The sequence below is a fragment of the Eurytemora carolleeae genome, unplaced genomic scaffold, assembly GCF_000591075.1.
Source record: "Eurytemora carolleeae unplaced genomic scaffold, Eaff_2.0 scaffold39, whole genome shotgun sequence".
Lineage (NCBI taxonomy): Eukaryota > Metazoa > Arthropoda > Copepoda > Calanoida > Temoridae > Eurytemora > Eurytemora carolleeae.
This window is the reverse complement of record NW_019396056.1, coordinates 14,746-157,153: the sequence shown is the minus strand read 5'-3', so window position 1 is coordinate 157,153 and position 142,408 is coordinate 14,746. Positions and strand designations below refer to the sequence as shown.

Here is a 142,408-nt window from a genome sequence, read left to right as displayed (position 1 = left end):
AGTCTATGTGAAATGATCATTGGTCAATTATGAAACCAGCCTATTTCATAATTTGGTTTTCTTTTAACAATAATTTTAGATTTTCTATAAAATGATATTCCTGGGCCCAACAGGTTATATAGCATAAATATGTGAAGTACACCAGCAGTATGGAAACAGTACAACAAAATGGCCGTTTTACACTTTTTTCTAGTAAATTCCTCTCTATATATTCTATTCTCTATGTCTAAACCTGTGCACTGCTAAATTAAGAGGTAAAAAAAACAATTGATGTTTTTTTTAAGGCTCAACACCGGTAAACCATAATTTGATCTTTTTAATCTAACTGGAAAAGCCTTTCGGGAAGGGGAAGGGGGGGGAGGTTCTATGATTGACACTGATAGGTATAGTGTTTTCTTACCTTTATTTCCTGTAGTTCTTTGGTATCATTTTCAGAGTTAACATTGTTTTTGATCTCTGTTAGTTGATCTAGAGGAACAACAGAGTTGACTCCGACAAGTTGTGGATCAAGGAAAGTAAGAAGGAAGCAAATAAAAAGTAAAATTACAATTGGTATAAGGTAACTAGTGGGGTATATGGACAGGGTCTTGTTGTATATCACTCCAAACAAACTAAACAAAATAAAATGTTGATTAAACAGAGGTTTCGACAACATTCTTGTATATCCACATAATCATTATTTTTGGAATATACGGTGGGTCATATAAAACTGTGAAAGGAATTGAGTCTTTGGATCAAATTCAAATTTTATAATATATATCTTTGCAACCTGATAAGTTAAAGAATATCTCAAAGTTAGTTTATTTGATTTAACACAATTCATAGTTTAAAATATTTAAGGTCAATAATATTGGGTTTCAAAGATATAGAGATTAGAAATCAGAGTTTGTGGCAAAGACAATTAATTCCTTTAAAGACGAAATTTAAACAATCTTTTTTGTATGTAATATTGTCGTAAAATCATAATTTGAGTCTAGCAGTCGTCTTCGTATTTCTGCAGCTTAATGAGTCCCATTGTTAGTAAAATAATGTAGATATTTGTTTCAAGATAAAAAATGAGTTGACAAAGTATTTTCTACCTATGGGAAACAAGTGCTACAATAGCCTGACCAATCCCTATAACAGCAAATATTTGACCTACTTCTCCAGTTCCAGCGATCTTACTTAATCTGGACCTAAATTGAATGAACATTGATCATTTTTGGTAATTTCAACCTGATTCATGATGGCACACAGAAAATTAAGATTTGTACGATCTTACACAAAAGTCGAGTAGTATTTTGCCAATTTCTCATTTTTAACTTAAGATAGAAACAGAATAGAATTAAAAATGCATATGTCTAGGCCTACAAGTATCAGTGAGTTGCGACGCTTCAAAGCCGAGGCTGTATAAAAATGTGATGACTAAGTTTCAGTGTTGTCTTTATCTCGGTGGGCATGGATTTGATATTTCAATCATAGAAGTAGTCAACAATTGAAATATAAAAGATTAACACCCCACTAAGATTTAGACATCTATATAAAAACTATGCATCAGTTTTCAATTTTCAAATTTCTAATTTCTGTTTTATTAATTCTTGTCTCTCAATTTTAAGATTTTGTAACTAAAAGTAACCAATGCAGCACAATCATAACTTATATGTTGTAAATTTTTGAATAAATCTTCAGTTGTTTGATTCTGCGCTGAAACGGTCAATTTTGGTCAATTTACAATAACAGGTTTTGCGTAAACTACTTCCAGTTTTACGCAAATTACGCAAAAAATGCGCAGAACTTGTTGCGCTTTATGCTTAAAAGATGCTCAAAAGTTATATTTTATTTATATATCTTTTTAATATTATTGAAATATTGATTATGAAAATTAATTATTTTTTAAATCAGAATTATCTAAGCTTATTCTTTTAACCCTAAATCTAAAACATATAGTTTAAAGTATATTTTCGGCAGTGAAAAAAATTTTATTATAAAATCATCATTTTTTACTTTTCTACAACCTCTTTTCTAAAATACTTTTGTCTTGGACACCACTAAAGTATATATAGTGGTTTTGTTCTCTGCTTTTGTTTTAAATGTTGTGCTCCATGCTAAACTCTACAATTATGATCAAGACATAAATATATTTTTGTATTGAATTCTTGAATGATAGAATCGGAAAGATCGTCGTTTCTGAAAGGGTGCCAGCCCAAGTCATTACGGAGAAAAGCACTTGCTACTATTTCATCCATGTTGAATCAGATTGGAATGGTTTCGCGGATTTTCTCTTTTGAGTTGAAACATTTCTAACTCCATCCGCATATATTTATAGCAGACAACATAAAACCAATCATATACTTAAGTTGCCGTCAACATAAGTTTATATTATAGATTCTATTTATAGTTTTAAATAGGTCGAACAATTTTCGTTGATATTTATTGTTCAATATGTTGAACATAGCAATAGGATTTGTCCTGACAGTGAATACCTGTTTCCAGCAGATCCTAAAGCATTTGGTTGTAAGAATAAGGAGAAGTAGAGAGGCCAGTCTCCTCCCCAGTCCGTGGAACAAATAGTCTGTATCAGATAGCCAATACTGAATATTTATACAGGGTTTAACAACAAAGAATGAGACTGAAATGAAGACCTCAAATTCATTCAATAAACCGATTTTAATCATATGTTAAAGAATTAAATAAGTTTCAAGTTCCAGGAAAGAAACACTGTTAGAGGAATTAGAGTAAAGACTGAATAAATTATGTACAGTCGTCTTTGTGGGTCACCTATCCGATTTGTTAATTTAACTAACCATTAACTAACCATTAACTAACCATTAACTAACCATTAACTAACTATTAACTAACCATTAACTAACGAATCGACAAAGTATCGGGATGACAACAGCACTTAAACATGTTACTGAAATCAAGATATGGCATTAAAAGAAATGATATCATGTTTTTTTACAAAGAACTTAATGTTAACATAAAATACATTTTTTATTCGAAAAAGAATATAAGGGTTACCCAAAAAGGATTTTTTACATCAACAAATTGTCTTTTCATTTTCCAAATAATTGAAGTTCCCGGTAAAAAAAAATAGTTCGGGCAAAAACCCCAAGTTAAAGAGCTTCAGGTCGTTTATAAGTCTCATCCTAGGGTAACCAATAACCATGTAATCTAAATCAAATCTTTCTATAGACTTATTTTCATATGCAGAAGAAGTAACTAATGGTTTACCTGGTAACAAAGCAGCAGATAGAAACTATTAGACCGTCTCCCACCTTCACATTGTATTTATATTTTTATTAGTTAACAGTTAATCATAACAAGTTTTCTTCCTCTTCTATCCGCCCATGTACCAGCAAACATAGCGAACCCTATACTTGGTATATGGGAGATCAGACCCTCATATAAGCAGCAGATAGAAACTATTAGACCGTCTCCCACCTTCACATTGTATTTATATTTTTATTAGTTAACAGTACACCCCCCCCCCCCACTTTATCACTGTAGTTGTATTTTTATTATTAATCAATTAAATCCCCCAACCTTAAAATTAAACTAACCTTGAATATTTTTGATAAAATGGGGAGGAATATCCATAAGCCTAAATAGAAAGAAAAAATTAATAACAACTGAAAAATTATGGATATGTAAATATGTGAACAGTCATGCAATTTTGATTTCTCATGTTTTTTTTTGCATTTTTTTAAAATCATCCAGTGCAGCGGGGGTAATGGGGTTAGGTGAGGGGGGGAATGGTTTTTGTTAAATACTCCTTTTAAAATGCATTTGCCCTGTCTTTCATATGGTGAGAATGGACTTTGTGAATTTATTGTGATAATCTTTTCATTTACAAACATTGTATGAATTGTAACTTGCATTGATTTATAATGATTTCAATTTAAAATTACTTTTCCCGTCCATAAATTATCCTTGAATGGATCCTGTAAACCCGCAATATGTTAAGATGTCGTCTTTGTTACAACAAGCTATTTCGGAAAAAAACCGTATACTTTAGTGCTTTCTTACACAAAACTACAACGGATTTAGGATAATCTAGATATGTTAATAGGTTCTAACAACCAATAATAAAAGATGTAGGGGAGTCACAAGCACGCCCAAGTATTGGTTTGAACGCTGATTCGCGTATAAGAGTTTCACAGAAATTACCAGATTTCCGTCATATTCTAGAACTTTAACACAACATTACGACTACTTCGAGACTTCTTAAAAAATAGGTTTTATATAGTCTAAACTCAATATTGTTGACCGGAAGGCATAGAGTCTATGTGAAATGATCATTGGTCAATTATGAAACCAGCCTATTTCATAATTTGGTTTTCTTTTAACAATAANGGGGGGGGGGGGGGTTGTAAGGGGTGTAAGAGGGGAAAAACATGAGAAGACATCAGTATAGATACATTAAGATTTTGCTTTAGTTTTGTCTTATTTGTTTTTTTGGGGTACAAAACAAGTTAAAATGTCTTAGAATCTTATCTTAAACTAAATTCTTATTTAAAGTGATGAATTTAACTAACCAGCAATTCGAATACAGCCTTTCACTGTCATAAAATTACTATAATCCTTTCTGGTCCAGGAGAACTTCAGCCTGGTCATCAAGTAATCAAACTCGTTGGTGTTGATGCACAGCATGAAGCACATGAACTGGAACAAGTTGATAAATAACATTATCCTGTCCCGGCCTGGTCTCTTCTTTATTGTAGTTTTGAAGCAACCAATCACTTGACTTAACACAGATTGTTTTCCATCAGTTAGCAGGGATTTATCCAAGCTTTCCTCCAGAACAAAAACTGTGTAGCATATTCCTATAATACCAAGAGATGCTGCTGCTATGAATATAGCCGAGTAGTTGGCGACGTTGCCTCCGATCTGAATACCAATGATGCTCCCGAAACCGAAGATACCGGTGAGGATGGACATTCTTGACGTTCTGTTCTCCATGGTGCTTGTATCGGAAATATAGGAGAATATACCAACATTGAGACACATGTATCCTCCTGTCCATCCTGTTATACCTAAATAAATCTTATTAAATTGTCTAGAAATTTACATTTTGGGGCGACGGCGGAGACAGAGCCATAAATTTTGCCAAAAAAGAACTAAATCTAATTTTTGATTTTTTTCACATAAACCAGAAAAAATGTTGTTTCCCCCCCCCCTCATTTAATGGTTATGATTCTCATAAAGGAGATCATGTACTTTGTAATTGATCTATTTCTAAGATACAATTTAAAATGTTTCAATGCCATATGTTAGTTATAACAATAATCAGGGGCGGATACAGGATTTAATTGAGGGGGGGGGGCAAGATTTTTTAGGAACCAAAAAATGAATAATTAGGGGGGGAAAATCGTGCCGCAGGCGAAACATTTTTTTTGACTTAAAAGACTCAAAAAGAGTCAAAATTAATGACTAAAGACTAAAAAACTAGATTTTTAAATTTTGGAAACAAAATTAAAGGATTAGAACAGGAATTTAGGAACAATTAAAAGATTGTTTAGGAATTAGGAACAAAAATAAAGGATTAGGACAGGGATTTAGGAACAATAAACAGATTGTTCAGGAATTAGGAACAAAAATAAAGGATTAGGACAGGGATTTAGGAACAATAAACAGATTGTTCAGGAATTAGGAACAAAAATATAGGATTAGGACAGGGATTTAAGGTGGGTCGGACACAGGAACAGGAACAATAATAGGAACATTAGCAATTTAAGAACAAAAATAAATTACTAGTTATACTTCAATGCATGAAAATTAGGAACAATATTACAATTTTGATAAATGAGTATTGATTAAGGAACATTACTAGATATGAACAATATTATCACAATTAACTTACAATTAATTTCTAATTCTAAATTTATCGTTAACAATATCATTTATCAAATTGGGAACATTTTTTGCCTCGAAATCTCAGGGGGGGGCGAATGTCCCCCGCCCCCCCCCCCTTGTATCCGTCCCTGACAATAATAAATTACTACAGATTTTTTTTACAAGAAAGAAAAAATGAAAAGAAGAATCAATTAAAGGAAATCCGAAATATAAAATATTTCCTCAGAATTTTCCATTTTACCTTGAAAGAGAAGATACTTTGGAGGAATCTCATCCCACCAGTGAACACAGGCCAGCAGCCACATAAAGCTAAGAATTTGGCCTAAATTTATCTAAGTTCCAAATTCATCTATGTAATTTGCATTATTAAGGACTTTTTGAATGGGTAAAAACAAAGTAATAATATCTTGAATTGATCTCTAATCTAATTTCATCTATAACTGATGTTTCTGTAAATTTAAATTTTACAAACCCTTCTCCATCACTCAAGAAAATATATCATTAGAGAAACAATTAATAATTTGACTGTACAGTGGATCCACCACACCTCATCCAATTTTAATAAATTCCAAAATCAGTTTTAATAGGGTCAAAAAAGGTCCAAATTTCAGTCGTGTACAACAATAAAGTCATTGGCATGCATAAATTGGGTGAATTCTACTTTTTAATTTTTACGGTTATCTTCCTCTTCACATAATGCTATTGATATATCCGAATTCCGAATTTAATGAATTTGAGCCGCGTCTCAAATTCGCCAAAAATTTTAATTGAGTGTCGGCTTAAATCTTGAAACATTGAATACAATTTTAAACGGAACCAAACATATTTGACCTGATTCTCAAATTTAAGCCGCGACTCAAACTTAAAATTCGGCCTCTGATTGGACTAGTTTAATGCATAAAACATGAAAATGGAAGATTTAAATTAAGGTGAAATGGATAAGAAACTCACTTTAAAGGGTCTGTCAACGTAATTTTAAGTGACGTTCTTTTTGTGGACAGGCATGCCTAATTCACGATTGTTCGAACAAAATTGATAAAAACTCAATCAAGCTTGTCCCTCTTTTTTTTTGAAGGGCCACTTGAAATTACGTCTACAGTCCCTTTGAGGACAAAGGTATGGTAATAACTGACCTATAAATGGAAGAATCATAACAAGTTTTCTTCCTCTTCTATCCGCCCATGTACCAGCAAACATAGCGAACCCTATACTTGGTATATGGGAGATCAGACCCTCATATACCTTCAGTTCAGATACTCTTTTCTAAATATAGAAAACCCTTGGTATATGGGAGATCAGACCCTCATATACCTTCAGTTCAGATACTCTTTTCTAAACATAGAGAACCCTTGGTATATAGGAGATCAGAACCTCATATACCTTCAGTTCAGATATCCTTTTCTAAACATAGAGAACCCTATACATGGTATATGGGAGATCAAACTCTCATATACCTTCAGTTCAGATACTCTTTTCTAAACATAGAGAACCCTCGGTATATGGGAGATCAGACCCTCATATACCTTCAGTTCAGATACTCTTTTCTAAACATAGAGAACCCTATACTTGGTATATGGGAGATCAGACCCTCATATACCTTCAGTTCAGATACTCTTTTCTAAACATAGAGAACCCTATACTTGGTATATGGGAGATCAGACCCTCATATACCTTCAGTTCAGATACTCTTTTCTAAACATAGAGAACCCTGTACTTGGTATATGGGAGATCAGACCCTCATATACCTTCAGTTCAGATAGTCTTTTCTAAACATAGAGAACCCTATACTTGGTATATGGGAGATCAGACCTTCATTACCTTCAGTTCAGATACTCTTTTCTAAACATAGGGAACCCTATACTTGGTATATGGGAGATAGAGACTGTAAGCGTAATTTCAATGCCCTCTATGCAAATATGGGAATGCCCGACTCAAATTGGTAACCTTAAAAGCTTATCAAGTATGAATAAGATATCCATATTCATAATTTAGAAAATTTATCATTTAATTGTGGTTTTTCTTCAAATACAGGGGCGGATACGGGGGGACATTTGCCACCCCCTGACAGATTCAGGGAGGGCATAGCCCCCCTGAATTTGGAATTTTTTGTTCCTATTTTCAGAATAGCTTCTCAATAGCATGCTTAAAGGAAAGAAACCCTAGTGCAAAACAGAAAAAGTATCTGTCTTAATAAACTATAATGTGTGAAAAGTTAAAAATCTAGTTTTTTAGTCTTTAGTCATTAATTTTGACACTTTTTGAGTCTTTTCAATCAAAAAAATTTCGCCTGCGCCACGATTTTTGGTTCCTAATTATGAATTTTTTGTTCCTAAATAATATTGCCCCCCCCCCCTCACTTAAATCCTGTATCCGCCCCTGTTCAAATAGACTTGCGTACTTCTACTTCAGAAAAAAATGTAGAAATAATCAAAATAACTAATTTACGGCAATATCTTCCAGAGTACTGATGAGACAAAGGTTTCAAGGGTACCGTTGTGAATCGGGCACTGCCATCTTTGCATGGAGGGTCCTTTGAAATCCCGCTAACAGTACCGTTAAGTCTGATCTCATCAAAAACAGGTGGATTCTTATTTGAACTACTGCCGTTTGAACTATGGTACATTTGAACTACTGTTCGTTTGAACTACTGACATGACGTCATATCCTGTAGTTTAAATCAACACATTTCTTGCTCTCTTGAACTATAGTTCATGACAATTAATTAGATAACCGCATTACACAGAAATGTTTCAAATAAACATAAAAATAGTTTAAATTAACAAAAAAATAGTTCAAATGAACATAAAAATAGTTCAAATGAACATAAATACGTTCAAATGAACATATAAATAGTTCAAATGAAATAGTTCCAATGAAAAAAAATAGTTCAAATGAACATAAAAATAGTTCAAATGAAATAGTTCAAATGAAAAAAAAAATTGAAATGAACTAAAATAAAAAATAGTTCAAATGATTAATAGTTCAAATGAAAAAAAATAGTTCAAATGAAAAAAGAATAGTTCAAATGAATTTTAAAATAGTTCAAATGAACATAAAAATAGTTCAAATGAACATGAAAATAGTTCAAATGAAATAGTTCAAATGAAAAAAATAGTTCAAATGAACATAAAAATAGTTCAAATGAAAAAAAAAATTGAAATGAACTAAAATATAGTTTTAAATGAAAAAAAAATAGTTCAAATGATTAATAGTTCAAATGAAAAAAAATAGTTCAAATGAAAAAAAAATTGAAATGAATTAAAATATAGTTTTAAATGAAAAAAATAGTTCAAATGAAAAATAAACAAACAAAAATTTCAAATAAAATTGTTAAAAAACATTTTTAAGTTCGTTTGAACTATTTTTTTGTTCATTTAAGCTATTTTTGTGTTCATTTTAACTATTTTTTTTGTTCATTTGAACTGTTTTTATGTCCTTTTGAACTATTTTAATGTTCATTTGAACTATTTTTTTTGTTTATTTCATTTAAAATATTAATAGTTCAAATAAAAATAGTTCAAATGAAATGAAAAATAGTTCAAATGAGCAATATATTTACTCGTTTGAACTATTGTTCATTTCAACTACTCACGTGGTACCACGTGCAGTAGTTGAAATGAACAATAGTTTAAATGAACAATAGTTCAAACGGGAGTAGTTCAAATGAGATAGCATCCAAAAATAATCAAAAACGGTGAAAACTTAAGTTTGTCTACAGTTTGAAATAGTGTTTTCAAATACCCGGACAGATAGATTGCGCATAAGACGACATTTTTCATCTTGAAAGATATAAATGTACAGAGATGTTTATAAAGATATTCCTATTATATAGATTAACTAGGTCGGTTGTGAACATTGGCTGTTCTGATGTCATTGAGTACTTGTGGTGTACATGAGTTCTGTAGAGAGAAATTTAAGTTAGTTTAGTCCTTCTCATGTCCTTCTTCAGTTCTCGTCAATATGATATATTGCTCAGTGAAATAATTTGATATTCTCAAAATAAAATTCACTCCTGAGTGGTTTTATAGAAATCCAATAAAACACCAAACCACCCCGCTTATCATTGGAGTATACTTTGACCCCTAGAAGTATGTCTTCGCGGACTGTACAATTCATGGTGATTTTGCGTACATAATCTATCTATGTTTATTTTTTTATCTATGCAAATACCTGAGTGATCTTTAATAAAATAGTATTAGTTCTAACCTGTGTTTCTTTCTCAACTTCTTCATAGGATTTATTTCTAAAAGTGATTCATAATTTTAAAAAATTAGCAAATTAGATTTTATTTGATTTATTAGATTTTATTTGAAAATATTGAAGTGGATCTCTTTATCTATTTTGACTTTTGAGTCTTGAAAACCCGACGAAAAAGTTTGTTCGGATTCACGGGATCTTAAACTCAGTTTTTCATTTTGAAATAAAAATGGTTGATTGTTAGTCTAACCTTTGCATAAGTTGACATACTTCAGTTGAAAGATTTTTTGCTTCAAGAAATTCTGCAAGTTCGATTCTACATACCTAAATATGCCAATTTTTTTTACAGCTTTGAATATTTTAACAAAATCAATTCATTATCATTTATTTAAGTAAGAAGTCACAAAATGAAATTTTGTTCAGGAAATAAGCGTTAAATATAATTTTATGTACTATCCACTCATTTTGTGTGTGAGTAAAGTTTAGTTAAATACAAATAAAGTCAAATTCATGAATATTTTTTGAAAATCATTGAACAAACTCACGTTTTTAACATACTTGATGTACAAGCAGTACTGCACACACTTCAAATTACATGTATCAAGTCATATTATATTTTCACATTTAATATACAAAATGCAAATAATAATTACTTAAAAATAAAGTTAATTTCATCAGGCCTTTTTAAAGTTACATCAATTGCCCAAAGTATTAGGTAGGAAAAGGAATAACCATTTGAAAATATCTCTGAAAAAAAGTTGTTGAAAATGAAGTCTTCTGAACTTTGACACTTAAAAAGTTCTATAGAATCAAAAACCCAAGAATTTGTTTCCAGTGATATTTTGTCTTGGGACTGGGAATTTGGACCTTTTTATACAAGTAAAAGAGAAGGAACCATCATGTTTGCAATAAAAAAAACTGTGGACGTAATTTAAAGTATAAACCCTCCATTTATAAAGGGACTTTGACATGTCTGATTCACAACGATACCCTTTAGTTGTCATCAAAAACCGAGATTTTTTTCTGGCTGAAAGTTAAGTTCCGAGAAATTGGGCATGCCATTGTACAAATTTGAGGGGTCACTTAAAATTACGTCTTCATTCCTTTTTTTGTGAAAGGAGATGAGTTTTTGCCACAAACTCATATTTTCTAACTCCTATATCTGTGTAATATGATCGTGTAAACCTATGATATTTCAAGCTTTGTCTATTTGATCTAACATAATTCATAGTTTGAAATATCAAAGGTCTGCGAGTACTGCGACATAGTGTTGCGAAGGATATAGGTGTTCGAAAATCGGAGTTTGTGGCAAAAACTCAGTTCCTTTGTGATAGATTTCATGTTAATATCTAGAGATGTACCTTATCCACATAAATTTTACTGGTAGGAACAATGCATATACTGTACATAATAACAAACAAGAACAGAACCGGTTCCGGATACCTCCGCCAGCCTATAAACACAGTTCAGGCTAGAACTCAGGCATTCCAAGTAGGTAGTGGTAGGGTAGTTATAGTTCGTTAATGGTTAGCGTTCTTAATGTAATTAAGTAACCGTTTGTTTTTATCTGACAACATAGCGTGGTCCATTATTTTCGTTGACGGAACTTAACTATACCACCGCAAACAACACAGAAGGAGAGAGTAAAATTTTTGCGTCATTTCTGCTTCGTCAAAACATGTTTGTTCTTCTCATTAGGTTTCCAATAAGAGGAGTTCTGATTGAATATTCAAGATATCAATCTTTAGAGCAGTTTACTTTAGTTTAGTGAACATACCAGAGGTAACCCAAAACTTTGGAATTAAATGAACATTAATTATATCTTGTGAATTCAATGAATAGCAAAGGTTGCTCAAAATAAAATAACTTACAGGAGAACCTCTGAACTGTGAATATGATCTCTGCTCGTTGAGAAATAAATGTCTAAAATTTTAATTTTCTAATTATTATATCTGTCATATACCTCTTATATTTTAAATAAGCATTTTGCAAATAATTTCTGCTAACACAGGGTGTCCCAATAAACATGGGAATTCAGTGACGAATTCGATATCGTCTTTTCAAATAATTCTTTAATTAAGTATAGTGATACCTACTGAGAAAGCTGTAATCCGAAAAATGTTCGTCTGCTATGTTTACAATTTGTTTGTTTATGTATTGACTGCATACGGTTGTACTTAGTAAAACAAGAAAATTACAGGATACAAACAGAGTAAACTTGTCCGTTTTCACTGTCACACTGTTACATTGAGACCGTCAGGTTAAAAGTCGTGTCACTCGAATGAAACCTTTTGCAGTAGATACATCCATGTCTAGAGATATCATAACAACCAATTTTAAAATCTGCACTGCGTGTTAAGATGGTTAAAATAATAATGTAGAGAATAGGTAGAGAGGGTAGGATAGGAAGTTTATATATTTAACCCTGGTAGAGTGTAGAGAATAGGTAGAGAGGTTAGGATATGAAGTTTATACATTTAACCCTGGTAGAGTGTAGGGAATAGGTTGAGAGGTTAGGATAGGAAGTTTATATATTTAACCCTAGTAGAGTGTAGAGAATAGGTAGAGGGGGTAGGATAGGAAGTTTATATTTTTAATCCTGGAAGAGTGTAAAGAATAGGTAGAGAGGGTAGGATAGGAAGTTTATATATATAACCCTGGAAGAGTGTAGAGAATAGGTAGAGAGGGTAGGATAGGAAGACTATATATTTAACCCCTTAAAATATACAAAATATGTCTGATAGAGTGTAGAGAATAGGTTGAAAAGGGTAGGATAGTAAGTTTATATATTTAATCCTGGTAGAGTGTAGAGAATAGGTAGAGGGTAGGATAGGAAGTTTATATATTTAACCCTGATAGAGTGTAGAGAATAGGTTGAGAGGGTAGGATACACACTGTTCCATTGAGACCGTCAGGTTAAAATTCGTGTCACTCGAATGAAACCTTTTGCAGTAGATACATCCATGTCTAGAGATATCATAACAACCAATTTTAAATCTGCACTGCGTGTTAAGATGGTTAAAATAATAAATAAAAAAATAGGAATAATTTTGTTAAAAATATAAATTATAATATCATAATTGAAGAAATCCGCAAAAAAAAACAGTAGAAAATGTTCGATTTTTTTCTAATCCCTATAGCTTTGCAACCTGATTGTCTAAACTTTTGATATTTTAAACTTAAATAATATGATCTAACAGAATTCATATTTAGACAATAGACATATCAAAGGTCTAGGACAAATTAGAAATTTTGAGTTTGAGACAGGCAATCGTTTTCTTTAAAAGAAAGTTAAAAATTTGCTCCATTTCAATTTAAAGTTTTGACTTCAGGTTGGTTACAGGAATTAATATTTGTTATTCTTTAGGTGGATTTTTTGGAAAGCAGTGAAAAAGTAGTTTCAAAAGACCTGGTTTATGTTCAAGAAACTTCTGCTTTCATCATGGATTTGATTAAGCAACGTTCTCTAGATCTTTTCTCTACATTTGTTCGTATATCAATGGATGTCGAGGTGGAGGTCTTCTTAAAGTTATTGTAAATGTATTTGATGTTGATGAGGATACAGAGTCTAGATATATGAATAGTGGAGTTCAACGCTGTCAAATATTGGCTATTGTTGAAGATGTACCAGAATCTAATTACAATCTAAGATTGATATTAGAAAAACTGAACCTCCAGGATGTCAAATTTTCGGCAGCTTTTGATCTGAAGTGTGCAAATGCAGTCTTTGGTTTGTCTAGCCATGCAGGAAAACGAGCTTGTCTGTGGTGTGAAGGTGTTGCTGGATTTGAATGTGGAAACTTGAGAACTCTAGGAAACCTTGATTACTGGTATGAAAGATATATTACAGAGAATAATTCTAAAAAATCTAACATGAAAGATTTTATGAATGTAATAAAACCAAGATTGCTTTATACTGAAGATGACCCAAATACTCTACTCCAAACCCTAGTCCCTCCTCCTGAGCTTCATTTAATGATAGGAGTCGTTTCATCTTTGGGAAACTTATTGATGGATCTCTGGCCAGGGTTTGATACCTGGTTAAAACTACAGAGGGTTCTACAAAGAGGATATCAGGGCCGAGGTTGGGATGGAAATAATTCTAACAAAATTCTGAAGAACCTGGATAAACTGGAAAGTATAGTCACATCTGAAGCTCCTCAACTTCTACAAATTGTAAAATGTTTAAAAGACTTTAAAGCAGTCAAAGAAGCATGCTTTGGAAAAAACCTAGAGAAAGGTTTCCATAGATCTTTTGAACAGCTCAAGAATTCTTTGGGAGGAAAGTTGTCTATAACCTGGAAAATTCACATATTACTCTGTCATGTTTTACCATTTGTAGAGTACAATAATTGTGGACTTTCAAAATATGCTGAACAATGTGGCGAAGCAATTCACTCCAAGTTCAAACCTACCCACAGCAGATATAAAAGGATGGAAGAACATCCTGAACATGGTGAGCGTCTCCTTTCCTCAGTTCTAAGCTTTAATGGACGTCGAATATGTTAAACAATATTGTTAATATCATTTTTGTTAGTGAGAAAAACTATTTTAATATAATTTTTTGTTTAAATAAAAAAGAATTTTTGTTTTTTCACATTTTTTTAAATGCATTCGGATTTATTGTTTATTTATTTCTTGTAAAAAAGTGAGAAAATCCGCGAAAATAAAAAACGTGATTTTTGATACTTTAACACGCAGTGCAGATTTTAAAATTGGTTGTTATGATATCTCTAGACATGAATGTATCAACTGCAAAAGGTTTCATTCGAGTGACACGCCTTTTAACCTGACGGTCTCAATGGAACAGTGTGAGCTGTTTATCTTGCAAAGACATTATAGACACATCTTTACAACCATTCACCGTTTTCATAAAATAAACTCTAGCAGACATAATAATATTGTGTTTTTGAAATCGGGTATTACAATGCTAATTTATAACAAAGACGATATTGATTTCGTCACTGAATTCCCATGTTTTTTGGGACACCCTGTAATAGAAACAGTTTAAAATATCAAAGGGTTGGCCCATGAGGATCCAAAGATGTAGGAATTGGAAAGTGTTTAGTACCTGTATATCAATATTTTATTTATTTAAGTCAAAGAATAGACGAAATCTTTGTGTCCGCTAAATGTAATGGTCAACACCAGTTTTATATTATCAATGTTGATGATCATTATTTTACAATTAGAAAAACGAAAACAATGATTGAACCTTTTTATTCTTCTAAAATTATTTCTTGATTACCTTTTTGCAATTTTTCTAAAAGTTCTTTCACTTTTCCATTTTTTCCTTTGACTTTTTTTGCTTCGTCATTCTGACTCTTCCAGAAATTCAAAAACATTTTTCTCTAAAATAATTCTAAATTTAACATTTGTATTCTTTTTGTTGTCAAATATTTGCAAAGAATTCTGTTGTATATATTATACATTTATATATATTTATTATATATTATGTCTTAAATCGAATAAATGAATCTAAGTGAAAAGTAGCCCTGTTTCTGTCTATTTTAAATATCACCTTCATTTTAATAGATTAATAAATGTTTAGATAGGTTCTTAGAGCATGCATCCATTTTGGGGGAAACCAAACATTTAATTGCAATAACCATCAGTAAAAGCATGCTAAAAATGTAGTTTTCTTAATCTCAATTATTGTCAAAAATTCCTTGTAATCTAAATTTTAAAATAAAAACAGAAGTCTCTATATTTCATAAAGACAACCTTTACAGGTTTGAGAATATGAAAAATATGGAACTCTAATTAAATAACCTGAATATGAAGAATATTTACAAGAATAAAATCCAAAGACCAAATTTAAAGGTTAACAAGAAGTACAGAGTGTCCCATATCATATTAGATTATCAACAATCTTTATCGCCAAAATACGCACATAATACTCGAAAAATCTAGCAATTTCTGAAAAAAAAAATTCTATTACACTTATTAAATTTTTCAAAATGATTCATTCTTCTTAAATTTTCTGATTTGTCCCCCAAATCTTAATTTAGACCCATTGACGCGGTCTAATTTGATGTAAGACACCCTGTAGTTGAAGAACTACACAGAATAAGTTTATATGTAGTTTATAATATCAAATGCCTTTAATCCCATCGACTGAGGCTAAACATTTTTAAACAATTAATCATAGATTTATCATATACTCATATTTTTACTGTTTAGAAATGAAAATTTACAACTGAGCACTTACAAGCTACAATTTAAAAGCCTGATTTTAAAACAATTTTAACATCAATAAATAATCTTGGAGAAACAAATTTGTTACGTGTTGTATTTTATTTAAAGGTGCAAACCCAAAATTGTAACAACGATTCAGCTTATTTTTCAGTCAGTCACTTCTAGTTCTTAATTTAAGACTTAATGACATAATATATAGGTACTGAGTAACTTGATCCAGGTAGACCAAAGGATCATAACAAGCTTATAGACCCTGACCAATGAAACTTATCATTTTCAGATAAAACAAAACTTGTTTTTGTACCAGTAAATCTCTTCATCAAACCATCATTTTCTAATATCTAGATTTAAAGAATATTATCATAAATAAACAACAATTACATCAGGAGACCCCATATTTAAAATAGACTCAATATGTTAATTTTGTTTAAACTGAAAAAAATCGAGAATCCATAGGATGGCCTTTCTAGGTAATTAACCCTGAGAAGACCAAAAGTTGTAAATAAGAGCTTGTTAAAAAGAATAATTTCTTATAAAAAATCAAGAGTTTCGTTGGGGTCAACGGCTGGGTCAGTAGCTGCTAAACAATCAAGAAACGATGTCAAGGATGTACACGGATTGAAAGATTTAATCCTCAAGAAACGATGTCAAGGATGTACACGGATTGAAAGATTTAATCTTCAAAAAATTTCCAGAAGAAATTCTGCGCCCATACATTTTTCGAAGTTTGTTACTTATATAATATATTGCAAACATAAAATCCAAGGATGTAAGGCAAGGAAAGTCATTTCAGAAGTGTACACATCTTTAGTACTGCAGTGTACTGTCTCTGGGCGCTAATGTAAACACAAGACGGATGTCGAAGCCTGACATGGGATCCATCATTCACATAAAAAATCAATGAAATATTCTGGTCATAGGAAACTATTATGTGAATTATAAAAATTATCAAAATTTTATGCTTTTAACCTCCTCGGATACTTTACAAACACTGATGCATCTATTATTGTTTACAAATTCCGCCCAAAGAGAACTGGTTTCAATATGTACACAGAGTATACACAACCGCAATTGACTTTCCTTGCCTTACATTGTTGATAAAATCAATTTTTATTTCACTTTCAAAATTTCAACTCTGATAGAAGATAAAAGACAATCTCAGTAAAACCTAAAATAATGACTTGCGGATTCTGCTAAAGAAAAATAATAAACGACATTGTCAAAATTAAACACTTTTATACCTAAAAAAACAACGGATACCTTTTAAAATGATTGATAAGACAATGTGTTAAGGTTACATTTGAGAATTGAGCATGTTTCTTTTTTGATTATAAAATAGGGGGTCAGTAACAATTACAAGAACAATCCCTTTAAGGGCAAAATTTTGTATGACAATGCTACTGAATCCGCTATTAATTTGGTAAACTTCTAATTGATGGGTTTGTCGACTTATAGTGAATGACAGGAAATGGGTCTCGGCCGAAGTCACGGTTCATGAAGAATGGGTGAGGGGGTGAAGGCAAGCCGTTCCCGTGCAGCCCCCATCCCGCAAATTACTCACAAACATTGAGTTGCGGCAACGCGCTCACCCGTAGCGCTTCAAAATGTCTATTATAACCTAAACATATTAATCATATTTTTTTGGTAATATATGAGTAAACATTCTCGCTCGCTCACTGGTGCAATAGTTGTTAATTTCTGTAAAAATGTTTGATTTAATGCGATTTCCTCATAAAATGTCAAGAATATTGGGGTATGGCGAAGGAAGCGCTACAGGTAAGCGCATTGCCGCAACTATATGTTTGTTAGTAAATTGTGGGATGGAGGCTTTACAGCTGCGGCTTGTCTCTCCCCCCTCGCTGTGGGCTGGGCAGTGGCAAGTTCAGTCTTTTTTAACACACAATTATGAATTGAAATTGTGTTAAACGTTTTTTGTTCTTTAGCTACTAATTCGTTGACGGTTTTCCGTCATTTTCAAAAGTTAGCATTCGTCAACAATCTCAATTTTAGTATCGGAAGATATTTCCGAAATCAGCAACGGTGCAGCCGTTAACAATTATTTCAAGTAAAAACATCTGGACAAATTTCAAGATAACATTCAAAAACATTAAAACTATGAACGAATATAAAAAATACATTAAACTTATTTCCTATTTTCTGCAAATTTTGTGTAATTTTTTGCCGTTTGTTAACGAAACATTGCCCAGCTCCGTAGAAATTCACGATACAATTTAGTTTCTAACTCAGGTGTCACAGTTAAAGTAATAGGTTTAACTTTGAAATACAAAATGCGCATTCTACAAAGAGCCCCCCCTGATAAACAATAATTTTAAACGAGCCGTGCTAGCCTCTCACTACGCCAGTGCATTATGGACTGGTAAATTACAGCTTGTTGCCTTCACGCGCGCTCATTTTCGATATTTTGGACCTTACTTAACTTCAATTTTACGCAAGGGTAGGGTTGGGGCCATTCCACAAAGTAAACCAGCATCTAAACTGTAATTAAATATGACAATGCACTCCAGCACAAAACTAGGATCATTAGACAAAGGAGTTGAGTCTTTGCAACAAACTCGAATTTTCTAATCCCTATATCTGTCCAACCTGATGACGAAAACCTTAGCCATTTCAAACTTAAAGTATTTGATCTAACAGAATTTATATTTTGAAATATATAAGGTCTACGACATTGGATGGCAAAAATATTAGGATTAGAACATCATTGTTTGTGGCAAAAACTAAATTCCTTTATCCACGTCATAAAATTCAAAGATATCACGTCAAACTAAAGTAAACTTGCACTAAAGATGTAAATCTTACATGTTTTCAATCATAACTCCTTTTCTGAAGAAGCTATTTAGAAAAAAAAGTTTTGAATTGCTGATATGTGACTAAATAAATTTTCTTTTCTCACATTTGTACGTACAATTAGGAAGGTCACAAAGTTTTCAGAATTAGTTTTTTTAAAGTATCAAATAACGACGACTTAAAATGTAAAAAAGTTCTACAGTAAAATAAAAATTAATCTTATCATCGAAGATAAGTAATTTTGTTCGATTATTAGTTTCTATTTTCTCATTATTCACAAAAATTTTCTACAGATTTTCTAGAATTATTATTGAAAAGACGACATTTCAAGAAGTTGAAGAAATCTGCGAATAAATTGAAAGAAAATAAGAAATTCAATATAGTAATGAAACAAAATAATCGCTTTTAGCATTGATTTATTGACAAATTTCTTTTGAGAAATCCTAACCATCTAATTAAATTACTGTATTATTTTTACTTTATTTTTCGTTGTCATTATTTAATAAATTGTATTAAATGTTTCAAGATTTTAACCGGCGCTCAATTGAAACCGGTTTTAGCAGATTTAAGACGCGGGTCAAATTCTTTAAATTCTGACACTGTTTCCTACCCCCCTGAAAAACACCCAATGGTTGTAGACCAGACTTAAACAAGCAGACCATTGTAAAACAAAATATACAATTCAAGAATGAAGATATGCAGTCTTGCAGAAAGGATGTAGTTTGACTTAGTACACTGTCCTCAAATACACGGGAATAAAGTGAACTACTGGTATATATCCCTTTAGTGCGGTATTTGTTCATGGAACACAATGGCCAATGATAGTAGTATAATTCTTTATTAACGGTATTTTTAGTTAAGTCTCATTTCCAAAGTGTGGTCTGCTACCTTTAAAAGTCAAAATTGAGTATTGACGGTAACATCAAGAAATATTATCTGAATTCAAATGTTCCGTGTTTTTTTCATACAGCCTGTACAGTGTACGGTGTACACAGCCCGTTCGGGCGACGCCGACACTACACACACTACACAGTACACATATATGATATTCTATCCCATTTCTAACCATAGTATTTTGGAGGTGTGGGAAGAAAGATTCAGGGGACGAATATATGAATATTGAATAAACCAATGAGCCAATGAGCCAATGAGCCAATGAGCAAATGAGCAAATGAGCAAATGAGCAAATGAGCAAATGAGCAAATGAGAAAATGAGCAAGTGAATAGGTGAATAGGTGAATAGGTGAATAGGTGAATAGATGAATAGATGAATCAATGAATCAATGAATCAATGAATCAATGAATCAATGAATCAATGAATCAATGAATCAATGAATCAATGAATCAATGAATCAATGAATCAATGAACAAATGAACAAATGAACAAATGAACAAATGAACAAATGAACAAATGAACAAATGAACAAATGAACAAATGAACAAATGAACAAATGAATAAATGAATAAATGAATAAATGAATAAGTGAATAAGTGAATAAATGAATAAATGAATAAATGAATAAATGAATAAATGAATAAATGAATAAATGAATAAATGAATAAATGAATAAGTATCTTAGATTAAACATAAAAACCTAGAATTGATATTCAAGAGCTTCATTATTATATTTTTCTTCAAAACCTTTGGAATAATAAAATATGAAGATTGCTATAGGCTCGACTAAGTAACAGCAAACAGTCCCTATAACTATTTTTTTGTGGTTTAACCAAAACTGAAATTTGGTTAAATGTCTCCAATATGCAAAAAGATATCATCACTAATTTTAAACAAAATAATAAAAAAAAATACACTAGATTTATTTAAAAAATGTTCAAAACAATGCAATACTTTACAGTTAAATCCAGTCAATAACAAAAAACAGCGATTAATAATGCTTTAATTATTTCTATTCATTTTACATGTTTTATTCAAGTAATTATGTCTATGTCTAATGTCTATGGCTATAAATTGCATGTTTAGTATGTGAGGAAGAACACCAAAAGTTTTGTTATTAATGTTTTAATAGGGGGTTTTAGTTTTAAGAAGTGGGTGGGGGTGGGGGGATGGGATTACTTTTTAGGAACTTATTCACCGGAAGTACTAGAGCAGCAAGCTGATCAAGAAAAATATTAATATTAATTTCAAGTAGTTGCCTTGCAAGTACAGAGAAGAATTTCAGGTACAATTCAACAGGTATTGATATTTGTTTAAGCGTATGTTTACTAGATATCACAAGCCTGGATCATAATATAACTGGTAACAATTAAATTGAAATATTAGAAGGAGAGTAAGTACATTGTTCAAAGCATCTAAAAAATGCAGTAAAACAAATTTAAACACTAACTTGAATATGATGAATTTTGGTATTTAAAAAATTTCCAACCGCAAATGTATCTCCCCTAGACATATGAAATTTAAAAAATCTAAACTCTTATCCAATTGATAAATATTTGTTTCAATACGAGTTAGGATAGAAAGTTTTACGAAATTCGTTAAAAACAAAAAGTGAAGCTAGTATATGAAGTCTTTAAGAGACTACTTCACAGATATTTTATAGTCGATGGTGACTATTGTTTCGACAAGCCTTTCTCTAAAGAGACTACTTCATATAGTCGCTAGTGCCTATTGTTTCGACAAAACTTCTCTATCCTCTAGCTGCTTGTTTAAAGCCTTCTGTAAAGCCTCCAGAAAGGTAATTATATCCAGGGAACTGAAAGAAAGGAAGATTATTTTTACTTTTTCTATTATCTCGCAATAAAATTAGAAAATATATCAATATAATAAAGCTTTTCGCTCTTTTCTATGTTTGCTAAACCTGGTCAAACCACTGGACCAAATTGGCAGAACTTTTTTTCAGGGAAACCATGGCTGAAAGTTGAAACAATTATAATTTTTTTAAATTCCACGGGCAACGCCAAGCACTTCAATTAAAATCACCATTAAAAATCAAGCGGGGGTATGTGGAGGGACTAACAATGAGTAACCTGGGTTGGGTAACGCCGAGCACTTCAATTAAAATTACCACTTAAGATCAAGCGCGGGTAAGTGGCGGGACTAACTATGAGTAACCTGGGTTGGGTAACGCCGGGCACTTCAGCTAGTGATTAATAATATTACAGTAATTAGCCCTTATTCGGTGTAGGTTAGGTAACGTTACTTTTAATAAAAACTGTGAATCATCTTTACAGATAAAGTCAAAAATTGTATTTGTTTTATATTTGTAAAAAATTAGCCCTACTTAAATATATTTTATTGGATTACCTTTGGAGATCACAATACATTGCAAGTGCCACCAAAGGAAGTTTCCTAACATTTAAACAAATTCAGTGAAATTTCTAGTTGCGTCCCAAGATAAAAATGAACGTTTAATCGGCAATATTGTTAATTTGCTTATTTTACGCATGTGGAGCATTAACATAATAGTTGGCAAAGAAACATGTGGAAATTGGCCACATTATGTTATGGCAATAAACACTTTAGATCATTGAATTATTTTAGCAATAACCCCAGCAAACAGTGACTTATTTAAAGTGGAGTTTTGCTTTCCAGAAGCAGAGTTTAAGTCGAGTGATAAAGTAGAGTTTAACTCTGCAAAAGTTGTGCCATAACTGAGTCACTTTTGAAGTCGAGTACAACTGGGCGAAATCTGGTGGGAAAAAAACCAACTTCAATTCGACTTTTAAAGTCCAGTTTGTAACTTTGTTTAAAAGTCGGTGCTAACACCCAATTATGGCATGACTATTGCAGAGTTTAACTCCATTTGACAACTAGTTGTTCCAAGTATAGGGCATTACCATATTTTGGCAAAAACCAAATTACCACGTTATGGCAATTCACACATGTAGAGCAATGAAATGAAATGAAATGAAAATATGTTAGCAATTGGCACATGTAGAACTTGCAAATTTTGGCAACAAACAACTGTTGAGAATTACTACATTTTGACAATAACCAAATAAGTTGAGAATTAATAACATTTAGAGCAATAAAACATTTTAGCCATGCAAACATTATTCACATATGTTAGCAATTGGCACATGAAGAACTAGCACATTTTTCAATGAACACATGTAGAGAACTAAAACATTTTGAAATTAAAATATGAGAATTTACATATTTAAAATATAAACAATGAGATTTAAAACACATGATTGCAAATTCACATAGAAAATAACATCTAAAATGCTTATTATAAAAACTGTTACCTTAGTGTGCGTCCTGACATACCAGTACTCTGACCGGCAATATTCCAGAGTATCATAGAAGCACTAGATTCATCCTAATCAATACAAATTATTCGGATTCATGTGTCGTAACAAAAGACAAATATAGATACAATTTTAATGATCGTATTTTGAACCTCTCTGCTGGAAAAAAAATAAAGAAATATAAAAACGTGAATTTATCGTGTTCCCTGTACAAACCTTCCCTGGGGTCATGAGAATGTGTGGTCCCTCAACAATGTTGGGCCTAATCGGTTCAGCCGTTTTGACACTTATTTGATACAAACGGACAGACAAGACAAACAAAATATATATATATAGATAAAGAGAGTAAAATATATTAAGAAGAAATAAGAAATTCCCTCTGTATAGATATGGTCAGTCACTTTGGGTCTCAAAATATGTAACATTTCTTGTAAATCTTCACATGTAATTTTACATATAGGCAGTACATCACAACAATACAGTATGTTCCTTTTTCAGACCTGTACAGTGTACAAGTTATTCTTTTTTCAAGTTTAAAAATAAACTTAAATATGTGTTAATGTGAAATAAATCATTATTTGATTTGGATTAAATGTTAAATATAATTTTCAATATATCCGTTTTTATAAAAAGAGTTCCAGGGCCCCAAATGTATGAAGTACACCTGCAGTACGGTGACAGTACAACAAAATGGCAGTCACTTTTTTTACTCTTTTCATTATCTGCAGCTCTGTGATTAAATATTCTGTTAAAATTGTTTTTACCTTACAATGTTGAGCAACCATTGTTTGAACAGGGAGAATACATTGATTCAACATCAGGACTATCCGGGTCCTGATCAACTCAAGGATACAGGAGTAGTAGATCTAGAAACAGAAATAGTAGATCTAGAAACAGAAATAGAAAATCTAGAAATGGATATAGTAGATCTAGAAACAGAAATAGTAGATCTAGAAACAGATATAGTAGATCTAGAAACAGAAGTAGTAGAACTAGAAACAGGAATAGTAGATCTAGAAACAGAAATAGTATATCTAGAAATAGGAATAGCTAGCTAGATAGATCTACTATTTCTGTTTATAGATCTACTATGTCTGTTTCTAGATCCACTATTCCTGTTACTAGATCTACTATTCGTGTTTTTAGATTTATTTTCTACCTTATATATTGCTGGTTGACTAGGGGGTACAATATACTGATATCAGATATGTCTACCTTATATGTTGCTGGTTGACTAGGGGGTACAATATACTGATATGTCTACCTTATATATTGCTGGTTGACTAGGGGGTACAATATACTGATATCAGATATGTATACCTTATATATTGCTGGTTGACTAGGAGGTCCAATATACTGATATCAAATATGTCTACCTTATATATTGCTGGTTGACTAGGGGGTACAATATACTGATATGTCTACCTTATATATTGCTGGTTGACTAAGGGGTCCAATATACTGATATGTCTACCTTATATATTGCTGGTTGACTAGGGGGTCCAATATACTGCAGGGTGGCCAAAACTTTTTTGAAAAAATCCGTACAAAAATCCGTACATTTTCAGAAGAAATCCGTACAATTCGTACAATTTTCGAAAAATCTAATTAATCTGGCAGAATTCACAGCTTATAATAACAAAAGTCTACCACATAAGGTTGCAAAGATGTAAAACTTAAACATTACTATTAAACACTAGAGAGCTGGAGAACAATAGAACTTGAGAACTAGAGAACTAGAGAACTAGAGAACTAGAGAACTACTGAACTAGATAACTAGATAACTAGATAACTAGATAACTAGATAACTAGATAACTAGATAACTAGATAACTAGATAACTAGATAACTAGATAACTAAAGAACTAGAGAACTAGAGAACTAGAGAACTAGAGAACTAACTAGATAACTAGAGAACTAGAGAACTAGAGAACTAGAGAACTAGAGAACTAGAGAACTAGAGAACTAGAGAACTAGAGAACCAGAGAACAAGAGAACAAGAGAACAAGAGAACCGAACCAGAGAACCAGAGAACTAGAGAGCTAGAAAACTAGAGAACTAGAGAACTAGAAAACTAGGGAACTAGATAATAGAGAACTGGAGAACTAGAGAACCAGAGTACCAGAGAACTAAAAAACTAGAAAACTAGAAAACTAGAAAACTAGAAAACTAGATTATAGAGAACAAGAGAACTAGAGAACTAGATAATAGAGAACAAGAGAACTAGAGAACTAGAGAACCAGAGAACAAGAGAACCAGAGAACTAGAGAACCAGAGAACCAGAGAACTAGAGAACTAATGAACTAGATAATAGAGAACTAGAGAACTAGAGAACCAGAAAATCAGAGAACCAGAGAACTAGATAATAGAGAACTAGAAAGCCAGAGAACCAGATAACCAGATAACCAGAGAACCAGAGAACCAGAGAACCAGAGAACCAGAGAACCAGAGGACCGGAGAACCAGAGAACTAGAGAGCGTTGATTCTAATTTTTAAAACTGTTTAGATCGGTGTGTAGGCCATTTAACAACCAGACAACTAAGTTATAATTTGAAAGAGTGGAGTGTAGATTTAGGATCTAATATAATTAAAAATAGCGTGGTACAGGGTTGCACACTCAATTAAAAGAAAGTTAATATTAACTAAAAATGAAAAGATTTACAGATAAACGGTGGAAACTTGAGAGGATGTTCTCAGATCTGATAAAGAGACATATAGATAGATAGATAAACAGACAGACAGATAGATAGACAGAGAAAAAGATAGACACATACACATATAGATAAACAGAGAGACATAAAGGATATATAAACAGATAGATAAAAAGATAGATAAACTGACATGCAGATATATATACAGAAGGATAGACAGATAGCTAGATAGATAGCTAGACATATAGCCAGACATATAGCTAGACAGATAGCTAGACAGATAGATAGACAGAGAAACAGATAGACACATACACATATAGATAAACAGAGAGACAGATAGGATATATAAACAGATAGATAAAAAGATAGATAAACTGACATGCAGATAGATATACAGAAGGATAGACAGATAGCTCGATAGATAGCTAGACATATAGCCAGACATATAGCTAGACAGATAGCTAGACAGATAGATAGACGGATAGCTAGACAGATAGCTAGACAGTTAGCTAGACAGATAGCTAGACAGATAGATAAACATTTTCTCAAATGATCACTTCTGGGATCTCGAAAATTATGAATGAATTTTGATTGTCAATTGAAACATTTATCAATTTAATATTATTTAGTATGCAGAAAAGAAGTTAAACTAACTTCATTTTGACGAGATTTTTTTTTAAAATTTAAATGAAAAATTTGCTGAAATGAGTGAAAATTTAAAAAAAATGGTGTATTTCTAGGATAAAAATCCGTACAATCCGTACAATTTGAAAAAAAATCCGTACAATCCGTACATTCCGTACAATTTTAGAGTTACAAAATAAAAAATCCGTACAATCCGTACATTTTGGCCACCCTGACACTGATATCAGATATGTCTACCTTATATATTGCTGGTTGACTAGGAGGTCCAATATACTGTTTGATGTCGGCTCTGTCTACGAATGCAAGATCAATGGCTCCAGTAATATTACTAAAACAAGAAGATTTACAATTCAATATTTCAAAGATAAACATTATACATTACACAGTAAATATATTAGTTGATTATTATTGTCTAATACATAACTCTATCTAGTGAAGAAAACTACCTACAAAACCATAATTAAAAAATAAGGTTGGCAAATGAATGCCGCAAATCATGGCAGAGCTCAAAGACGAGTCTCAACTGTCATAACGAATGTAAATCCCTGTATTATAACAACTTGTGTGCTTAAAAATAGATAAAAATTGACACCCTGAACTCTCTTACCTTGTTGTGAGTATGAGAAGGTTTGGATAATGTTTGATACTATCCAGCTGGGTGAGCAGAGCATTCACTACACGAATAGCATCACTTGGTTCAGAACCAGAGTTCTTCCGTGCAGCTGTCAAGGATTCAACCTGGAACAGGAATTTGTAAAATTAGATTTAGAACACGTTAAACTTAAGTAAATTGAACGTGATAGATTGAAATCTGTTTTGTTTTCAATCATAACTTCTTTTATTTACGAGATACTGAGAAGAAAAACAAATTCTGAATTGCATTGATGCATTCAGAAAAATTAGGTTTTCTCATACTTAAAATCAAAACTAGAAGAGCTACGAGGTTATACAGTCCTTTCCCTTTCTAGTTAGGTGTGAACAACATGATTTTTATTAAAAGCAATTTTTATTAATGCCCAGTTTCCAAAATCCTATCTTTACAAACGTTTTTAGGTTGGTTAAATATAGGTCAAATGAGTTAGTATTATGCTTATCAAAATATGAAACGTAGGATTAGTGGAAAGCGAGATTATAAAATTAAAGGATAAAATGTAAGAATGAATGATGAATTAAATAGAGTGCGAGAAACTAAAATCAAGATGAAAATTGAGAGTAAATAACAGGATTAACAGTGGGTTAATATAATCCAACAAAAAATATAACATGTAGATATTTTATACCTCGTCAATGAGGACGCACACAAATGCGTTCGGATCATCGATCAGGTCCCTAGACCAATATCAAAATCAAAACATTGAGAAGCCAAGACCATGATCATTAATCATTAACAATATATTTATCGAATTTCCAAAATTTGTTGTAAAAGTGAAATGACAGTAAAGAGTAATATGACTCTAATAACACAAAGCTATAACTCCCAGTCTAAACACTTGTTGAAGTGAACAGTAATGTGAATATCTTTATTATTAAATTTTTTTTTTAAGGAAAATTACTTTAGTCAATTCTCTGAAATTTTTGAAAATGACGTAATAACACATTCAAAATGGAAAAAACAGCTGTCTTTGCCCTTTTATGATGGTTTAAATGTGTCTAGTGAATCGTTTAAATCACTCATCACCACCAATTAACAATTCTTTAAAGTTTCGAAATAATAGATTACGATTGAAAACAGGATGGGTCAAAAGTTTTAATTTAAATTCCTAATTTCCGCAAACATTTTCTGAACCAATTTCCCCGACTCCGAGAACCATTTGGAGAAGAGAGAGTGGGAGTTGATTTCAACCAGTTGGCCGTGGGAGTACCGGTTTCCCATCCTAAAATATTATATAATCAAATTCCCATCCTATATTTTTTATCATTAGATTCCTATCCTTTAATATCTTATCATTAGATTCCTATCCTTTATTATTATTATATTATTAGATTCCCATCCTTTATTATCATATCATTAGATTCCCATCATCATATTATTAGATTCCCATTCTTTATTATCATATCATTAGATTCCTATCCTTTATTATCATATTATTAGATTCCCATCCTTTAATATCATATCATTAGATTCCTATCCTTTAATATCTTATCATTAGATTCCAATCCTTTATTATTATTATATTATTAGATTCCTATCCTTTATTATCATATTATTAGATTCCCATCCTTTATTATCATATCATTAGATTCCTATCCTTTATTATCATATCATTAGATTCCCATCCTTTATTATCATATTATTAGATTCCCATCCTTTATTATCATATCATTAGATTCCTATCCTTTATTATCATATCATTAGATTCCCATCCTGTATTATCATATTATTAGATACCTATCCTTTGCTATCATATCATTAGATTCCTATCCTTTATTATCATATCATTAGATTCCAATCCTTTATTATTATTATATTATTAGATTCCTATCCTTTATTATCATATTATCATTAGATTCCTATCCTTTATTATCATATCATTAGATTCCCATCCTTTATTATCATTTCATTAGATTCCTATCCTTTATCATCATATTATTTGATTCCCATCCTTTATTATCTTATCATTAGATTCCCATCCTTTATTATCAAATCATAAGATTCCCATCCTTTGTTATCATATCATTAGATTCCCATCCTTCATTACCATATTATTAGATTCCTATCCTTTAGTATCATATCATTAGATTCTCATCCTTCATTATCTTATCATTAGATTCCTATCCTTTATTATCATATCATTAGATTCCCATCCTTTATTATCATATAATTAGATTCCTATCCTTTTTTATTATATCATTAGATTACTATCCTTTACTATTATATCATTAGATTCCTAGCCTTTATTATCATATCATTAGATTCCTATCCTTTATTATCATATCATTAGATTCCTATCCTTTATTATCATATCATTAGATTCCTATCCTTTATTATCATATCATTAGATTTCTATCCTTTATCATCATATTATTAGATTTCCATCCTTTATTATCATATCATTAGATTCCCATCCTTTATTATCATATCATTAGATTCCTATCCTTTTTTATTATGTCATTAGATTCCTATCCTTTTTTATTATATCATTAGATTACTATCCTTTACTATTATATCATTAGATTCCTATCCTTTATTATCATATCATTAAATTCCTATCCTTTATTATCATATCATTAGATTCCCATCCTTTATTATCATATCATTAGATTCCTATCCTTTATCATCATATCATTAGATTCCTATCCTTTATTATAATATCTTCAGATTCCCATACTTAATTATTACATAATTAGATTCCCATCCTTTATTATCTTATCATTAGATTACCATCCTTTATTATCATATCGTTAGATTCCCATCCTTAATTATTATATCATTAGATTCTCAACTCCCTGAATTAAATTGAAAAATAAACTTTCTCCATCTTAAATACTTTTATATTAATTACCCACTCCATTTAGTAATAATACTTATCAACCAGAGAGCCGGCAGGGCAAGGATAAATTATTTGTCGGATTTGTAATATTTGTCAAAATGATGAACACTGCAATAAAATAAAGTGCAAAGAAATCCCCCCCCCCCTGGAGAACATGCGGTGCTCGGTATGTACCAGATACCTGATAGATAGTTTCTGTGCCAAGGCCTGACATAAACTAGTTTTACCGGTTCCAGGGGGTCCATGCAGTAGTACCACGCGATTACAGCTGATCACATTAGGATCTACCTGTACCAATCAATTATTTAATCAATATCTAATTGAGACAAGTGAGCAATAAGTCAGTAAATTAATCTGTACATCCATCAATCAATCAATCTACCAGAAAATCAATCAATCAATATATCAATTAATCAATCAATATATCAGTTAATTCCATCAATACAGTTGATGATAGTTAATGCAGCCCAATCAAATACATTTATACAGAATTTTAATCAAATAATCATGCATGTGAAAAAATTGGAGGAATTAACCAATCAAGAAACTATTTAGTTTCCGGGAAAAATAAAAAATAAAAAAACGATACCTTCTTATCCCCAAGAATGAGCGTTGTTTCCACAAATCTGTAATATCAAGATGTTAAAACAATAAAAGTAATGTTTAAAAATATGTTTAACCTGAGAAGATCATTCTTGATATTTGAATCGTAAACCAGGCTTTCCCACATTCCCTGACAAATACTTTTATTATTATTCAGTAAATATTTCAGAATAAAATAAATGATAACAAATCTTTGATGTTTTTATTCGTACCAAATCTGTTCATAATTAAGCTTGTAAAATTGTAAAGCCAATTCTTTGCATCTAGAAACTATCGGTGTTTTTTAAATAAGTAAATCGTGTCAATATTTTTATTTATTCCTTCAATTTAATTGTTTTTAAAATGCAAGTCACATTTTGGAAAGATCAGAATGATAATAATTTAAGGAGGTTATCTTCTAAGACACAAAGTCACCCCCAGTATAAAAGCCTATTTATAGGACGTTAGATCAATTATAACTCATTTTAATTAAAGATCAATTGAGAAGTTCTTTTAAAATAAATAATAATATTAATGCGTATGTATAAACCGTATAAATTTGATTTTCTTACAATTGTCGTAAACAAGAGGAGCTAAGAGGTTAAAAAGTCCTGCCAGCAGTATTAAAATAAATGATAAATTGCAAATATTTTAACCTGGAAATCTTTTGATGGAAGAATCCAATGGGATGCAGCAGGAATACTACTTCCACCATCTTCACAACCTTACCAAATATATATTAGAAAATAAAAACTTGTTAAATCTAGAGCTTAGGATCCGTAACATCTTAGCTTCCTGGATCCTGATCCGAAAAAATATGCGGATCCAAGGACAAAATATGCAGATCCAAGGACAAAATATCAATTCGAGAATTCTTCTTCTGTTCAAAAATCAGTGAATATTAACTAAATGTTCATGACCTGGATCCGGATCCATCTTTTTCAAGTGCGGAACCAGGATCCGGATCCGCATCAAAATTTAATGTATCATAAGCAGAAGCACTGGTTTAATTCTAAAAAAAAATTTGAAAATTTGATTAGAAAATAATCGGATATAATTTGATTAGAAAATAATCGGATATAATTTGATTAGAAAATAATCGGATATAATTTGATTAGAAAATAATCGGATATAATTTGATTAGAAAATAATAGATATAATTTACAAATAAAATTATTGAATTAGGTGGGGTCAAGGATGCAAGATTTAAACTGTGAAATCTTTTAAAAATGTAAAATTTTCAATAATTTAAAATATATTTTCTTAATTCTTACTTATTTCCTCAGTATCCGGTCCACCCTTACTCAGCTTAAAGATTCTATATTCTAGCTTAGCTTTCTGCAGATTCAGTTTAGTAGAATCCTAGAGAATATATTCAGTTTAGTAGAATCCTAGATTGTTTTCAGTTTAGTGGAATCTTAGATTATATTCAGTTTAGTAGAATCCTAAAATATATATTCAGCATACTAGAATCCTAAAATATATATTCAGTATACTAGAATCCTAAAATATATATTCAGTATACTAGAATCCTAAAATATATATTCAGTATACTAGAATCCTAAAATATATATTCAGTATATTAGAATCCTAAAATATGTATTCAGTATACTAGAACCCTAAAATATATATTTAGTTCATTAGAATCCTAGAATATATTCAGTACATGTTGTGATGATCCTGCAAACATCCTGGCCTATGTTCCAATCAGAGCTCTGAGGATAATGCTTCAAGTTACAAGTAATTAGAATGCTAATCTATATATAAATTTGGCTTGTCTGTTTGTCTGTTTATTTGTTTGTCTGTTTGTATCCAATAAACGTCAAAACGGCTGAAACGATCGGGCCCAAATTTTTTGTGGGACATCTAGGGACCCCAGGGAAGGTTTATGAATGATCAAAATTTCAAATATTTGTCTCCATCAAAATTCGATCTTCATTAAATTTTTGAAAATTTTGAAAATCCACGAAATTTTTTGTGAAAATCCGCGAATTATTTTTGTTTTGTTTTACGATGTACACAAAGAGAACATGTTAACAATTAATTTAGAAGATGGGCGCGAAGCGCCCTCTAAGGCTAGTCTATATATAAATTTGGCTTGTCTGTCTGTTGGGTGTCTGTTTGTTTGTATCCAATAAACGTCAAAACGGCTGAACCGATCGGGCCCAAATTTTTTGTGGGACATCTAGGGACCCCAGGGAAGGTTTATGAATGATCAAAATTTCAAATATTTGTCTCCATCAAAATTCGATCTTCATTAAATTTTTGAAAATTTTGAAAATCCACTAAATTTTTTGTGAAAATCCGCGAATTATTTTTGTTTTGTTTTACGATGTACACAAAGAGAACATGTTAACAATTAATTTAGAAGATGGGCGCGAAGCGCCCTAAAAGCCTAGAAAGAAGGGCGCGAAGCGCCTTGAATTTCTAGTCTATATATAAATTTGGCTTGTCTGTCTGTTTGTTTGTATCCAATAAACGTCAGACGGCTGAACCGATCGGGCCCAAATTTTTTTTGGGACATCACGGAGCCCCAGGGAAGGTTTATGAATGATCAAAATTTCAAATATTTGTCTCCATCAAAATTCGATCTTCATTAAATTTTTGAAAATTTTGAAAATCCACGAATTTTTTTGTGAAAATCCGCGAATTATTTTTGTTTTGTTTTACGATGTACACAAAGAGAACATGCTCACAATTAATTTAGAAGATGGGCGCGAAGCGCCCTATAAGGCTAGTATATGTATATTTTTAAATCCTACCTTGAGGCGAGACTCATCCTCCACGCAAATTCGAATACTCTCAACATGTTGCTTTATGTACGGGTCGGAGAATTCTAAAATTTATAAAACTAAAATAAAAAATTGCACAATAACGTTTATTTTTCTTTTAAATAAACCCCGTAGGCCGTTACCCACTGAAACTAATTTGACAATATTTGAGATCATATTTTTCTTTGTTTAAAGTTAAAAATGACAAGATACCTGTAGTTGGGAAAAGAAAGCTGAATCCTTGATTAGCTCTAATGTATGCATCAACTCCAGCTTTCAACAGGTCTTTCTGCATTGCACTGGTACAAGAAACATCTCAACATTGTTGATCAAAAGTTAGAGTGATTGTAAGCGTAATTTCAAGTGATCCTCCATTTAAAGAAGGATCCAATTCATAACAGTACACTTTAAACCTTATTCTGATTAATAATGTGGAAGATGAAATCGTTTTTCGAAAAATTTCTCTCTATTGGAAATGTACAAGTCCATTTGCCGAGAAACCAAAAATGAAAATAAACAGTTTTTCATCAACAAAAATCTTATTCATTTTTGATCAAAAAGCTTTTAGAGATTCTGTTCTGAATCGGCCAGATCCCTCTTTAAACAGAGGATCAATTTAAATATAGCGTATAGTCCCATCAAGAATTTTTTTCTTTAACTAAATTTTAAAGGATGCATTGTTATGTTCCATACATGGAGTTCTTGTAAACGACTTAATTCTCTTGTTCGATCTTAGCGGCGTTTAATTGAAGGCTAATATCTTCATTTAACACTGTTGTGAATGAATGGTCGACTTGTTGAACTTTGGTTGCAAGTTCAAATAAGAAATAGGTAAAAATAATTTTTAATGATTTGTATATCATTTGTTCAGTCTTCATTTGCCTGGCCGCCGACTATAACTTAAACTATTATACAAGACAGACGATTGAGATTTTCCTGTTATCTTTCTGTACTACTTCAACAACAATACTTTCATTGCACTGACACGCTACATCCTGTATTAGTAGTATCATCTCAGATTAGATTGAATATGTGAATAATTAATAAGTATTGAATAATTATGTTAAAAACTCAGTTTTAAACGTGATTATCAGGCATTATCAGGAGTCAAAAATGGAACCGAGTTTTTGCCACAAACTCTGATTTTCGAACACCTATATCCTTCGCAGCACTATGTCACAGACCTTTGATATTTCAAACTATGAATTATGTTAGATTAAATAGTCAAAGTTTGAAATATCAAAGGTTTACACCATCATATTACACAGATATAGGAGTTCAAAAATTTGAGTTTGTGGCAAAAACTCATCTTATTTACATCTATTTGGTTCCCTTCCCCGCCGCTTTATTTCATGATCTCTTAAGAGGTTCGGTCGACGTGGTTAAGCATTATCACGACCTCAAGTTTTAACCTTAAATTACACTCAAAAATGTTTTCTTTAACTAAAATAGAAAATGTACAAGGAAAATCTGGAAAATAATGATATTTCCTTTTGATATAATATATATATATCAGGAAATACACACGTTTTACACCAAATATTACACCAATAAACAAGGCCAAGAACCATTCTGACCTTATTGGATGCATTTTATAATTTAATAAAGTTCTAAATCAAATCTAAGGATGCTATTCCTTTTTAGCTGCACAGGAACACATGGTATCTTTCATATCTCCCACCTCCATGCTAACAGGTCCCACGCGGAGCGGAGACATTTTAGCTCTGAAAATTCAAATAATATTCTACAACCCAGAGAAATATTTTATGTAAGCAATATTAAGACACAAATTAATTAAACAAATTGGGCTTAGAGTGTTATTTAAGATTTAAATACATAAAAGGCACATGTTTTCTACAAATTTATAAATAAATAAGTATTGAACAACTTTTAGCCTTTCATACACGACGTACATAAATATATATTTTATATATTAATGTTAATTGTATTATAAATATACTTCAAAAGTATGCTAAAATGTAATATTTAACACTGAAAATGACTAGACTATTGAACATGATGAGATCGTATGTTAAGAGTTAATAATACTGATTTCTAACAAAAATAAGCTGCGTACAAAATACATATTCTACATTCATTCTAATGACTAGCACAGTTGCAATACAACATCTTTGGTCGCGAAAAATAAGATAATAAAAGATTAATTCCGAATTTTTTCTTTTAAAAATAATTTTAAGTTTTGGCAATCTCGTTTTTATTTTAGCTTTTCAATTCTATTAAGTCAATTAAATTTTTTTGCTTTGCATCGGATGTATATATCATATATAGTGCTATTTTAAATGAGACACAGATCTACATGTAACCTCTAACAAATAACATTTACAAGCTTGGAAGAATAACAGCATAATAAAAAATAAGATAACAAAATAACATAAGTTCGTTTGTTGCAGATTTGGCCATTAGGTGATAAATAAGCAGATCGTTATTTGCATAATGCATACATTACATATGTTTCATCTAATACTGTTCTAGCAGCTTAGACTTACAGGTCAGTTTGCTTGGAGCTATAAGACACAGACCGGGACATGGTTCCAAACTTAGTTTGATTAATGGATTGATGTCCAATACTTCCCGCCCTGCTACCCGTGGCGGAGCCGGATATGGACCCGGCTAAATATGAAATGATATTATCCGCCCCGGAGGCGGAAGTTGGTAGACTAAGAAGAGAGCCCGGATTACTGGGTGGTAGCGGACCAGCCTGAGATTGTGCTTTGTAATTTTCTCCTAAGGAGAGATGGTCCAAAGTGTGCGATCTTCTAATCTTCTCTAACTCCTCTCCGCCCCGACCCTGGAAACCATGTTCAGATATTCCGCCAGAAATAAGGGGTTCCTGGATTCTATTGTGTAAACCAGAAATACCGGTCTCCGGAGTGTCAGACTTACGTATTTTCTGAATTCCGCCAATTTGGACAGGAGCACGGTCTCTCAGTTCGCTATTATCCCTTGGCTCTCTAACATCTATTTGTGAAGAACCTTCTTGTTCTCCAGAATATCGTGGATAATTTGACTGTCTGCTGGATCCTGAAGAGAGTATATACGTTCTTCTGGGAGAGGGAGAAACATTTGCCAGATATATTTCCGAGTTCTCGTCAGACAAACCGGTTTCACCAGATAATCTAAACAAAAACAATTGATTGGAAATGAATAAAATATAAGTTTCAATTGAAAAAATGCAACACAAACTAAGAATTCGGGAGTAGCGAAAATATAGCAATATTTCAGCATCTTACCTTAATTGTGATTCTCGATTTTTTATTTGTTGATTTACAGTTCCCACGGTAGTATTTATTATTTGTTCTTTCTCCCTGGGTCTCCTCTCCTCCTGTTCCATTCCTCCTCTAGTCTCTATACCTTCTTTAGTCTCCGTCCTTGCTGAGGCGAGTAGTATATTACTAACATGGTTCTGGTTTAAGTTCTGGTTTAATCTCCTTATCTCACTACTCTCAGAGTCTAAACATAAGATTAATAAATTTCTTGTGACAAGGATTTTCCCTTCAAATTGGGAATTTCGTGTCGTGGAAAATAACCAAAAATCAACTCTATGTCGAAGAAGGTTCAAAGTATGAAAAATTTGGAATTTTATGTCTTCAATTGAACGGTTTGTATTTCTCCTTTACTAACAACAAATAAATTCTTTCGGTAACTTCTTTATATTTTACGAATAGTTATGCAAATAAAGTTGGTTCCTACCGAAGTCTGACTCCCAGCTCTGACTTTTGGAAGAACTTGTTTTGGTTCCATCTCTGCTATCCCCGGACTCGTCAGATTCCCCGCACTTTTCGATATACTGGCGACCTTCGTCACCCCCAAATCGTCCACACTCATCCCCTACTCGTCCCTCCTCAGCCCCAGATCGTCCCTCGTGCTCAGGTTTGTCTGGATTTCTACGTGAAACCTCGACAGTAGACAAGGCGTCGGGGAATATCCATTCGTGAGTCTTCACAAATAAAACATATGAGAAACAAAATACGTTGTGAATAATTCATTGAGCATAAAATATAAATTATTGGCACAAATTTCTCCATATTTCTACCTGTGTTCCAATATCAATGCAGAACTTCTTATCTTTACTCCTTTCGCGTTCTCTCTGCTCCAAAACCTAGAAGGTGTTCCGTTTTAATTCATTAAACTGCAATTTGGGGAATCCAAATTTAAACCCAAACAAGAACTGGTCAATCCTGAATCTTTAGATGCACACATCAACAGATATTTGCTTGGGGTTGCACGGTGTATCTGGGTAATGTTACATAGTCTAAACGCGACATCGCCACTACTGAACTTCTGACTAACTAAATTCCAACCCTACTGCCAATGCAACCTGAGAGAAATGTCCATTTTGTATTATTTGAGGGTAATTTCTGGGCCGAGGGTTGCGGATCGAACAGGAGAGGGGGCCGGGCGCTGTAAAACCATGTGCAAGTGTGTCAGAAATTAAGTATAGCGGATGTGGCATCTACTTTAGGATGAAATATTGTCAAATGTCACGATGCATTGGTTTTTGTTGTGCACGACAATTTTACGTTACGTTACAATGTTGGTCGGATAACATCGTAATGTATAAGTGACTTGAGTTAGAATTGAGTTTAGATTTAATTAACATGGTGAAGTATTTTTACTATGCATTGCCAATGAACTACTTCTTTAGGAAGAGCAGTAGCACTTATGGCCGCCAAAATAGGAAAAAATTCCAACTTCCCATTCATAATTTGTTTTGATACGACCTCAGAGCCGAGATTTTAAAAGTTGAAACCCGATTAAAAACCGGTCTTAGCGTCTAGTCAAGTCAAGACTTGAGTTTTGAATGGCCTTGGGTTTAGTAAAAAAAACCAACCGCCTTGAAGGCCCAGGTCTTCAAAAGCTAATGATTTTAAATTTCGTCTGCTATGAAGAGAAAGCTTCTAGGCAGTCTCATTTGCATGTCAGAACCAATCAGGTACCATCCTGACTAGGGTATTACTTACGCACGAGTCTCCAAATAAGCCGGATTTTAATGGGGTTTAAGTTTTTAAATCTGTGCCCAGGATGCAATAAAAATGCTGAATACCTTAGCAAGGATTGCTGCAGAAACAGCTTCATCATCTTCCTCTTGAGCTCCGTAGCTACTATGAGGTATTTGAACACTGATCCTCTGGCCTCCGTTCCTTTGAACCCTCTCACGGTCCTTATCTCGAGAATATTCTCGAACCCGGCACTAAATTATTTAATTTCTGCAAAATTTGATTTCTAAAAGGAGTGTCAACGATACTTTAATGAAGTGTGCTATCAATGTTTCACCTTTAAACCTGAAGCTGTTCAAACTACTTCAAAACGCCCCGGCCAATAATTGTTAAGTTTAAAGGGACTTTCAGCATAATTTTAAGTAACCATGCGAGATGACAATGCCCGAGTTACAACGGTAATCTTGAAATTTTTACCTGATGTAGATTTAAAAGTGTTCAATTATGATAATTCCTAAATGCGCAAGTCACTTCTGAAGAGAAACCACAATTGAAAATAATCATTTTTGAAATGATAAAAATTGACATCTTAATCAAACTTGCACAAAATCAAATCAAATCATCAGGTCTAGGGATTGTTTTAAGCTCCCTCATACAGGGTGAGGTTTCAATTCACTGTGTACTTAGGTTTTTCAGCCTGGATCTTTCTAAAATTTGTGTTCCTATTACGCTTGCTCGACTTGAAAACATTAAAACCCGATAAGATCCCAGCAGCCGACCAAATTTGAGCCATGCCTCCATTTTACGGAACCTATCATTTGTAAAGCGTATTAAAGAGTTATGTTGTAAATCGGGCGTTGCCACCTTTCCATGGTGGAGCACTTGAATTTAAGCTTACAATCCCTTTAATTCTTAAAAGATTACTGAAACCTGTAAATCTGAGGGTAGAGAGCCTAGTTTCTGGTTTATAAAAGTATTCGGTTTATTCTGCAGCAACGTCAATGCAATCTAAAAAAAATATATCTCATTAGAACCGGAAAATTAAAACCATTAAAAAGGTGGATAGTTCTCGGGCTGTAAATATCAGATATACCTTTGTGCACGAGGACAATACTTTCTAAAGGCAAATCCACGTTAGATTCGTTTTCTCATTATTTCTATGCCTGCTCTTGAAATATAGATATACCTTAAGATCAGATTTAAGCTGCGTATTCTCCTTGTTCAACTGCTGAATCGTAAACTTAGCTTCTACAACCTGATAGATTTATATATATAATTAATAAAAAACGTATATTTAGAAATTCAGTTTAAAATTGGGTATGCTTTTATAAATCAAAAAGTAACAAGATAAACATTATTTCAAAGTTCGATATTCCACTAGTAATGCCAAAATTACCATAACTGGACGTAAAAAAGTCAAGTTTTGAATAATTTTTTAATGTTCTTGTCCTGACTACCTGCTTAAGATTTCAAGAGGAGATATTCAAAGTAATCCCCCGTGCTGTTATTATTATTAATATTAAAGCTATTATTCTATATTAAAGAGAGTGACCGGCTATGTAAGGTAGTTGAACTGAGTATGCAGTGTTGTGGAAAACTTCTTTCGGATTCATTTGAGACATATTAAACTTTTTAAAGATCTGTAAATCCTGAGTTTGAGCGCAAATTCGACGTTCAAAACTCCTACTTTGGGAGTAGATACGTTTTCAGAATGGGTTTTTTTAAATTATTAAATAACGACAACGAAAAATAAAGTAAAAATTATACAGTAAAATAATTAGATGGTTAGGAACAAATTTCTCAAAAGAAATTTGTCAATAAATCAATGCTAAAATCGATCATTTCGTTTTCATTATTATATTGAATTTCTTATTTTCTTTGAATTTATTCGCTGATTTCTTCAAATTCTTCAAATGTCGTCTTTTCAATAATAATTCTAGAAAATCGGCAGAAAATCTTTGTGAATAATGAGAAACCAGAATAATGAGAAAATAGAAGCTTGCTAATAATTGAACAAGAATACTTATTTTCGCACGATTAGATTAATTTTTATTTTCTCAACATGTTCCTATGTGTGGTTTATTGTAGAACTTTTTTACATTATATGTCGTCGTTATTTAATAATTTAAGAAAACTAATTCTGAAAACGTATCCACCCCCAAAGTAGGAGTTTTGAACATCGAATTTGCGCTCAAACTCAGGATTTACAGATCTTTAAAAAGTTTAATATGTCTCAAATGAATCCAAAAGTAGTTTTCCACAACACTGCATACTAAGTTCAACTACCTTACATAGACGGTCACTCCCTTTAAAACAAACCTTCTGTGTTTGTGTTGCTAGATCTCTAGAAATCAGGTTCTTGTCCGCGCTGAACTTCTCCCCGACATTTAACAACTTCTCCTGAATCAAATCAAATACAATAGAAGTACATTTATTTACATGCACTTGTGCTATAGTACAGTTAACAGAAAGACCCGCGACTTAATGGACAGTTTATCAGGCGACTTTACATATGTTTATGTTTTAATGCTCAAAAAAGGCAGACCACATTTTGGAAATGGCAGGACTAAGGCTATTTTGTGATTATAGTTNGGGGGGGCCACAAAACGTATTACTCTCCGGAAAATTTAAACAGTGTTTAAACATAACTTAGAATTGTCGTAGGAGGCTGATTTTTTGCATGCAAACTCAGAATTATGTATATTATATGCATTTTTGGTTTTGAAGGAAACTGAGCAAAAGTGCACGCGCGCGCGCTTTTTGTGAAAAATGCGACATACATGTAAATATGTGGAAAGATGACCAATAATGTAACTGCCGGCTACTAGCGCGCCGGTCAGAATGCTCGAATATTAATTTGACCTCCGAAATGAATTCCTCATGCCAAATTACCTGTAAATTGATATACATGTAAAAAATGTACTAAGATGACCCATAATGTAATGGTTGGCTACTAGCGCGCCGGTCAGAATGCTCAAATATTAAATTTGACCTCAGAAATGAATTCCTCGTGCCCAATATTCTGTAAATCGACATACAACATGTAAATATGTGGGAATTGACCCATAATGTAACTGCCGGCTACTAGCGCGCCGATCAGAATGCTCGAATATTTATTTTGACCTCGGAGACGAATTCCTCGTGTCAAATTACCTATAAATCGACATAAAACATGTAAAAAATGTACTAAGATGACCTATAAAGTAATGATTGGCTACTAACGCGCCGGTCAGAATGCTCCAATGACTATTTTGACCTCGGAAATGAATACCTTGTCCCAATTTTGCTGTAGTTTGATGTTTGATTCTAACTTAGGCCAAACTTAGCACATAAGTATTCAAAGATATTTTCTTTTATTGCGCGCGGGCGCGGACATTTAAGCCTTTGGAGGTGAATTTTTTTAGCGCATATTTGTTTCACGAGTGTTAGGAAAAATGTTCAAGTGCAATTAATGATTTACTGTCAAAAAGTCGCATTTTTTTCAGAAAAGGCGCGCGCGCACTTTTACTCAGATTTCTTCAAAACCAAAAATGTAAAATACATAATTCTGGGTTTGCATGCAAAAAATCAGCCTCCTACGACAATTCTAAGTTATGTTTAAACACTGTTTAAATTTTCCGGAGAGTAATACGTTTCATGCCCCCCCCCCCTTTCGGGTCTTTCTGATTAGGACTGTACTACTACTTTAACAAACATTTACTTATCGGAAGCGAGTATATCATCTCATTAATTTCCTTCTATACTTTTTTAATCACGATTTAACATGATGAAAGTGATCAGACTCGAGAATTCAATATTCATATCTTAATTAAATGGTTTGTTCCTTTATCTTACCTCTAGTGATATATTGTTTCTTTGTAATCTTTTGTATGCTTCCTGGAGACGTTCATATTTAGCCTATATTAAACAATTGATCAACAATATGACAAAATTGTTAAGGGGATAAACTGTGTTTATTACTGGTTTAAAGGGACTGTTGTAGTTTGAAGAGACCCTATATAAAAAAATAAAGAGAGGCACGTAAGATTCACACTCTTAACATTTTCCCTAATAAAGATTTAGAAGATAACGTTATTTACCTAACTTGAAAACTGTTAACTTCAAATAATTCCTCCATTGTTTTCAAATGTGCAAATCAATCAAGACAACACACAAATTGAAGATAATCTGAGGCCGAATTTAAAGAATTTGTGCCGCAGCTTAAATATGGTTGGTTCCACTTAAAATTGTATCAAATGTTTCAAGATTTAAGCCGGCGCTTAATTTAAACCGGGTTTTGGCGGATTTAAGCCGCGGCTCAAATTCTTTAAATTCAACCTCAGTTTTACTAAAATTTAAATTCCCTACGCGGGGCCTACATTTACACCAACTTTCTCCAAGTTTACAAGTATAGAATTGATATCTAATTGATACTTGATCAGACTAAGATTTTAATGGTACCGGTGAATCGGACATCCCGATCTATTATTGGAGACTTACTTGAAATTACATTTAAAGATCCTTAAAACACTAAATCTATTCACCTTAAACTCATCCTGAGAATCTGAGGCAGAGGATACAGTGGAGGCAATAGAGTTTGGTCCTAGTTATGAAATAGAAATAGAATTTCGTGGGATATTTCAGCTCAAAATCCAAAATGAAGTCTGGTTTGATCTATTTCAACGAACAATTTCAGCTACAGTTGGAACTGATCAATAAAATAGGTATTGAAGTATACCCCGGGCACTGGAAATATCTAGTGAGAAATACTAGAAGAGAATTTACCCCCAAAAAAGATTCAGTTTGTTTTGTATCCATGGTTCTCTCATGAACAATTAAAATTTTTTTTAATTTCTTTATCAATGCTTAATATTCTTTATTGAAAACAGGGGCGTATTCAGAAAATTGTCCGGGGGTGGGGGGGTTTTAAATTTGTTCTTTCCAGGGGGGGGCAAAGCACATGTTGGGGTCTGAAAACCCCCTGAAATCAATAGATTTCACTGGTCCGGAATGGCCCCCCTCCTGAATACGCCTCTGATTGAAAAGGCTGAATAACTTAGACTGGATAAATGATATTAACCTGAGTGAACATGATCAACATCTACAGGGTCAACAAAGTCCCTATGCAGGGCCATATAATCGTAGCGTCGCATTGTCTAGTAACAAACAATAATAAATACATATACAGCTCTTCTACTAAATTATCTCAACCACAAATCTTAATAAATTTGTTTAATGAATAACAACAAATATATTAAATAATCATGAAGGAAATATTCACTATTTTAACACTTACAAAAGCTATCTTCTTAATATTACTATTATTTGATTAACTGAAAATTTTGAATACCAGTGTTCAATCACTTGAAAAAAGCTTAGCTTAACTATTTGATAATGTCTGAGTAAGATTTATTACCAGTTTCTTTATGGGACATGGTGTTTATTGAATGTGCTGCTTGTTACTAGATTTTAGCTGTTTTAGACCCTTGGAAGACATTGATTTCATCTGAAAAATTCAATCTGTAAAATGAAATACATTAGTATTCCACAATCTGAGAATTAACAAAGGATATTGACGATGCAATGTCAAAAATGGAACTTAAGTAACTTTGGTGTCACATAGCGGCCAATCTTGGAACTATATATTTGCAAATGGGATAGACTGAATGTAATCCTTATTTGGTCGCCAGTATGGGTGTGGCGCTGTCTGGCAGTATATCAACTAGATATAACATCACTCATCAGCTTTCATCTAGCCGTCTCTCTATTTCATTGAACACCTTTTCACTAAGCGGAGAATTCTTTGTAATCAACTCCTAAACATTAATGAATTAAGCAGAGATAAAACAATAATATATTTAACACTTTAAATTGTTTAAGTTTTTGGAAAATGAAACATGTCAAAATCGATTGAAACTAAACTTAAAAGCTATAGCAATGGAGCACTGTCGTAGGAGATGATCCAAACAGCTTAGAGAAGATAAAAGTTTATTTTTTTTAGCATACTTCATGAACACAAGCAATGGAGCACTGAAGTAGGAGATGATCCAGACAGCTCATATGAGATAAAAGTGTATTTTTTTTTAGCATACTTCATGAACACACGGACCCACATTAAAGTAATATCGAATAACTTCGGATCTTAAATTTAATTTTAAAATAGGATTTTAGGTTTTTAAAACAGAAATGGATAAATTTTGATATGGTTGGTTCTAGTATTCATCCTAACAATAGATAAATGTTTTTACCTGATGTAGATCATGATCAGTTTGCCCTCTTCTAAATACATCCTGAACATGTAGAGTACAATTTTCAAATTATAACAATTATTTACAAAACATTTTAAATGAATTTATAATTTAAATTTGGTGTGGATAACAAATAAAAAAGTTTTAAACAAAGAAGGAGACTTCAATAACGTCCTATGGTTCTCAAAACGATCAGCGGATGAACTTAGTATTCTGACTTAAATGCAGTGTTCTAATGGTGTAATCAAAATAAAAGAGCATAGACATCAACAAGAATACAGAATAAAGATGCATGTAATTATGACTGTAGGAAGGAACACTCCATAAATTTCAGTATGGCCGTCTCTGAAGTCTCATCCTTTGTGGTTAATCCTGTATAAACATGGATTCAAGATGATAAGGAAACTACAGATTTCTGAGTTGATAATGAATATCTATGTAATCCTAACCTTCTCTGTATCCAGCATCTTAATCCAGGTATCTAATACAATACTGCTGATATTAGGTCCAACTATACCCTGGTTCTTTAACCTGCATACAATACAAGATTTATCAGTTAGCAATCAAAGTAAAATCAGGATCGTCAACGTATAAGTGCCATCAACGAATTACAGCACTGAAACTCTTAAATCTGGAACCATGATACAATATTTTATAAATAACGTCACCAGAGCTGAGATTGGACATGCTTTGCTTAACCCTGAGTAAAAACCTGTTTACTGTCTAATCACACCAGAGAAAAGACTGAACGAAGATACGAGCTTTAGCAAGAATCGGTATTAGTCTTTCTGGTTTTTACTCAGAGACATGGTTTTCAGGAGCAGCACTTTAAAATGGGATCTTTACTTTTCAACTCTCACCAGAGATTTTGAAGATTTGAGGATATTTTCTAAAATCTAGATCGACAAATAACGAGTTCTAAATCACTTTAATCAAAATTAATTCTTAACTCGCATTATTATGAATTGTTAATAGATAAAAAGTTACTTAATTCCGTTAACAATCCCTTAATAAAACTAAAAAATTGCATTGTTTACCTCTCTGTATAAATAATTGAAAATATGCTGAGAGGAGTGCGCCTGGAACAAGCAGCCTTAGGAAATCCATTTTATTTTACCATTTTCAATAAATTCATTTTTGATAAATGATGCCAATATTCTTATTGTAAATCTATTTCATGTATTTATTATTTAATCAAAAATGAATATTCCTTAGCCAGGGCCTTTGAGGGTTTCTTTCTAGATGAAGGAAAATTTTCTTTAATAGTCTGTTAACATTGCTTAGTTTCGATTAATAACCCCATCCTCTATTAAGAAAGTAGGATTGACTTCTACCAAGCTTTTAAACAGCATGGATACACATAAACTTTAACACAAGAAGAAGCTTCAATTTTCACCTTTTCTCAGTTTATTCATCAACTTACAATTTGACAAAAGCTTATTTAAAATCAAAACTTGGTTAGAAAAGTCGTCATTATTGCCTTCAGCGTTCCGGATCCGGTCGGATCCGGATCATTTGGTCGGATCCGGATCCGTATCAGGAAACGTTGATATGGATCCGGGTAGCGCCAAAAATTAACCAAAACCATAGAATAAATAAACCAAAATGGTTCGTAAATGTATTATTTACATGACGAAAATTTTTCAAAATTATCTTTAATAATTTAATGTTTACATTTATATAATAGTAATGACGACATTTTTAACTTTAGGATTACTATAGTTTATAAATTATAACCTTGCATAAAATTTAATAGGGAAAATCCGATTCACGGAATCAAAAGTTACCTCGGATCCGGATCCGGATCCGTATCAGAGTCAGGATCCGGATCCGCATCAAAATGATACGGATCCGAAACACTGATTGCCTTGTTTTCAACGCCGTACACTGTAGAATCAACGATATTGTCAAAAATATAATTAATCCAATTTTCAAATATTCAATATATTGTAAAGAATATATTTTCCCTTTTGATTGGCTGTTCCACTTTAAACACTTTATTACCAGTCTCTAATTTTCTTTTAGAATTCCCTAAAATACAGTTATCATGATAATTATCTATATTTATCAAAATATCTATATCTATATTAAAAATAAAAAATAAATATGAAATAGAGTAATAATACCTGCCTTAGCACTCCCAGAAGAAGAACTAAGGTGAAAGATTGAAAAGCTTTAAAATATGAACTAATAATAACTTTAAAAGTTTGGTTTTGTATCCATTCCACGCTCGTAGAATGATGAGGTGTGGCGCAAAATATTTGACTGCAAAAAAGCTAAAGGTCTTAGAGCATTTTCAACACATTTGCGTGTAAAATGTGAATCATAAGAGGGTGGGGTATTCAATTCCGTTCAATTCCGTTCAATTTCATTCAATTCCGTTCAATTCCGATCAATTCTCTTCATTTCTGTTCAATTCTTTTCCTGTTCTCAGATGAGGTGAAATGACTACGGTTAGATAAGCACTTGATCATGTGACCTTCAAGATCGGACTGAGTACACCTCGCCTAGACAAATATTGTTACTACGGAAATATTGTATTTTACTCAATGATTGATATATAGGGTTACCTACAGAAGATGCGACTTTAAACCTAAACGTGTTAAATATTATTATTCCAATGTTGAATTAATTCTACTGCCTTGAATGGCTTATTTAATGGTTTGGCACAGAACAAAACAATTTTACAGATGATGAAGGGGACAATAAATAAATTGAAAAAGTGTACAATAAGTTCCGTACAGTCGTCTCTAAATTCTCATCCTTTGTGGGTAACCTTGTATTTTCTGAAAAATTCATTTATCCACCGGTCCCAAGTATAGTAAGAATAACATGGAATTATCGCAAGAAACGTTGAAGAATGAAAATATTAATCTTGAGGAATATGTTCGATATAAAACCTTCCTAGCTGGATAACTAACCGGCCCCTCCCCACAAGAAAAGGGGCGAGAGAGAATTCTAAAAAAGAATTTATTATAAAGCCCTGATAACAAAGTGAAAAAAAAATTCCTTTTTAAAATTTAAAAAGTTTCTTACCTGACACAGATGACAATCTGCATATTCCGAATTATCCATTATCTCCCCAGTACACAGCAAGTAATGGCTTTCTATTCCGATTAATGTAGAGAATCCTGAAAATAACAGAAAATTTTATATACCATTTTAAAATAAATAAAATAATGAAAACTAATAGTTTAGACCCGCCTAACCAGGGATTGATTAATGAATGGAGTTTAAGGGTTAAGCATTTTTATCTATAAATATAGTGCCATTAGCACAATTTTAATCTTTATATATTTATACATTTTCTTATATATATTTACACATTTTCTTATTTATATTTAAACATTTTATTGAAAATATGTACGCCAGAATTAAAAAAGATTGAATAGTGCTATTTCTCACTTTGAAATCCTAGCTAGCTTGTTTTCCGTTTCGTTCATAATTTACTTTTTGTCGTTAACAGATTTCTTATAAATTTTGAAAAATGATATTTTAGAATCCTAACCTAGAGTACACTTCTCACACGGAATAAGTCCTGTATTCTTGAGAGTAGTTCTCCAGTTAACCACCTGCCGTCGCCAGGCGTTAAACTCTTTCTTCTCTTTCGATACTCGGCTCCCAGATTTCAGTGGGAATCCACTTACTTTAACTTATTCTTTAAGAATCTGGACAAAAAAATGAAAATGTTAAACAGTTAAACCTTGAGTCATCAGCTGACTTTCAAACGTAAGTCTGTGCTGAACTTTGTGATAGAGAAAAAAGGAAGGAGAACCTGATAGTTCACAACCTAGTTGAACCTAGGCCATGAAATGAAGAATGGATATGATAGAAAAAAAGCTGATAATGCTTCATATAAGAAAGTTCTACTCTCTATTAATATTGAAATAGACACTGAGATTGATATCAAATTTCTGAGAAGAGTGGGTGATGGTGATGGTTAAAAATAGCAGTAGACCCCTAATAGTTGGTCTTGAAAACCCTGTATTTAGAACTATAACTCTCAAGAGCTCAAGGAAACTGGCAGATACTAAATTCAAAGATGTTATCATCATACCAGATTTAACTAAACAGCAGAGACAAGAGGACGAGGATGTGAGAGTACTTTGCAATACAAAAAATGTGGAGCGAGTTGGAGAGTACCTTAACTTCATGTGGTAGGCGGTCGGACCATGAGGCTGAAAAAGAGCTATAAAGGTCAAAACAAGCACCAATCAAGAACCGCCGGGGAGAAACGAAATGAGATAGAATACTCTCGGGAACACCAATCGGATAACCAGAGACAGGATCCAGAGAGAGAAGGGGGAGGGAGGAGGGGGAGGAGGATACAATGAGAATGGAGGAGCAGAACCCTACTAAGAACGGGAGACACTAAGTATTCTCTATCTAAATGCCCAAGGTATAATTAGTAAACTAAATGAACTTCAAGTTGTTAGTAATGACCTAAAACCATCTATTATATTGGTCACCGAATCCTGAGCCCGTGATTTAATAAATTCGGTAAAATACGGCTCGGGTCAAAGCTGTCGATGGGCCTTATTTACGGCTTGAGCTTTCGGGTTCAAGCTGCATCTTATTTTCAACAGAGTTGAGTTAAAAAAAAACTGGTTTAATATTCTATTTGGTGGATTTTCAAGGTAGGAATTTGTAAGATCTGAGGATCCTTATAAACTAATGTGTGTTCAGGGTGTTCAGCGACAAGACGTTACTCAGTGTGTTCAACCAGGAATTCTCTACAAACATTCGATCAATCACACAGAACTCTACATGGACAAATTTTTACTAATCAATCACGTGTTCAATTCAATAATTAATTGAGATTTTTAATATATAACTATCTAAAGGCCAATTTTTATAATGAATAACCTGATTTTATTTTATAATGCAGAACCTGAGTTTTATGGTTAAAATGTTTTATGATTTAACATATATATATATAATATTTAGCCAAAACCTATATACTGTCTCGCCAAAGCCTAATTAAAGCCTAGTCTAAAGCCTCAAAAAACTGTAAATAATGAGTTTTATCTTTCAGAACACAATGGGTTAGTTGCCCCCTTCTAACCTGAAATTGTGTTTCTTTCTCCAGGTCTATAAATCATCCGTAATAAATACTTAAGGCTAATAAACGTTGAATGTTCCTTACACAACGTTGAAAAATTTTATTCCTACGGATGGTTTATAAGATATATGTAGATAATTGTGATTGTTGTGATTCCTCTAAATAGTTCCGGGCTCGTATCCGTGCTTTAAACCAGGTGAAAAATTGCAAATATCTAAAATGAGCTTAAGTAATATCCTGACTTCTCACAAATCTCTCAACGTAATTCTCATGCTAGGCTGGCACGAGTCCTGTTGATATATAACTTCAACTTGCTCCGCTGACTCGCGGAGAAATTCTACTGATCTTCAACATGCAGATATCTCCCCTGCGTGTTTGACTCCTGAGATGGTTCCGTTCTCTTCTAATCTGAGTTGGATCATTTCTCTTCTACTCCCACCTACTAATTTTGACATCCTGAGTCTAAGGAAGTCTATATAAAGACCTCCGTTGTCAAGACTCCGACATCACCGGAAGCTGAGTCATCCTTGTCCTCTGGATCCTCAGCTCGTGCTCCAGAATATCCTTCTGGTACTCTAGAGACCTATATACCTCTACGTACCAGACCTGCACAACTTTGGCTTAGTTGTCTCCTCTACTCTGGTTTCTCCGACGAGAAACATTGTTGCTCCCCTCCGATACCTCCACGGAAGGGCTCTGATTCTGTATCCCTGGTCTAGCTCCTCCTCTAGATCAAATACAGGTAATAAATCTAAAAATCACGATGCTTGTGATGAATGTGAGAAAGTCACCACTTAAAAAAGGATATTTGAAGTGACACATGAAAACTTTGATCGGACTAAATAAGCTCATTTTTAGTTATCCTGTTCTCGACTGCGGTGCAATTTAATGAACTATAGGCTACAAACCTCTGGACAAATCAACATTGTAAGTTTATTTTCTCATTATATAAATAATTGAATAGTTAACCTGGAGAAAGTTTTATTTTAAAGGCTAAAATTTTATTATTGTCATGCATATAATTAACCCTGGACTGATTTATTGTGTTTTCAGTTCACGGTTGAGTCCTGTATAAACTGCCTACCTGAAATATATACATAAGATTTAATCAGTGCAAATAGAGGTGAGCCGAAGAGAAAGAGTTCATGCTCGCTCTTATGTTTGTAGTTATTACCTGGTCTCCTATAGGTAAAAATGAGCACAGAATTGGCGCATTCCGGGTTCTTTTGAGAACAAGACTCAACCTTGAGCCTTATTCTCCACTAAAAACAACCAAGGTCGGTTTTATTTTCATTGGTCTTAACTCCTTAAGTCGAGCCGAAGATCTTGCAGCTGTCAATTACGTGACACAAGCTGTCGTCAGAGTTGGGTCTTAAAGTCGCGGGCTCTGAGAGAATAACGAGATTCCCAGAAGACTAAAGGGAAAAGATGTTGCTAAATGTCCCTAGCAACACCAACTATTTTCCAAATATACAAGTAAGTAAATATGAAAATGGTATATATCCCTTTGGATCTTATGCTAAAACTACCTTAAAGTGAGAACAGATTTACATTGAAAAATCTCTTTACAACTGTGGCGGACAAAATATTTGGAATAAAAAAGTTATTCCTTTCAAGTCGAACTTGTCTACAGTAATGAAAAATTTGAGAAGGTCGTCGTAGTTTCCGTCGTCGTCTTTTACAAGTAGCACAGACTCAAGACCATTTTTCCTAAATAAATTTTAATATTGTAAAAAATCGTCGATAAGATAAATAAAAAGTCTATATTTTAATTAGGGAGAGTCAAATTTAGCTTTTTAATAGAAATAATATGTTAATTAAAGGTTGGTACCTTACATATTTGTAAACTCCAGGAGGTATTTTGTACTTTGAGGAGGTAGTTTTTATAAATTGAGCAGGATTACAGGTTAAAGGTATACCAGGATTCAATAATGTGACCATCCCTCCCATTACAGGAATCCAATTCAAGTTATCAAACTGAAATAAGCGCCATTAATCCGTCAAATATGAAAATTAAGTTACAGACCAGAATTATTACAATTTACAAAAAAATTCTAAATACACAGGACATTAGTTCCAAAGGCACAAATTGAACGAATGGGTTTTTAGGATCCCGGCCCATATTGAGAATATATGTCGTTGTAAAAACTAAAACCAATATTTTATTAAGCAACACGAGAACAACAATTTCCAATTTTAAACTTATTCCTGAAATCAAAATTATAAAAATACATTAAAGTTTTCAAGACAATGTCAGGTTTTCCATTTTCGAACATATCCCGAATTTGAATCATTGTTCGTTTTCGAGACAAAACCCACTTTCCCGTTTTTGAGTATAATCCGCAATTCAAAAGAAAAAAAGAGAAAAAGTTTAATATCCTGCTATCTAAACACTCAATTTTCCTCAGTTCTAGTAAAAAAAAGTAAAAAAAGATAAAAAGGATCTGGATCTAGGTCATTTTTTCAGATTTACTGAATATTCAAACAAAGCAAAATTTCCAAGTTTTTTGTCATATCTTTTTCGCTTTTTATGCCTAAACTTGATGAACCATTCAGAAATCAGAAACTTTTATAATTTCTCTCTTTTCAATAGTTTAGATTTGGGTTTTGAGAGTAAAAGCGTTTTTATTTTGCAGTTTTGGGTTGATATTTTGCCCCTTGGATCCGGTTTCGTGGATCCGTATGTTTTTGCGGATCCAGCGGATCCTGATCCTAAGCACTGGAACAAAATGTTTTTTTTTATTTTGTTTATATTTTACCTTATCAAAAAATCTTGTTTAGTTTCGTAAGTGCGTGGCCGTGAATGAATGCTTAAAAATTGACATTGATATGAATTCGAGTAATCGTCTTAAAACCAGGATATGTTCCAAAAACGCGACATGAGCTGAAATGCGGTAATTGTTTCAAAATGAAAACTCAATGTTAGAAATAGGCAAAGTATTAGTTTTGGAACAAATACTAAAACTTGAAAAAACATCCTTTTTAAATAATTATATAATCGAAAAAAGTTTCATTTGGAAAGAGGACCTGAACGAGGGAGGGAGTCCAGAGTTCCTCAAATAGTAATCACCGCCACCCAAATCTGTTTTGCGGCAAGCGCGCTCCTCAATTGGTAATCTCCACCACCTCAAATAGTAATCACCCCAAAAAAGCATAAAATTAAATCGTTTATTTCTTAGAAATAAGACCATATTGACCTATTTTAATAGCCCTAAGCTGTACAATATTATTAAAGCTTTCTTTATTGCTCATTAGTTTCGAAAATAAATCAATAAATATGCCACACTAAGTGCTAGAAATATATTACGTTTATTAGTTTCAACTTTCGCTTTAAGAATGTTTGCGTCATTTTCCTCTGAATGTTGTTTTAAACTCCTTATATAGAGAGGAAACTTTAACCCATTATTAGTGGACTAAATACTTCATTTTCAGTAGTGGGTGTGATGAGACTAATTTTTCAAAATTTTATGTTCTTTCTATGCATATAATTAGTTTTGTTGTAGATGTTGAACTCAAGTAGGCGAATACAAAAATCTAAAAACTGTAAAGGTTTTTTGAAAATATCTTTTAAATGGAGATAGATATTACTTTGGGTGGGATGAGATAATTTTTAGTAAATTTTAAGTACTTTCTATGCATATAATTAGTTTTGTTGTAGATGTTGAACTCGAGTTGGCGAATACAAAAATCTAAACACTGTAAAGGTTTTTTGAAAATATCCTTTAAATGGAGATGGATATTACTTTGTGCGCGATGAGATAATTTTTAGTAAACAGGCAGCCCGACCTTTTTTGTATCTTGACGCCAATCATGAAATGCAGTCATTAAAGTGGCCAATTGGATCTAAGATTCGGCTAAAATGAACTGTGCCTTGATTTTCAGTTTTTGTTGACCAAAAAAATCTGAAAATAATTTGAAAATTCAGTTTAAGTCAATACAGATGCCATAAAACCCGGATAGATGTCGAAAATTGTGTTAAAAGTGCATTAAATTCAAATCACATAAAACAAAATTTTACGGTGATTACTATTTGAGCTGGTGGAGATTACCAATTGAGGAGCGCGCTTGCCCCGAAACAGATTTGGGTGGCGGTGATTACTATTTGAGGAACTCTGGACTCCCTCCCTCCCTGAACATTCTCTACAAACTCTATTTTCTAAATCTTAACAACCTAATGGCCCGTGTGATCCTGTGTTTTCAAACTGTTTTAGCTAACAAAATACATTGTTAAAAATATCACAGGTATACAGCATCAGGTTGCATAGACATAAGGTTAGACAATTGAAGTTTGTAGGTTAGGTTGACTTTAAGAAAGAATTAAATGTTTATCACAGCTCTGAGTTGAACTAACAACAAAATGTTGATTAGTTTAAAGGGAGAAAAGAAAATAATCTGAAAAAAAAAAAGAATATTATTTAATACTAGTTTTGATCAATTAGATAAATTCTGACCTGTATTAGACTAGCCGTCTCTGGGTTTGTTCCAGATTCAATCAACTCTTCCTAAAATCAACATTTAAAAAAACTCTTTTTCTGAAACAGACGATCTACCAACGTACCTTGATGAAGTAAGTTTGGAAATTATGGAAATCTAAGATCTCCTTTGAATCCTCCTCAGGTTCCATCTTCACAAAAACTTCATCATAATCCACCCTAGAAAGGGGTATACTATAAAACGTGTTTTTTCTCCAGAATTGCTAAAAATTAATCCCCGAAAATAAGAAAATTTGAAAATATATTTTCTGTGTTGTTTTACAAAGTGCAAAGAGAAAATTCTTTATAAAAAAGCATGAAATATATCTTTTAATGGCTACGTAGAAAGTTCTAAAAAAATACGTACCCTGTTTGAGGATTAGAAGGATCGGGGTTGATTGTTGCCATCTCTTCTTTGACTCTTCTCTGGTCATCGAAGAAAGAAACTAAAAAATGTTGAGTTAAAAGGACACATAATTCTCTCATTAACTAACTGGTTTTTAACTTGACCAGAGTCTAAAACTAAAGAATGCGCGAATTTTAAGTTCGAGGTTAAAAGTTCTGTAAAATAATGAATAGCGACTTAAATATTAAACTTTCTCAATTTTAAATTATTTGAATTTCCCGGGAAAAATCTTAACCAATCAGAGAAAAGGATTTACGGAGAATATTACATAACCATCGCTAATCAGCTGTTCTTACGTAACCGAAAACAAAACATACAACCGTTTTTTGGGTTTACATCCAAAAATTAATTTAACAAGGTTTTCACTTTTAACTAAATCGTAAAGTTGAATGCCGCTTTCTCAGTTGCAGCTGAATGATGATTGAATAATAGACAAATAGGGAAAATGCAGGATTTCAAGATAATTTAAACCTCTGTTTAAATTTTAACTCGTCGATTTCGGCGACAGGGTTAAATGTTTAACCTCATGGTTAAAGTTCAGGTTTAAATTAAGTCAGTAGTGACATTTAACCATGAACTTAAAATTTAAGTCAGAACTTTTCGTTCTTTAGTTTTAGACTCAGGTCAGAATAAATAATTCAAGAAAAAAAGAAGTTTTTTTACCGAAAGATTTTAAAGATGTGCCGGGGCAAATTTTCTCCAAATCTTCATTTAGTCTGTATCCTAAAAATTGGAAATATATAATTTACTTAGGTTCACATTTGTTGAGACAGGAATGACCATTTACCTTTGGTTGAAGGAGGAGAGTTGAAGAAATCCACTGTTGAGGAGCAGACCTGCACAATTAAATTTAATAAAAAATAATCTAATATATTTGATCTCTTTATTCTTGTACTTTTAACATTTAGGTACGGTGAAAATTAAAAAGAAGTAATAACAATGTGTTTGATCCTATTTTACAGCTAAACCAAGCAACACAGACCAAACAGTCGAAATGAACCATTTATCTAAATCGCAACCCATCCTTTAAAAGTATTTAAACCTGACAGATGAACTGATATGCTGATGCAAGCTTGTCTACAGTATTCAGAAGATCAACTAGAACTAGTTTATTGTGTCCACACCCCTGCGCTTCATCTAAACATTATGCAACTTAAACCACGCACATTCTAATGTGAAGTAATTTCTAACAAAATAACAAGCAAACATTAACTTATAAAGGGACTGTAGGCGTAATTTCAAGAGTCCCTTCATTTAAAGTGATACGGCAGCACCCAAAGGACACTTTAAAGCTTTGCCTGATCATGAATGAATGATTTCTCTTTAAAAAAGTGGTAATTTTTCTGTAAAATTACTTGCGTATTTCTGGTTCAGTCAATTTGGAAAAAATGATTAGAATCATTTACTTATCCAGCTTGAATAACGAAGACATCTCTCACATTCTTGATCAGATAAAGGTAAGGGTATTACCATTGTGAATTGGGCATGCCCCTCTTTTAGATAGGTCACTTTATATTGCAATGACAGTCCCTTTATAAGAATAAGAAGGAACATATGAAAAGACCCCCGAAATGGAATCAACAGATTGCCAAAGAGACTAGAGGATCTATTCCCCCTTCCGTTCCACACGGCCTCTAGACAGCAGACAGCACCCCACACAATCTAGAGGGCCAAGTAGGTACCACCGGTGGTTGCCCAACAAACTAACAATGTTGGTATGTTTGAGATATGTTGAGGTTGTTAAATAGATTAAAGTTACTAAACTAGAAAACACATGCGAATTCTTCCAATATAAACTTACATATCTTACGAGTCTTCCTAAAATTGATAGAATGGTGATCCTACCTAAAGCATCCTGTAGAAGTTCTATATTCATGATTCTAAATCCAGTAGGTCTACTTTCTTCCATACTAGAATAATATTACTATTTGAAGGGACAGACCGGCTATGTATTGTAAGGTAGTTGAACTGAGTATGCAGTGCTGTGGACAAATTCTTTAAGATTCATTCGAGACATATAAAAGTCGACGTTCAAAATTTTACTTTTGGGTGGATACGTTTTTAAAAATGTTTTTTAATTATTGAATAACGACGACAAAAAATGTGAACAAATTCTTCAGAAAAAATAATTAGTTGTTTAGGAACAGGTTGAAAAAAAATTAACTCTTATCATCTAAAATAAGTAATCTTATTTAAATACTAATACCTATTTTCTCTCTTTAATCCTAAATTTTCTCTCTTTAATCCTAAGATTTTCTGCAGATTTTCTGGAATTTTTTAAAAAGACGACATTCGAAGAATTTGAAGAAATCTACGAACAAATTCATAGTAAGCAAGAAATTCAATATAATTATGAAAAAGGAAATAATTAATTCTAACTTCGATTTATTGACAAATTTCTTTTGAGAAACATGTTCCTGAACATCTGATTAGTTTACTTTAGAATTTTTAAAACGTTCCCATCCAAATTCATGATTTAGAACGTCGACTTTGCGCTCAAACTCAGTACTTATACATCGTGGAAATGTTTTATATGTCTCAAATGAATCCAAAAGAATTTGTCCACAACACTGCATACCGTACATTACCGGTCAGTCCCTTTAACAATACAAATTCTGACCTATTGCTCTTCAAATTGAGTAGCACATTTGATCTTTTTATTTTTTCATTTATTAAATGAATAATTCCCAGTTGCCCAATCCATTGTCAGTATGGAAGATAACTTCTAACTTAGTTAATAAAAAAAAAAAAATCAAATATCTTTAATTATTTCTAGTTCCGATATCTTTCCATTCGCTTGATTCAAAATCGACTAATGACATTGACCTTCTATAGGGATGAGGCAAGTGGTAAAGGCCGTTATGATATCTCCAAAGAATAATCAATAAAAAAGGGTAACTAAAGTGGAACACAGGTCAATAAGTATAAAAATAACCAAATAGTTTACAACTAAAAAATAATTCACAAATTTATTTTTGACAATGAGATAAAATTTAAATTATTATTTTTGTACAGCAAAAATTCATCTAAAATAAATCAAATAATGAAGTCCAAAAAATCATGGATTTAAGAACATAACAAAAGCAGGGCTTGGGGGAGTGGGAAGAATCTGTCCAGCTTTAAGCATTCCATCTTCATTAATAGAAATCACTTGAGTGTTGTTTCCAACCTGATCTGCCATCAGCAGAGTATCACTCTTTATAGCAACAGATCTAGGCCATGTCCCGCCAAGCTTAAGCTCTTGGACTTTTTCATATTCCTTCCCATTCTGCTTAAAGACTGCAATTATACCAGTTCCTCTGCTGCTAACATACAAGGTTTCACCATCTTCAGATAGAAGTACTTCAGCGCCAGCATCTTTATCGTTGGAAGATAGCTTCAGCTGCTGTTTTAACACCAAGTCTCCAGTTAAATAGTTCACATTGTAAACTTCAATTCCATTCTTCAATTCCCAAACTAAGAAAGCTAAATTTTCTGTTTCATGAAGAATCATATGCCTTGGTCCTGCACCGTTCTCTACTACAGTCTCACCTAACTTATGCAACTGGTCACCATCGATCTTGAAATGATAAATACGATCGCATCCTAAATCTGTCACCCAGACAAGACCTCCTCTCCGAATAACTTCATGAGGATGAGACTGATCTCTACATCCTGGTCCGAACTTAAGCAGCTGAGTAACCTTGTCCAGCTTACCATCAGTAATAGATATAACGGTAACAGAACCCCCGCCATAGTTTGCAGTGAATGCAAGATTATTCTCCAGATCAACAAGTAGATGGGCAGGACCTATACTCAACAAACTTAGGTACTCTTGCATCACAAGCTTGTTATCCATGATCTCCCAACGACTGACGGCTCCACCAGGCACCCCCATGAATGAAGATGTTTCATGAATTGCCCAGAAAGATCCTCCAGTTTGTTGTATCCATGTAAGGTTTGCATTAACTATCCAGGACCCCTTTCTTGTCAGAAGATTGTTATTTAAGGAATAAATCGCAATCTCTGAATTATATCCAGAAATCAATATGTTTTCATCAGTCCCAGAACTAAGATGGAATAAATTGCTGGAAACAGTGGATGCTATTGAGAAAGCTAGAACTAAAAGAAGCTTACTATACACCATGATTGTCAGCAATGAGAAATATTTAAACTTTAATCATTTTTATCTTCTTCTGATAAGAAAACTAGTTGTCTAAAAGAATACAAAATTAAAGGGTAAAAGATTGAATTTTTTTTAACTCTAATAATTTTCATCTTTCAATCATACTGAGCTAATTTTGCAAAAAAAAGAAAAAAAATTTGGATGTCCATGTAGTTCGCAATTTTACAAGAAATAACTATTCTTAAAATATTGTTAAGTATTGAAGTCTTAATGATTTAATTCAACGTCTATCAAAAACTTTACTAATAGTCTGATAATGATTCACAATAATAGGTACAAATCCATGACTAACTAAGCTGCATAAAAAATTCGCTAATCATTGAATGAACTATTTTGTACAGTGGCATGTACGCTTCATATCAGTACCATTTAACACTATGCCTGATCAATGACGACAGATATATCCTTACATTTACAACTGTTTATTTTATTTACAACTTAAGATTAAGTGCCGGGAAACATGGAAGTATGCACTGTACACTCCGAGCGAATGTCGTAAAATGGTTTTTAAAAGCACTGAATTTTTATACTAAAAATATGGGTATCTCCAACACACTTTAAGTCAAAAGTTTGAAGGGTCAAATAAAATAAAATCTAACTTTTAGGGACGTCCTACTTACTCAATACCATTTCGAAGAGAATATATTAAATCTTAATGGATTTAGACTTTACCATTTGCAATGACTTTGAATGATCTGCACGATTAGGGTACTGTGATATGCGAATCTACAAGCAGAGGACCATTATAAATCACGTTCCTTTAATAAGAAGAAACATGCAAACAAACATCTACTCACCCAAATGAAGTTTCAGATAGGTCCCATCTCTTTCGCTTCCTGCCCACCATTTTATAAAATCTGAAAGAAAAAAGAATCACCAGGCTGTGCTTTACAAAATGTACGGTCCTATTCAGTAGAAAGTTGTGCATGTTTCCTCTCATGAGCCTGAGGAGTGATTATCAATTTTTAAAAATAAGCATAAAGAGAAATTTCCTTGAGTGTACTGCAAAGAATGTGATAGAGGTTTTTAAAAAAATGGACTTTGACTTGGGAAAATTTATGGGTATTTCGGCATTTAAAAACGATTTTTTCCCCAATAATTAAATAATTTGCTTTATTAAGGGTAGATACAGGGTAGAAAATATACCTCGAAATTGATTTCAAATATGTAAGAAGCAAATAGTTTGCTTGAAATAATGGAAACCGAAGAATATCATGATCGGATTGAAGTAGGCCACTTTAAAGCCCAAAATTATGGACGTTAAAAAAAGATTAAAATATAAAAATGTAGTTTCAACTATATAATTAAATAATGCACAATAAGGGGGTTGGTATTATCACATAGTATACTTATTACTTAATTCATGTTTCTAATTATCTAGCCTTTTAATAGTTGCTTAACCTTTACAAAAAAATTCTATAATTAAACAATTTAATTAAATATTTTATGTAAACAATTTAAAAAAAGGTGAGTACTGAGCATGATCAACCGAAAACAGTATTTTTTTATAAACCAATAGAACTTCCAATAATAACAAAACAGAAAAAAAAACATTATTTAAAATGGTGAAGATTCCTACAATTTGACTTATTTGTTGCACTGATGCGCTTTAATGCACAGCATTGAAAATAAACATTAAGATCACACACGGACTAAAATCACAGATTTGAAAATTATTCACATAATTCAGTGTCTAAGACGACCTGTCCTGTTCCTGCTCTTTAAAAACGTTCTAAACAGCTGTGAACAGCAGCTGAAGCAGAAATCTCTGGTTTGAAGATTTGTCAGCTTGTCTGTGTTAAACAGATAAATGCAAACAATGGATATATAACAGATGCAGGATTGTTTAGTTCTTGCTACAAGAACCTTCTACAATAGATAATTTCCATCAAATATTTACTTAAACCATTTTTGTATAAGCATTATTTTAACCTCATTTTCTAGATTTTTAAAATTAAGGTTTTTTATTTCTAAAAAATGGGATTCACTTAGCTATGAAATATTGTTTCAGAAAATATACATCTTAATTAGAGTAAAGGGGTAAGCTTGAGTGGATCAACTGTAGTAGTATTTCCTATTTCAGAATCCTGATCCTTAATCCCACCATCTGAAGTTTTAGCCCAATCTTCATCATTTATTTACATTTGAATTAGATATTTAGATTTTCCACCCTACTTCCAAGCTAACCGCATTAAATCTGTTTTTTAATATTTACTGTTATTAATGCTTCACCTAGAAGATTTGATAAATAGAAGTAGTTGAAGTTAGTAGCGTTATTGAACAACTTCTTTTTCCAGCTTGACCCGGCACAAAAGATAACTAGTTTAGCCGGCGGTCCGTGATTCAAATACATCTCTGTATTCATTAAATTTGATTCCCGAACTAATATTAATTTTAGAATATATTTTTATTGTTGTTACCGGTTTTTTATTTTTAACTATGTGTTAATGGAACTATTCCTAAAGACAGGTGCGCCTGTTTGTTGTGCCTTAGTTGAGACTGATGGTAAACCCAGATCCTAGATTTACTCCAGGTTTCCTGAAACACAATATTCATTCATTCATTTGTAAATTCGGCTTATATCTATTTATCATATGCAATTATATACAATATTATTCATTCAATATTTATAACTAGTATTTTCCCCTATTTTTCTGATTTCTAAATTCACTGGTTGATGCCATCACGCAGAAACCTTGCCGTTCAAATCAAATCATGACATCGATGACTATCTATATATAAATTTGACTTGTCTGTTTGTTTGTATCCAATAAACGTCAAAACGGCTGAACCGATCGGGCCCAAATTTTTTGTGGGACATCACGTGACCACACGGAAGGTTTATGAATGATAAAAAAAATTTAAAAATGTGTTCTAAAGGTTTTTAATTTTGTAAAAAAAAATCCATTCTTGAAAATCCGCGAATTTATTTTTAAAAATCCGCAAAATTTTCTTCTTTGTTTTAAAATGTAAACAAAAAGAACATGTTCACAATTTAAATAGAAGATGGGCGCGAAGCGCCCTAAAAGCCTAGTTACAATACATTTGCATACGATTAAAATCTGTTTCTGATCTGTTATGTTTAGTCGCAAATTACACCAATCAAATCAAATTATATTTTACAGGGATTGTTTGATAAGGGTCAGAGTTTAAATTCCTTCCTACAATCCGAGTTTTCAGTCCAATCTTTGAATGAACTGTTTAAAAAAATAGTTAACGAGTTTCAAAAACGCGGTGTACTGCATAGTTTTCAAAAACAGCGTTGTACTGCAGTTTGTTACAAAACATAAAGCCCGAGATTTGTTTGTTTCTAGTGGGAGGAATTTTTATTTGTAAATACTGCAATGCACAAAGTTATAGAAGAGGAAATGTAGTCTTTGGAACAACTTTGACTGAGATGTTGATAATTATCCAGCAATAGTACGGTTGTACAGAAACACCACAGATTTGCTATCTTATTACTAACCTGATGATTAGTGCTCCAGTGGAGGAATTATACAAAGTGTCAACATACTTCTCACCAGTCTGAAATCAATTAATCAATAATTAGTTCAGACGCACGCTAATTGATAAATCTACCCATTATTTTCAGTGAAACTAAGGGTTTGGTAGGGAGTATTTTATGAAAACTGGTGACGTATTTTATCCGTTTAATATGAGATCAAACCAAAGATACCTTCAAAAAAATAAAGTGAGACAGAAAAATAACGAAATAGATCAAATAAGTCGATAAGGAAGTAAGCGTAAAAAAATTATTTATTAGGATAATTTTTTTCCATTATCAATTTTTTAAGGGTTAATAAAAAATTGTCTATTCATGATTTTTGACTAGAAATCTTTTTTGGATTGATTGCGTAATTAGTAACTTCTTAATATCGGATATCTTCTTAAGTACGTACAGTTATTGTACACAGTTTTCTGTACAGTACTTTGTACGGTTTTACATAAGTATGTTTCGAACCCACCTTGTCAGTAACCTTGGCTGGGTTATTGGCCGGTCCACTCCCTAGAATCACAACCTTCTCCAACCAAACCTTCGTCTCAATACCTAGATACAATTCAAATCACAGTTGTAGGGATGGGCTAAGACTCCAGTAGTGGATTGGACCCTTCCCTTCCCATATCCTGGTTTTTCAGCTAGGACTTCTTTATAATTTTTTATTTTATATTTCATTTAGTTTTATTAAGTTCTTAGCCACCCGAAAAAGTTTGATAAAAAACTGGAAGATAAATGGAATCCGAAAACAAGGAATAGAATAAATGGATCGAGCAGAGGGAGTAAGTACGTAAGTAAGGATTGCATAAAGTCTAAGAAGAGGAGAGGAGAAAAAATAAAAAAGATAAAAATCGACAGATGCAGTTACGATTAAACAATAACATTAAACTGACCTGCAGGCTGATTCAGCTTAGCTTCTAGGGTTCCTTTCTCGTACTTAAACGTAACGTAGATAAATTTTCCCTGTAATATTTCAAGTTAAAGACAAATAATCACTAATGGATCAAAAAGGTTGGTGGGTTAAATTTTTGCTCTTTTCATTAGTGGCTAAAACAAATAGTTTTGTTTTCCTGATGTAAGATTTCAAAATGTCTAAAGTTCAGGAGTCAGAACCACTTGAATGTTTTCAACAAAATGGAAATGAGGCTTTTAAATCTACAGATCTGAACTGAACATTACAAATGAAGTGGACAAGTAAAAAATAAATACTGGTTTGTTATCATTATTTCCTCTTTATTCTACCTCTTTGTATTCGAATGATTGTCCGTCATCAATGTACAAAGTTCCCTCTGCCTTCTGTTCTTTATCCAGGGCAATATGCAGAGTAATTGGATCCTCGTGCATCAGAACAGACGACCTTGAAAAGACAAATCAAATTATTCTTTAAAATTACACATTTGATTTCGGTTTATTAGCGTAGGTGGGCTGCAGATACAGGCCTGGGACAGGGGAACTACGGCAACCGCAATTTTAAATTTGCGCACAACAACACATCGAATTAATGATGCATGCTAACCCAACCCACAAATCTGAATATTTTCGGTCAAGGGTATTAAGGGTGGTTGAGAGGAGTGGATTGCTGTATACATATTCTTGGGGCCAAATGTCCAAATAGATAGATAGGACAGGTATACGGTAAAATAACTATGTCCGTAACCCCGCCCCGCTCTCCCAATAGAATGATAAAAAAAAATCCCTCACCTCCTTATTCTCTGTTTCCTAGGTATAATAGTTCCCCCTCGTTGATATACTGGGACTTTCTCATATCCAGCCTGAGTAACATAAATCCTTATCCAATCTTTTGTTTTAAACTTAGATTTTTATTATTGTTTAACCAAAATATCATCTAATTTTTAATCATAAATGTTCTTGTACCCGTGAGGTATTTATATCCAATGTCTGAGGTTGAACCTTCGCGGGGAGGGGGGGTGGGGGGTTCGCTAAAGTCACAGATTTTAGATATTAAAATTTTGCCCCATTGTTTATTTGTGTCTCTGTAAAAATATTGCTCTCCACCCCACCTCCCCCCTTCAAACTATAATTGAATTTTCTTATTAAAACCCCGGTATTACAGATTCAAATTAACCTGAAACCTTTAAAACTAACTCTGAACTATTTTTGGATTTGTTCAATCAGGTTTAAAAATTTCAATACCAAGTTTGATCATAATAAAAGTTTGATNCCAAATAATCAAAAATCATTCTGTAATTCTGAAAAATATAGACCCCCGAAAGAAGATTATGAATTGAAAAAGAGACTGATTTAAGTTTAAGTCGTCTCTGACGTCGTCGTTTCTGAGTAAGCCTGTACATAAATTACCTGAATGCTAATTTCTCCGCTGACCTCGTACTTTTGGAAGGACACAATATCATACCAGATCTGGTTTCCAGGGAAGTATACATTCACTTAAACAGGGTGTATCTTATAATTATTGCAAGAAGGCACGTAGGCTTTCAGGTTTAATCGGTTTAACTTTTATTGGATACAAACGGACACACAGGCAGGAAAGCAAAGTATATACATAGATAGAATATCAAAATAGGACGAAAGGATGCGAGTCATTTTGACAGCGAATATCTGATCTAAAAATATGTCGTAAATAATACCATTAAAGGGAGTGTTCGAAAAATAAGCGCTTTTGATCGCTACTAATCTTACTTCTATCTGCTGCATCTATAAGGAGAAAACTGTTAAAAACGACTTATACTGAAGAACGTAGCGTTTATACAAATTCAGAATTCCAAATTCCAAACAAATCATTCAGATATTATAAATAATAGTTGTCGATTCTTTTTCGATAATTAACAGTTTTCTCCAACAGATAAGATTAGTAGCGATCAAAGGGACTAATTTTTCGCCGTAAGCCTATACCTTCTTTCATTTTTCGCAAACACTCCCTTTAAAATATCCTACCTTGAGTAGCAGATTTGTGTAGAACAGGAGCAACAAGAAGTGAGTTCCCAACCATGTGTATTCCTTCACGTCCAAACGTTCCTTCGTCCTGAGGGAACTCGTACCATAGAGGACGCATCACAGGAACTCCTGAGGAACAATCCGATTTATTAGAAATATTTTACACAAAAATGCATAAATGTTTTTTATAACCCCCGGCCCCGCAAAACTTATTAGTCTTTTATTCTACAAAGCCGAAGAATTAAATGGATATCCTTGACAAAAAATTCAAAGCATGTTTTTTATCTCACAAAAAAGTCCATACTTCATTCGGAAATTATAAACTAATCTGCGACTACTCACCAGTGACTTCAGCTTCATAGAACTGAGTGTACCAAAACGGTAAGAATGAGTATCTGGTTCGAAGTGCTTCTCTAATCAGGGCCATTTCACCTAAATTAAATTTTTTTAGTTCTTTAAGTATTAATAAGATGATTATTTACTATCTGAAATACAGAATACCTCAATTAAAAACAAATTAACAAAAGTACTAAAAATTAACAAAAGTGCTAAAAATTAGTTTAAAAAATTCTTGACTTGTCAATAATCAGATATTAATGCAATCACTATATTTAAAGACGCTACCTGCTGAGAATAGCCAAGGTTCCCTTCTCTTAGAATCCAGATGAGCGTGACCTCTCAAGAACGGTTGGAAAGCCGCGGCTTGATACCATCTACATATAAATTATATCTATTAATCTCATTGTCTTTTATCTATGTATTTTTAGGAACATCGAGAAAATATTGGTGCAAATTAGGCGGAAATTGTCCTGATAAAGACGATGGCAAAACGAGTTGAGTAGAGACAAAGCTTAGGCGCAAATCCATATATTTTGTGGTCAGATGGATTAAGTTAATTCCATTGGGATATCTTTATAGATGGAGGAAACGTCAGAAAACACAAAAATCAGCTCGGGGTTTGAGTTCACAAAAATGTGTTTCGTGATTTTTCACAGGTTAGGCATACGCTTCAAATTAAAAGTTTCTGAAGGGAATATCGTGTGCGGGATTGGTGATGGGCGTTTAACTGTTCAAAAGTTCCGAACATTGACCTATAAGACAAAAAGATCCTACCTTACAATAAGTTCCCCATCAGGATTCCCAAAGAATCCTCCGACGTCGGCGCCGACAAATGCCATCCCAGCGACAGAAAATGAGAGACACATTGGCACAGATGCTTCAAGATGTCCCCATTCAGCTGTATTGTCTCCAGTCCAGATCGCTGCATATCTAAGGATTTTTTAAACTTAAAAAATAATGTTTATACCTTCTGATAATAAAGCTAAAATTGGTTTTATGAATTTATATATTTTCGTTATATTTCATTCTTTTTTTGATATTGATCAACATGAACAAAAATAATAATTCAAAAAACAGCAACCTCCAAGTTTTGTATATTCTATAAGTCTTCTTTGTCTTAAAAATATATTTATATAACAGAGTTCACTTACTTTTGAGAACCGGCGAAAGCTGCTCTGGTGAGTACAAATGGTCTTAGCTTGTTATCTGATCTAACAAGATGCCCCTAAAACATTTAAATAAAGATATAATAACCTCATCATTTTCTTAACTATGTACTCTGAAGCCTCTTTAGTTCAAAATAAGACAGGATGTTTTGACTGGTTAGGCCAGATTAAATTGACGAGACATGAAAATTATTTGACAAAAAAACATCTTTTATTTCTTTACTGAGAATTTAATTTAATTTAAAACTGCTATTCTGTAGACTTTATTTCAAGTAACCCTTAAATTAATAAGAGTGGTGTGTACTATTCACATCGGTACAATTTCTTTTGAACATGAATGAGGACATGGAACTCCATAAATCTATCTAGTCACTTGAAATCTGTTCTACTTTTAGTTCGGAGTTTTAGGTTCTCTCTGAACTATAGTATTAGTCGGTTTAGGAAGATAAATGACCCACCTGATGAGTTGCTATTGAGTACAACATTCCGTATTGATTATGTAGATCTCTGTGCTCATATTCTCCATGCTTTTTATCCTGAACAAAATCAATAATTTATCATAAAATAAAACAATTATCATCAAATAATAATAAACTAATCGACAATTCCTTATTCCCTTATAAGCATTATTTTGATTTAATGTTACATTACAAATTCGAATACTGGCCGCATTTTTGATCTTTAAACCACTTTATTTCTCATTTAACATTTAAACTTTACTGAGGTTTAGAACGTAAAATTTTTGTACTAGTCACGTAACAAAAAGAACATAGATTTCAAAAATAGTAATTACCTTAGGCATTGTTACTTCAGGTCCATTAAACACAGACGGTTCATTCATATCATTCCAGGTGTAAACATCCAGAGTACTTCCCTGAATAAGTACTTTCAAGTTTCAACCCTTTACTTCATTCTCTTTGAATAGAATCGATAGGTTTGGCTCTGAGAAGATGCCTCCTTAAAATTTAAAGTTCAAGAAATTTACTTTTCAAAAATTGCAATCTACTTATAGATATTCAAAGTTTAAGGAAAGATGGAGGAATGCAACTATAATTTATATTTATTTTTAACTGCATATATTATTTGCAAAAGTTTTTTCTGATAAATATGAAATACTTTGATTGAGTTATTTCATAATCCATGGAAAAAGATATCATTAAAAAGAATACCTTAAACAATGTCACCTAAATTATATATTTCTATAAATTAGTAATTTTAGTTTGTCTGTTTGTATGTCCGATCATAATTAGTAACCCCTCGACCAATTTGCATCCCTTATTGATTGTGTAACTTGCTTGTATTTCAAATTCATAGTTGAAAAGGTTGACTTTTAGAGTAAGATCAGATTCCAAGAAAAGCAGAGATGGAATTTAAAGAATTTGAGCCGCGGTTTAAATCCGCCAAACCCCGGTTTAAATTCAGCGCCGGCTTAAATCTTGAAACAGTTAATACAATTTTAAGTGGAACCAACCATATTTAAACCGCGGCTTAAATTTAAGCCTCGCTCAAATTCTTTAAATTCGGCCACTGGATTCTCTAGCTATTGAAATTATAAATTGTTGTACCTTATAATTTTCTAGTTTATACTGTTCAGCAAAGTAGTCTCTAGCATCCTTGTTCAGAAAATCAGGATAGTAGCTTGAACCTGAACACAGTATATCTAGTTTGTTTAAGTTCAGTTCACTGTTTATTATTAGTCTTTTTACACTTCATGTGTGACAAGCCCAAAAATAAAGAGTAATAAAAATAATAATAGTTTATATAATTTTGAATTTACCTGGCCAGCACCATCCTTCGTAATCATTACCATCACTATTTTTCACGTAAAGGCCCTGTTCAGTTCAGAAATAGTGACAAATATAATGAAAATACAATTTTCAGAAAAAAACGTTTGTTATTTTTAAATTAAGTTATATGCATAAATATGACATTTTTTTACTTATCAAAATAATCAAGATCAATAAAAACCTCTCAGTTTACCAAATAAACATCATGTTCTAAAGGTTGAAATAAGTCCTCAAAATGCTGGGATAAAAAAGGCTGATAACTAGGAACTGGAATAACTATGCAAACTAATTTATTAAAACCACAATTAAAAAAATTTGTCTGGAGAAAAGAGACAGAGGAATATATTTTCTTTAATCAATTACCACTACCCCTCTTAAAGTTTTCCAGAGCACACATTTTTGGAAGGTTTAATGCTCTGAACTGGGGATAAAATGATTTATTGTGGGAAATATTTGGGTAAAAAATACATCCTTTAAAAGAGATCACTATTTCCCTTAGAAGTAAGATCGTTGTGAACCCAGTATCCTGAATCCTTCTTGATATGAGGATCTACTATAGTTACCAACTTCCTGCCATGAGAAACCAGGTTCTCTGTCATTTCAATACTATCTATAATTTACAATCATAATTAGACAAAAAAAAATTTAATAGATCTGCAAGTAATAGTTTAAAAATATGATAATACTATATAGAAAATGAAAGAAAAAGGGATTGTTATTAATAAAACTTGTGGTAACTTAAAATAAGTAATTAAACGAAAGAAAAAGAATGGCTAACAATAACAGAGAGGAAATAATCCTGATAAACAAAAAAAATAAAATATGGAAGTAACAATAATAAAACAAGAGGGTAACCATGAAAAAGTATGGCATCTGACTTCTGCTCATTTTTCTAATTCAGAAACTGACGACATCAATATAGACATTTTCTTCGTTCACCATGAAAAAATTGGCGAAATTTTACCCCTGTGAGGTCTGAATTGCCATAAACCTTCAGTGAGGTCACATATTGTCATAAACCTTCCTTGTGGTCATGATAAGCCCATGATAAGTTGGGCCAGATCGCTTCGGCTGTTTTGACGCTTATGGGATCTACAACCAAAAAGATTGAAATTATCAAGGTAAAAGCACCTGGGAATTTCCGTCCGTCCCATGTGAAATACTTCTTCCCATCTGTGTGTTCAATATCCAACCACATTACATCCATGGGTATATCAAACTCATCAAATTTAGAATTAACCTAAAATAAGTTTTATAATGTAAAATCTTTTTATCTTTTTATCTTTTTATCTTTATCTTTTTATCCCATATGGCGTATAAAAAACCCATTTGGCGTAAAAAAAATCCCGTATGGCATATAACAATCCCGTATGGCGTTCAAAAATCCCGTATTGCAAAATGCGTATAAGAATCCCATATGGCGCCTAACACTCCCATCTGGCATAAAACACTCCCGTATAGCGTCTAACACTCCCGTATGGCGTTTAACACTCCCGTATAGCGTTCAACAACCCCGTATGGCGTTAAACAATTCCCTCCAATCTCCATGCTTAAATGAAACAACTGTTCCTATCTGAACGTTTATGAAAATAACAAAGAAATTTAAATTGCCATAAACTTACCATCTCTACATCTCCCTGGTCGTTATAGTTCCATCTGCACTGGTGGTAGCCAATAGAGAATTCTTGGGGCAGCGGTGTTGTTCCTGAATACACAAATATTTTTCTTCAAACATTCAAAAGGGGATGGTTATTAAATGTTATCTGTTTAATTTAAGATTCTAATTTCATCCACAGTCCACACCTTTTCGTCAAAAATCATTTAGGGGGTGTATATTTTTTTGTTTGACCTCCCCCCCAGGAGCAAAAATATGAGCTTTCAATGGGTTTCGGAGAAAAAAAAGGAAGAAAAAATAAGAAAAAGGGAAGGGAAGGTAGAAGAAAAGGGGGAAGAGAGAAGAGCAACGGAGAAAGGGAGAAGAGCAAAGGAAAAAGGGAGTAAGGGAAAGGGAGTAGAGGGAGGGGACGAGGGAAGGGAAAAAGGGAAAAGGGGAAGGGAAATGGAGAAGGGGGAAGGGAAAATGGGAAGGGAAAAGAGGGAAGAGAAAAGAGAAATTTAACAAAGAAGAGTTTCAGAAATGCATTTTAAAAAATCACAAGGGGGAACTCGAAGTTGACTTTTTAAAGGCACTAAAACACTCCAATATACTATTGCAGCAGCAAACTTCTTTGTAGTTTGCGCGGCTTCAGTTACCATATACCTGTTTTTAAGTAGTGAATTTGGGGCAAAGATATAATTCTGAAAGCGGAAGAGGGGGGCAAAAATACAACAAACATATACAACGCTGAAATAATTCCCTTCCAATCAAAGCATCACTGCGTCTGAAGAGAAGGGGGGATATTATTTAAATACATATACTTGCACAAAATTTCAAAATTCCCCCCCCCCCTCCCACCAAGCTTCCAGGTTATATAGATATCTGTTATGAACCCAGCACAGCAACTTGAATAATACCTGTAAGAACTCCGTATTGTCTTGAAACTTCCTTAGGACCAGGTCCCAGTAGAACAAAGAAATCTAGAACCCCAGACTCAAACATCCAGTGTGTCTCAACCTTAAAATTGTATTTAACTTTTTAGTTTAAGGACAGGGTTAGAAAATGTACAGGAGCAATTTTCTATCCTTTTTTCCCGAAACGGTCTAATTAATATATCTCATTTTTTTTCTAATATCCTTCTGAGAAATGGAATGAAAAAAATAATAACAAATCATAAAATTGAAAAAATAAAAAAACTGAAATCAAGTAAATTACCAAATATTAAATCGTTTATCTACCTGTTTTTGTGGGGTACTACCGGATACCATGTTAGACAAGGAGCCTAGTATACCCTCATTATTCTTCTTGATGTCTACCCAACCCTCCGCAGCATTCAGCACAAATAATCCAGTCGTCTTCCTAATCACATGAAGCAATCAAAGATCAGTCGTCTTCCAAATCACATCAACCAATCAATTAATAATTAATCGTAGTCCTCATTACATAAAACAGTCATTAACTATCAGTGTCTACAAAATCGCAATATACAATCAATTAACTATCAGTATATATTTTAAAACAGAAGGATATATGATATTTTTTTCGGACTAGTTTACAGAGTTTGGCATAGTTTTAAAAAGCTCGACTTACTGTTTGTTGTGTCCCATCATGAACGGAATAGCAGCATACAACGCCATTGTGTTCCACAGTTCATACTCGAATACATCTAAAAAAATAATAAACAAAAGTAAATTATTAACATTGGGCTACTTAAAAAATAGTAAAAAGAAATTGAGATTTTTTTTATGCTTAAAGAGAAAATAAGAAGTGATGGGGAAGGAAGGTAAAGTCTGTATTTACATGGTTAAAGAGACTGTACGCATAATTATAAAATACCGTCCATACAACTGTACGCTTTAAACCAGACCTGACTATTCAATACTCATTGTGAAAAAGAGCTCTTTGTTTAAATATCTTGAAATCCACTTTAATCCCTTTAAAATGCTGTGTACGCGGTGTACAGTTTGACCTCAACACAGCTGATGCATTACCAATATTCAACATTAAAAACGATTTCCAAAAAATTCGAAAGAAAATATTCATTTTTTGCCAATTATAACACGTTTTGTAGATTAATGAGAACAAGTCCAACAACATTGATCAGTCGAAGATTTGAAGGGTATCGTTGTGAATCGGGCATTGCCATCTTTGAATGGAGGGTAACTTGAAATTAAGCATATAGTCTCATTACATATCTACATAAAAGTTCTACCTAAGTTGTAGAGTCTGTAGGGATCTGATCCTGTTGTATCCTTGAGACTGAAGGTATCAGCGTGTTGCGGGATTCCATAAACATGCTCCATTCCTTAAATATTAGATTAAATAAGTTTCTTTTCTTCATATTATAAATAAAATCAAATGGGGTCAATTTTTGCATTTTGGGAGCAGAAGGCGAAACTTGAGTTGGATACCCAGCTCAGTCTAGGCCATAGGAGTCCTAGGCTTATCCGGTGTCGTGCACTAGTTTTCCGTCCACGATAATGTCAAAGTCTAGGAATCATAGGCTTAAAAAGCATCACCTTCATGCCGTAAACTGTGCAATTCAAAATTCGCGGGAACTTTACAAGACGAACTTATTAAAACAAATAAATCTTGAAAATGGGACCAAATTCGATGAATAGCGATGAGTAGTTGAGCTACGTAACACTGGTTCTAACAGTTGTCTTGTGCGCCGGGTCAAGATTAGAAAAGTGGCTCAATTAAGAATGTTATTTAAGTACTTCTCTTATTCATTAAATATGGTCTCCGGTCTTCCAGAATATAGCTAGGTCTTATCGAGCCACAATCTAAGATTTTACATGGAAAAAAGGAATAAACTCAAATATTGCTTTGATTTTTTTTTACTATGTAGTGAGTCTTAGATTTTAAAAGACCGACTGATTTTAAGGTTGAATTTTGAAGAATGTTATAAAAAATTTTAAAAGCTGATTCTGGGAACGAAATCTAAGTTTGCATGTATTTTAGAAACTTCTTCTTCAATCTAAATGAATCCTAAAATTTTGAAAAAAGATGTATTTACCAATGAAAGCAAAGTCCAATGCTACTGCTTGAGGTCCATTGGGTTTTGAGTCTGTGTGTCCTCCAAAGGTTTCCTGAAAACATCCAATTATTTGATTTTGTTGCTTAAATCAAAATATTTAATAGTCAATCTGAAAGAACTCTCATCATACTCTAATGATCTAATCTAATCTTTCGAAACCTGATTTCGTAGTTCTTGATATTTCAATGTATGAACTCTGCCAGGTCAAATCGTCAAAATTTGAATGTTTACATCCAGCGGGAGTAAAAATAGTGATCAGAAAATTAGAGTTTGTTGAGATTTATCAGTTCCTTTGTAAAACTTAGGTTCAAGGGCGAAGTTATAATCAATTTTGAAGAACTAAGAATTGCTGAATATATTTAGCAATCACCTGCCACATGCCGGGTTCAGTTTCATTCTGGTCATCTCCCTCCACCTTCTCTCTAGTATGTTCAAACCTCATCAATCCTCGGGAGTTCGCGGACATCACCAGTTCTCCCCCTGATCAGGTTATTTATTAATTTTTAACAAAAAGCCTCATATGATATCTGTGTCCATAGAAAAAACAGATGGCCCAACATGTCAGCACCACCTGAGATAATGGGTGCATCAGATGGGGGGAGGGGCTGTTAGGGTCGTATACTAATGAGTGACGAATACGCGATGGTCTGGCTTAAAAGATAAAATATAATGTTTTTATGAACAAGGAACATGAACGTTAGTCAATTGAGAAATTCTAGTGCCCAATTATTCTTCGCAAGGAACAATAAATTATGAGTTAATAACGAAAAAAGGATTGGCAATTACAGCTAATAGACGAAATTTCTAAAAATAAAAATATTGGTAAAAAACAACGTTAAATAATGAACCATCAAAGGCCTCCCTTTATCGAAAGTAAACAACCCTTGTAGTAAATGCCCTAGTCCATAAATTGCTTTCAGACCCGTATCAATCCAGGTACAACTCCCAAACTATCGATATCAAAATACAGGCAGAATCTCATAGGCTTCAATGTCAACAAGGACACAAGCACACAAACTAGCATTACCAAACCAATGGGCACGAACTCATAGGCTTCTATGTCAACAGGGACACAAGGACGCAAACTCTCAATGCCAAACCAATGGGAACGATCTCGTATCGTAATCAAAGCGGAGTATTTTCCAACTGATGTGTATTTTCTATACAAATTTATGATGCATGTTAAGTTAATATACGTGCATACATACGGGATTTGCACAGAAATATATCATCGTAGTTAAGCTGATCACATTACAAGTTGGTATATTCCTAGTGAACATTTTTTGGACCCCCNATGGGGCCGCAGCGCTCGGCCCCCTAGCCTGTCCTAGCCGCAGCGCTCGGCCCGGAAAGTGTATTAACTTAACCTAACCCGTGGCCGCGGCTCTCGGCCCCTACCCTGTCCTAGCCGCTGCGCTCGGCCCAGAAAGTGTCTTAACCTAACCTAACCCTAAATAATACAAAATAACTTAAAATTAAAGGTCATGTACAAAATTGATAGGAGGGGGGACCAGGGGGGTCCAAAAATCGTTCTCTAGGACAGAACCTACAAGTTTTGCGTAGTTCAGGATAACCGCATTTAGATTTATAGACCATGTACAACGTAATTTAAAATGTATAGCTATATGATCAGGCACTGTATTTACTACACCCTAACTTAGTAACAACAAAAAACATCAAAAAATGATGGCCGAAAAAAACGCAGTTTGGTACGTATTTTTATATCAATGAGCTAAATATTTTAAGTTGATACTTTAAGCATATTTTGGTACCGGTGCTTTGGATCCATTTAATTTTTATGCGGATCCGTATCCAGGATACTACCTTAAAATATACTAATTTTTAACAAGCAGAAATTTCAAATTTTTGCCTTATTTTTTTCGCTTATTTTAATGTTAAAACTTGATGAACCATTCAGAAATCAGGAACTTCTTATAATCTCTCTTTTTAAATAGTTCAGATTTCGATTTTTAGATTAAACATTTTTTTGCCGTTTTGGTTGATAATTTGCCCATTGTATGTGGATACGCATATTTTTGCGGATCCGGATTCAGGAAGCCAAAATCTTGCGGATCCAACGGATCCGGATCCTAGACACTGATTGGCACAATTACCTGAGAAGAAGTCTAGCCTGAAAGGTTGGTAGTTGAGAACCACCTTGCTGTTTGTATCCGCAGATAATCCAAAAGATAAGGAGTCGGCATCTTGACTTAGCTTAGTGATTGCAGTGAGCTCAATCTAGTTGAATTTACTGTTTAATATTAAATAGATAACTCATCCATTACAATTTTAACAAGAGATAGGAACATTTGGATGATAAACTAAATTTTCCCAATCCCTCAGTGAGCATATTTTTCGGCAGAAGCGGTAACTAATCAGAATTAATTCCGAAGAGTGTTGCTGAAAACCAAGAGTTTTAGCTGAGAGCGCAGTAATAGAGTAAAAAATTAACTTCATCAATGCCAAGCCAATTCTAAGCGATTTATAATTTTTGAGTATGCGCGCAAATAATATATTCCCGGGCGGATTCACCAACGGGAATTTGTTCCAATAAGCGGAGTTAAACTTCTTATTTCATAATATTGGGAAAGATATCCAAAAGTTCAAAATTTCAAATTTCTGCTACCTGCTGGAGTACTAAAGGAACCTCAAATCTTGGTTTCAGTGGGAATGCTTCTGTTACCTTCACCCTGAAAACGTAAATACAAATTTAATATCTAACATACGATTAATGGTAAAATAAAAGAGGATATATTGTCCAGAATTAGCAAAGAAATTATTTCCCAAACTAAGTGAATAAATCTTGAGAAATGAACCATAATTCACAAACCAGTTTTGGAGATTTTTTTTGTTTTAAACAAGGTTAGGCGTTATTTTTGCGTATCATACAATATTTTTTTATTTTAAAATTATTATTGAACATAAGTTTACTGGAATCCAGGGGGTGGGCACCTTTTCAGGAAAAAAATATATTTATTAATGAGATATAAAAGATATAAACCTAAATGTATTGTCTGCTAGGCCACTAATCTCTAGTTTGTATTTAACAGTAGTCTTGGTATCAATGAGTAGAGCCTCGACTGTAGATGAAGAAATATGTAAGCTATCAGGAGACAGGGTGAACACATTTTCCTTGATTACAGTTCAAACTTCAGGACACTGGTTCAAGAATAGAAATGGAAGGAAACGGAGACTTAGGTAAAAATAGAAAACCGAGGGAACAGGAGAATTGTAAATGAGACTGCGAAGTTTTGCGGTTCAAGATCGCTACAACAATTCATTTTAATAAAATACTCCACAACATATTTAGAAATTCGTAAATCAACTCTCAATTGAACATTATCTTTTAGTTCTTTTCATTTCACAATAAATGGAAATACAAAGGCAAAATAACCATCGAACCATCGAAAAATTTAGGGTTTTAGCTAGAAAATAATGTAGGAGTTAGAAAAAAATCGTCAGAGTTTGAGTCTTTTCCTGTTTAGCTCGACAACGTTGACAGAACCCTGACTGCGAACAGGTTTTAAACCTATTCAATTATATTCTTTTTATCTATCATCTTTTGAAAACTTTATATTAAGTAATCGTCGACGTAATTTCAACTGACCCCATTTTTGAAAATCGCCATTAACAATTCAATACAGTTTCTTCGAAATTTCATCTTATATTGAGAATGGAGATTTATTCATTTTTCAATCTCAAAATTAACAAATACATCATGGCTTTGCATTAAATATTTCTCGGCGGACAATACAGTGGTCGACAAAACTGACGTCTTTGGTGTGAGTTTCTCAAGTGAGTAAACCGGTGGCCAGTGCTTAGGATACAATTCATTTTGATGCAGATCAGGATCCTGGATCCGAATCATGAACATTTTCTTAAGATTTACTGATTTTTTGAAGAGATTTCCAAATTTATGTCTTCCTTTTTTACGCTTATTTGTATGCTTAAATTTAATGAATCATTCATAGATTTTATGAAGTAAACAGTGGAGACTTGTGCTTTTAGAGCAAAAAGAACATTTTTAGCAGGTTTTTTTGGTTGTTATTTTGACATGGATCGGAAAATTATTTTCTTGGATCCGGATCCAGGTAGCCAAAGTGTTGCAGATCCAGATCCTAAGCACTACCGGTCGCAGGCCCATACTTCATGGGATAAGAAAAATAGTTGTATTCGAGAACGAAAAATGTAATGTTTGTCCCATTTACTCAGTCTCAGATCACGGTGTTTTGAGTGCGGTCATGAATCGATGATGACACTTATAACTTCAGGGGTAGACGTTTATTAATTTTTCTAAGTTCGCTTGAAGAATATATTCCTTGATCTATCCACAGATCTGACAAGGGTAACCAGCCAGACCAGCACAATCAACCTCCGTAACATTCTAAACAAAAAGAGCCTTCTTTAGAATTTGTCGGGCCTGACCTAGGCCCCCTCCTGACAATTTTTAAAATGCCCATTTTATTTATTTCAATACAAATTTAAAAATTTATTTATATTTCTTTGTATTATTTCAGGAATAGGATGGACAANCTCTTTAGGAAATTACCATATTTTGTTTTATCAACAATCAACATATCTAAAATAAAATTTTCGTTGCTTCATGGGGAAGCCGAAAAAATAGGGTTCATTAACTGTAACGACCCCTAAATATTTAGCGCGTTTGCTGCATCACAATTCCTCCAGATGCGGCCAAGTACTGAGAATGGTTTGCAATTGTTTCCTAGTATTTTCATCACATCGTTATATTGGGGCCGGGTGGGGGGGGGGGTTAATACTGATTCGAATACCTGTTGTCTTAAAACAATCTTCTATTCCCCTGAGATTCTAAATTTCATCTATTATATCTAAAATTAAAATTGACTCAGAAAAATCTAGCCGATATAACCACCGCAGTAATTTTTTAATTATCATTTTCTATGAAGAATTTTACAATTACATCAACGTTCAAACATATATACTTCCAGGATGTGACCAACATTTTAAGGTAAAAAAGTCGTCTTTATAAACATTTCAGTTTTTTCACTTAAATTTTTGAGAGTATGTTGTTTGAATTGCAATTTAAATCTCATCAAAAAATCTAAAAAGTACCGATTTCAGCTGATTTGTAAACTGGGAAATTCTGGAAGTTTATGATTGGGAGAAATTAAATTTGTTGTCTTGTGATTGGTCAGTATAGATTTCCCTCATTCTCATTGGTTGTCAGGTTAAATCCTTTTTCACGTATCAGTAATGTCGTCTTTATTAAATTATTATTTAATTAAAGAGTTACCCACAAAAGATGAGATTTCAAAGCCGACCACGGTTCCTGAATACTTAAATTACGATCTTCAGTCTGATACATAGCAGAAAAAACTTATAAATTAAGATAATGATCAGTTATCATCTTTTTATGAATCAAATTTCAATCGATAAAAATTCAATTCTATAGTTAAATAAACCGATTAAAAAATAATTGAAGCGTATCGTATATTTCTTTTTAACTGTCAAAAACTTGTATCTGGATGATCCTCAAGAGAAAAGGCTCGCTGATATCGTTTGCAATATCAATTATTTCCTTCGATCAAGATAGTGTGTATCCTATGTATCCCCCATTTATTAAATAGGTCCTCTAGAACTGGAGTTTACAGATAGAAAATAGGAGAACTAAAGTTTACAGATAGAAAGTTATAGGATAGAACTAGATTTTACAGAAAGAAAGAAGAAGAACTTTAGTTTATAGATAGAAAGTAGAAGAACTGGAGTTTACAGATAGAAATGAGGAGAACTGGGTTTTACAGATAGAGAGTATACAGAACTGGAGTTTACAGGTAGAAAATAGGAGAACTAATAGGATAGAACTAGATTTTACAGAAAGAAAGTAGAAGAACTTAAGTTTATAGATAGAAAGTAGAAGAACTGGAGTTTACAGATAGAAATGAGGAGAACTGGGTTTTACAGATAGAGAGTGTGAGAACTGGAGTTTACAGGTAGAACATATGAGATCTGAAGTTTACAGATAGAAAGCTGAGAACTGGAGTTCACAGATAGAAAGTATAGAAGAACTAGAGTTTACAGACAGAAAGTAGCAGAGAACTAGATTTTACAGATAAAAAGCATAGACATTAGACGAACTGGAGTTTACAGATAGAAAGTTGGAGAACTGGAGTTTGTAAACTTATATTTTTTAAACAAATAAGAAATTGGAACTTACTGCTTTTTGTTCAGTTTTTAGAGGGGCCCAGGGGGTCCTAAACATTTTTTTACGCGCTTACGCGCGCAATCATGGCCCACCCCCTCAGATAATGGTTTAATCCGCCCCTGATAACCGACATGGTTTACAACAAGGCTAAAATACACAAATTAATTGATTAAACGTTGTCGATCCTATTCCACAGTTTTAGAATACATTTGAATAAAATGGTTACGAGTATAAAATAAGCTTCATTTGCAATGCATACATATTTATATACTCAGAGGCGTATTCAGGGAGGGCTATATGTGTGCTTAGCCTTCCCCCTCCCCCCATGGGTCAGTGAAATCTATGATTTTCAGGGGGGGTTTCGGGCCACAAGGGGTGCTGAGCCTCCCCTCAGAGAGAGAAAAATAATTAGCCCCCTACCCCCGCCCCGGGACAAATTCCTGAATAGGCCCCTCTGTATTTATTGTATAAACATCATGGATCATAATTGATTAAAAAACATGAGATGTTTAAATTTAAAATTTAAGATGATATAATCTCAGAGATGATGCTTACCAATGATAAAGATTCAGGATTATTAAGATTTCTGCAGAAATGATGGCTTTAGGTTTTATCATTTCTTCAATTCTTCTTTTCTGTATCCATCCAAGCTCAAATAAGGTGAATGTTTATAATCTGTCTAATTAAACCATATATTTTTTTACATCATTTTTTTTTTTTNAATTTATCTAAAACTTTGGAAGGTGCCAAGAATGTTTCACAAATTATTTCTCGACATACATTAAACCAGAATTTTCTTTTTTATTAATTTTTTTATCTGAAATCATATTTTTACATTTGGTATCCCTTATTTTAGAGCCTTTTTGAATTTTGCTCTGAAGATTCTAATTGTGAAGCAAACCAGGAAAATTTGAATATTTTAATCAAGTTTAAAATTTTAAACAAAAAAACATAAGAAGGTAAAACGTTGACAAACTTTATAAAATTGAAGTTAGTCAAATTTCAACTTTAAATTCACATCATATGTAATATATATGTATTGTTCCTTGTATGATAATTGTACGTATGTGTACATTTGAAATATTCTAGTTCTGATTTGAAATTTATTAATTCTGATTTGAAATTTCTCAATTTTTGATTGACATTTACTAATTTCGGTTTGTTATTTAAAACCTATCTAAACCAATGCTATCATAAAATTAAATTTGTAATTTGTCTATATTGTTTTACGTATTAATTAAATACATCATATCATTTATTTGAATTTGTTCACGGTTCAGTTCTGCGAGCTTGGTAGACATGAGTGCAAGTGCAATAAAGGTATAACTGTAGAAGAGAACTATCAAACCATAATTTAATATTAAGCTGTTAAAAAGCATGGATACAAATAAGAAGTCAAGAGAATCTGCCAATTAAAAAATCTTCTCTTTTATTTATTGTAAACTTGTAATTTCGAAAAAAGCTTGTCAACAATCAAAAGTAAAAAAGTCGTTTTCATTGTATTGATATAATCGTCTACCACTGTATGTGTGAAGGGTCTCGAGTGTGGATGGGAGGATGTATTCAGGCAGTTAAGTATATGGAGGAATGTACCGATGATATGGAGTGCAGGTAATTGTGTACAGTGTACGTACACTGTACATATGTTGTACAAACTCAAATTTTCTAATTAACCTTTGATATTTCAAACTGGGACTATTTGACCTAACAGAGTTCATAGTAATATCAAAGGTCTACAACATTGAGTTGCAAAGATCTAGCATTTGTTTTAAAACACTTTTCCCTTGAGTCTACACAACAAATATTTTAAGATTCAAGAAAAATTCAATAAAAATGAAATATTATTTGAAGTCTAAATAACTTAATAACTCAACATTTTGTTACAATTATTTTTATTCTGTTAAATTGTATTTCTTTTAAACACTATAGCCATTTTATTTTAAATTAAAAATATGTTAGAATTTACATATTTTTGTGGAGCCGCATCAAAATAGAAACTTGTGAATGCATGAAACCATATTTGATATTTACAAGCATGTTAAGAAAGAATTTGATATTTTATATTCAGGTTAACCGACAATAACATGGCTTGCCTACAGGAAGCCAAGTTGGATTCTACTAGATGCAGGTTAGGAAAGAAAATGATAAAAATACAACCCATGATTATCTTATAAATCTTATATATATGACTTGTTTGATGCTTTTTCTGTTTTTTGTTTGTTTGTTTCCAATAAACGTCAGAATGGCTGAACCCATTGGGCCCAAACCAGGGAAGGGAAGGAAAGGACAGAGAAGGGAAGGAAAGGGGAGGGAAGGAAAGGGGGGAAGGAAGGGGTGTAAGGAAAGGAAGGGAAAGGAAGGTAAAGGAAGGGAAAAGAAGACAAACTAAGGGAAAGGAATGGAAAGGAAGGGAAAAGAAGACAAACTAAGGGAAAGGAAGGTAAAGGAGGGGAAAAGAAGGGAAAGGAAGGGAAAGGAGAGGGGTGGACAGAAAAAGGAGGGACGGGTGGAAAGGAAAAGGAGGGAGGGGTGGACATGAGAGGGAGGTGTGGACAGGAAAGGGAGGGGATAAGAGAGAGTCATACCTGGAGAATCTTGTAGAGCTTGGACTCGTACAAGAGCTGAGGATGACGAGCCTTCACACTCTCAAGCTTAACGGCAACCTCCTCCCCGTTGGTGATGTTTATACCTAGATAAAGGAATACGGGTTAAATCATTTATGAATGAACTTGATTGGTTGCAAGGTTATAATGCAAGGAAAGTTATTTCAGAGGTGTACGCATCTTTTGTACTGCAGTGTGCTGTCTCTGGGCGGTAATGTAAACAAGACTAATGTCAAAGCCATACATGGGATCCATCTTTCACATAAAAAATCAATGAAATATTCTGGTCATAGAAAACTATTATGTGAATTATCAAAATTTTTAAGATTAAATGCTTTTATCCTCCTCGGATACTACGAACACTGATGCATCTATTCTTGTTTACAAACTCAGCCCAGAGAGAACTGGTCTCAATATGTACGCAGAGTATACGCAACTGCAATTAACTTTCCTTACATTATAACCTTGATTGGTTGATTTAGAGATAACAAATTTATCCAGGAAATAATAAAATGATCAAAACATCAATGATGTTAATTACACAATAACTAATAAAATACAAAATTTTGATTTTTCATTTGAATTAATCCTTCTTTTAGGATTATATATTTTTGATACTTGAGAAGAAAAAAATTCTTAGTTTCTCCACCCTACATAATACTTTATGAGTTTAGACCCTCAGATAGGTTTGTTTCCCCATGTAATTAATTTATTATATCTTTAAATCATTTATTTACGAAATTAGCGAATCAACCGCTAAAACAAATTGACCTACCAACTAAAGGCAAGGGAAGGGAAGGGGGGAGGATGGGTTTCAAATAAAATAAATACCCCTTGGTTTGAGAAGAGCCCATGTTAAGCATTGAAAAAATTGATCGAAACCTACCGGCGTAAAACATCAAAAAATAATAAAAAAGTTTTTGTGAAAAATATATCATAATTTTACCACTCTTTTTAAAAATTGTTTCGTAGTAAGAAATATCTTTTTTAGAAAAAAAACATTTTTCACGTGTTAAATCTACATGATAAAACAAGACATTCATATATATGTTGCGTATTGACGGCCAAACGGCTGGACCGATTAGGCTTCAAAAATTTAGTAGACACTCACGGGTGGCCGGGGAATGGCATAGGCTAAATAAATGAAATTTTTGTTCTTAATTTTTTATATTTTTTCTTTTACTTGTTACGCCTGGCCCTTCAGCTATTAGTCAGTATGAATCATCCCTCAACAAGTATTGCGTCATCTTATTTTCTAGAAGAAACTTTGGAAACGTTTAATTCGGCGGGAAAAGGGTCAGGGGTATACTTCCAAGGGGGATTAATTTTTGTTGCTCTAGGGGAAAATAAACAAATAAACTGGACATCAAATCGAGTTTTTTTTTCCACGAAATCTATTTCTGGATTTTAGGAAAAAATAAAAATTTTGTGTGTACAGTGTGTGTTGGGAGGGGGTAATTTTGGATTTTTATAAAAAAAAATGTGTTATAGTTTACCTAGATAAATATCTCCAAAGCTTCCGCTTCCTATCTTCCTGACCAACCTGTACTTTCCTCCAACAACAAACTCAGACCTATAAAACAACAATGATAATAAAATTAATTGAATTGCGTAACAAGAAGGATAAGTGAAGAGTGAGGGCCGAGGGGTTTGAGGAAAATATACAGCCCCCCCCCCCTCCCAATAAATAATATTGCTCTTGTTTTACAATTGCAATCGATTAATTCAATTTTTCTTCAAAACTGTATTGGTACAAAATATAGTATAACAATTGTATCAAAAGCAAAACCGAATACCATTGAGGTAATAGATAAAATAAATAAGTTTGTAATCTTAAAACATGTATTTCAAATGAAGCGATCAATAGATCGATTGGTCATTATTAAATAAGTGAAAGGGAGTTAACATAATTGGTGGTTTTGACAGGAAGAGTAAAGAAAGTAAATCAAACAAAATTCAACAAAAAAACAATCGTTCAAAAGAACAATAAGTCGATGTAATGAAGTTTTTTTTTATCTAAATACTACTTTAATTGGGAAACATCAGACACAGACGATTATCATATTAAAAAACACAATGAAAAACTATTTGAAATAAACAAAAGTTATTCAAAATTGGTTTTCTTGACAATTTTTTTGAGTATGTCGAAATATCTGCAACGTAAGTAGGTCATAACAGAAGTATCAGGAAATATGTATCATCTTGCCAAGACGAATACTTTGAAGCATAATTTTCATAAATATTACCTGGAGGTGGCAGGGGCACTCGCCATGCTCACTCTCTCGCTTTCCCCGGCCGTCCTGAAGCTAGTTTTTATCTGGTTTGTAGAATCTACACAAGCTGTGGAATACAGCTGTGTGTTAAGGGGAGGGTAGAGCTTCTACCAGACTTTGCTGGTCTGCTCTTTGTGCCTAGCTAGGCGCCCGATACCTAGCATATATTTCTGAAACGTAAACAGCTGATAAAACCAATATTATTGTAAAAAATAAACAAACTGTAAAATTCTGCCAGAGTATAACCTGGACGCCATGTTGAATTCTATTGTCATTGACTGGATGGTGACGTCAGAAGGCGAGTCAGCTGGCCCAGTCTCACTGCAACCCTGCCCCCCTGGCGGCCGAGACATGAAACTGAGAGAATGTGAACTAGCATTTTGTGGCGGGAAATCTGAACTAATTGTAATTAATAATGTCGTCTTTGAGAATGGCTTTTCGTCCTTTTAAAGGAATTATGATGTTAATAGTTAACAAATATGCTGGAATGCAAAAGAAAGGGAAGTGAATTGAGAATAGATTAACACTAGAAAAGGTAGAGAACGGAATTGGATCGGGAAATTTAGGAGGAAAAAAATATTTAATGAAAGTTATAATTAATATGGTGAGAAAAGGAATTAAAGAAATGGAAGATAAATTGATTTCCCTCACTGGCGAGGAAAGAATGTAAAAGGGGGGTAATATGTTGCATCGTCTATACGCAATATCCCCCCTACTGAACTTCTGACCTAACTTTCCGACCTACTGCAATATCGGACCTATGCCACATTTTTTAGTTAGCATAAGGGTAAATCTAGCTAAAGTACGAAATTTTACCATTTAAAAAAATTATTCCTAATTATGTCCCAGCCATTAATTTATTTTTTTCCCGCCATTTTTGGCCTTTTTCAACCATGTCTCGACTAAATTGGGTTGTCTCTGTCAATTTTTTAGGGATTTAGAAATGTGATAACATTTTGGAAATCATTTAACTTGCAGTATGGGCGATATTTGACAGAACTTTTTCAACTTTTTTTGTTTATCTATTTAGAAAAAGTTGAAAAATCGCGTCTCTTAATATTCACCATTTTTCCATCTGGGAGTGGTTTATGTAATTATTTTTCAAACTATCTAAAATATTTTTACAGTTTAAATGGCCTTTAAAAATGGTTAATTGACATGTTTAGAGGCAATTGTGAAAGGTATTGGCCAAAAAAGCCATAATTAAAAACCGTTTTCCCTGCATTTTTCTCCTTAACTCTTCTAGCGGCTTGACAAAACGATGCCACCTATAAAAAAAAATATTTATATAAAAAGATGCCCTTTCATGTCTCTATTGCAGTGCAAAAAACAAAACTACAATATCTTTAAAGACCACAAAGTTATATCCTTTCGGTTAAAATGTCTTTACTTTATCTCAGCCGTTTAAAAAGATATCAAAAACTTATTTTTTACTGTTCAATCTCAACATCAAATGGCATTTTTTAATGAAAAATAATTTTTGTATGATTTGAGGGTTAAGCTAGGTTATGTTAATTTCTGGGCCGAGCGCTGCTGCTAGGACAGACTGGGGCTGGGCGGAACGCCGGGGCTAGGAAAGGCTAGGGGGCCGGGCGCTGCGGCCACAAGTCCATCCGTCGGATGTGTAGTATAGCGGATTTGGCGCGGGTCCGAAGTGGAGTTTTACTGATGTGCGGAGGTCGAAAGATACAGGTGAAGGTATAAAGGCAAAGAAAGAAAGGGAATATTATGGAAATTAATGAAAGGGAAGGGAAAGAGAAGGGAAAGGGAAGGGGAATGGGAAGGGAAATGAAACGGAAAGGGATGTGTTTTGTTCTAAAAAGATTTAGGAGGCTTAATATCAATAAATCGTGAATACACATTACATATCGAATTGATATGAGATGAGAGACGATGAGACGAATGCACGTGTAAACAAAAAGAAGCCGAACTAATTATAAGGGAATAAATCTTTGTTAGGAAATTTGGTTGTTTTTAAAACATTAGTTTAGTTGATATTATTTTTTTTTTAATTCTATCTCTAAAATTATTGGATGCATGATAAAAATGACAGCTGCCATGGGATTGGGCAATGGGATATGAATGAAGTTAAGAGTTACAAGTAAAGATGAAGAACACATTTTATACTTTATATCCCATTTGCAGAACAGTTTCAGGTTTATATACCGGCCACAGACTAACAGCCACAGAACAGAGATTGGAATAGAAGGGAAATAAGTATATCCATTGCCCATTGGTATGAATTTGTTCAGTCCCTTTGAGCCTGAAAAGGAGTTCAAAGTGTACAATTCAACTCTGTACATATCCGTTACAATATCTTCTTTTTATAAAGTTTATGCTGAAATGAACTCGTAAATCTTAAGTAAAGCTAATGCAGAAATAAAACTCGGGAATGCATACATGTCAGAAAATTGATGAAGAGAAAATTAAATAATTTTCCAGAATTTTTTTTTTATTAATAGATGTTCCAAGGCCAAAAAGTTATATGTCACAAATGTGTGAAGTACACCTTGCAGTATGGAAAAGTAAAACAAAATGGCGGTTTTATACTCTTTCGACTTAATTCCACTCTATACTTATCTATTCTCTTTGCTAACAGGTATACATTTGTTGACAGATAACAGCAACCCGCTAGACAAATCCGGATAATAGGCCGGTTAGGATTTTGAAAGGGGTGTTTATTATCCCCAGACGATTCTTTCCCGATGGCCGAACAATACACACACCACAGAGTCACCCCGTCTCAGAAATTCGATAACAAAATCTTTATTTCCTAAAAAATAACATAAATTATAGGTCATGTTTAATTGTACAATGTTATAATGAATGTTAATAGTAGAAAAAATCTTACGAATTATTTAAGTATAGAAGGGGTGACTTATTTGTTGGTCAGTATTGAAATACGTTTTTAACTTCTGAAAAAAATTACAGTTGAATATTTAACGAAATTCGCTTATGCTTCTTATGAAAATATTTTGCTTAACTTTAATGATTTCACAACAACGAAATATTTCAAGCTCCGTCGGAGGAGGACAATGGAATTTGCGGGCTGAAAATTTGGTTTGGCTGTCTCCGACAGGAGATTCCAGTAGAAGACGACATTTTACAGAGGTTTTGAAATTAATGGTTAACAACATTAAACAATTAAAGGGACTATAAAGGAAAAAAGAAAGGGGGTATAGGTTTTAACTCTTGATCGCGACTCATGAAAGTTATATCTCATGTTCCTGTCTCGAGATATAAAACTGTGTCAAAGGAATTGAGTATTTGTCACAAACTTAAATTTTCTAATTCCAATATCTTGACAAAGACTCAATTCCTTTGACACAGTGTTATATCAATTTCTCGAGACAGGAACATCAGATATAACTTTCATGGGTCGCGATCAAAAGCTAAAGTGATTAGCTTTCAGCCTATACCCCTTTTCATTTTTCCCTACAGTCATTTTTAAGTAAACGTTTTTTATTATAGTTCGATTTAATTCCATAAATTATTCATAATTATGTATTTACAGAACAAAGAATATTTTCTCTTTTTATAGACAATTTTTCTTAATTTTCATTTGCATTTGTCTCTGTATGTATAATCAATTGCAATATATCTAACTGATGTCTGTATGTATAATCAATTGCAATATATCTAACTAATGTNTATGTATAATCAAATTGCAATTTATCTAACTGATGTCTTATTTTGAAAAAGTGTCACACAAAATCGAAAATCTAATTATACGTCACTGCTTTTTAATAACAATCTAGTTCTTTGTTTGAAAATATTAAAATCTCTCCTTTAAATTAACGAGACATTTTATAACCTCTCGCTATCTCAATTTATTTCTCCCCCCACCCACCCCCCACATTCACACCCACACCCACAAACCATTAAAACACAGAAAGACAAAAAAAACTAGAAGACAACCACAAATTTATGTATGACTTTTAAAAAATTATGTCTTCAAATTTTTGTATCATAGCTAAAATTTGTTGCTAAGGTTGAAACTCGATTTATTGAATAAAATACCTATTTTTTAGACTTAATGTATCCCCCCCCCTCCCCTATACTTGAAGTAAGAAGAACTATATATATATAAGAATGTGTCGGGGTAAGGTTAGTGTTCCCATAAAAGACGGGTTTGGGTAAAAACTCCGCCAGGTTTTGCACTTTTCTGCCAAATTGGCATTTAATGTTGACAATAAAACCTTGGGTTGTTTTTTACTCCGGCTTGAGAGCTTAAACTTTATTGCTGGAATCACTTAAAAGACTTGATAATCCAACTCTTGGTTTATCTCTAGGAAATGGAAAATCCGCAAAATAATTTCGGAAAATCTACACTTTGCGTTTTCGGGAGATTACAAGAGAGTTCTGGTGGAGAGGGAAATATTAAATTTAATTTGTGACATTTTTTATTAGATCTAACAAGTAAGGGTTTATTAATATATTTAATTATAAAATCTGCTGATGTAGAGCAGATTCTTAAGAGGGAACAGTGGAAAATTCAAAAAACTTTTGAAATTAAGAAGTTCAGGAGGGGGGGGGGGGCTCATGTATGTATGGTCTTTGTTTGTTTATTTGTTTTCAAGAAACTGCACCAAACGGCTCGAACTATAGAGTTTTAATAATTTTTTAAAAGATCATGGAAATCCTCCTCGGAAATAGAAAAATCTACAGAATAGAACAGTAACAAAAGCTGAAATTTTTTCTAAACATGTCTAACTTAAATTCGAATACCAGCCATTGATATTTTCTAGATTTGATTAAAATTAAAATGTTGAATTGAACGGAGAAGAACCAAGGAGAGCGCCAAGTGAAAGTTTCAATTAGAAATTCAATTTATAAGGACAAAAGAATTATACTAAGGATGTAAAAGGAGGGGGTGGAGGGGGCGGAGAAAAGATTAGGAATAGTTGGAAGGGGGGATATCTGGAGAGGGATGTAAGAGGGTGGTGAGGAGGTGAGGAGGTAATAGAGGGAGTATTCGGAGAGAGGAAGGAGTGTGAGAGGGGAGGAGGACATGGGAAATTTCGGAAGAAAGGAGGCAGGAGGAGGAGGGGGTAGCTGGAGGGGTATAAAGATGGAGGGAGAGGAGGATGGGGTAGCTGGAGGGGTATAAAGATGGAGGGAGAGGAGGAGGGGGTAGCTGGAGGGGTATAAAGATGGAGATATCTAGGGACGTGGTGGCATGCATGATTTTTTTTCTCTTTTGTAAAAATTAATGTTCAAATAATATAGAACCATAAGCGTGATATACATGATAATAACAAAAATAATCATAATAATATCACGATAATCATAATTATAAATAAATCAATTACCAGTGATAATAATACTTTGACCTTTTTTTGCCTGCAATATAAAAATAATGTGAGCGAATTGTAGATACACGTTTTTCAATTATCAATATCTCTTCAAAAAGTAATAAATTCTAGATCCTCAAATTGAAAATATCAGTTAGTCCATAAAAAAAAACATCAATAAAATTCCAGCCATTGTTAATTGTCTGCACAAGCCCTGCTTCTAACCTATAGGATTTTCAATTAATAATTTCAATTTAGAAAATAGTTTTATTGGATACATATATATATATACTCAGGCTCCGCGTTCCGAACAAGATTTAGAACGTCAGCGCACTAAACCAGACAAATGTTTAAAGCACCTTAAAAATATAAAGTTGAAAACTAATTTCTTGGGCTTTTCTTCATTTAATAATTATCCTTTTGTTGTTTTTTACTAATTTGCTTTTCTTTTGCTTCTTTTTTGTACTTACATTCTTCTTATTTAGGTTTCCCATCTTACTCATTTCCTCTCTTTTTCACCTATTCTTGGCTTTTTGTCTTATTTAATTTCCACTTCACCTAATGTTACTCATTTCCTTCCCTCTTTTAACTTTCCTTATTTTCTGTCAAATTTCAATTTTTCACTTTCTATTTACTTCTTTTCCCATTCTTCTTCTTTCATTCCTTTCCCCTTTAATATCAGGTTTTCATTTTATTCTTTTTATTTCTCTTTATAACTCATATATACATATGAAAAAATAAAGAAATGTACACATGCAAATATATGAAGGAGTAATGCCATGTATTGCAAGTGTACATATATTATAAAATGGAATACAGAATACCCGGCCCACATCAAAATTGGACTGTGACGTTTACATTTTTGATACATTTTACGAAGATATGTGTATCTGTAAGTGTATAGAGGAGTATATGGTATAGGATGGTAAAGGTAGACCCCCCCTAGGTTTCTGTAATTGATAAACTGTTTTATATTTCACAATTCTGGAGAGAAATACTAGAATTCATCCTTACAGTATCCAGCTCATCAATCTTAGGATTAGCGAAGCCAGGGGGATAGATAGATAGATAGATAGATATATAGATAGATAGATAGATAGATAGATAGATAGATAGATAGATAGATAGATAGATAGATAGATAGATAGATAGATAGATAGATAGATAGATAGATAGATAGATAGATAGATAGATAGATAGATAGATAGATAGATAGATAGACAGATAGATATTAAGATAGGTAGATAAACAGACATGACGATATGGCCTACGGGATATACTTTTGTAAGATTAAAATGATCAAGATTTGAATTTTATTTATTTCTAAAGTAGAATAAGAATGTAAATTCAGAAAATGAAGAGTACTGAGAAATATTAAATTTGTTGCGCTGTATCGGCAAATTTCAATAAAATGAAGTAAAAAATGTCTTATATTGCAATAAATTTTACATTTTACTATTTTCAAATTCTTTTTGAAAAATTGAAGGTGAATTAACACCTCAGAACTTCCTGTTGTGAAATATTAAGTTTCTTTTAAAGATATTTTTAATCTCTGTATAGATTATAAAAAAAATCTGTTAGTGATAAACCAGGAAGGGATCCAAATTAAAGTCCATGTCTACAACTGAAAAGAATCATTTTAAATTGAATTATTGGTCAGACAAACGATCTAAAACTAGACAAACGATCAAAAACTAGACAAACGATCAAAAACTAGACAAACGGTCAAAAACTAGACAAACGATCAAAAACTAGACAAACGATCAAAAACTAGACAAAGGGTAAAACGACTAAAGGGTCAAAAGAGGGGAGGTAGGCCAACCAAACAATTTCTCGTCCGAGCCACATTCTCTTCATTTTCTCATCCTAGCCACCTCGAAATCTTCGTCCTTTCAATATTATTTTTTTTAAGCTATTTTGTAAATCAAAAAAAAGTTTTTCAGATATTCCTGGTGTAGAATGACACAAATAATTCCGAGTTTATAGAACTTAAAACTTTTTTGTTAATAGTGAAAACCATAGAATATTTCCGGGTGGTTCCTTAGGGAAAATGATAGGCAGAGGTATGCCGAATATTTTGCTATTTATTTTATATCGTGAAGGTTAGCCATTACGGTGGTAGAAGAGATTTAAGTTTTTCTTAAATAAAGTTTGACATCATTCTTATGGGTTTGAAGATTCCAACATGATATAATCATTGCTATACTTTAGTCCATCCATATTTTATGCCCTAACATGGCCAGATAAATAGTTTTATCTTCAAGAATTGGAAACTTTTAAACACAAAATAATCGAAGGAAAAGGATTCCGAGGTGGCTCGGACGAGAAAATGAGGAGAATGTGGCTCGGACGAGAAATTGTTGTGGCTGGCCTTCCTCCCCTCGTCGAAATGACAAAAATAATAGAGAAATACTGAAACGTTTTTGTCTAGATTTAAATTAAAGATACAAGGAAAACGTAGTATATATAAATAATCAAAAACAAAAAATATACTTTTCAATCTGTTAAAATAAGTTTTACATAATATTTGCCTCGCTTCCGAAACCATGACAAAAATACCATTCTCTTTTTTTTATCATTCTTTGAAAAAAAACATTTTGGAAATTAAAAATAAATCAGTCAATGAAATCTTTTATAGAATTATCCTTTTTCCATTAAATTATTAAATTAAATATAATATCGTCGTCATTTCAGAAAATTTATCGCGCGTTTTAAGAATTTTTTCCTTTTGCACATTTTTTCTTTTCGTTCGTAGATTTTGAACGTTTCTATTGGGCTTTTACAAGGAAACTAGAGGAAAAAACTATAATCATTGAATATCGAAGGGACTTAGATTTTATTTATTCATATTTCAAATGAGAGCAATGCGACGATCATATCTGCACTTCTGATGGGTTGTTACTTAAGATGGAGGGGAAATAATTATTTTCTATAAGTTTCTGAATGAATGTAAAATGATTACATGCTAAGGATTGATAATATTAAGCTGAATGAACAAATGATATGTTTTGATGAATATAAGCGGGGGAATGTATGGATTAGGAATGATACCGGAAGTACATATTAGACAAGAGAACCGGAAACTATTCTCTTCGTCCCAATCATAATAGTAATATTAGTGATTATAGTTATTATAGTAATAATATAATGACACTGATACTAAAAAATAGAGAAATCATTTTTTGTTTTTTTGTAACAAGAAAAAATGTCGAGAAATTTTGGGATATCTTAAAAATCTAGAAATATCTAAACAATTAAGAAATATCCAGGAATATTTAGGATATCCAGGAATATTTAGGATATCCAGGAATATCTAGGATATCCAGGAACATCTAAGATATCCAGGAATATCTAAGATATCCAGGAATATCTAAGATATCTAGGAATATCTGGGATATCCAGGAAATCTAGGATATCCAGGATATCTAAGATATCCAGGATATCTAGGATATCCAGGATATCTTGGATATCCAAGATATCTAGGATATCCAGGATATCTTGGATATCCAGGATATCTAGGATATCCAGGATATCTAGGATATCCAGGATATCTTGGATATCCAGGATATCTAGGATATCCAGGATATCTAGGATATCCAGGATATCTAGGATATCCAGGATATCTAGGATATCCAGGATATCTAGGATATCCAGGATATCTAGGATATCCATGATATCTAGGATATCCAGGAATATTTAGGATATCCATGAAATCTAGGATATCCAGGAACATCTAAGATATCCAGGAATATCTAAGGTATCTTGGAACATCTGGGATATCCAGGATATCTAGAATATCCAGGAAATATAGGATATTCGGGAATATCTATGATATACTGGAATATCTAGAATATCCAGGAATATCTAGGATATCGAGGAATATCTAGAATATTCGGGAATTTCTAGGATATCCCGGAATATCTAGGATATCCAGGAATATCTGGATATCTAGGAATATCTGAATATCTAGGAATATACAGAATACCCAGGAATATTTAGGATATCTAGGATATTCAGGAATATCTAGAATATTCAGGAATATCTAGGATATCCAGGAATATCTAGGATATTGGAATATCTAGGATATTCAGGAATATCTAGGATATTCAGGAATATCTAGGATATTCAGGAATATCTAGGATATTCAGGAATATCTAAGATATTCCTGAATATCTAGGATATTTAGGAATATCTAGGATATTCAGGAATATCTAGGATATCCAGGATATCTCGGATATTCAGGAATATCTAAGATATTCCTAAATATCCTAGATATTCCTGAATATTCTAGATATTCCTGAATATCCTAGATATCCTAAATATTTCTGGGTATTCTGTATATTCCTAGATATTCAGATATTCCTATATATCCAGATATTCCTGACTATCCTAGATATTCAGGAATATCTAGGATATTCAGGAATATCTAAGATATTCAGGAATATCTAGGATAGTCAGGAATATCTAGGATATTCAGGAATATCTAGGATAGTCAGGAATATCTAGGTTATTCAGGAATATCTAGGATATTTAGGAATATCTAGGATATTCAGGAATATCTAGGATATCCAGGAATATCTAGGATAGTCAGGAATATCTAGGATATTCAGGAATATCTAGGATAGTCAGGAATATCTAGGATATTCAGGAATATCTAGGATATTCAGGAATATCTAGAAAATGGTTCTGATTTCCTTAATTGCTGAGTCATGGTTGATTCTTTTTCTTTTTCTAAATCCTCAAAAATGAAACCGTGAGCTGCCGCCATAGTATTTTTAGTTAGCTTTTATTACTGAGCTCGCAGATTAACAGAATTATTATTTTTTGCAAAATGTCGTAGAGTCTCCAAAATGGAGCAAAAAATATTACAAATTGTTGTTGTTATTTTAAATAATTAATGTACAATGTGTCTGTGTATACTGTATACCCAATCCTGTATTTTTAGTTGTATATTATATTCTGATGCTGGATTCCCTACGGATTAAATTTTGACAGGTTTAAATCCAAAACTATTTTCAATTCTGTATTTTAAACCAAGTAAAATTAACATTTTAAACATTTAGTATTTTTCCTCTCTCATTCGTTTATCTCAGTACAAAGTTTCCTTTTTTGAATTAATTGATAATACCAAAAAATTTTACCCTCAAAAGCCGGAGGGGGCAATTATTTTAAAAAAGTTTTAAAAAAGAAGACCTTAAAAGAAATTTTGTCCGACATATCTATCTATCTATCTATCTATCTATCTATCTATCTATCTATCTATCTATCTATCTATCTATTTATCTATCTATCTATCTATCTATCTATCTATCTATCTATCTATTTATCTATCTATCTATCTATCTATCTATCTATCTATCTATCTATCTATCTATCTATCTATCTATCTATCTATCTATCTATCCATCTATCTCTAAAATATTCCAGATTTGAAGACTATGTATGGAGAAGAATAGCAGCGTATTCTCTCTATTCAAAATATTAAATGAATCTGTATTGATAGAGGAATACAAATAAGAATATAGAATAAACCAATCTTCAATATTTCAACAATAATTCAAACAAAGAAATCCGAGGCAAAAGATTTTAAAATTTCCCAAAACTTGTTTAAGATATTTATAGATAGTAGTGATTATAATAATAATAACATATATCACGCAAATCTGCCCCTTTAGTAAAAGTAAATTCAACCTATATGAAGCATTAAGTGGGACCGCGTCAACCTTGTTGCACCGGCTAGTTCTGTCCATTGAGCTAGGTACAGTATACTTTGTGGGACATGTTTACGTTTCCCCTTGTATATAGATTTATGTATTTAATTGTGTCAGTGCAGTGTAAAGCTTTGTATTTGCATGTAAAGGTTTTTTAACACCCTTTAATTGTTGTGATTACTGTTGGTTATTTGTATGTAAATGTTTGTATTTGTATGTAAACGTTTGTATTTGTATGTAAATGTTTGTATTTGTATGTAAATGTTTGTATTTGCATGTAAATTTTTGTATTTACATGCAAATGTTAGTTTTGTATGCAAGTATTTTTATTTTTATGTAAGTATTTGTATTTGTATGTAAATGTTTGCATTGTATGTAAATGTTTGTATTGTATGTAAAGGTTTGTATTATATGTAAATAATTGTATTGTATGTAAATGTTTGTATTTTTATGTAAATATTTGTTTTGTATGCAAATGTTTGTATTTGTATGTAAACGTTTGTATTTGTATGCAAATGTTAGTTTTGTATGTAAGTGTTTGTATTTGTATGCAAATCTTTGTATTGTATGCAAACGTTAGTTTTGTATGCAAGTATTTGTATTTGTGTGTAAATGTTTGTATTTAAATGCAAATGTTTGTATTTGTATGCAAATGTTTGTATTTGTATGCAAATGTTAGTTTTGTATCTACGTATTTGTATTTGTATGCAAATGTTTGTATTTGTATGTTAAAGTTTGAATTTGTATGTAAATGTTTATATTTGTATATAACTGTTAGTATTTGTATGTAAATGTTTGTTTTTTTATGTAAATGTTTTTATTTTTATGTAAATGTTTGTATTTGTTTGTTAAAGTTTGTATTTGTATGTTAAAGTTTGAATTTGTATGTAAGTGTTTGCATTTGTATGTGAATGTTTTTATTTGTATGTAAATGTTTGCATTTTTATGTAAATGTTTGTATTGTATGTAAATGTTTGTATTTGTATGTAAATGTTTGTATTTTTATGTAAATGTTTGTATTGAATGTAAATGTTTGTATTGTATGTAAATGTTTGTATTGTATGTAAATGTTTGTATTGTATGTAAATGTTTGTATTTGTATGTAAATGTTTGTATTGTATGTAAATGTTTGTATTTGTATGTAAATGTTTGTATTTTTATGTTTGTGTAAAAGATAGAAAATAATTTATCAGGTTGACAGTTTAATTCAAAGTTCGGGATAAATTCTAGTTTTTTACAGTTTACAAATCACACTTTTAGCGTTGGTTGTAGCAGACTTGGATATATTAATGGAACCTTGCTTTCTAAATCCTTAAAGGGACTCTACACGTATTTTCAACAGACTCTCTGACTGGGCAAAATTGGCTGAGAATTATTCCTGCTTTTCCATCAAAATTTATTTTGTTCAATTGCCGTTTTCTTTAAAAGTGAAGGAATTTGATAAAATTCAACACATTTTAGAAAGAAAAACAGGGATATCTTCCTTATTCTGTCGAGGTTTAAAGAGTACCTGCAGTGAGTCGAAAAATGCAGGATTATGCGAACAGTCCCTTTAAACCTTCAATCCGAACGTTTATTCTTTATTTCAAGTTTGCCTTGATATACGGAATGGATTGGAAACTTTGAATAGGAACAAGCCACAGGGCTGTCCTAAAAAAAACAAGCGGTAGAGAAGTAATTGAACTACGTCTACCCGATTCAAGTATAGAAGAGAAGTGAATTAACTACGTTCACCACGTTCAAGTAGAAGAGAAGTAATTGAACTACGTTTACCCGGTTCAAATACAGAGGGAAGGGATTGAACTACGTTTACCCGGTTCAAGTATAGAAGACAAAGGATTGAACTACGCTTACCCGGTTCAAATACTTCTCGCTATTCTTAAAATCTATTTCCAAGCGCTTGAAAACAATGTAATCTATTGTGAAAATTAAATGAAAAAGTGAAAAGGAAATAAGTGGAATGGCCCCTTTCTGAACCTTTCTGAACCTTTCTAAACTTTCTGAACCTTTCTGAACCCTTCTTAACCTTTCTGAACCTTTCTGAACCTTTCTGAACCTTTCTGAACCTTTCTGAACCTTTCTGTACCGTTTTAAAAAGTATAAAAACTAAAATCTGTCCTTGTGGAAATAAAGGATGAAAGAGAGGAATAATGAAAAGAAAAAATTAAAATAGAATATTAAAAAATCATGAAATAATAAATTGTTAAACAATAATCTATCCTTGAGGAGAGAATGAATCCTATGAAAAACTCGAAACTGAAGAACTTTTATATTTCATCTACATATCTTGGTTTCAAAGTTGGCTGTTATAGTTGATTTGTATATTTGTATTAATTGAAAATTGGACTTAAACTTTTTGCCTACATTTTAACACTATTTACCCAAAAATTCATATATATTTTGATTTACTCCTTTAAATTTTTATTTTCCCCAAATAAGTGATAAAAATCTTTGCGCTCCGTGCTAACATTTCGAAAATTAAATTTGTCAAAACATGAGTTTCTTTAAAGCTGAACCCAGTGCAGTTAAACTCTGTTTCAAGTACAAGCATAATAGTATTCTACAATATTCATACATTTAACAAGTCTAAACTATAGTTTAGTTCTAGCAAACCAACTTCAGTACAATCATAATACAATATCCGATAGATATATTTTTAAATATAGAAATTAGATTTTAAAGAATCCAAAAAAAAGAATAATTGAGTTTTTGCTACAAACTCAAATTTATTATCCATATCTTTGTAACATAAAGGTATAAACCTTCAATATTTCAAACTTAGAATATTCATAGTTTGAAATATCAAAGGTCTATTACACCTGGTTGCAGAGGTATAGGGATTAAAAATCAGAGTTTGTTAATCTGTTAAGAATAATGACTATTTAAAGGATTTTTTTGATTCGCAGTCCTTTAAACCATTGAAATACAGGCGAGAACCTTTGAAATAAAGAGAAAAGTAATTAAATCTATTTTTACCGGAAACTCTGATCTTTTATCTCTGTATCTTTGCAACCGAATATGGAAGACCATTGTATAATTTAAGCTTTAAATTCTGTTAGATCAAATAATATAAGTTTGAAGATAGATTAGAACATTATAGTTGGTGGCCAAGATTCCATTCCTTTCAGTCCAAAATAACTATTATAACAAGATCATTTCGGATCGCAGTGCTTTAAAGTTCTCAGACAGAAATTTTCTCTTCATCGAGAGGGTTCAAACCTTTTAAGACCATGTTTAGTACGTCCCGAGCTTGAGCGTATGTACCACAATGATGATATTATAGTAAAGTTTATAAAATGTGTATGTACTTTGGTTATTTCTAGAATATATAACAATTATTTCGAAATAAAAAAGGTTTATTTCAGTTTAATTTTAGCAAATTTAAAACTGTTCTAGGAAAAAAATTAAATCCGAGATGAATTTGAATTCACAGCACAGTGCTAAAATATAAAATATACAATAATTAAACATTATGGCAAACAATGATTACTTTAATGTACTGCACTGTTGTAATAAAATTGAGCATGAACTTGAACGTGATTGATAATGTGCAGAATAGTTTTATAAACTCTTTTTATGTCATTGTAATGGGTATTATTAAGTGCGAAAGAAATTTTGCCAGGATTTTTAAAGCTTGTTTAAGATAAAAATGAAAAAAAAATCACACCGAATTTAGTGAGGTGTGAAAATATTTTAATTTTGACAGAAAAAATAGAAAACTTAAAAATCTGATCAATAATGTTTTCCACGCATGATACCCATTACAATAACATACTCAATTATACTAGAATTATTAAATAACATGACGGTAAAGTTACTTTAACATCCTGTTGTAGGGTGATAATGTCACTTTATCGCCCTACAACGGGAAATATTAGGTGTAATGAATTCCCTCAAAATTGAATAGAATAAACACGAATAGAAAATTTCGACGTGAACAATCTATATATATATACTTTGCTAGTCTGTATGTTTTTTTTTGTATCCAACAAACGCCAAAACGGCTGAACCGATCGTTCTCAAACTATTTGTGGGGCCTCGCGTGACCCCAGGGAAGGTTTATGGATGGATTTTTGAAAATTTTGAAAATTCACGATTTTTTTTATAAATTCCGCGAAATATTTTTTTTTTTAAATGTAACGAAAAAAACATGTTCACAATTGAATTAAAAGATTGGCGCGAGGCGCCCTAAAAGCCTAGTTATTAATATTTTCATCTAAAAATATTTGACTAAAATAATTGTTCAAGAAAATTAATTCTTGAAGTTTGAAAAGTTTGTCGAAAAATCTGGTGCTGCCAAACTTGCAAGTGTTGAGTAAAGTAAATTGAAGGGAATACTTTAAACTTTGCTAAAGTAAAATTGTTAATCAGATTATTATTAAAAGTTATAATCTTTCTTGGCTTAACTAAATATGCATTTTCAATGTTGAATACAATATATTTAAGTTGTGATTAAATTTATTTGCTGGGAGAAGAGTTAAAGCTAAATTCTTTGTTTTGATGTTTTTACATCAGATAGTCAAACTCATGGAGATATTGCATCGGAAACCCCAAAATGATTCAAACATTTCAAAATTCAACATCTAGATTTAACTCTAGTTAAAATAGATATATTGCTCTCATGCTCATTTTAACAGTTTGGTTCTTTCCATATCAAATTTACCTCCTTGAGCATATACTTTTTCCTCTTTTATATTTTTTTAATGGTGAATGCGTTTACAATTGAAAATAATCTATTAAAACAATTCTGTAAGTTTAAAGATTGTTGAATTACAGAGCAAAGCGCGATTGAATTCAAACCGAAGAAACAGAACAGATCTCCGCTGGTTAAACTCCGGGCTGCTCTAAATGCTAAATGTTGTAAAGTCCCAGTATATAAAGTAAACAGGCACTGTTAATAGTTTATTTTTCCTGAAGGAGAAACTTTTTAATCTTAAATCATACCAGGTCCTGCCCCCTTTGAGAGTTAACTTAAGACGTTAGATACAGAAAACTGTGGAATAGGAAGACGACATTAAAGCATTAATGAAGTGTATTTGATGTTGTTACAAAGCATGTAGCTTTACTAGTAAATTATCAAATCACTTGTTAAGTGAAATGGATCTGTGCACACTGCAAAATTGCTGTTCCACATGTTCATTGGACTATTTAAAGCCATAACTCTAGTCTAAAAGTCGACTTCCTATTCCAGAGTTTTCTGGTTATCACTGAACCTCTTTATTTGAATTGTATATCATTCGCTATATCAGGAGTTCAACCCTTTAACTCAAAAGTTTACACGGTAAATAACAAGTTCAGTCTCTGCAGTTGAGTTCGATCCCCACCAAAAGTTTCTGCCTCTAGTGTGAAGAATATATTTAATGTATTTGAAATTTAAAATGAATGTGTCGACTAGCTGAGAACTCAAATATAGGAAATTAATTGGAAACAAATATTTTGCAGAAGAGAGATATGTCGCATTGTCCGCCTGGAGCCATCATGCCAGCCTTTCAATTAGAAGAATAGGGGATTCTTCAAACAATGAAACCCCCCTCCCCCTCGAACCCCCCTCCCCCCCCATCTCAATCTCTCGCTTTATACTTCTTTCCTATATTTAGAGGCATGGCTCTGTTCAATTCTATAACCATAAGATGTTTCCAATGAGAAATTCTAATTATAGGGTGGATCAAAAAAAGTTAGAGGTTGAATTTAGGCCTCAGCCCAATGTCTCAGAAAACGACTCTCACCATACGAAGCAAGATGTGCTCGGTCTCACGCAAAAATCAAGCAGTAATTTGCCAATTACTTCCTTTAAACTTAAACTAAAAAACATGCGCGTTGCAATTTAAAAATGTATATGTCTAGGGCTACGCAAAAGTATGAGTAAGTTGGTGATGCATAAACTAAAGGCCAAACTGTTGGCACCCTTTCAAGTCGAGGCTGTCTAAAAATTTGATGAATATCTTTAGATTTTATTGTCTAGATATTATTGTTCTTCTTTCTGGTTACCAAATAATGCACACAGTACATATGTGCAAGTTAAAGCCAGCTCTGTCAAGTTCTCCAGCCACCTGGATTTAACGTCTGAGTTAACCTTTTAGCAGGATCTCGTCTTCACACTGACCTCAGGACTCAGAGGTTACTTCGGAAACGAATTTTCACTTCTGGATCAAATATTTGACCTGACTCCAATCGAAAAACTCTGGGCTACCCTTGAGGAAATCAAACCTCAACCGTCCAAAATCCAATCCAATCCAATCTTACATTCTTATCGTTTAGTGTTAACAGCTGTGTAGGTAATCTTCGACGTTGTTGTTGTTAAACCTTTAAACGTGCTGAATTCTGGCAGTTTCCTTCATTGTCTGTGCACAAAAAGTTTCTGTTAGAGTGAAACCACAATTAAAAATAAATCTCATTGTCTCGTAATTGTGAATCGGACATACCATTCTTTCAAAGAAGAGTACTTAAAATTACGCCTATGCAGTATTATCATATAAGTGGTATTATTATTATTATTAGAAAAAGAATATTGTAATTATGCAAATATTTCCGTATATCTAAGTATAGAATGTATTTATTTCTATCTCAAGATAATTACTAAATTATCCCAGTGTAACTTTGCCAACATAGAAGATAGGGAAACTAACTAGGTTTACTGTATAACACTAACAATTTAGGTCTCCTCGCACCCCTTCTTTGGAAAAAGTATTCCGCAAGAGGTGGGTAGCCAGAAAGGGGGGGGGGTGATTTATCCCACCGTGTAAAGGGGGGAGGGCGAATCCCTTCCCCCCCACAATTTGCAGAACCTAACATCATCACTTTTACTTCAAGTGTTATGAAGGATGTTGGGGGTGGGGGTATGGAAAAAGAGGGTTAGGGGAGGGGTTGAAAGAGAGGAAGGAGGGATGGAAAGACATGAGGGGGGGGAGGGTAAAAGAAATTAATGCAAACCACCAGATAAAAAACGAAGAAGCCTGAAATAATGCATAAAGTGGAGTTCCAAAATTTTCTAAAATCTAGATTTTTCGACAGACAACATTTTTTTTGTCTTGACTGTCTTTAAACCTTTGAGGGGTCATGTCTATAAATTTAGTTCTTATTGAATTCGTCGTTTTGACGATTATTTTATACAAACAAACAACGTGCTAATACATATTTAGGATAAAAAGAGTAGTGGCTGGAACCGTCGAACATTTTAAGTGCAAGACATTTTTTTGGATATTATGATGAACCAAATTTCAATGTATTAAATGCCGCGCGAGATAACGATGATTGTGTTATTTGTTTTTAGAATATAAGTATCAAATATATTGTTTGATACTATACAGCCGTGATACGACCCATGTTTTGCTGGGTGTAGAACAATAGATCTTTTTATACTTTAATATATATTATACTCTAGTTATATATATACACTATACAGGGGGGATCACAAAAGATGATACGTTAAAGACTACTCTACAGAATTTAATAAGTTTTATTCCATACAATCAAACTCTACACTTACTTATTTCTTCGCCAAATCCGTGAAACTATCCTATCAGCAGAAGAACAAATTTTTTCTTCAAATCGTCAGATTTAAAGGGGTGAAATTAAATATGCTCTTTTAGACAGAAGAAGTTGGTCAAATTTATGTAACTATACTAATACGAGTTTGTGACCTCGTAGCTACTCTCTTGTTCTGATATTTTACGCACAAGTATGAGAAAACCAAATTTGATCGGTTACATTTTACATTTTACATTTTACATTTTACATTTTACATTTTACATTTTACATTTTACATTTTACATTTTCTTCTTCATTGTTTTCAAGACCCCAACTTTTAGGTAAGTTTTCAAGAGTCCTGAGTAATGAAAATTTAGTTGAGATGTATCTATTGAAACAGATAAAAGTTTTCAGACAAATAGAAATAAAAGTTGTGACAAAACAAGAAGGAATAAACACATTGTTTAACAGATTTTCCCCCTTTTTATCTTTTTATCTTTTTTTTTGCGAACTTTTGCACATTTTATTTTTTCTATTTATTTCAGAATTGACAAATTTATTTTTTGAAACTAAATTAAATTTTACAAGTTCAGTGCTTTCGTTTCCTTTAGTACTCTATTGTTTATTGTTAGTGATGGGATGATGCAGTTTAATTGTTTGTGAAGGGATGATGCATTTTTCATATAAAAATCAGAGAACCGTGCAGTCTACAATTTTGATAATGCAGGGTGATTCAAAACTATTTATCAACATTATGAAAAAACATATTTTTATTTCTACGATTTGTGTGTTTTAAATAAATATATTTTTTATGTACAGTATTACTGGAAGTCTGCACTGTACAGGGGGTGGAAAAGTTGTACTGTGACAGCTGCTTGGTAGGCTTTTGTATAAACGTTTACAATTACAATTATTTCGCATTGTACAGTTTACAAGGCTGCAGTACAGTGTACACTGTACAGAATGCAGTGTACACTGTACTGCAGCTTTGTAGGGAAGGTTCGGCTGGTAAAAATTGAAAAGAGTCGCTCGACTTTTTTTTTTAATGTTTCGAATTTGTAAATTCCCAAATATTAAAATATTAATTATGATTTATGAGTTCACGAAATTTTGCATTCTTATTTTTTTTTAAATGAAAAACATTTGAATTTTTATTTATAGTCTGGCATTATTTAAAAGTTTTAAAAAATGCAAAAAAAGGAAAACGTAAAGTTTAATTTATTATAGTGTTCATTCTCTTTTGAATGTAATTTATTTAATATTTTTGTCAGGACTGCACTGATGAAACAACCAGTAAAAGAGTTTTATGTTTAGAGGTAAATAACTAAGCTGACCAGCCTAATAAAATATATAAAGTATACTTGGGTTTTCATAAAACTATGGATTAGGAAAACGAGTAAACGAGGAAACGAGGAAAACGATTTGAGTATTTAATTATGTAAATTTAATTTTTGTTTTAAAGCCAATTGTTTTATCAGAAGCTTTAAAAACATCTAATTAAGTGAAATGGGTCTGTGTACACTGCACATTGCTGTGTAATATGTGTAATTAGAAATTTTTAAATCATAACTTGAGTCTAGAACTATGATTAGTTCCTTTATTTGACAGATAAACCTTCCCTTTATTTGTGAGATAAACATTCCCTTTATTTGTGAGATAAACATTCCCTTTATTTGCCAGATAAACAGTCCCTTTATTTGTGAGATAAACAGTCCCTTTATTTGTGAGATAAACAGTCCCTTTATTTGTGAGATAAACAGTCTCTTTATTTGTGAGATAAACAGTCTCTTTATTTGACAGATAAACAGTCTCTTTATTTGACAGATAAACAGTCCCTTTATTTGACAGATAAACAGTCAGATAAACAGTCCCTTTATTTGTGAGATAAACAGTCCCTTTATTTGTGAGATAAACAGTCCCTTTATTAGGAAGAATCTGCGTACTGTTTGACCCAAGTATCTCGGAAATTGGGTGAGGAAGGGAATGATACGCAGAGATACGGATTTCCGGAGGTTAACAATTATATTCAAAACACTTTCTTCAGTTCGGAAAACGCCTCGTTCATTCTCAACAAACTCTGTATAAGTGAAACTACAGGTAGGTTCAAGGGACTAAACAGGAAAAATGAAAGGGGGTATAGGATGAAACCTAAGCATTTTAAGAGTTAATTGACACCTATAAGAGTTTTATCTGGTGTTCCTGTCTTAAATTGTGTCAGATTTATACAAATACGTCATACAGACGGAGACACGTGACAATGATACTGCACTGCCATTGGTGGAAGTTCTGGTCACGAGATATGGACGTATTAGTTATATTATCAATTATATCTATTAAAAATGAAAAAATATTAAATTCAAATAATAATATAAGCAAACCTAAGTTTTTTAGGCTTCTCTGGGATATCGTCGTTTTCAGATCGGTTGCGTATTTGCTGAATATTATCTGTTTAAACTTACCGTTTGTATACAAAATTTTACATTCATTTAAATTTTCGTATAAATTTGACACAGTTTTATATCAATTTCTCGAGACAGGAACATCAGATAGAACTCTTATAGGTCTCGATCAACTCCTAAAATGCCTGGGGTTCAGCCTATACCCCTTTAATTTTTCCTGTTCAGTCCCTTTCAAATATGCCTTGAATTAAAGGGAGAGTCAGAGAATTGTTAATGGGAAATATGCTTTAATAAATGGAGAGTCAGAGGATTGTGAATGGGAAATATGCTTTAATAAATGGAGAGTCAGAGAATTGTGAATGGGAAATACGCTTTAATAAATGGAGAGTCAGAGAATTGTGAATGGAAAACATGCTTTAATAAATGGAGAGTCAGAGAATTGTGAATGGGAAATATGCTTTAATAAATGGAGAGTCAGAGAATTGTGAATGGAAAATATGCTTTAATAAAGGGAGAGTTGGAGAATTGTGAATGGGAAATATGCTTTATTAAAGTGAGAGTCGGAGAATTGTGAATGGGAAATATGCTTTAATAAAGGGAGAGTCGAAGAATTGTGAATTGTGAATGGGTGTAATGAGTGACACAATCGATGATTCATAAAGTTGTCACTATTGTCCTTAAAAAATCAATATACTTTAAAAATCAATCAATTACTATAATAGGAACCGGAACAGTTTTATAAGTTAGTTTTACCATTTGTTCCAAAAAGTAACAACAAATGTCATTTTTTTTTGCCAAATTACTGCTTCGAATTAACTTCTCCTGAGATAGCATAAAATGTATCTTTTTATTTCGATTGTCTGTCTCCTGCTTGACCCTTTTTTTGGTACCCAATAAACTTTAAATAGCTAAAATCAGCCATATTATATCTTATGTGGTATCTCACATGACCCCGGAGCCCGAAATTTAAAAGATCGTTAAACAGAACTCCAGAGTTTCCTTTTTGGGGTAAACACATTTGTGCAGATTTTGATTTAAGAGATTCGAAAAAAAAAAATGCAGAATAATGCGAAACTAAATAAAATAATATTTCATGACAAAAATATTAATATCCACAAAACTGCCTAACCCAAAACTGGTTTCCCTAAGTTTTGGGCTCAGGGAAGGTTTGTATGTATATTACAAACAAATATGTCAAATATAGATCAATATCACTTTGAATTTTTTGGGGGAAAATCCGCCAAGCGCTAATGAAAGAAAAAAATCTACGAAATTTTTTGTTATTATTGTTCAAAATTGTATGAAAAGAAAGGAAAGATTATCAAAAAAGCTAAAATATCTGCGTTGAATATAGTATTTTAATGGTTAATTAAATGATTTGGAAAAGATTGAACAAGGGTTCAGAGAACCATAAATATAAGGAAACTGTTAAAATTCTGCACATGTGTCTCTTAAGTCTCATCCGTTATGGATAACCATATACCAGCGCACAGTAAACAATATATGTTTCTATAGGTAAATCTATGATCAAGGATGGTTTAAAAACTGATGACTTGAACCCTGTTGTTGTTGTCGGAGATGGTTCTGAAGATCTTCTCTGCTCAGAAGGTATTATTTTAAAGGGACTGTCATTGAAGTTTACAGGGACTTTCCACTCAAACTAAGATTTTATAAAAACCTGCATCTTATCAATCTATTCCATAAAGATTCTGTGCACTAAAAAGACGATTACAACTGTCCAATTTTATGTACTTCTCATTTCTCATATCTGTTTGTTTAGAGTTTTTTTTTGCTTTTTAAATTACAGAAACCAAAGGGATAAAAAGTGTTGACTCTTAAGGAGAAGTTCTCCTATTTTCCAACAAAAAACGAGTACTACTTTTTCCACCGAATAAGTATTCACCGATAAAAGTACTCCTTTTTCACCGATTGAGTATTACTCCTTTCCCCACCGAATAAGAAGCGTTCTTTTCCCCTGAATAAGTAATTCTCCCTTTTCCACCGAATAAGGGATACTTTTTTTTCCACCGAATATGGAAGAACATTCTCAAGAAAAGGTAGAACAGAGCTGTGCTAAATACTTTTTTTACAGAGACGGCTTTGAATCTTGGAGAACTATGGAAAGGGTAAATATAAAGTTGACATTTGGGCAATTCATTATTTCTTTCCCCAAACCATCCCGGTCACCCACTTACCCACCTTACAAAAAGAGTAACCTCCCGTGACTACATATAAACTTAAACCTAGTTTTACCCGGAAGATTATAATCACGGGAGGTTGATCTTTTTCAGAGGAATTGATAGGTCTAGAAGAACTCAAGGAATTTAAACTCTGTACTACAGCACCAAAACAAGATTAAATAAACATTAAAATGTGTTGATAATTAAAATAATATTTTAATATGATCTATAATTTTAACAAGAATTTAGAACCCTGATGCAGAACTATAAGATGGCGAAAGATCCAAAGTTTTCTCCGACATTTGTTTGTCTATGTAAGGTAGGAACCAAGAAATGTAATATATATGTAAGGTAGGAACCAAGATATATAATGTCTATGTAAGGTAGGAACCAAGATATATAATGTTTATGTAAGGTAGGAAACAAGGAATGTCATATCTGTGTAAGGTAGGATCCAAGGAATGTCATATCTATGTAAGGTAGGAACCAAGGAATGTAATGTCTATGTGAGGTAGGAACCGAGGAATGTAATATTTATGTAAGGTAGGAACCAAGGAATGACATATCTATGAAAGGTAGGAACCGTAATATTTATGTAAGGTAGGAACCAAGGAATGACATATCTATGAAAGGTAGGAACCGAGGAATGTAATATTTATGTAAGGTAGGAACCAAGGAATGACATATCTATGAAAGGTAGGAACCAAGAAATGTAATGTCTATGAAAGGTAGGAACCAAGGAATGTAATGTCTATGTGAGGTAGGAACCGAGGAATGTAATGTCTATGTAAGGTAGGAACCAAGGAATGTAGTGTATATGAAAGGTAGGAACCGAGGAATGTAATGTCTATGAAAGGTAGGAACCAAGAAATGTAATGTCTATGAAAGGTAGGAACCAAGAAATGTAATGTCTATGAAAGGTAGGAACCGAGGAATGTAATGTCTATGTGAGGTAGGAACCAAAGAATGTAATGTCCATATAAGATAGGAACTAAGGAATGTAATATCTATGTAAGTTAGGATCCAAGGAATTTAATATATATGTGAGGTAGGAACTAAGGAATGCAATAACTATGTAAGGTAGGAACCAAGGAATGTCATATCTATATCAGGTAGGATCAATGGAATGTTATATCTATGAAATTAGAAACCAAGATATATAATGTCGATGTAAGGTAGGAAACAAGGAATGTAATGTATATGTAAGGTAGGAACCAAGTAATGTAATGTCTATGTAAGGTAGGAACTCAGGAAAGGAACAAGGAACCAAGCAATGTTAATTAAATGTAAGGTATGTAAGAACCAAAGACTGTTATGTCGGTGTTAGGTAAGAACCAAGAAATGTATAGTATATGTCTATGTAAGTCAGAACCCAAGGAATGTTTTGTCTGTGTAAGTTAGAATCCTTTGAATATAATGTCTATGGATGTAAGGTAGAAACTAACGTAAGGTTTGTCTATGTAAGGTAGTAACCAAGAAATTTAATGTCTATGTAAGGTAGAAACCAATGAATGTAATGTCTATGTAAGGTAGTAACTAAGAAATTTAATGTCTATGTAAGGTAGAAACCAAGGAATGTAATGTCTATCGTCTAGCAATGTAAGGTTGGAACCAAAGAATACCATGTCTATGTAAGAAAGAAACCAAGAGATGAAAGGTAAAAAGGAATGTCATGCATGTTTAAGAAAGGAATCAAATAAAAAAACACAACAAAAGTTCCTTATCAATAAATACACTTTATAATATTATCTATATTTAGAAATCTGGATGTAATGCGGGAAACTTGCTAAGTAGTGAACATGTACCTCTTCTTATTCTTTTTCTTCAAATAGTTTTTCTATTTTGTTAAAATTTTATCCTTAATAAAAAATTTCAAATTTGTTGGAATTGTAATTTTTAACTCTACTATTGTTAATAAACAATATTTTAATTTAAAGCTTTATAACGACTAGTGAGGTACAATACAGGAATGTATCATGATATGAAAGAATATATATATATGTTTTGTACGTTCATATTACAGCATCTAGTTGTGTGCGTCCATTTCATAGCATCTCGTTTTATGCGTCCATGTTTCGGCATCTAGTTTTGAGCGTCCATATTTCGGCATCTAGTTTTGTGCGTCCATATTTCGGCATCTAGTTTTGTGCGTCCATATTTCAGCATCTAGTTTTGAGCGTCCATTTTTCGGCATCTAGTTTTGTTGTTTGTTCGCCGAGTTATACATTTATTCACTGTATATGCGTCCACATCCAATGAAATAAATAGGGGAGACGCACAAAATGAATAATGCTCCTTATGGGGTAACACTTTCTAAGTATATTTAATACAGGCTGGACCATACAACCGTACAACAGGCCGTACAACTCGTACAACTGTGGAGAAGGTAAAACGACATCAAAGCAATCATATGTTTATTCATTGTTGTGAAAAAAGTAAATAGTTTCTTTTTAGAGAGAAACTTGAATTGAAAATAATAAATTTTCAAAAAACAAATTATGGAAATCTCATTTAAAGGTACCGTTGTGAATCAGCGATGCCACTCTATGAAGGGAGAGCCAATGAATTTAAATTTCGACTACAGTTTCTTTTCAAAATCTATTTATATCTGTGTCTGTCTGGATAGATAGTTGAGGTTGGCTTGTCTTGTGGTTCAGCTAATAAATGTAAAAACTTCTGGAGACTCTAATTTCAAGTTTTGATTGAGTAAAAGAGATTGTTGGAGAAGAATTGAATTTCCATATTCCAGTTGCCAAACTTTCTAAAGTAGTATTGATTGATTATCTAACTTTCGAATCTTTAGATTGAAAACAGAGAAGTCACATTCAATCCTTACTCCAACCTATTCTAGAGTATTCAAACCCTACTCCAACCTATTCTAGAGTATTCAATTCTTACTCCAACCTATTCTAGAGTATTCAATCCTTACTCCAACCTGTTCTAGAGTATTCAAACCTTACTCCTACCTATTCTAGAGTATTCAAACCTTAGTCCAACCTATTCTAGGATATTCAAACCTTACTCCAACCTGTGCCAGGATATTCAAACCTTACTCCAGCCTATTCTAGAGTATTCAAACCTTACTCCAACTTGTTCCAGGATATTCCAACCTTACTCCAACCTGTTCTTGTATATTCAAACCTTACTCCAACCTATTCTAGATTATTCAAACCTTACTCCAACCTGTTCTAGGATATTCAAACCTTACTTTAACCTATTCTAGATTATTCAAACTTTACTCTAACCTGTTCTAGGATATGCAAACCTTACTCCAACCTATTCTAGAGTATTCAAACCTTACTCCAACTTTTTCTTGTATATTCCAACCTTACTCCAACCTGTTCTTGTATATTCCAACCTTACTCCAACCTGTTCCAGGATATTCCAACCTTACTCCAACATGTTCTAGGCTATTCAAACCTTACTCCAACCTGTTCTAGGATATTCAAACCTTACTCCAACCTGTTCTAGGACATTTAAACCTTACTTATTTAAACAAAGTAAATATAGGCTTTTTAAGAACAAAAATTGATTTCCTCTATGCTCTGTGAGTACGTATACTGACAAAATCTAAGAGATAAGAGAAGAATAAGAACATTTTATAAATAAGAATTGTTGTTTATTTTGAATGGTATATATCTGATTAGCAATGTATTTTCGTGTAATGTATAAGTGGTAACAAGCTCTTCTCCAGATTATCCTTAATCTGATTCATCCACGGTTTATGAAGATAGGACAACACAATTCCTTATCTCATTCATCCACGGTTTATGGAGAGATAGGACAACACAATTCCTTCTCTTATTCATTCTCAGTTTATGGAGAGATAGGCATAGAGAATAGAATATATAGAGAGGAATTAAAAGAATCTCTCGGTATGAATTTTTTCAGTCCCTTTCAGCCTGAAAGGGAGTTCAAAGTGTACAAATCATGTAAATGTTCACAAATTATATGCAGTAGAGTACATTAATACAGTATGTTCCCTAGACTATCCATTTCAATTTCGAATTTTTTAAACTGTTAAATAAACTTTATAATGAATTAGGTGAATAAATCATCATTTGATTTATAGTTATAACGGAAAATCATCGTTTGTAAAGTAGAAGGCATAGAGTCTATGTGAAATGATCATTGGTCAATTATGAAACCAGCCTATTTCATAATTTGGTTTTCTTTTAACAATAATTTTAGACTTTCTATAAAATGATATTCCATGGCCCAACAGGTTATATAGCATAAATATGTGAAGTATACCTGCAGTATGGAAACAGTACAACAAAATGGCCGTTTTACACTTTTTTCTAGTAAATTCCTCTCTATATATTCTATTCTCTATGGAGATAGGACAACACAATTCTTTGTTCTATTTATTCACAGTTTGTACAGTTAGAGCAACACAATTCTTTGCCTTATTTATCCACAGTTTATAAAGATAGGACAACAAATTGTTCAATAAGATTCCTGCAAACATTTCAGAGAAGAACAACAGAAATCGTATTCTGATAAATCCACAGTTTTCAAGGAAGGATTACAGCTCCTGATTATATAGGTAGAACAGCAAATATAGTTGCTACATAATACATTCTGCATTTTTATCTTTTTCTAATTTTACAGTTTTACTTATGTTGTTTTTTTACAATGAAAATAGTGTTACAGCTGTCTTTATACGTTAAATGCAAGCTTACTCTTCTCCTTATAAATTCTTACCTCATTGGAAGTTGTATTATAAATTTAAATATTTAATCATTATTATAACAATTGATACCGAATTCTAAAGCAATGAATACAGGGTCCAAATCTAATGAATAAAGATACATGGTTGAACCGCGAAGACGTAGTTCAACAACTTCCCTTAAACTGGCGTAAAAGAGAAATGGCTGAACTACGTCTGCGTGGTTTAATTACTTTTACCCAGGGTTTTAATTAGAGGGGTACGTGCCCCCTGTAAGATAAAATTAAAGTTAAAATTTTCTTTATTAGAGGTGTGTCCCCTCTGCTTCTTGGGCCTCGTTCTCACTATTCATTAAATCTGGTCCCAGGTCCTAGTGGAGAGTGATCTGGTCCCCGCTGTCCTATCCCGGGTCCTAGTGGAGAGTGATCTGGTCCCAGCTGTCCTATCCCAGGTCCTAAAGGAGAGTGATCTGGTCCCCGCTGTCCTATCCCGGGTTCTAGTGGAGAGTGATCTGGTCCCAGCTGTCCTAGCCCAGTGCTTAGTAAAGAATGCTCTGGTCCCAGCTGTCATATCGCAGGTCCTAGTTGAGAGTGATCTGGTCCCAGGTCCTATGCCAGGTTCTAGTGGAGAGTGATCTGGTCCCCGCTGTCCTAGCCCAGTTCTTAGTAAAGAATGCTCTGGTCCCAGCTGTCATATCGCAAGTCCTAGTTGAGAGTGATCTGGTCCCAGGTCCTATGCCAGGTTCTAGTGGAGAGTGATCTAGTCCCAGCTGTCCTATCCAAGGTCCTAGTGGAGAGTGATCTGGTCCCCGCTGTCCTAGCCCAGTTCTTAGTAAAGAATGCTCTGGTCCCAGCTGTCATATCGCAGGTCCTATTTGAGAGTGATCTGGTCCCAGCTGTCCTATTCCAGGTCTTGGTGGAGAGTGATCTGGTCCCAGGTCCTATGCCAGGTTCTAGTGGAGAGTGATCTAGTCCCAGCTGTCCAATCCCAAGTCCCAGTGGAAAGTGATCTGGTCCTAGCTGTCCTATCCCAGGTCCTGGTGGAGAATGATTTGGTCCTAGCTGTCCTATCCCAGGTCCTAGTAGAGAATGATCTGGTCACAGCTGTCCTACACCAGGTCCTGGGGAAGAATGACCTGGTCCCAGCTGTTCTATCCCAAGTCCTAGCGGAGAGTGAATTGGTCCCAGCTGTCCAATCCCAAGTCCTGGTGAAGAATGACCTGGTCCCAGCTGTTCTATCCCAAGTCCTAGTGGAGAGTGAATTGGTCCCAGCTGTCCAATCCCAAGTCCTGATGAAGAATGATCTGGTCCCATCTGTCATATCCCAGGTCCTAGTGGAGAATGATCTGGTCCCAGGTCCTATCCCCGGTTTTAGTGGAGAGTGTTCTGGTCCCAGGTCCTGGTGGAGAGGGATCTGGTCCCAGCTGTCCTATCCCAAGTCCTAGTGGAGAATGATCTGGTCCCAGCTGTCCTATCCCAGGCAGAGGTCCATAAAATTCCATCTGACCAATCCCAAATGGTGATTGATTGATATTAGGGGCAGAAATAAACCATGTTGTTATTTTAAACAATTGGAATTATAATGTCAAGTTGTAGAAACAATTCCATACTGCAGAATGTTTACTGCAAGGGAGTGTTTATATTTCAGTATATCCTAGATTATCTCTTATATTAAATACTAATATTTACATCTTTTGACACCCCAAATGCAGTACACATTTCTGAAGGGTATTACTACACAAAAACTTGTCAAAGTTCACAATGACATATAAAGTGTACTTTCCTGCTCCTAAATGTACTTTCAACCCCGATCACATTTGGGATCAGAAATGGAATTATTTGGACCCTTGATCCCAGGTCTTAGTGGAGAATAATAATCTGGTCCCACTCCCAGGTACTATCCCAGGTGCTAGTGGAGAGTGATCTGGTTCTAGTACTGTCCTATCTGTGTAATTTGTGGATTCATCCTTCTCATCTTATCCCATACATTCGATACTCTAATCATATAAAAATACATACTACAATACACAATAAACATTCACTATATGTCTTTTATTTTATACATTTCACACTTTTTTCTTATTTAAATATGGGGGAAACTTTTTCATCGAAAATGTCCAATGTATCATTTACTCTCAGACAAATTAGAATCAATGGAAATTTGTCTGAGAGTAAATGACATTCCTTTTTAAAGAGGGGATTCAATGATAAACCCGAGGGCTTGCGGATTTTGTGGATTTTTTTGCCTTTGTAGATTTTCAAAGTATCCCGACGGGATTAAATGAAAATTGTTGCATACCAAAAAACCTGCTTTTTATAAAGGAATGCTTTTTGCACCAGCAAAAAAAGTGTGCATTAGTAAATTATGAGAAATATTTATAAAAAAATCAAATCTTATTCAGTAATTAACGATTTACAAAAGATGCGCCTTGAAGCTTGATCGAACCGCTGAATAATTTCTTCGTTTTTCGAGATTTCAAAAACTATTTGTTACAGTTAAACCCTAAATAAGCCATACATCGAAAAAAATTTATCAAATGTCGTGTGGACAATTTTTCAAAGGGTTTAGTACTATTTCATGTAAATTTCCGCATTTGTGAAAATAAATAAATAGCCATGAATATGCGGGAACAGTTTTAAAGAGTTCCATATAATCATTTAATTAAGAAACTAAATATCTGCAACATTCCATTATCAGAAAGTGAAGAATACGATATTTGATGAATTTTTTCGATGTATGGCTTATTTGGGTTTAGCTGTACTCTGACAAAAAATCGGTCTTCTGCATATAATTTTTTAGGGAACTTTACGATTTAAATGTTTTTGAACTGATTTTTTTTTCTGGGTTACATTAGTGATTTGATTTACACCAAAAAAAATGAATGATTTTGAAAATTATTTTTAAAAAATTCGCAAATCCTTTTAAATGTATCAAAGAATACTTTAAAAATGGTGCAAGGTGGATTTAGTAATTTTTATCCAAAAAGTGTCCTATAGTTTCACCCATAAATAAAGTGCCTGGAGATGACCCTCCAATCACAACTAGACCCTTTTAACTTTGTGGTTTCTCAATTAAGTGACTTGCGCATTTCTGCTGCAGGGACAATTAATTCAGAAATTCAACATTTTATGAAAATGAAAACAACGATATCTTCCTCATTGTTGCTCAGAATCAAGTTGTACCGTAATAAATAAGTCACTCTTTAAAGTTAAATGGAGGGTCACTTGAAATTAAGTCTTCACTCCCTTTAAGTCAGAGATGTTTAGCACACAAATACTTTTCTTTTATGAAGTCAAAATTATTTTGTAGAAAATGTATAAAAGATGATGAAAATAACGACAAGTTACCTACAATATACGTATTTCAGTTATATACTATTTATTATAACATAATGATAAGAATTATAGATAATAATTATTGTCTATCATGACAATCCTCAGTAGTTACAATTCATTGAACAACTAAAATTCCAAGATTTTTTCATCACATATTGCGTATTTTTTAAAAATTATTACAAAAATTTCTTTGCAATGATTTTCCTTTTAAAAAAATACCGCACTTAACTGCAATATACAAATTATAAAATATAAAAACATGATCACATTTTGCTATATCGATGATAATAGATATTTTCTTCTATGCCGAGATGTGCTTATTAATTCACTGCGCTGATTTAGAAGATGATGATGTAAATATACGTCTATATATATATAATACTTACTATACATTGCATAATAACGTAAAAGCAGTATCTTTGAAGGATATATTAAAAAGATTTTTTATCTAACTTTTGTAGCTGTACTGAAAAGTATATATATCTTCTTTAAAATACATTTAGAAATTTGTAGGAAAATGATAATAAAAACTAAAAAATGTCACTTTTCTTTTATTTAAAGAAAAATTTTAAAATCAAACTTTTAACCCTATTCCTACTGGGGGGTTTAATCTGTAAATGCCGACTTATTAAAACAAATACTCTTACGTATTATTGAAATTGAAAATTACGTCACAAGGTGAGATTAAAGATTAAAGATTTTTAGAATATAGAAATATGTAATTGTAAACATCGGATGTAATTTGTATATATATCTGTTGATATAAATATGAATTAATATATTCATATATACAGTGTGCAATGTAGAATAAGATAAGAGCCAAGTCATTATTAATCATGGTACCCAATCAGAGGTGTTTAGCTATATCTAAATATTTATATATATTCAGAATATCCAAACAATCAGGCCTGTAACCAGGATTTTTCCAAGGGGGGTGCAAAGAAGCGTGCCGCAGCGAAATTTTTTATTTTTTTTATTTTTAAAGCAATGCTTGTTTTTACGGTGGTATATGGTTTTCTTTATTACATTGTCAATGTCAAGTATACTGTGCATTGGGTATGGTTGAGTACACTAAGTATACTGTGTACTGGGTATGGTTGAGTACACTAAGTATACTGTGTGCTGGGTATGGTTGAGTTCACTAAGTATACTGTGGTTGAGTACACTAAGTATACTGTGTACTGGGTATGGTTGAGTACACTAATTATACTGTGTACTGGGTATGGTTGAGTACACTAAGTATACTGTGTACTGGGTATGGTTGAGTACACTAAGTGTACTGTGTACTGGGTATGGTTGAGTACACTAAGTATACTGTGTGCTGGGTATGGTTGAGTACACTAAGTGTACTGTGTACTGGGTATGGTTGAGTACACTAAGTATACTGTGTACTGGGTATGGTTGAGTACACTAAGTATACTGTGTACTGGGTATGGTTGAGTACACTAAGTGTACTGTATACTGGGTATGGTTGAGTACACTAAGTGTACTGTGTACTGGGTATGGTTGAGTACACTAAGTGTACTGTGTACTGGGTATGGTTTAGTACACTAAGTATACTGTGTACTGGTTTAGATGAGTACACTAAGTATACTGTGTACTGGGTATGGTTGAGTACACTAAGTATACTGTGTACTGGGTATGGTTGAGTACACTAAGTATACTGTGTACTGGGTATGGTTGAGTACACTAAGTATACTGTGTACTGGGTATGGTTGAGTACACTAAGTATACTGTGTACTGGGTATGGTTGAGTACACTAAGTATACTGTGTACTGGGTATGGTTGAGTACACTAAGTGTACTGTATACTGGGTATGGTTGAGTACACTAAGTGCGGGTTTGAAGTTGGTTTAAAGAGACGAAAGAATAGCAAGGAAACAATTTGTCTCCAGTTGACAGTTTAATTCAAACTTTCAAACTTACTCGGAAGAAAATGTTTCAAACTATCCTGACAACCCCAGCATTTCACTTTGAACATTCTTACTCATGTTTATACTCTAGTCTTCTTAATATGCACATAGGGAATAATCCCCTCTACCTAGATGTNTTTTCCTATAAACCATGCCCACCCACAACAAACGCCAAAACGGCTGAACCGATCCGGCCAACGTGTTTTTTATGTACTTACAACTCACAAGAGCCCAGGGAAGGTCTGTGGCCAGTCAGATTTATAATAATTTTCACCAATTTAAAATATTCACCAATATAAAGAATTATATAAAAACAAGAAAATTGACGAAACTTTTGGTATTAAAATTTTCAAGAGTGAACAAATGTCGCCAAAAAAGCGTCATTCTAAAGATTATATCATCACCACAAGAACCAAACTACTTTAAATGTTCCTTATATTGTGTAATCTAAGATAGTAAAGCTTATATCATTACCACAAGAACCAAACTACTTCAAATGTTCCTTAAATCATGTAATTTAAGATAGTAAAGCAGCTTATATCATCACCACAAGAACCAAACTACTTCAAATGTACCTTAAATTGTGTAATCCAAGATAGTAAAGCTTATATCATTACCACAAGAAACAAACTACTCCAAATGTTCCTTAAATTGTGTAATCTAAGATAGTAAAGCTTATATCATTACCACAAGAACCAAACTACTTCAAATATTCCTTAAATTGTGTAATTTAAGATAGTAAAGCAGATTATATCATCACCACAACAACCAAACTACTTCAAATGTTCCTTATATTGTGTAATCTAAGAAAGTAAAGCTTATATCATCACCACAAGAACCAAACTACTTTAAATGTTCCTTAAATTGTGTAATCTAAGATAGTAAAGCAGCTTATATCATCACCACAAGAACCAAACTACTTCAAATGTTCCTTAAATTGTGTAATCTAAGATAGTAAAGCAGCTTATATCATTACCACAAGAACCAAACTACTTCAAATGTTCCTTAAATTGTGTAATCTAAGATAGTAAAGCAGCTTATATCATTACCACAAGAACCAAACTACTTCAAATGTTCCTTAAATTGTGTAATCTAAGATAGTAAAGCAGCTTATATCATTACCACAAGAACCAAACTACTTCAAATGTTCCTTAAATTGTGTAATCTAAGATAGTAAAGCAGCTTATATCATTACCACAAGAACCAAACTACTTCAAATGTTCCTTAAATTGTGTAATCTAAGATAGTAAAGCAGCTTATATCATTACCACAAGAACCAAACTACTTCAAATGTTCCTTAAATTGTGTAATCTAAGATAGTAAAGCAGCTTATATCATTACCACAAGAACCAAACTACTTCAAATGTTCCTTAAATTGTGTAATCTAAGATAGTAAAGCAGCTTATATCATTACCACAAGAACCAAACTACTTCAAATGTTCCTTAAATTGTGTAATCTAAGATAGTAAAGCAGCTTATATCATTACCACAAGAACCAAACTACTTCAAATGTTCCTTAAATCATGTAATTTAATATAGTAAAGCTTAAATCATCACCACAAGAAACAAACTAATTTAAATGTTCCTTAAATTGTGTAATCCAAGATAGTAAAGCAGCTTTTTGGGTAACAACAATAACAAAGGCAGCCGATCTAATGTAAACAAACATGAGTTAGTATACGGTGAATCTTCATATAACGCCAGAGATGCGCCAGATGTCTGTTTATCATTTGTGTTATTGTTTACAATCTTTATTATTGTTGTTACACAAAAACTAGTTCTTCAGCAGTCCAAAAACGTCACAGCAAAGTGTACGGAAACCCTATCGCCCCCTCCTTCTATTCAATTCTCCTTGGTAAAGCTTAAATGTTCTAGACGTTGTTGTCTCCACTCTTTTCATTGTTTATGATTTATAGAATTAACTTTCATTAAGAGGTCTGTAGACGTAATTTCAAGTGACCCTCTCATTAATAGAGTGTCATGTCCGATTTACCTTCAAAAGATTTGTACAACGAAAATGAATGAGATATACATGTTTTTAAGTTTGAAAATTGATTATTTTCAACTGTGGAATCTCTATATTTAGGCTACAGAAACAGTGTAGAATCTTGTCAGAACTAAACACTTTTAAAGCTACTTAGAAAAAAGACAGTCACAGTTTTGATTATATAAAGGTTTAAAAAGCACTGTTTTGAATCGGACATACCGCTCTTTTTAAATGTACAATGATGTTCCCTTTAACACATCTTTGTTTCGATCATTATATTTGCCGAATTAAATTGAGAGAACCTAAATCTGATCTGATCAGCACTTTATCACGTAAAAATGTTTTAGACCTTCAGTATCAGTTAAAACTGGTTCGTATTGTCAATTTTAATTAGTTCACACTTCATTACTATCAGGCCTTCAATAAAACAATAGCATGTCATAGGTAGATTAGAAACCTAAAAAAAAAGAATCTGAGATGTACAGGGTGTCCCAAAAAAAACTTTGCAGTAGTGGTTTTGGGTGCTGAGGGAACAATTTTCGTTCAATTTTCACAATCAATGTAGCATTGGAAAGCTCTACATTTCAGCTATTTAAAGGTGTTTCATAGTGGTAAATGTTTTCTCTCTATGTCTTATTCTTTTTTGTTTGTTACATTCTCTTCTTTAAGTATAAGTCAAAATCTTAAAAATCTAAAAAGTTAAAAAGTGTGTGCCCATGCCCAAATAGGTAAATGAAATATTTTGATAATAAAGCGAGTTTTGCAATGTACCAATTGATTTCCAAAAAATAAATATTTTTAGATAAGTTTTTGGACTCTGCAATGTTCTTACGGACTTTGGAGAAACCATAGCTTTCTTTTCTTTATTTTTTTGATGCTAATTTTTTTTTCAAATTGATCTACTCAAAAATAATTATTGATGATCCAACAGTTTGGCTGATAAAGACCAAAAACCTAATCTAAAAAAAAGAAATACAAAAATCTGTAATTTTTTTTAAATTTATGAACGAAAATTAAATACGTAAAATCAAAAATTCTAAAATAGAGTTTCGACTTATAATCAAAGAAGTGATTATAACATTAAAGTATGAGACCTATGAAGAAAAAAATACACCTTGAAATAATTCAAATATATAGCTTTCCGATGACACCTTGAAAGTGAAAATTAAACAAATTGTGTTGGGGGACACTGCCATGATTTTTTTGTTATTTAAGAAACGCAGGAAATTTTTCTGTATTTTTCGACTCATCTTATCGACTTCGCCAACGGCGGTGTCAAAAAAAGAATTACCTATAAGTTGGAATAAGAGCTATATAGCTAACAATAGAATTTCTGTCCATCATGTGGCCACAAGTTTTAAGGTTGAATACTGCATTGATCTTTAATTTGCAGTTTAACCCAGTTAATCAAACTCGTATGTTTTGCCAATTTTCATGGTTATGCTTCACACATTGATTTCCCAAGAAGGGTAGTGTACTGTCCACCATCTATAAGCTATGTGTATTTTTATTACTGTACAGTTTACACGCCCTTGGTACAGCGGCCCGGTACATCAAATAAACCCGAGTTTTCAGTGTCCAGAGACGACGGTTCACTTTTTAATAAAAACCTCTAATTTTACGCCAAACCATTTTAAGCATCTGCAAAGTTATGTCTAATGAAAAGGACTGAATTAAATCTTATGAAGGGGCTGTAGACATAATTCAAGGGTACAATTGTGAATCAGACATGCGGCACTCTATATCCTTCATTTATAGAGTGCAGCAGCATGTCCGATCTACAATGGTACTCCTAAAAGCTTAATAGGATCAAGAATGAACGAGCTTAGAAACAAATTTTATTTTCAATTTTTACGTTTTTAAAATTTAGAAAATTGCAGATAATAACAGAAATAATGGGAAAATTAACAGAATTAGCAATGTAATGATAGGAAAACGACAATATCTTTCACATTATTCATTAGATTAAGGTTTAACGGGTATAATTGAATGTTTAGTTTTAAAATCTAATTCTGTATTCTTATTTAATAATCCTAGTGTCCGAGATATTACCTAAATATAAACTCTAGAATCACGCAACCTCTCGAATTGAAAAAAATACGTTTATGATAATTGTAATTTACGCTCTGAGCAGGTTTTTTAAATTTGTGATTTTAAGAGGGTTAATTATTCATATTGTTTTGTATGAAGTATTTTGTATTTTTATGTTTAAACAATTAGAGGAATGAATGAATGGATAGAATGGCCGCGAATTTAAATTTTATGTAAATTAGGAGATGCTAGAACATAGAATACAATAAAAGTTTAACAGGAACACAAAATGGAGGACACCGCAAAACTTGAATTATTTTTGTTTTTCAATTTCTAATTGACGTCTGTCTGTCTGTCTGTTTGTTTGTGTCCAATACAAGTCAAAAGTGCTAAGCTGATTAATTTCAACATTTTTGACGCAAATTATCCCAGCCAAGGTTTATGGAAGCTAAGAATTACAAAAATTTGTCTCAAAAACAATTTGATTTCCGTAAAAATTTGAACATTCAAGAGAAAAAATTAAAAAATCCTCGACATTTTTGTTATTGCTTCATATTGTTCGAAGAGAAAATATGCCACAAATATAGCCACAAATATAGCCACAAATAGAGCCACAAATAAAAGTTTAAATAGAAGATTTAAAGCCTAGTTTATTAAAGAAAAGGTTTGTTTGAAAGATTTTCCAAAATATTGGCAGAGGGAGGCATGGTATCATATTGCCAGCAGGAGACAAAACCATCTCAAACCATCATTAAAATACCATTTCTTATTATTTTCAGCATATTACAGTACCAGGAGGAACCGGGGAAGCCCAGGGGGGGGGGGAGCGTTGTGAATTATAGATTGAAATACTTATTTCAAATCAATGTTCAAAGGGGGTACTTTTAGAGAAAAAAAATGATATTTTTCAAAGTTTTAACGTTTCATGTTTTGCATAAAACAGACCCATTTAGGTAGTTAACTATTTGAAATATGCATACATAAGCTATTAAACATTACGCATCCATGCAGTATTTACATCTCTAAAATTCTGCTAAGAATTCCCAAAAAAATAATCACCATAAGCTTATTGCGTTCATTTTAATTTATGTGTAATGTATAACATTGTCTTTATTATGGATTGAGAGGGGGGGGGGCAAAGACGCCATATTTCGCCCCCCCCCTCAGAAAATCCCGCAATGATATGCGAAGTCTAGAAGCAGCATTTATAAAGTGTATTTTACGTTTGTCAATGTTATCGTGGAAGAAAGTTTAAAATCTATATTGAAACAAATAACATCTCAGACTAATGACATTTGATAAATCTACAACTGCGTCACAAACAATGCAAACTATTCACAATTGGTAAAATGCAAGGTATAGCTTATGTCAAGAAGGTGTGAGATGTATTCCAAAGGCATTTTCCCAAGTGACAATTTCCCAAATGGCAACTTCCCAACTGTGCGATTCCTAAGCGGCAACTTCCCAAATGTTAGGTTAGGCCTTCTGAGGCGTCGCAGGTTTTAATGAGGGCCGAGCGCCGCGGCTACAAGGTGACAGAGGGTCGAGCGCTGCAGCTAGAACATGCAATGGTGCCGAGCGCTGCGGCTAGGACAGACTTTGGAAGTTGGCGCTTGGGAAATTGCACAGTTGGCAAGTAGTCACTTGGGGAAAATCCTTTGGGAAAGTATCTAACATCGTCTAGAAGCACATTTTTTGAGGATTTTCGCCCCTGTATACCCTCCCTCTTCTGGTGATATCCAATGTTGCGCCCCTGAGGTATTGGCCTGATTTTCTGCCTGTATTTGTGTATATCTGTGTATATGCTGTATATGGGATTAATCTGAATGATTGTCAGATCTAGATTTGAAAGTAATCACTCAGCTGGCAGCTTGGCACAAGGTTTTAACTGCAAAAGAAATCTTTAAATTACTCCTGTTCAGGCCATTGGGTGTTTGATTGTTTGTTGATTTTGGTGTGTTAGTTTGATTGTTGGTTGATTTAGTTGTTTTTTTTCTCGTTTTTTTCGGCGTTTCTTGCATAATTAGATTGTTTATTTATTTCAGTGTTTGTTTGTTTTCTCATCCGTACAGTTGTTGGAATGCTTGATTTTTTAAATTATTGTTTGTTTTAGTTTCTAAATGACTGTTTGTTTGACTGTAATTGTTTGTTTGTTTGAATATATGTTTAGGCTTATTTAGGTGTTTTCATGTTCGTCTTTTTGAAAATTGTTCGTCTTTTTGAAAATGCTTTTTTGGAAGCAAACATGAGCATATAAGACAATTGTTTGTAATGTGACTTAAACCATAAATTGAAAACTAAACATAGTTTATTAGACATCCTTTCTCAGATTTTGAACAATTAAACATATTTTTTTTTCGTTTTCTCTCTTTTTGACGTTTTTAATAAAAAAGTAAAAATATCACTGAAGATTTACAGATTGTTTAGAACGCGATTGACGACAAAATGAAAAAACGTAAATATATCTTTTTAAATGATTCACCGATTCAAACAACCTAGGGCTAAATGCCATAGGGTCAAACGACATATGGTAAAACCACCTTGGGTCAAGCGACAAACGGTCAAAAACGCGACAAAGGATAAAACGACAAAGGGTAGAACGACACAGAGTCAAAAAGTGGACAAACAGACAAAATTTTATTTTGACTACTTTTGGTTAATTTGAATTATTTTTATGCTTGTTAGAACTAGTAGCCGCAGTGCTCGGCCCCCTATCCTGTCCTAGCTGCAGTGCTCAGCCCAAAAATTGTCCTAACTTAACCTAACCCTGAAATAGTACATATTTTTATGTTATGTTTTATGTTCAATTGAACTACTAGCCGCAGCACTCGGCCCAGAAATTGTCTTAACCTAATTAACCTAAACCTGAAATAATACATTAAATATTTTTTCCATTTTGACCCTTTGTCGTTTTACCCTTTGTCGAGTTTTTACCGTTTGTCCTTTGCCCCTTTTTCGTTTGACCCTATATCGTTTGACCCTAAGTCGTTTGACCCTAAGTCGTTTGACCCTATGTCGGTGAACCATTTATGGCATGCTTTTGAAACTTATTTTGAATTTTAAAATCTTGATTGCTGTATCTATTAAATTGAATTAATTGAATAAAATGTTTAAAAAGAATAAAAAGTTCGCTGCATTGCATTTCTGTGTGAGAGAGAGAAAGAGAGAGTGTTGTTAGTATTTTCAATTAAAATTATAAATTGGAATTTGAACATGTTTTCACAAAATATAAATCATTTCATTTCCACTATTTCACAAAACCAAAATCCGATGTTTTTAACAGATATTTAAGATTTTTGTTTTAATTAAGAATTTCAGGTTTCTAGTTAGACGGTTTCAACTGATAAGAAATGTCAGTAAGAAATACAGTAATATCTATTTCTACCAAAATTTTCAGATATTTATTAAATAGATAACGAGATAAAAAAATATAAATTCAAAAATAATAAATCGTTAAAAAAAGATAAATATAAAAGAATTGATAACTAAAAATAAGTTTCTTGAAAAATCTAAATTAAAAATTTACCATTGAATTTTGAAATGTTATATAGAAATTTGTTCACTATACTCATAGAACTTTTAGCTTTTTGACTCAATTAACCTCATTTTTGACAAAGCTGTATCACTCCCATCCCCTCCATGTACTCCTCCTCCCCTCTACGTACTCCTCCTCCCCTCTACGTACTCCTCCTCCCCTCTACGTACTCCTCCTCCCCTCTACTTATTGATACCTATGTAGGTTTGCTGCCAGACTACTGTATGCTTCAATACTTCCTATCAATAGAATATACAGGGCTAGATATATAGTCCATAGTCCAGTCCAGGGGTAGATATATAGTCATAGTCCAGTCCATGGGGTAGATACAGTCCATAGTCCAGTTCCTGCGTAGATGCAGTCCATAGTCAAGTCCAGGGGTAAATACATAGTCCATTGTCCAGTCCAGGGGTAGATACATAGTCCATAGTCAAGTCCAGGGGTAGATACAGTCCATGCGTAGATACAGTCCATAGTCCAGTCCAGGGGTAGATATATAGTCCATAGTCCAGTCCAGGTGTAGATACAGTCAAAAGATTAATCCATTAAATATGTGTTTAAAGATTTAAATATGTGTAAAGTCCATGGACCCAATACGTCCATGGGCTTTGGATGTATATATCAAAGTGATCTACACATATTCTACACAACTATGAACGTTATGATCTACTGTCTCCGGGCCAACTTTGAAGTTTTTCTAGCCCTGGATTTTCCGGCTTCAAAGCGCTCGTGTCTAGCTCAAATTAGAAGGGATACCTCAACTTTTGGAAATAGGAACTCATTTGTCAGCTATAGCCGTCCAAACGGCTGGACCGGATGAGCTATTTTTTAGGGAACCCATGGGTAGCAAGTACATCAAACTGATATTTTGCGTTTAATTTGAATGACTTAAAAATATATGATTGATTGATATCGAATAAAATTTTCGGGTACCGTTTGAATCTTGCATTGCCATCTTTGCATGGAGGGTCACTTGAAATTACGCTTACAGTCCCTTTAATTAGTAAGGTTGGTTTGGTTTTATTCCTAATTCTCCTAATAATTTGGTTTTATGTGTAATTCCAAATAGATGAACAATCCCTTTAATATTTATTGTATTTGGAAAACTCCTTTCCTATCAATTTAGTGAGTATGTGATCTATCACGGTAAGAGTAGGGTTTACACCATATATTTACATATTGGCTCGAAACAGACCATTCAGTCGAATGTATGAATATAATTGGCAATTTTACCGCCCCCCCCCCCCCGCAATCTAGAATATCATTCCAGTTAGGTTTAATCAGATTTTGTAGGTTGACAATAAAACTCCAGAATTATCCAGTCTCGTGATTTTTGAAAAGCGAGTTTTCGGTCTCATGTGGCATTCAACGAAAACACGTTTTATACGTGTATTTCGCAACCAAAATCTGGCCGCTTAAAATATCCTATTAATGACCTAGGGTTACGATTGGAACCGGGACAGAGTCTCGATTCTATTACTGAAGAAAACAATTCAAGAACTGTTCCAAATACGGGTTCAATCTAAAAAGATTGCCCTAAATAATTCATTTATAATAACGTACAATATGCATAAAAAATTGACGAAAATATATACAATATACGTTCAAGAACTAAAATCTTTCATAACTCGACAATACATGGAAACTCTCTCCCTGGAAAATATTCTTAAATCAGAAATAAGGTTAATAAGGACTTAAAAACTCAGCTTTGCATAAATAATGAAGTAATATCTAATTAATACCTTAATGTGCTGTTCATAGAATGACGACGAATACTACTTTTTGTATCAAAATATCAAGTTTTACTGACTATAGATGGCGGATACAGTGTAAATGTAAGGTCAAGTTTACCAATCAAAACTGTATTGGTTGTTGCAGTACGGACTTGTTCCCGACTTCAGGGGTTTCATATTTTTTGCATGAAGAACTCAGGGGCAAGGGAGTTCAGAACGTGACGATTTCATCGCATAACAAGGTGTCATACCAGGCCATGGCCAGTCCTTTTAAGAGTTTTATGCACTATATTTTTTGCTTGTTGTGCATGGTACTATATTTTTTTGCTTTTCACATATCTTCCTTTCATATCTCCTAAATTAATGTCTCATCTATTGCGTCTAGCGGCCTGACCGACAGAATCCAAATTTTATGTGAGAGTTCGCATTGCCGGTCAAATTTCATTAATTTTATTCTTACCATGATATGATTTAGAACATTTAAAAAGAAATTTTACCAAATTTTATAATTATGCACGGAAAGGAAATGTTTGCAAGTCAAGATCAATAACAAGAATCCAAATTAGTTTCACAAAGATACCCTTTAAGATTTTTAGGATCAAGAATTAATTAAACATCCATATTTTTATCTTTGAGAATATGTATATTTTTTCTCTAAAAATTGACTTGCGGATTTCTGCAACAGAAACAATATAGGATATTGTCGGACATATTTAATCTTCATGACAGAAACAATCTCAAGAACTGACGAGGGTCAACCCAGACCGAAATATATTTTCAATAAAATGTGGAACTAACATCTACAGAGGTTTGGTCCAACACCATCACCGAATTTTAAATAAACTCTTTTCAACTAGAAAAACTATCATATCTTCTACATTATTGATCAAATGAGGTTTACAGAATATCGTTGTGAATCTGACATACCCCTCTATTAAACTGTACCTACAACGTCCGTGCCATTAACCTGGTGTTTAGTGTCTCCATGTATTCCATCAATTCCCTGCTAGAGCATTGCCAACTTGTCATATATACTCGTAAACAATACTATTTACGTCTTTATAAACATACAGTGGTTCCTAAATATACCAGGACGAACTTTACACTTAATTCCATGTGTCCCAGTAAACATGATGATTCTTGAACAACAATATTAAAAAAATACCGGGGCATTCCAAATTGTAGTCTGCCTTTTGTGCTCAAAATCCCCAAAATTGTCTAACAATATCTTTGTCTCACAAATTTTCTTACACATTCCATTCTGAATTTGGTAAGTTCGATCACAGAAAAAAATGTTTGGGGTTCTTCCATATCGTGCACTTAAAAAATGTGTTTATAGAAAACTGGACATTTTTTTCAATTCCATATTTATTTCAAAACTTGGATTTCAAGTATGACATAATAGTAATCACATTCTTCACTTCTAAATTCACATAAGATAAGATTGTTCGACATATATACTAGTTTTTTAAGGGAAAATTTTACTTTTTTCTTTGATTTTTAAACCCGGGGAAAATGATTACAGTTAAATCTTATTTTAAAGCTATGTAGATGGCTGTGTGTGTGTGTTAAGGTAATATAATATATTTTAGCTTGAGTTCAATGTTTTCTATGTATTGCACACGGGTTCCAGGTTACACGGAGTTTAAACCCCCAGAAATATCATTAAAACATGATCTTGACGTTAACGCTCGCGGATTTCAGCAATAAAAATGCGCCAGTGCAAACATTTGGCGGATATTTTATTCCAAGAATTCTGCAGGACTATAAGGGCGGATTGAGTTCACTTACTCCCTAGTTAACTTGCGGCCTGGACAGCATGAAAGCGCCCGCTTTTACAATCAAACTTTTAGAATTTGTGGTAACATTAATGCTTATATCTTGGCATTTTAACTCGATCAATAATATTAAGTAATCTTATGATTTTGATATTAGAATACTTACTTCTGACATCTTACTTAATTTATTTACTAAATAACATGATGATTAATGCAATTCAAGTAAAAAGAACTTTTATTAAATTTAGATCAAAAACGATTAGAATATTTTCCTTATGATGAACTTTTTGTTAAAAAGATTTCAGATTTTGCGCCACGCAATCGCGTTTAAGATTCTTCGGTTAATGGCCGGTCGGGCGCAGTTAAGGAATCTGTATAATGTGCATTGCATATTGTATATTGTTTAAGAAAATGCAGAGTTACTAAGAATGGTTCGCCTTGTTCTTGCCTGGTTTTTGCTTGTATAAACCATCTCTTTTCAATAAATAAATTTAGCATAAAAAATTTACAATAGTTACTTGAAAAAACAACATTCAGTACGCCTATTTATACCAGTAGTGTGTTCAACACAATATGACGTAATCTTTTTTCTACTTTTACACATACGCAATCTTACAATATTAGTTTTAAGGGAGTGACCGGCAATGTATGGTAGTTGAACTGAGAATGTAGTATTGTAGAGATTTTTTTTAGGATTTATTTGAGACATATAAAACGTTTTAATAGAAATTTGTTAATAAATCAATGTTAGAATTAATTATTTGTTTTTAATCATTTAATTTCTGCTTCTTTACGATTTGTTTTTCAAGTTTAAATTTTTTATTAATTTTTATAACTTGAAAACTGATTATTTTCGACTGTGGTTTTCCTACAAAAGGGACTTGAGCATTTCTACAGCAGGCAAACATATACTAATTATGAGTATTAAACACTTTTAAACATAGAAAAACGACACCATCTTCCGAATTATTGATCCAATCTTTATTGAAATTCAATTGTTTTAATTTACAATTATTGGTATTTAAAAGCTATGATTGAAATTTAAAAAAAACATTGTATGAAAAGTTTTATTTTATGATTAAACCCCACACAATGTGGTAAAATATTCATATTCTTACGAGAAAAATTATCAAAATTTTGCCAATAGCTCCTTCAAAACTAAAGATACAAACATACACTTATAAGCGTTAAAGTTTTATTATCAAGAGCTGTGAACCAAGGGTAAACTAGCCTGGACTCGTTGTATAGTGAATAATTGTCAGAACTGTGTAAAGGAATTAAGTCTTAGCCACAAACTCTGATTTTATAATCCCTATATCTTTGCAATCCAATGTAGTAGACCTGAAATATTTCAAACTTTGAATTCTGTAAGATCAAATTATCTAAGTTTGAAATATCAAAGGTTTACACCATTAAGTTGCAACAATATAGGGATTAGAAAATTAAAGTTTGTGGCAAAAACTCAATTCTTTTCCTACCTTTATGTAAACGAGTTAATTAAGAGGTTTGGAAACTATGAAACAGAAAGATACATCTATCTGTAAATATAAAGTAGTAATCTTTATTTGTTTGTATGTCTGATCATAACTCAGGAACCTATTGACCAATTTGCCTCAAGTATTTTGATTAGGGAACTCGGTAGAACAACGGGAATGTTTTAGCTTGATTAAAAAATTCTAAGTTGAGTCGGTTGACTTTTATTGTAAAAACTCCTTGCATAGCTGGGTTTCCAGCTATATATATATATATGTATATATATATAATTTTACTTTTTCGATATGTTCCAATAAAATCGATTGCTCAAAACTATATTTAATGGCCTGAAAATACAAGCACTTAGGCTATTAACGGTTTTCTAGGCATTATGTAAGGTCACTTTTTACCATGGCCCAGGGGTGAGGACTGACTAAAGATTAAAATGTGTCTAAAATTTAGACAAAATATGTAATCTAGGCTTTCAATTTAGCGACATCCAGTATAATTAAATTTGTTTAAAAATAGGATACAATACAACACACAAGAAACACAAAACACAATTTTTTTAATGCTTGGGTAAATTGTTAAAAAGAGTTTTTTGGGTATTTTTTGACAGGCCCTGTTTTATGCCCCGAGCCTTGAATTTTATATTTTTTGAGTGGTTGGTTTGGGGGGGGTGGGCTCCGAGATCAGGTTTCTTATAGACGTTTATCTCCGAGTGCCCTCTCTCTATACCCATATATATCCTAATATTCAAATCTGGCCTCAAGGACCAATAATTAAAAATATAATGTAACTTCATACCCCGACCCTCGTCGGATCAATTACCGAGAATAAAAAGTGAATTAAAACATCTTTAATGTAAAAAATATCATAAGCTGGTCGTTAAAAAATTCTTCCTTTTTGATTGAAATCTTATAAGTTTTCAGTCAGAAGTCCTTTAATTCAATGTTTTAAATCTCTTCTTTGTAATGGAAAGAATTAGTTTTTCTCATAATTTTGAAAAGCATTAAAACTACGAGGTCACAAAGTCGTAACTTCTCAATGTTTGCAGTGTAAAGTGCAGTGTACGTAAATTGTTTGTTTTTGGTTCTCTCTCATAAGTAAACTGTTTGTTTTTGGTCTTTCTGTTAGTAAATTGTTTGTTTTTGGTTCTTCCTGTAAGTAAATTGTTTGTTTTTGGTTCTCCCTGTAAGTAAATTGTTTGTTTTGGTTCTCCCTGTAAGTAAATTGTTTGTTTTTTGGTTCTCCCTACAAGTAAATTGTTTTTTTTTTGGTTCTCCCTGCAAGTAAATTGTTTGTTTTTGGTTTTCCCTGTAAGTAAATTGTTTTTTTTTGATTCTCTCTGTAAGTAAATTGTTTGTTTTGGTTCTCCCTGTAAGTAAATTGTTTGTTTTGGTTCTCCCTGTAAGTAAATCCGCGAAACTAACTTTAATTTCCCTTTAGCTGCATCTCTCACTTACACTGCAGTTAAATATTTGTTTATTATGAACTTTATTGTAATAGTTAGTTACAGACATGTATCCAACAACATATAGTCACAAACTGTGAGGTTGGGGGGGGGGAGGGGATGAAAAAGGTGGCAACTTGAGAAAATCTGATCAGTCAAACATGCAAAACATGTTTAACGTGCAAAGAAATTGATTCTTTGCGACAAACTCAAATTTTCTAATCCCTTTGCAACCAGATGGTGTAAACCTTTGATATTTTAAACTAGCGGAAATATCTTAGATCTACGACATAGGGTTGCATGGATCAAGGGATTAGAAAATCAGAGTTTGTGGCAAAGACTCAATTCCTTTGGAAATTTGCAAGAGGGGGGGGAGGTTGCTTAAACACTAGGGAGTTAAACTACAGGGTGATTATAGGACATCAGGAACATATAAAGAATAACACGTTATTTGCATTTTTGGTGTGCTAATTTTTAGCAAAATGGTCTATACTAAAGGCCACAGTTTTATTGCATGCATTTTTTAGAGTGGGTTGCTAGGGAATCCTTCTTAAAAGGAGGTTTAAGGAGAACATTTTGGCACTAGGCTATAGTTATTGTACTTAAAAAGTGTCCAGGGCGACATGTTTATGTAGTTTAAAAAAAACACTGATATAATTTTGATTTCCCTGGACATGTTTGATTGTTTCACATCCATACAATCCTCAACTTTTTTTTACAGTGTAATGTGTCACGGAAATAACGAGATTCATTCAAAATTTGAAACAAATAAATAAATTTGTATGGCGGTAAAAATATTCAAATATTTGGAAGAAAAATATTTTTAAAAATAGCATTCGACAACTTCAAATGCTCAAAAATCAGTCTTTATAAACTTAGCGTTGACCAATCATACATGGAAGGGGGGGGGGTGGTCTCAAGGAACCTATACAGGAAGGAATTATGATTACAGGGATTGTATGCTAAATCTATTTACACTCTCTATAGTGAACATAAATGAAATCTGCATTGTTTTTTTCGATGATATTTTTGTAAATCCTTCAATTATTTTTGTTGTCAATTCTAATGTGTTATCATTAAAAAATTTCAGTTAAGAAGTACATGATGTATTGTATATATGGCACATTGAGAATTTTATAGAGTCGATATAAAGGAGTTTTGAGGGAGGAGGAGGAGGAGGAGGAGGAGGATCTGAAGATGGAAGGGGGTGAGGTAGAAAACATAAAAATAAGAGTTCCAACAAATTAAACCCTTTTAAACGTTTATAAATCTGACTGTACACATACAATAATAATTTCAGAACTTAGCAAAAGTAGATAAATTTTCAATTTTGTAATTATGCATGTTTTTAATTTAAAAATTTTAATTTACAAACTACAATATTGAAAAGTGTAAAACTTTTGGCATTCTTCTTACATATTAATTACTAGAGGGGATACCCTGTTATGGTTGCACAATTAAAAATTGTTGAAAAAGTAAATTATGAAAATTACTTTTTGTTCAACTTGTTACAAATATCTAATTCTCCTTGAATCACCGGTAGTACTGGTTATCACAAATTAAGACTATTTTTGCATGAAAAGAGTTATTGCTATCAAATGTGATGTGATAAGGTTTGGCTAAAGGTTACAAACACCGGAGTAAACATGATCATAAAACTACTACAACTGGGAAAAGAAGGGGAAAAGTAAATTTTCTCTAATTTTAAAATATCACAAAACGTGGATCTCTCGACTTATTGCTTTGAATTACCTCAGACCGGTTTTTGAACCGGGTTCATTAAGTACAATGTGACTATTACATATGTTTATAATTACAAGATATAACTAGGGGGGGGGGGGGTAAAAAAGATGCAACAGTTAATGTAGGTTTCTATAAGGATATTCTAACATATTAGCACCTACAGGTTTATTATGACATCAGTATTCTGATGCTTTCTATGAAAATAGAAAAAATTACATATTTTTACATAATTCCAATTAAAAATCGCTGAAATAATAAATGGCACTGAATAAGTTTGAGCTTTAAAGGTGCTCTCTCGCGGGTTGTATTTTTAACCCGACTGGAACTTAAACAAATTTTGTCTATTTTACATGTTTAGAAATAGAATGAAACATCAAGGATAAAAATGATATATTTTTGCGACATTTCTTCTCTCCGTTCGTTGATATCTCTCCGCTCGTTTAAATATCTCCGTTTAATCTCTCCGCAGTTAGAACAGATCCATTAATATGACAAATTTGTTAATTTACAATGTTTATATATATATATATATATACTGATATATCTATAGGTTGGGATGAGTCTATACTTGTCTAATGGTCTCCATTGTTTCCTGTAGTGATCCCTATACCAGCACTGGTTGGTCTGGTATCTCCGACCTCGCTGATATCATCATTCTCCGCATCCGAACCTAGTTCTCCTTCATCCTCTCGGTCAGATCCATACCTGTCATCCTTGCCATTCATAGGGATAAGTCCTGCAGCTGCGGCAGCAGCTGCCATAGCCGCCGCTCTGGCGGGACTGTTCTGGAAGTTTAGAGCAGCGGCGGCAGCTGCAACATTACCATCAGCTGCTGCTATCATGGATAGGTAGGTGTCGAGGAGAGCCGATCCTCCCATACCAGGGAAATCCTTAGGGTTGGGGTGTCGGAGCCCTCCCATCAGAGGGAATGAGTTGATGGGATGGGAGTTTGGAGAAGAGAAGGGGGAGGAGGAGTAGGGAGATGACATCGGTACCCTGAGATAAGAATAGCTTAAAAACATTTGTAAACTCATCCGCTTGGGAAAATTTAAACGACAGGGTGTCCCATAAAAACGCATTCAAGAACATGAGGTTAAAATTGCGACACCCTGTGAGTAATTAATTGAGCTTACCGAAGGTCTTCAGGATCTGTGTTCTCCCTGTCTCTCCCCAGACTGAGATGAGAAGGATGAAGAGAGGGTGGGAGAGGGAACTGGTTTGATTGATGGATTGACAAGCTGTTGTCTAGCTTGGGCAGGTCAGATCGTCTCGGTGCAGTCGGCGAGGCGCGCGCGGCAAGTTCACTTGCAGAAACCTAGATAAAAGTCTAGGTTAGTTAAAATCAAATAGTTTTTAATTTAAAACAGTGTTAATTGTTATATACATATCTATATAATTTTTAACACAATAAAATAAAAATACTGAAAAATTACCAATATCAGAATATTTATAGATAATAAGATCTTAGAGTTAGCAAGAACCCAGCAAAATGGCCGGGAGGATTAAAAAACCTTGATATCCCTGAAATATTCTGAAGTTGGGAATAGATTAGAAAAACCTTTACTCCAGCTTTTGAAAGAAGTTTGCTTGCAAGATCTGGGTCGAAGGGCGACGGCATCGGTAGTACAGGGAGATCTTTGGTACTGATCCCACGGTGCTGTCGTGACATATGCGAGTGCAGCGAGTTCCTCGACTTGGCGACAGTTCCACACAGGACACATCGGTATCCAGGGCAGATTGTGTGCTTATCCTCCATGTGCGTGCGCAAAGTGTGCGCAGACCTGAAAAAAATATTTTTTGAAACATTTGGTTCATGATCATTGATCATTATTTATACAATAGTACACGTACATTTTTATAATTGTACAAGGCGGTGTCTATATTTAAAGACTAGATCTTGTACATGGTTTCAATATTAAAATGTATATTTAAAAAAGTTGTACCTGTAAATTTTCCCGCATTTAGGACAGGGTCTGGGATCCGTTGCGCGCACGCGCATCATCTCAAGCTTCCCGCCGACTGAAACAGGGGCGGTTAACTCCGACAACAAACCGCCGACTGAAACAACAACCGTCGCACTTCAAAACCGCCGTCTGGCGTTTACTTCAAAAACTTCTTGTTCTTTATATTTTATGTACTTTTTGCCGTTTAATCTACAGTTTCAGGTACAGTTTTTTGTACAGTTTTATGTACAGTTTTACGTACAAGATGGAATGCACTGTTTGAAAAACTAGAACAAGAAGTTGAGGAAGTACTCGAGATATCAGGCCAAAAACAATCGAAAGAAGAAGTTTAAAAACATAACATTTAGCTGAACAAACATGAATCCTAGAATCTCAACCTTTACAATATACTTTAATATTCTACATGATTAAAAATATTTAAAAAAAACATTTAAAGGAATTGTAAACGCAATTTCAAATAACCCTCCATATTGATAGAGTGGAATGTCTAATTCACAACGGTACCCTTTATAGCTTTGTCTAATCAAGTATGCATTAGATATCCATGTTTTTTTTATTTTTATTTTTGAGGTTTCTACATAAGGGTCACTTACAATTACAGCAGTAGGTCCCTTTAAGCCTAAGTTAAGGTTTTTTATTGACAGAATGGTAATATTTCTTTTATCTTAAGATTTGATTGCATGAATTTAATTTTTCTGTAATCTACCATTTTTTAAATATAAGTTAACAGTATGGATGAATATATTAATGATTGAATAGATAAATATAAGTTAACAGTATGGATGAATATATTAATGATTGAATAGATCTCAGTTTATAAAGAATATATTGAAGCGGACTATTGCCTCTGCACTCTTTGAAGTTCAAGTCAAAGAAAGATTTGAGATTTAAATAGCAAAGAATAGAATTGAAGGGATTTCAATGTGAAATGTAAAGAGGAAACACGCCAGTTAGTCAGATAGATAGATAGTTATATGGATTTATGCCAGAAACTTTTATTTCAAATTTTACATTTTTTGATCAATTATTTGATAATCAAAAAAAAAATTTTAATTGAAAAACGTTTTTTTGAATTCATGATAAGATTTATTTTTTTTGTAATTTACAAATTTTTCTTTAGTTTTGATAAACCATCTATTTGTACAAAAATATTTTTTGAATAAAATTGTTGCAGAGAAACTGTTTGAAATATGTAGATAAATAAAAGTATTTAATTCTAAACAGCTCTCCCNCCAGCCTCTAATAGAAAAGTTAACTTGCTCAAAGTACTTGGGAATAGAAATTTTAAAGTAGATTCCAGACTTTTCCATTTTCCATTTCTGCTGGTTTTCTGGCAAACATGTTTTCATGTAGTAAGGAGGAGGATGTACAAGAAATGAATACAAACGCCATGTTCCAGCAACACTGCAATATTTTCTTTAGAAATCCACAAAATTCTTATTCAAAATCAAAAAAGTTTAAAAGCAAAAAATGTTTTTTAAGAAAATTATTTTTTCTCTGTCCTAGCCTTTTTTTGGCTGGCAAAAGTTTTTGTGTTTTTATTAATTTATCATTTTTTCTGGGATTTGGCGTTCCGCTTTCTTATTGAATTAGATTTAGAAATATTATATTCGTTTCAAAACTTGAAATATTTCCAAGATGAAAAATTATATTTATCCGAAAACAATTAGTGCACAGTGCTTTTAAACTTTTTCCCTAATAGAATTTGACAATGTGAATACAATAATATATGCTTGAAAAGTAAATAGAAAGTCATAGTTTCAAGATTTAAAAAGTTTGGATTCTAGGATTAGGATTAAAATGTTATGACGCATTAAGTTCAGCTATCAATATATGTACACTGTACATACTGTGGCACACTAAAGACCGAACACTTAAAGGGACTGTACATAAACTATGTAAGGTGACTATAATCGTCCGTTTAAGGACGAATTTAAACTATTTATAATATGTAACAAAGCTAGCGAGATCACTTTATCATACCAACCACCATTTCAAAATTTATGCACAATCCCTAGTAGCAACATTATTCATTCAAATTAACAATTACGTTTTCGATGGCAATCAAATCTTACTTGTCGGGTTAGCAGCATGGCTTTGTAGTCCTACATGTGTGGTAGAAGGACCGGGTAGGGTCGGGATAGATAGATTAGACTGTCCCTGCCCTAGACCCAGGAAGGAAGGAAACCCAGCCTGCCGGTACAACGCCTCAAGACCAGGCGGGAACAGAGGGTTGGGGTGATGTTCAATATCTCGACCCATCTCGGACTTGATGGTGTCCAAGCTGGCTGAGCCGGGTCGCTCGCTACCGGTCGTGTCGCTCGCACTGTCACGACTGTCGCTCTTCTCAAGTGCTTGACTGAGCAGGGATTTGTCGGTAATGTCGTATTTGTCGAACTTGTGGCTGCTAGATTCGACATTGTCGCTTCGCGGAGAGATTGGTCGCTGCCACGGTTCCCGGTCACCATTGTGACGAGAATGGTCCGATGGGGATTGACGACAGGGGAGAGGAGGAGAGGACGAGTGGGGACCGTTGAGTCCGTTATTGTGACGAACTCGTTTAAGTCTAGGAGAGTAGTCCTCAGCATCCATCTGCTCGAGCTGCTCGGGGTTCGTCTGGCAGGTGGGGGGAGACAGGGAGGTCTAGATAATAATAATAATAATAATAATAATAATAATAATAATAATAATAATAATAATAAAATTAAAAATAATAATAAAAATAAAAATAAGAATAACAACTGTAGATAAGTTATAACTTACAGAAGAAGTTTTTTGGCATTGATCTTTCAAAGGATGGTCTGAGAGCCCCTTTATCTAAAAATTATCATTAATTATTAATTAAATCATGAATACATTATCTCATTAATTAATTAAAATTGTAATTAACTATTATTTTGAACAATGCTTTTGGATTTAATTACAAATTGCATTTTATAAAAACTAATAGAAAAAAATCTACTGAATGATTTTAGTTTTAATTGATTTTAAAAATAAACTAGTTAAAAATAAGAAAAAGAAAAGAATTTAATCAGGACAAAAAATACATGATTCACTGCAGGGTTTTGCACTGTAAACTCCAGTTAATTTTAAATACCCGGGCCTGATCGACTTTTAACAAACTAAAGCAAGCTGTACAGTAATATAAACAAACTAAAGGCAAAACAAGACGGTATACACCAAATGAATCATCCCCTTCTAGTAAAATTCATTTGAAGACTACTGAGAGAAAACGGAAAGGAAAAATGAAGGATTAAATAGATCAGTTTAAGTTAACAGTATGGATGAATATATTAATGATTGAATAGATAAATATAAGTTAACAGTATGGATGAATATATTAATGATTGAATAGATAAATATAAGTTACCAGTATGGATAAATGAAGAATTGAATAGATAAATATAAGTTCACAGTATGGATAAATGAAGAGGATTGCATAGATAAATATAAGTTAACAGTATGGATGATTATATTAATGATTGCATAGATAAATATAAGTTAACAGTATAGATGAATATATTAAAAATTTAATAGATAAATATAAGTTAACAGTATGGATGAATATATTAATGATTAAATAGATAAATATAAGTTAACAGTATGGATGAATATATTAATGATTGAATAGATAAATATAAGTTAACAGTATGGATGAATATATTAATGATTGAATAGATTAAAAATAATTAAGTTAACAGTATGGATGAATATATTAATGATTGAATAGATAAATATAAGTTAACAGTATGGATGAATACATTATTGATGAATTGAATAAAAGATGAATGGAAGAAAGGATACATTGACTTTAAGAAAGGATGAAAGCATGAATGAAAGCATGAATGAACGCATGAATGAAAGGAATAATGAAAGAATGAATGAAAGGATGGATGAATAAAGAGATAAATAATGAATGAATGACTGAATGAAAGGATTAATTGATTTGAAAGGTATCAGATGTCCTGAGAAGACTAAGAAAGGAAGAATGTAAGAAAGAAATAATAAATGAAAGAATGAAAGTAAGGATGAAAGTAAGGATGAATGAAAGAATGAATGAATGAATTAACCTGTAAAGTTTCAGCAGTCCTGAGAAAACTCTGAATATTGTCCTGGGCAACCTGGACTTCGCCGTGGTACATAAAGTTCAGCAGACATCTAGATAGATAGATAGATAGATATATAGATAGATAAATAGATAGATAAATAGATAGATAGATAGATAGATAGATAGATAGATAGATAGATAGATAGATAGATAGATAGAAAGATAGAAAGATAGAAAGAGAGAAAGATAGAAAGATAGAAAGATAGATAGATAGATAGATAGATAGATAGATAGAAAGATAGATAATTTACCTGAGGTCGTCTTCTGCGACATCTCTTAAGATAACAATAGGATGCTGACAAGGGTTGTTCTAAAATAAATAAATATCAATTACATTGTTACTTTTGTAGTTCATAATTGTAATAATTGTAATTATTGTTTTGCTCAGATAATTATGTAATCTAGCGATTGTATTATCATGTTATTGTACTTGAAGTTGTGATCAGTACATATAATTGTAATTGTAATGATTGTAATTATCATTGTAGTCAATATGTATCTAATTATTAATTTTTAATTGTAGCTTATGTTGTAATTATTATTGTGCAATTTCAGTTGATGTTGTAATTATTGTCATGTAATTGCAGTTGTAATTATCATTATGCAATTGTAATTGATATTTTAATTATTATGTAATTTTAAGATTTAGGTTTTTTTAAATGAACCTAATTATTGTATGTAAATAATCTGTCATTAAATTGTCACTTTATAAACATTAATTTTTTTCTACATATATCATTTTCTAAATTATATATCTAGCAATTATTTGATTTACGGATGCATGCATAGAGGAGTAGATAACCACGAAATAAGGGGGGGAGGTGAACTGGCTCCCAGGAAACACTACATAATTTTGGGATGAGGTTCGGCGCTTAAATCGGGCAAACATATTTAGACATACATCAATTTGAATAAACAGCTGCCCAACACATTAAACATAATGCCTAGATCCGAGGCGCTGTAGTAGGTTACAAATAGCAGAATTAACAATGCTAATTAACGGGAATACAGAATATTAAAGAATGGGGTAGAGTGTAAATAAATAAAAACGTGTTATTGCTAATTTCTATAGATGGAAGAGAGTTTTATAACGCGGTTTCCCTTTAAAAAAAAAAAGCATGATTCAATAATCTTTTATTGCATGTGGAATTAGAACCATACCTTAATAACAGTGATCATACACTCTTTTCTTTCAGGTATGTAGAACGATAGTTATCAAAATCTTATCGACATTATTGTCACATCTAAATCAAAATCTTATCGACATTATTGTCACATCTAAATCATATCTTATCGACATTATTGTCACATCTAAATCATATCTTATCAATATCATATCTTATCAGATCATATAATAATATAATAGTAAACGCGCGTATCCTGTATTCCCGGAAGGGAGACTCAATCCACCAGCATTTAATTGATACTAGAAATAGTTTGTTTGGTAATTCGCTGGCGGAAGGAGTTAATCCGGACTCATGGCTCAAATTTGGTCGTGATACCCGACGTTAGGCCTAAACTATGTCAGGCTGAAAAGCCTTGATCTAGACGGGATCGTGATGGCGTACCCCAGCTAGATCGAGGAGCCCACGGGACTTCCCTAGCTCCTTGAATTGAATTGAATTGAAATTGATTAATTAAACATGGATAAGATTTTAATATTGTAAAATTTGTTGAAAAGATTTAGATATTTAGGATTAAAAAAACAACTGTTTAAGCCAAATTATTTGTATTGAATTGCCTCATCGATTGTTAATTAGATAATTCCCCCCCTATTCTAATAATAAAATTGATTATGCAAATATCTGTGTGCAGAGCCACATTTTATTTAATTTTGAAAGTCATTTTCTCCCCGCTCGGATTCTTTGTATAATCAGTTTTCAAAATGAAGAAAACTTTTTTGTCGTAATTGAATAGGATTAGATCTGAGAGGGGTTTCAGTTAAAATGACAGAAGATATGACACTAACACTAAACTTCAATCAGAGCCGTGATATCAATCTTTATATAGATCCTGACTGGGTTAATTAAACCTGGATTTCGTTTCAACAAAGAAATATTTCGTAAAAAAATCGCCTTTCTCCTTCCACCCATTTTATATATCTTTTTATCTATTAAAAATTCTTCATTTCTCTATCTTTGTTCTTCTTGTACCCAATCAGGTGATTACCCCACCCCCTCATCTCATGAACCCCTCCCCCCTTGACATTATGAAGACAAGGAACACTATTTCACTTCTCCTTCCTCTCCTTTCTCTCCTTCTCCTCCTTCTCATCCTTCTCCTTCTTATACTCCTTCTTATACTCCTTCTCCTCCTTCTCCTTCTTATACTCCTTCTCCTCCTTATCCTTCTTATACTCCTTCTCCTCCTTCTATCCTTCCACCTCAAACCTCCTTCCACCTCAACCATCCTTCCACCTCAACCCTCCTTCCACCTCCACCATCCTTCCACCTCTACCCTCCGTTTCCTCCTTACCCCTGAAATCAAAGTGTCCTGGTATTCTCTTTTCTCTCCAGGTTTAAATATCGGAGTTCTGTCCTGAACCTTCTCTCAAACAATATATACATACAGATACTCAATATACAATCCTTTATTTTCAAACCAGGTAAACCAGCTAGATATATAGCTTGCACTGTACTAGCTTGCATTACGCAGACGCTACAAAAATATCTTAATATTTTGTCAATTACTTTTAAAGTTTTTAAAGTCTATTTAAGTTAGAAACTAGCGCCTAGCTTGTAGTTCTAATATAGAAATGTCTACATATAGCTACAAAAAAGTAAAAGTGAGGCACTGAATTAGATGTTCATATGATTTTTAATAGATAGCTTCTGATTTATTTGCATGATCATGGTAACTATCTATGCACGAATATTTATGTAGTCAGCTAAACATATTTGAACCACTTGGATTATATATCTATCCTATTCTAAACATATTTGAACCATTTGGATTATATATCTATCTTATTCTAAAATAGTTGTCCCTCCATTCACTCTCCAACCACTTGTGTTTCTATCATCTCAGAATCAAGGTTTAAACCTTTTAAAAATTCTCTTCCACTGATGTCCTCAGGGATGGTTTAGAATCTGATAGTATTCTCCGGGTCCCCCTTGATATCCAAGTATCCTAGCATCCTGGTTTAACTGCTGACCGTCCTATCATCATCCATCCCAAGGATAAAATCACACTTCAAGTCAGAGAAATAAATTTCTATATTCATAAAATTTCGAGCATTTTGTTCCATTGTATTCCCCCCCCCTGCTCCCCCTCAACTTCCTTCAGTCTATCTATCTGTGTATCTCTATAAGTAAAATCTATCTATCTATCTATCTATCTATCTATTTATCTATCTATCTATCTATCTATCTATCTATCTATCTATCTATCTATCTATCTATCTATCTATCTATCTATCTATTTATCTATCTATCTATCTATCTATCTATCTATCTATCTATCTATCTATCTGTACAAAGTTAGTATGTTGGCTGGATAATGGATCCATGATTTTGAAATCTTGGCACTCAACCTTTTATAGAATGATTTCCAAAATTTTGGT

General features: G+C 32.8%; 8 protein-coding genes and 3 long non-coding RNA genes across 16 annotated transcripts in view; 4 read left to right on the top strand and 7 right to left on the bottom strand.

The window, feature by feature from the left end:
• Positions 1–405: 405 nt before the first annotated feature.
• On the bottom strand, positions 406–15,657 carry LOC111707133 (proton-coupled folate transporter; the record flags this gene model as incomplete). The annotated part of the gene is given in 14 exon segments (XM_023480144.1): positions 406–611; positions 1,080–1,175; positions 2,463–2,570; positions 3,214–3,257; positions 3,543–3,583; positions 4,518–5,015; positions 6,077–6,157; positions 6,969–7,077; positions 7,359–7,527; positions 10,042–10,078; positions 10,283–10,356; positions 11,394–11,485; positions 15,281–15,383; positions 15,554–15,657. Coding segments are annotated over 8 exon segments (1,138 nt in total), but the record flags the coding sequence as incomplete, so codon positions are not given.
• A 5,178-nt stretch (positions 15,658–20,835) lies between these two features.
• On the bottom strand, positions 20,836–35,142 carry LOC111707253 (pachytene checkpoint protein 2 homolog). Its single transcript, XM_023480324.1, has 17 exons — positions 35,023–35,142; positions 34,323–34,381; positions 33,600–33,685; positions 33,378–33,451; positions 31,890–31,977; positions 31,272–31,339; positions 30,714–30,766; positions 30,623–30,659; positions 30,215–30,321; positions 28,303–28,416; positions 27,823–27,871; positions 27,150–27,280; positions 26,780–26,870; positions 24,012–24,113; positions 23,245–23,318; positions 22,301–22,345; positions 20,836–21,749 (listed from the first exon to the last, which is right to left on the bottom strand). Exons 1-17 carry the CDS (start codon positions 35,101–35,103, stop codon positions 21,662–21,664), a joined length of 1,347 nt encoding a protein of 448 aa, XP_023336092.1. The 5' UTR covers positions 35,104–35,142; the 3' UTR covers positions 20,836–21,661.
• A 53-nt stretch (positions 35,143–35,195) lies between these two features.
• On the bottom strand, positions 35,196–43,832 carry LOC111707222 (uncharacterized). Its single transcript, XM_023480285.1, has 12 exons — positions 43,740–43,832; positions 43,404–43,479; positions 42,868–42,926; positions 42,179–42,241; positions 40,664–40,744; positions 39,531–39,599; positions 39,275–39,352; positions 38,452–38,598; positions 37,441–37,506; positions 37,098–37,344; positions 36,638–36,857; positions 35,196–36,523 (listed from the first exon to the last, which is right to left on the bottom strand). Exons 2-12 carry the CDS (start codon positions 43,474–43,476, stop codon positions 35,890–35,892), a joined length of 1,737 nt encoding a protein of 578 aa, XP_023336053.1. The 5' UTR covers positions 43,477–43,479; positions 43,740–43,832; the 3' UTR covers positions 35,196–35,889.
• Positions 43,829–59,636, bottom strand: LOC111707233 (uncharacterized). The gene is made up of 20 exons (XM_023480297.1): positions 59,474–59,636; positions 56,357–56,421; positions 55,554–55,648; positions 55,299–55,347; positions 55,175–55,234; positions 54,473–54,551; positions 54,192–54,285; positions 54,085–54,135; positions 51,465–51,610; positions 51,243–51,343; positions 48,080–48,217; positions 47,608–47,702; positions 46,996–47,078; positions 46,698–46,723; positions 46,539–46,602; positions 45,782–45,809; positions 45,609–45,664; positions 45,021–45,102; positions 44,572–44,613; positions 43,829–44,139 (listed from the first exon to the last, which is right to left on the bottom strand). The coding sequence occupies exons 1-20, from the start codon at positions 59,614–59,616 to the stop codon at positions 44,065–44,067; spliced, it is 1,572 nt and encodes a 523-aa protein (XP_023336065.1). The 5' UTR covers positions 59,617–59,636; the 3' UTR covers positions 43,829–44,064.
• LOC111707242 (uncharacterized) lies at positions 49,442–50,043 on the top strand. Its single transcript, XR_002766396.1, has 3 exons — positions 49,442–49,660; positions 49,768–49,829; positions 49,911–50,043. It is a non-coding gene; the product is annotated as an uncharacterized LOC111707242 (long non-coding RNA).
• Positions 50,124–50,911, top strand: LOC111707247 (uncharacterized). The gene is made up of 3 exons (XR_002766397.1): positions 50,124–50,375; positions 50,492–50,560; positions 50,687–50,911. It is a non-coding gene; the product is annotated as an uncharacterized LOC111707247 (long non-coding RNA).
• Positions 59,533–77,861, bottom strand: LOC111707213 (neutral alpha-glucosidase AB). Its single transcript, XM_023480273.1, has 32 exons — positions 77,805–77,861; positions 77,333–77,398; positions 76,492–76,543; positions 76,016–76,146; positions 75,641–75,704; positions 75,129–75,252; positions 73,385–73,494; positions 72,994–73,066; positions 72,187–72,279; positions 71,565–71,640; positions 71,213–71,333; positions 70,892–70,991; positions 70,000–70,082; positions 69,509–69,617; positions 68,872–68,987; positions 68,368–68,422; positions 68,156–68,235; positions 67,384–67,464; positions 67,049–67,126; positions 66,576–66,649; positions 66,199–66,354; positions 65,710–65,798; positions 65,428–65,517; positions 65,086–65,214; positions 64,492–64,577; positions 63,874–63,944; positions 63,415–63,529; positions 63,066–63,135; positions 62,642–62,724; positions 62,143–62,201; positions 61,136–61,214; positions 59,533–60,545 (listed from the first exon to the last, which is right to left on the bottom strand). Exons 2-31 carry the CDS (start codon positions 77,395–77,397, stop codon positions 61,166–61,168), a joined length of 2,682 nt encoding a protein of 893 aa, XP_023336041.1. The 5' UTR covers position 77,398; positions 77,805–77,861; the 3' UTR covers positions 59,533–60,545; positions 61,136–61,165.
• Positions 77,862–79,157: 1,296 nt separating this feature from the next.
• On the top strand, positions 79,158–81,369 carry LOC111707143 (uncharacterized). Its single transcript, XM_023480168.1, has 5 exons — positions 79,158–79,855; positions 80,052–80,099; positions 80,476–80,515; positions 80,731–80,806; positions 81,264–81,369. Exons 1-5 carry the CDS (start codon positions 79,790–79,792, stop codon positions 81,367–81,369), a joined length of 336 nt encoding a protein of 111 aa, XP_023335936.1. The 5' UTR covers positions 79,158–79,789.
• Positions 81,370–81,825: 456 nt separating this feature from the next.
• Positions 81,826–84,270, bottom strand: LOC111707331 (uncharacterized). The gene is made up of 3 exons (XR_002766413.1): positions 84,045–84,270; positions 83,295–83,371; positions 81,826–81,884 (listed from the first exon to the last, which is right to left on the bottom strand). It is a non-coding gene; the product is annotated as an uncharacterized LOC111707331 (long non-coding RNA).
• Positions 84,271–103,158: 18,888 nt separating this feature from the next.
• On the top strand, positions 103,159–109,004 carry LOC111707372 (uncharacterized). The gene is made up of 8 exons (XM_023480476.1): positions 103,159–103,271; positions 103,363–103,421; positions 103,815–103,859; positions 104,472–104,640; positions 106,458–106,550; positions 107,035–107,068; positions 107,372–107,441; positions 108,882–109,004. Exons 1-8 carry the CDS (start codon positions 103,211–103,213, stop codon positions 108,969–108,971), a joined length of 621 nt encoding a protein of 206 aa, XP_023336244.1. The 5' UTR covers positions 103,159–103,210; the 3' UTR covers positions 108,972–109,004.
• A 23,117-nt stretch (positions 109,005–132,121) lies between these two features.
• LOC111707262 (protein abrupt) overlaps positions 132,122–142,408 on the bottom strand; it is a 22,037-nt gene continuing 11,750 nt past the window's right edge. Inside the window, exons 5-13 of one of the 6 annotated variants that reach the window (XR_002766399.1) lie at positions 139,098–139,156; positions 138,809–138,896; positions 137,502–137,555; positions 136,814–137,381; positions 134,718–134,832; positions 134,333–134,555; positions 133,908–134,089; positions 132,430–133,785; positions 132,122–132,333 (exon numbers count right to left, since the gene is read on the bottom strand). Coding sequence is in view for 4 of the 6 variants with exons in the window: in XM_023480335.1 (XP_023336103.1) it covers positions 133,347–133,785; positions 133,908–134,089; positions 134,333–134,555; positions 134,718–134,832; positions 136,814–137,381; positions 137,502–137,555; positions 138,809–138,896; positions 139,098–139,156 (1,728 nt within the window). In the remaining 2 variants the exon portion in view is untranslated. Of the gene's footprint in view, positions 133,786–133,907; positions 134,090–134,332; positions 134,556–134,717; positions 134,833–136,813; positions 137,382–137,501; positions 137,556–138,808; positions 138,897–139,097; positions 139,157–142,408 lie in introns of all 6 variants that reach the window. The other 5 variants (XR_002766400.1, XM_023480335.1, XM_023480360.1 and 2 more) reach the window with 5 other exon arrangements.

Bases quoted from the DNA above. Each gene is read 5' to 3' on its own strand.
- LOC111707253 (XM_023480324.1), bottom strand. From the start codon at position 35,103: ATGTCTCCGCTCCGCGTGGGACCTGTTAGCATGGAGGTGGGAGATATG. The intron at 26,871-27,149 runs GTAAGAGAGTTC...TTCTTGTTTTAG, and splicing joins CTTCTCATACTCACAACAAG to TAATATTACTGGAGCCATTG. The intron at 22,346-23,244 runs GTAACAGTTTTT...TTTAAATGTTAG, and splicing joins ATGTCAGGACGCACACTAAG to GAAACTTCCTTTGGTGGCAC.
- LOC111707222 (XM_023480285.1), bottom strand. From the start codon at position 43,476: ATGCGACGCTACGATTATATGGCCCTGCATAGGGACTTTGTTGACCCT. The intron at 39,600-40,663 runs GTTTGTTTTAAA...TAAATCTATCAG, and splicing joins TAGCAACACAAACACAGAAG to GTTGTAGAAGCTAAGTTTAC. The intron at 39,353-39,530 runs GTATATCTATAT...TATTTTTTTTAG, and splicing joins AGCTTAAATCTGATCTTAAG to ATTGCATTGACGTTGCTGCA.
- LOC111707233 (XM_023480297.1), bottom strand. From the start codon at position 59,616: ATGAGAGGAAACATGCACAACTTTCTACTGAATAGGACCGTACATTTT. The intron at 45,810-46,538 runs GGAAAATATATT...TCCTTCATCTAG, and splicing joins GTGGAACAGCCAATCAAAAG to AAAGAAACCCTCAAAGGCCC. The intron at 44,140-44,571 runs GTAAAAACATTT...ATTAATGTTTAG, and splicing joins CTGATCATGATCTACATCAG to GAGTTGATTACAAAGAATTC.
- LOC111707213 (XM_023480273.1), bottom strand. From the start codon at position 77,397: ATGTTACGGAGGTTGATTGTGCTGGTCTGGCTGGTTACCCTTGTCAGA. The intron at 66,650-67,048 runs GTGGGTCATTTA...TAAATGTTTTAG, and splicing joins ACTCAATAGCAACTCATCAG to GGGCATCTTGTTAGATCAGA. The intron at 64,578-65,085 runs GTAGGATATTTT...ACCCTGTTTAAG, and splicing joins ACACAAATCTGCTACTCAAG to TGAATGTATACTTCCCTGGA.
- LOC111707143 (XM_023480168.1), top strand. From the start codon at position 79,790: ATGATGGCTTTAGGTTTTATCATTTCTTCAATTCTTCTTTTCTGTATC. The intron at 79,856-80,051 runs GTGAATGTTTAT...CCCTTATTTTAG, and splicing joins TCCATCCAAGCTCAAATAAG to AGCCTTTTTGAATTTTGCTC. The intron at 80,807-81,263 runs GTAATTGTGTAC...TTTTATATTCAG, and splicing joins ACCGATGATATGGAGTGCAG to GTTAACCGACAATAACATGG.
- LOC111707372 (XM_023480476.1), top strand. From the start codon at position 103,211: ATGATGCATTTTTCATATAAAAATCAGAGAACCGTGCAGTCTACAATT. The intron at 106,551-107,034 runs GTATTATTTTAA...CTTTTTTTACAG, and splicing joins AGATCTTCTCTGCTCAGAAG to AGACGGCTTTGAATCTTGGA. The intron at 107,442-108,881 runs GTAGGAACCAAG...ATCTATATTTAG, and splicing joins CATTTGTTTGTCTATGTAAG to AAATCTGGATGTAATGCGGG.